Source organism: Grampus griseus, assembly GCF_964374135.1.
Source record: "Grampus griseus genome assembly, chromosome: 10".
NCBI classification, from domain to species: Eukaryota; Metazoa; Chordata; class Mammalia; order Artiodactyla; family Delphinidae; genus Grampus; species Grampus griseus.
Window position 1 is genome coordinate 21690077 of NC_139004.1, and position 144179 is coordinate 21834255.

Here is a 144179-nt window from a genome sequence, read left to right on the forward strand (position 1 = left end):
AAATTTCCACCGCCTTCTGGCCCAAGCTCTTTGCCTTAACAGCTCCCACTTTTCGACCATCACTGTTTTCTGTGTTTCTTCCTGGTTTCAGTATATTCACGAGATCCTAAAGGCTAGCTATCGTGTTCCTTCCTGAGAAGGAGAGGGTTCTGGGAACAGAGGAGATGAAAGCACCCAGGAGAAGGGCAGAGGGGAGACAAACAGGTAGCGATGCTGACCGCCAACGGCCTACTTCCCGGGAACGCTCTTTATGGAAGAGAGCAATCATTTTTCTTCTCTGTTGTCATCTAGCACTCCTCCCCTACATTTTCAGTTAAGAGGTCCTACCAGGTTGGCAAGAGGCGGGTGTTCGAAACTTTTTTTTTAATTTCAGAGATCCAGGAACTGGGTTTAGTGTTAATGTCAAAGCACAGTTGCTGCTTTCACCGCCTTTAGTCCCGAACCGCTCAAACTGAACACGCAGCATACCCGACGGCAGGGTAACTGGGAGACGCTGCGCACGTGGGCGGAGGCGAGTCGCGGGCGCGCGCTCGGGGGCGTGACCTCCGGGAGACGCCGGAAGCCGTTGCGCCGGAGTGTCCGGTTCCGGGAGCCGAACTTGTGCGTCCCTGTCAGGTGAGCGTATGGGGGCGTCCCTCCGCCTCGATATCGGATTCGTCCTTGCGAAGCCCCGGACGTGTTGAGCCGCGTGGGGCAGCCAACACCGGCCCTGGTTCCGGCTGGAGGACACCCTGTGCCCGGGGAGGTTCGGGGCTGCGCGGCCGGGAGCAGACGTCTGTCTGGGAGGCTCCGGAAAGGCCGGCCCCAAGGCCCCCAAGACAGGACCCTGTCCCGGGACTGGGGACCCCCTTCTTGGGAACCATAATTTCGAAGCTCTGACTAAACCAAGGCCGCCAGCACTGTGTGAAGCGAAGTGGGATTTCGCTCTCAGTTTTGCCAGATTAACACGAAAACATCAATAATTTTCTAGCTGTGACTAGTAACTTTTCCTCTCCCACAGGTTGGATCATATGTATTCAAGTATGGAAAAACGGTGCCAAGTGATAACTTGAAAATTTGCTTTAGGTTAGGGGCCACATACATGTATTTAATGCCGGATTTGGAGGAACCTTCCTCCATTAAGTGCAAGCCTTCATTCCACACACACTCCCCAGCAATTATATATTCTTACTTATCAGCCTTCATTCCACACACACACACCAGCAATTGTATATTTTTACTTATCTCCGTAACATACTCTACACTTTTCATATTTGTTGTATTTATTGATTGCTCCTACTAGAATGAACACTCCATGATGGCAGGGATCTTTGTACGCTAATGCGTCTCAAACACCTAGAACAGTTTCTGTACAAGGTAGGCCTCTAAAAAATATTTGTGGATTCAGTGAATTAATAAAATTAGTTACCCTGGTTACAGGTCTTCTTTCTTGTGTGCGTTCTTCGAAGTATATGCTGTGTATCCCTTTATCACTTAATTCTTATTCCCCAGGGTGCCCTCAGAAGCCTCCAGTTGAAACTCCAGCAGAAGCCAGGAATGATGGCCGTGGACACAAGAAAGTCTGCTGGCCAGCTGTTCCAAGCCCCATGGGGTCAGCAGGGGCCTGTGATGGTGAAAGCGAAGTTGGAGGAAGACCACCTCAGGAATTAGGGTCTCAGCCTTCCAGAGAACCAGCCTCCTGCCTGGGAGATCTTCAGGCAGCAGTTTAGACACTTCTGCTACCAGGATTCCCCTGGTCCCCAAGAAGCACTGAGCCGGCTCCGGGAGCTCTGCCATCAGTGGCTTAGGCCAGAGACACATACCAAGGAGCAGATCCTGGAGCTGCTGGTGCTGGAGCAGTTCCTCTCCATCCTGCCCCAGGAGCTCCAGGCCCAGCTGCAGGAACATCATCCAGAGAGTGGGGAGGAGGTGGTGACCATGCTGGAGAATCTGGAAAGAAAGAGAAATGTACACATAGGAAGAGACTAGTATGATGTGGTTGCGGGGAACTGGGAGCAAAACTTTCTCAAGTGTGAAGGCTCTGAGAGAACAGTGGGAAAACCTAGCATTCAGCAGGGAACTGAGCTTCTTGCTAAGCCAGTCAGGAGGGGAAGAAGGGGAAGGGTGGGAAACAGCAGATTCGGGGATGGTGAGTAAAGATACTGAAGGCATCGTGCTCCTTTACTGGTCATTCATCGTTCACAGCAGCAAAGACGTAGGTGGTATCACACATGAAAACTAAGTTCGGTGAGGTTGTGTAACTTAGCCAAGGACACATAGCCAATAAATGATGTGACAGAAACAATATTTGATCAAACTTTACTTTGCTTACCTTTCTGGCTGCCTCTCAGCGCCCTAGGGCCTGGTTTCTAGCTTCTTCCTCCTAGTCTTTGTTGGGGGATGTTTCTTGGGGACTCCTCCCTGAGGTTTGGTTCCTGTTAAATTCATGATATCCTTACAGGCCTAATGAGTGCTGCTTGTCTCTAGCTTTCAGCCTGTGCTCTGGAACAGAAGATCCTTTTGCAGACAGTGACACTTAAGACACTAGATGAAGAATCTTCATGTACCAGAGTTCAACCTCCAGCAGTCCAGTTCAAGGGCAAAGGACCTGAGCCCCACGCATCAGAGGAAAGAGGTGAGGCAAGAATTTCTCTAAGGAATTTGGACTGAAATCAACTCCCCTTTGGTTTTTTTGTGGAGTGTGACTTGTTAATTCCTTGTGATGAGAGTTGTTAAAGAGTGACAGAGCTGACATTTTAGGTAATAATGATTAACAGGTGATAAGTCATCTCAGAACAACCTCAGCAGTATGTCGGTTTTAAACATCCACAGTTGAATTTTCTGCAGATTGTCTATAGCAAATGTTACTTTCAAGTATTTTGATGCTTACATAAATAGACCCTGATAGGATATTAACATTGTAAAACTACATTGACTTTTTTGAAAGTTACCTCTTATTACTACCAGAGAAGTATATATGCATTGTAGAAAGTTAGAAAATACAGAGTTGCAAAATAAGAAAGCAAATCATGATATTCTTATCACCCAGAGATTACGATTGATGACTTTTTATTTTATATCTGTATATCTTTTATGTGCACATGTGTGTATACACACATATACACATTCCTTTCACCAAAAAGGGATCATTTCTATGTGCTATTTTATAATCTATTTTGCTCAGTTAATAATCTTCCCTTTTCCCTGTCAATACATCTTAATGTTATCTAAACTCAATCCAAATTCAAACTGGTCCATTTTTTTCCAAAATGTCTTTAAAGCTGATTTGTGCAAACCAGGATAGAAGCCAGGGTCACATAACACATCTGGTTGTTATGCCTTTTAATTCTTTTTTACTTTAGAACAGTTTCACTGTCCCATTTTCCCTCTCACAGCCCAGACTTTCTGATGAGCCCAGGCCAGTCTCCTACCCTCTGTATTTTTCTGGTTGCTTCCTCATTGTATCATTCATTTTGCTGTCCCTGTACCCTGGATTTCCATAAACTGGAAAAAAGGTTGAAAGACTCAAGTTAAACATTTTTGGCTAGAATTAATATTAGTTAAGTAGACATGAATACCTGGGTGACCCACTATAAAATCCCTGGATGGCTTAGGATGATGACAGTATGATCCCTCCATTGAACAGCTAATTTTCCCCCTTGTAATGGTGTGGTGTCACTTTGGCAGTTTGTGAATGGCCAGTTTCCTATCAACAAAATACAAAATATTTGAGAATTCTTGTGTGGGTCAACCATTTTATTAAGGGTTACAGAATGATTTTATAATTCTTTCATTCCTTCTACATTATTAACTGGCATTCTTCTTTATAGTAAAGAAACGGTCAAATCATCTATTTGTTGATTAGATTGACTTGACTTCATATTAGACAGTCAAGATTGATGCTTAGTTTTCCCCCTTTATTTACCAATTTTCATATTCAAGGAATGGTTTAATAGGTACCTCAAATGGCAACGTGAGATTTTAGGACTTTCTCTGTGTTCGTATCATTATGGACTTAGTAATTTTCATTGAGTCAGTGTGTTTCAATCTACCAGTTATTACTCTTTTTAATGCTCAGACTGACACATCTTTGCCTTGTATGGATGTCTCACATCTTGCCCCTGTCTCTTTTTGCCATGACTCTATGAATTTTGAATCCTTGCTTTCTGAACAAAATTAATTGTTCCAGGCTCACCTTGTACTTTCCCTAGACCCAGATTTGGTATCAACCCTTTCTGAAGGAGCCTTGATTCTTCTAAATGGAGAATGCTACTGAGGTATAAAATCTGGGTGCTAGGGGAGTTCTTTACCACTAGGGTAACAATACTTCTAGCACATTTTATGGGTAGAGCTAGAAGTACATTTTTTTTTTCTAAAAAATATGAGTTCACAATGGTGTATTCACACTACAATGTTCCATTATTTTTCTATATTTTATTTCTGCATTTATTTTTGTTAATTCCTTCCTTATGTTCTCACTTGTTTTTTAAATTTATTTATTTTACATTGTAGTAATTTTGTATCAGAGGTGTTCCCAGGAAGCATAAGGAAGGGGAATGAGACACAGAAGGGAGAAAAGCCAGTAAAGTGTTCCTAAATGAGCAAGTTATCTTGGTTAATTAGTTGTCCTTTTTATTTTTTAACTTTTGAGCTGGATTGATCTATATATCTGTTACTAATATAAATATTTGATGCTACAGATGAACACAGGTTTTGATGAATCCCAAATGTTTTGAAATGTAGTGTTTTGTTATTTTCTAGAAAATCGGAAATGTATGCTTGTATTTTGCCTTTGAACCAATAATTGGAAATTTTAAAATTTTCAGATGGAAGGGCTTATTTTCTGATTTTGTTATTAATTTTAGATTTATTCTATTGTAATCAGAGAATGTTTGTGTTGTTTTTACACCTTTGGGACTTTATTATGGTTTTCCTATGACCCCAAAAATAGTTTTCATTAAAGGTCACTGCACATCTGAAAAGATGTTCTATTTTCAGGATACAGAGCTTGATATACATATTTATCCATAAAATTTAATTTTGTTGATTTCATTTTGTAAATCTTCCGTATCTTTATTTTTTTGCCCATTTGGTGTTTTTTCAGACAGAGAAAGGATGATTAAAGTCAGTTATTTGTTTTGTCTCTTTATGTCATCTATAATTTCTGCTCTAGGAAAGTTGCTCCTCTGTTATTTTCTGCATAATTAGACATATCTGTTCCATTGTCACTGTAAATTGTATATTTAGCATTATAAAGTTCTCTTCTTTGTCTAATTTCATGCTTTTGGCCCGAATCTCTCCTTTTTTCTGAAACTGAGATCATGATGCCTTCTTTCTTTTATTTGCATTTGCTTAATTTTCTCTTGTTCATCATTTATTCATAACTTTTCTCTGTCATTTTATTTTAGATGTGTTTCTTGTATATATAATAGAGTTGGGTTTTGCTCTGTGACCAAATCTATTTTTTTTCTTTTTCTTTTTCTTTTTTTTTTTTTCTGGCCACACTTTGCTGCTTGCAGGATCTTAGTTCGCCAACCAGGGATCAAACCCGGGTAATGAAAGCGCCAAGTCCTAGCCACTGAACCACCAGGGAATTCCCTAATTCTTTTCTTTTAATAGTTAAGTTAAGCCATTTGCATTTATTGATAATAAGTATAAACATATATATACACATATGCATAAATACTTATCTGTGTGTGTTCACGTGTGTATGGATATACATATACGTGCATATGATTTTAAGTGTGTGGTTTGTTTTCCCTCCTCTTTTTTAAATTGTAGTAGTTCTTATAGTTAGGAAGCTTTGTATTTTTGTAGTAGTGGTACATTAGTTATCAATTGCTGCTTAATGAATTACCACAAACCTAGCAGTTAAACGACTCACGTTTATTGTCTCATAGTTTCTATGGGTCAAGAGTCTGGGTATGGCTTACCTGGGCCCTCTACTTCTGGGTCTCTCACAAGGTTGCAGTCAAAATGCCAAAGATGGGATCTCATCTGAGTTGTGACTGAAAGATCCACTTCCACCCTCACATGGATGGTGGCAGGACTCAGTTCTCTGTCAGTCACTCACACAGACACAGGGCCTCAGTTCTTTGCTGGCTACTGGCCATAACCCACCTTCAGTTCCTTGCCACATGGGCTTCTTCATATGGTGGCTTTCTTCATCAAAGCCAGCAAACCAGCAAGGGAGAGTGTCAATAGAGAAAATCTCATAGTAGGTGGAACTTACAGTCTTAGGTAATCACAGAAGTGACATCCTATCAATTTTACCATACTCTATTGGTAACTTGGCCATGCTTTATTCTTTCTCACTCCCACACCTGTATTACTCCCATTCCTTCTACTTGGCTGACCTGTTTCTCTGAATGCCTGACACTAAATAAAGAAAAGATATAAAATCCTCTGTTAAATCTAAAATAAAGATTAACCCTCCTACCTGTCTGTTTCTTAATTTTGAGTTGCCTTTTCTCCTCGAGTTATATGATGTGTTGTTTCAGATGGTGGTGTGAGGACTGAGAACCTGACATTAGAAGTGAAGCAGGAACCTTATGAAGAAATATTATGGTGTAGGGAGGGGTCTGATGGACATCATGAAACTGTGTGTCAGCATGCCACATACAGAGGAGACAGTGAGCCTAGTGGAAGTTTGGAGTTGCAGGATGGGGATGCCACAGGTGAAAAAACATATGAATGTGATGAATGTAGGAAAACCTTCACTTGGATAAGAGGCCTTCAGCTGCATAGGAGGATCCACATTGGGAAGAAACCATATTCCAGTACAGAATATGGAAAGGCCTTCATCAGACGTGTAGAACTTACCCAGCATCAGGGGCTTCAAAGCAAGGGAAGACCTTATCAGTGTAAAGAGTGTGGCAAAGGCTTCAGTCAGAAAGCAGGCCTCTCCCAACATCTCAAAATCCACACTGGAGAAGAGCCCCATCAGTGTAATAAATGTGGCAAATTTTTTAGTCAGAGATCGGTTCTTACAAAGCATCAAAGCTTCCACACTGGAAAGAAACCTTTTGAATGTATATACTGTGGGAAAACCTTCTGCCATAGTGCAGACCTCACTGAACATAGGCAATTCCACAACAAAGAGAAGCCTTATGAATGTAATGAATGTGGGAAAACCTTCAGGCAGCGTTCAAATCTTACTGAGCATCAGCGAATTCACAGTAAAGAAAAACTCTATGAATGTAAAGTATGTGGAAAAGCCTTCGCTCAGTATGCAGGACTTAACCAACACCGGAGAATCCACACTGGAGAGAAACCTTTTGAATGTCCTGTATGTGGACGAGCCTTTAGCCGGAGCTCAGAACTTATAATACATCACAGAATTCACTCAGGGGAAAAACCCTATGAATGTGCCGAGTGTGGAAAAACCTTTAGAGTGAACTCAACCCTGGTCATACATCAAAGAATTCACACTGGGGAGAAGCCCTATAAATGTGATGAGTGTGGTGAAGCCTTCAGTCAACACTCAGGCCTCAACAAACACAAGTTAGGAGGGAAGCACGGAAACCCTCCTAAACCAAGAAAATATACGTGTGATATATGTGGGAAGACCTTCACTCAGTTAACTGGCCTGAGAAACCACAAAAGAATCCACACTGGGGATAAGACCTACCAATGTCCTGAGTGTGGCAAGGCCTTCACAAGGGGAGAGCATCTTATTGAACATCAGGGGATTCACAACAAGGAGAAGCCTTATCAATGTAAAGAGTGTGGCAAAGCCTTCAGTCAGAAGACAGGTCTTAGTCATCATCTCAAAATCCACACAGTAGAGAAACCTTTCAAATGTTCTGAATGTGGGCGAGCCTTCAGCTGTAAGTCAAATCTCAATAAACATAAGAGAGTCCACTCTGAGGAAAAATCCTGTACGTGTAAGTAGTGTGGGAAGGCATACAAGCAGAGAGCAATGCTGATCCAACATCAGAGAGGCCACATCCTACTAAGCCCCAGCAGTGGTGAATGAGGTGAAGCCTGCAGTAGAAGCTCAGTTCTGATTAAGCACCAGAGAATCCACTAAAATGACTCCTTGCCAAGGTGTTTGGTGACAACTTCAAGTAGAATTCAGAATTTTTTTTAATTGAGATAAAATGTTTCTTGAACTTCCTTATTTAAAGAATGTCAGAGATAACACATTGAAAAGTTGTTTAAAGGTCATAAATGCTGGAAAAGTTGAGATTTTGGAAAAATAAACGTCAACAAGAAATTTACCTGTGATTACCTTTGTTAAATGCAGTGTCATTTAATACAATGAAAAGGTACACAAGGGCAGCTATAAAAAATATATTTTTTATACTGAATTCATGAATATGTTTTGCTTTTTCAAATAATTCTGATTTCTAACTAGCCTTAGCCTAGTCAGTCTAATGTTGAAATTGCTTCTCTTAGTACCAGTTGAGGTCACAGGACTATCCGAGAGCTTAGAATGTGTGAGATGAGTTGTCTCTGTTTCCCTCCCACCTTCGCTACCTAACCAAGCCTCTTGACCATACGTGGGTGGCCTGCAGACCCTTCCTGATCCCCACCCCCAGAACTAGCATTTCCTGGTGAAAAAGGACATGTTATATTCTAAGTGACATGGAGAGCATAGAGGTTTGGGCCCCAGTACATCAAAATCTAGTGTGGCCATCATGGCTAAAGCACAAAGCGTACATTTTGATTGTGAACACAGCTCCTTGAGCTCACAACAGAGGACAAAAGAGAAGAGGGGAAAGCAAGCCTTTCATTCCAGCATTTTCCATCTCCTACAAAGTATATTTATACAACTGAAACCTCTTTCAGCTTCAGCACTGCCTATATCCCTCAGTCAATGTAGTGAGGGACTTTGCTGAAGCTGATGATAGTTTTCAAGTACTGGAAGAATATTTCCTCATTTTTGTAACTGCTTCTGACTTCTACTAGAGTTACAGTATTTATAGGGCAACATAATTCCCTGTCAATAGAAACTCTGGCCCAGCTGTGGTAAAAAATTTTGGTGAATTTAAGTCTCCCTTAGGCTATCTAGTCTGCTAATTCGTCATTCTTTCGCTTTTCTTTTCTGCTCTACTGCCTCTGATACTCTGAATATAAGACTCTTGAAACTTTCCTGGTCATAGAGAATGTTTCCCATTGTCTCCTTTTATAGTTTTTTTGGGTTTTTTTTTTTGGCGGTACACGGGCCTCTCACTGTCATGGCCTCTCTCGTTGCAGAGCACAGGTTCCAGACGCACAGGCTCAACGGCCATGGCTCACAGGCTCAGCGGCCATGGCTCACGGGCCCAGCCGCTCCACGGCATGTGGGATCTTCCTGGACCGGGGCACGAACCCATGTCCCCTGCATCAGCAGGCAAACTCTCAACCACTGCGCCACCAGGGAAGCCCTCTTTTTATAGTTTTTACCTCTCACTTCCATGGTGAATAGAAGTGGCGTTTCTATTACAGGCCAGTGATATTTAACTATCTCCAGGTTCCAGCCTATCCATGTAAATACAATGTTTTCTTAAAAGAAATGGCAAATATGGGAGCATCAAAAGTTATTAAATGTTGTGTCAGTCCTTAAAACCCAACTCAAGTGTGAATCGCCACAAGCCCAACACTTTTTTGAGATGTAATTGACATAACATTATATTAGCTTCAGATCTACAACAAAACAATTCAATATTTGTACATACTGTGGATCACCACAATAAGTCTAGTTAATATCCATCAACATATACAGTTAAATTTTTTTTCTTTTGATGAGAGCACTTAAGATCTACTCTCTTAGCAACTTTCAAATATACAGTACAGTATTAACTGTAGTCACCATGCTATACATTACATCTCCATGACATTTATTTTATAACTTGAGAATTGTACCTTTTGACACCCTTCACCCATTTCACCCCTACGCTCTCTCCCAACTCTGGCAACCACCAATCTATTCTCTGTATCTGTGAGTTTGGTTTGTTCTTGTTTTAGATTCCACATATGAGATCGTATGGTATTTGTCTTTCTCTGTCTGACTTATTTCACTCAGCATAATGTCCTCAAGTTGTTGCAAATGGCAAGATTTTCTTTTTTATGACTGAACTGTATACACACACACACACAACATTTTCTTTATCCATTCATCTATTGATGGACACTTAGGTTGCTTTCATGTGTTGGCTATTGTAAATAATGCTGCAGTGAACAGGGGTGGGAGGAGCATTGTGGGCTGGTGCAGATATCTTTTTGAGTTCGTGTTTTTGTTCCCTTTGGATAAATACCAAGGAATGGAATTGCCAGATCATGTTCTATTTTTTGAGGAATCTCAATACTGTTTTCCATAATGGCTGCACCTATTTACATTCCCACCAACAGTGTACAAGCATTCCCTTTTCGCCACATCCTTACCAACACTTATTTCTTGTCTTTTTGATAATTGCCATTCTAACAGGTGTGAGGTAATATCTCCTTGTGGTTTTAATTTGCTTTTCCCTGGTGATTGGTGACATAGAGCTCCTTTTCATGTACCTATTGACCATCTGTATGTCTTCTTTGGGAAAATGTCTATGCAGATCCTCTGCCCATTTTTTAATCTTTTTCTTTTTTTTCCTTTTGAGTTGTATAAGTTGTTTATACATCTTGGATTTTGCAGATATTTTCTCCCATTTGGTAGGTAGGTTGCCTTTTCATTTTGTTGATGGTTTCCTTTGCTGTGCAGAAGCTTTTTAATTTGATGTAGCCTCACTTTTTTTTTTCTTTTACATTTGTTCCCTCTGCTTTTGGTGTCAAATCCAAAAAATCACCAAGACCAGGATCAAGGAAACTACCCCCTATGTTTTTTCTAGGAGTCTTATGGTTTCAGGTCTTATATTCAAGTCTTTAATCCATTTTTACTTAATTTTTGTGTATGGTGTAAGATAGTGGCCCAGTTTCATTCTTTTGCATGTGGTGGTTCAGTTTCCTTAACACTATTTTTTGAAGGGACTGTCTTTCCCCATTGTATATTCTTGGATCCTTTGTTGTAAATTAATTGATCATATATGCATGGGTTTATTTTTGGACTCTGTTCTGTCCCATTGATCTGTGTATCTGTTGTATGCCAATACCATACTGTTTTGATTATTATAGTTTTGTAATATAGTTTGAAATCAGGAAGTGTGTTGCTTCCAGCTTCTTTCTCAACATTGCTTTTGCTATTTGGCATCTTTTGTGGTTCCATATGAATTTTAGGATTGTTTGTTCTATTTCTGTGAAAAATACCATTGGAATTTTGATAGGGATTGCACTGAATCTGTAGATTGCTCTGGATTGTGTGGTACAGTGTCAAAGTTTAACTTCTTATAAGGGATTTTTTTTTTTTTTTTTTTTTTTTTTTTGCGGTATGTGGGCCTCTCGTTGTGGCCTCTCCCGTTGCGGAGCACAGGCTCTGGATGCACAGGCTTAGCGGCCATGGCTCACGGGCCTAACCGCTCCGTGGCATGTGGGATCTTCCCGGACCGGGGCACGAACCCATGTCCCCTGCATCGGCAGGCGGACTCTCAACCACTGCGCCACCAGGGAAGCCCAGGGATTCTTAGCTCAGTGAAAATATTGGTTCCCAGCCTTCAGCACTGGGTTATTAACCAAAACAAGTCCTTTATAAGGCACAGCCTTACCCACAGACAGTAAAATCTTGTAAGGCATTCTGAAGACCCTCAATAAGGACAACTAGTCACTTCCAGAAAATGGAAAGAGGTTTTTTTGAGATTCTATTCTTTAGGAACATGAGAGCTTTGTATTCTCTTAAAAGTGATGTTAAAGGTAGAATTTCAGGAATGTTTGTAATTTCTTTTAAAAATGAGAAATATCCATTTTAAAAATAAGTGTAGGGAAGAAAACAACTAAATAGTATTGATTCATCAGAGACTGGGAAAGTAAGCCTACCATATGACCCAGCAATTCCACTCCTGCTTATATACCTGAAAAAAATTAAAACACTAAATCGAAAGGATACCATGCACCCCAGTGTTCATAGCTGCATTATTTATAATTGCCAAGATATGGAAGCAACCTAAGTATCCATCAACAAATGAATGGATAAAGATGTTGTATATATATATACAATGGAATATTATTCATCCATAAAAAACAATGAAATAATGCTACTTGCAGCAATATGGATGGACTTGGAAGGGTATTATGCTAAGTGAAATAAATCAGAGAAAGCCACTGTATATCACTTATATGTGGAATCTAAAAAATAAACTAGTGAATATAACAAAAGGAACACAGATACAGAGAACAAACTAGTGGTTACCAGTGGGGAGAGTGAAGAGAGGAGGGGGTAGGGGTAGGATTACGAGGTACAAACTATCATGTAAAAAGGAAGTTACAATGATATATTGTACAACACAGGAAATATAGTCAATATTTTATAATAACTATAAATGGAGCATAACCTTTAAAATTTTTGAATCACTATATTGTACACCTGTAACTTACATAATATTGTACATCAACTATACTTAAATTAAAAAAACAAGTGAGCACTGATTCATCAGAGACTCTGGCAAAGCAATTCCTTCAACTACAGAGAAGCTTGGCAGAAAGATAGGGGTCTTAATCTCAAGGTCCAAGCAATACCCAGGGAGTGCTCCTGCACTGGACAAATTTCCACGAAGCTCTTCCGGCATCCAGCTCATTAGCATTCCCGGGTAAGAGGAAAAGTCAGCCACGCTCCCCACCAGATTTTCCCTATACCTGGTCTCCTGGAAACAGGGAAGGAGGGCAATTTGAAAGAAAAGTCTGTGGTCTTGGGAACCTCCGAAAGCTAGTTGGGTGGATGAAAATGATGGCCCTGCTAGGATCCAGATGTTAACACGGGAAATTGTTGGATCCTTTTCCTGGTCATTATCCACCCTATCGTCCCCTCTCTCCCGGCTTTGACTATTTCGAAATTCCAAGATACTCTATTAACACTATACCTACAGAAAGAACGGGAGGGATACAGCCAAAGGAAGGGATCGGGCTGCTTTCCTGGGATTTCACAACCTAGACTGATTTCAGAAACTCAAGTGCATATCCCAGAAGGAGTGAGAAAGGCTGCAATCACGTCACTGCCTCCGAAATTCCCTGCAATTCACGTTATCCTCCTTGACTTTTCTTCTCCGTGCGCCTGGGGACACATACTTCTCGGAGAGGGTGGTCAGTACCTGGTCCCCAGTTCCCTTCAGGATGCAAAGAGGCGCAGTTTTGAAATATTAGCTAGGATTCTCCTTCAGATGGGAAAGGTTCGGCTCTGGGCAACTGATTTGAATAGAAGTGGGGAGTGTGACCAGGGCAAGAAGAGCCAAGCGGAGCGCGTTATAGAGCTAGTTACAATCACAGCTTTCTCCGTCTAGAGAACCGAAGCCCAGAGCAATATCCTTCAAAAATCTCCAGAAAAATCGAGGGAAGCCTTCACCTCCGCACTGAGCAGACTTTGTCTCCCGGCTTTTGGTTTGTTATTTGGCAGATTAAGTCCTAAGAATGACTTCTGGTTTTCCCAGCGTTCTGTTTCTCTTTAAGACTTTTGACACCACTGGTTTCCCCTTCTCCCTTCCCTCTCAAGCCTAAAACAAACCACTCAATCAAACACGATCGCGTCTCCATTGAATTTTAGGGGAAAATAATTTGCCATTTTCGCGTTTGAAATACTGCGTGGTAGTTAACAGCATGGGCTATGGAGACGGACTGCCCCGTTTAAACCTCATCCCGGCAACTCTGCGTGAGGCCCTCGGCAGGCCCCCACCTTACCAGGACGGTGCTGGGATTGCCTTAAATTTTTTTTTAATTTATTTTATTGAAGTATAGTTGATTTACAATGTTGTGTTAATTTCTGCTGTACAGCAAAGTGATACAGCTACACACACACACACATATACACACTTTTTTCCATTATGGTTTATCACAGGGTATTGAATATAGTTCCTTATGCTATACAGTAGGACCTTGTTGTTTACCCATTCTATATATAATACTTTGCATCTCCTATGGGATTCCCTTAATTAATGCATGTAAAGCAATTAGGAGTGTGCTAGGCAAAGTAGGCTCTGTGTAGGAGTTTGCCATTATTATTATTATTATTACCCAGCTATGAAAGACTTTAGAAGACAGAAACCAGAAATTTTGTAAACCTCCAGAGAGGTCCCCACCTCCCCCCACAAGGAGCATGTCCGGTTTAGCAGCATCGCCACCAGCTTGTGCTCCACAACCGTCTGCGCTTTCCAGGGAATAAAGTAAAAGCTAAAGCTTAGAGCGCGGGGGCTTTGCTGGCGAGGGGTCTTCACCGTCGGGTGGAAAGGTTTGCGGCCTGCGGGCGGGTGAGCACTTCTCATGCAGCTGTCAACCCGTGGACGGCGACGCTCTTCAATTTTGCAGTTTTACCTGCATGCCTTTAGGTTCTCGATAAGGAGTTTCCGACAAATAGGGTATTAACTCCTCCCTCACCTTTCCTTGTCAGCAGTTATATATGTCTTGCTTATTTACTTGTACTCTCCCTGACCACTGCATTAATTCTTCCTTGCAGGGACCATGACATCGGGAATATTTATGCAATAAAGTGAAGTTAAACATATTATAACTTTTAGTATGGACATTTAAATACACAAAATAAAGAAAATGATATGACGTAGCCTAATGTATTCATCACCCAACTGCAAGAATTAGCAATATTTTTGCCAATCTCTCTCCCTATATATATGTATATATATATTATTTATTTATTTATTCATTTATTTATTTATATTTCCGACCTTTTTCTCCTGTATTTTAAAGAAAATCCAGGCATCATATAATTTTATCCATAAAGACTTCAATATGTAAGAGAGATAGAATTTCTAAATATATGCCCTTCTTATTTAATGGGGATGGCTAGCAGGGGGGAAATGGCTTCTTCAGATTCCTTTGTTTTGTCCTATTTTATTTTGATCAGTGTGTTAATTTTCTTAGAATGATCTTAAAGGCTCAAGAGAACAATTCCATTGCACAAAGTTGGTGGGGTGTCAGTCCCATGTCAGTCCCAATCTCCCAGTTCATCACACCCCCAGCCCCGCCCCCGCCGCTTTCCCCCCTTGGTGTCCATACATTTGTTCTCTACATCTGTGTCTCTATTTCTGCCCTGCAGACCGGTTCATCTGTACCATTTTTCTAGGTTCCACATATATGCGTTAATATACAATATTTGTTTTTCTCTTTCTGACTTACTTCACTCTGTATGACAGTCTCTAGATCCATCCACGTGCAAGACAATTTTCTAAGCATTTCACTGATATTAACTAATTTAATACTCATCGTAACCTTATGGTTTTTTAAAAAGTAGGATTATTAACCCAAAAGTTTTAATTAATTGAAAATATCCTTTCTAGGAGGCTTAATTCTAAGGCTTAGATTTGGTATTAAATCTGTGAAAAATAGTTATCGTTTGCTTACACGGACACTGGTGTATTAAGACCAAAACAAATACATTCCATGTCCTCTTGCTGTAGCGAGAGTGGTCTAAGTCAAACTTCACCGAAGCTCTTAGTTAACAGCAGAAATCCAGCCCCGCCCGAGGCTTTCCCTAGGAACAGTTCTGAAGTCACTGGTGTGAAATGAGCTTGCTTTTGAGTCTCTGAAAAGTAAGTGTGAGTGGTAGCGGATGACTCAAAGTGTAACAATACTCAAAGGAACAAGTATTGTTTCATTCAGTATTGCGGATGAAGTACCTCTAAAGGTTTCGTGCTGATCGAAGATATTTTGAAATTCGGTGAACTGGGGTGAGAAAGAAGAGTCCCTCCCAACAAAGCTGAGAATAGAGCTAAGAGATTTCGTAGAGAGGAAAAAGGCAACAACATTTTTGTAGAAAAGAACAATTCAACCTCCAAAATTCTGCACTAAATATTTAAAAGTACACAAACTCTCACGAGTGGGAGAGGTTTTTTGCTTTTGTTTTTGTTTTTTTGCCGTGCCGTGCGGCTTGTGGGATCTTATTTCCCCCACGAGGGATCGAACCTCGGCCCCCGGGATTCTTAATGGTCACTTTATCACAGAGGTTGTCAGAGCTGCAGGGGACGTTAGGGGTTACTCCGTCCGGCCACCCTAGTGGGGCTTAGGAAAGAGCCACAACCAGGAACTGCACCCTGCCTCCTGCATCAGGGATTACCCACCTCACCGGCCCTTCCCAGCGTTAATAGTAGTCAAGCTAAGCCGCTCTTGCGCTATGATACAAGTATCTTCCCATTGGGGCTCTTTCTCTTGTCTACTTTTTTCCAAAACATGTTCTCATGCGTTGCTGATTTTTCATAGACTGATCAATACCAAGTCCTAAAGTGGATAACAAAAGACAAATGAGGGCGTCTCCAGGCTGGCGGGCATATCACAAAAGCAAATGGAAAGGAATCGCAGAGCCGGGATTCTTGTACCACTCAGAAAACGGGAATCCCGGGATTTCTGATCAGGTGGTGGGGAAATCAGTCCCTCGAATGCGGAATGCAGCGGCGGAGGGACCCTGTGAACGTCCGGGTGTGTGTCTCCCCGGCACGCAGAGCTGAGTTGGCCAGCCAGGGTTGGCTTGCGTCCAACAACGTGTGTCAGGCCTAGTTCCACCTGTTATAAGGTATTTGCCAAGTAAATTCACCACTCCAAGTGTTGTGCATCAGTTTTGTGGTGGTTGTGAAATTTACTTTGACACCTGACTCACACTGTGGTTGTGACGATTAATCCAGGAAAAGAGCGATCAGATGCATTGCTATAAAACGCCTGGAAGTACTGCAGGAAGAAGCTGAATAAAAGAGAGTCACATGTGACGAGGTGGCCGAGTGGTTAAGGCGATGGACTGCTAATCCATTGTGCTCTGCACGCGTGGGTTCGAATCCCATCCTCGTCGGTTTGCTGTGCATAAGAAGAGCGAATGTTCCTTTTTGGTGAGTTAATTCTTTACTCATCACTCACTTGAGTAGTTCCTTCTAATCCCCCCTATTCTCCACTTCCTCAGTAGCATTTTCCTGGCTGTGAACTTTGTTAACTGATATGCTTGATTCATGTTTCATTCTCCCACAAAATGTTCATTCCATTACAAGTTTTGCTTAGCAGGGATTCCCCATTGAGGAAATAATTGAAGAATTAATTGAGGACCATAGAAAAACCTAATAAATTTAGAGGAGCTGATAAAATTGTCTGTAGAGTAATGTACACAAAATTATGGGTTATTTAAGGCATTATCGGGCTGATTTTATCTCTATGCAATTTTTGTCTATTATCTTTTAACTTTAAAAGCAACCATTATTGTCTAGGTATCCCAGTCTTTGACAAGGAAGAGTATGTATCTCTTAGAGACATGACAAAACTAAAAAGTACACGCTATACAACATTCTCAGTTAGGGCTAAATATTTCCTCCTGAGAAAAGGTAATAAAAATATAGGACTCCCCTGGTGGTCCAGCGGTTAAGACTGCATTTTCCCTGCAGGGGGCAGGGGTTTGATCCCCGGTCGGGGAAGTAAGATCCTGCCCGCATGCCATGCGCGATACACACCCCCGCCCCCCCAAAAATGTTAGTAACGTGTAGTTTCTACATGTGACTTCCATATTAGACCTTGGGAGGAAAAAAAAAAAGAATAATGTATTTCTTCATTTTTTAATTTATTTATTGCCATTCTGGAGTAAGTACTACATTCACATGATTCAAAAACTATAAAAATCTAGACACCAAAGTTTTGTCACCAATACTGGCCTTCATGTGTCATTCCAGAAAAAAAGAATGCACGTATAATATTATGCTCTCCAAGATATATTATTTTTTAATTGAAGTATAGTTGATTTACAATATTGTGTTAATTTCTGCTGTACAGCAAAGTGATTCAGATATATATACACCCACACACACATTCTTTTTATATATATGTTCTTTTCCATCGTGATTTATCACGGGATTTGAATATAGCTCCCTGTGCTATACAGTAGGACCTTGTTGTCATCCATTCTATATATAATAGTTTGCATCTGTTAACCCCAAACTCCCAATCTTTCCCTCCCGAACCACCCCTCCCCTTGGCAACCACAAGTCTGTTCTCTATGTCTGTGAGCCCATTTCTGTTTCATAGATAAGTTCATTTGTGTCATATTTTAGATTCCACATATAAGTGATATCATATGGTATTTGTCTTTATCTTTCTGACTTACTTCACTTAGTATGATAATCTCTAGTTCCATCCATGTTGCTGCAAATGGCATTATTTCATTCTTTTTTAATGGCTGAGCAATATTCATTGTGTATATGTACCACATCTTCTTTATCTATTCATCTGTCGATGGACATTTAGTTTGTTTCCATGTCTTGGCTATTGTGAATAGTGCTACTTTGAACACAGGGGTACATGAAACCAAGATATATTGTTAAATGAAAAAGAGCATAGTGCAAGACAATGTGTATAATTCTACTTATAAAAAAAAGGTAAATATATCTATATCTGAATATATACAACATTTTGCGTATGTGTGTCTATAGCTATAATATAAATGTCTAGAAGGAGATAAGCTGTGTTCTAGGGTGTATTCATTTGTAAGATGTTGCCACATTTCCTCCATAGGAATTGTACTGATTTGCACCCCCAATCGAATAAGTAGAAAGGAGACCAGACCACACCTGCTTCTGCAGCCCTGTAAGAGGGATTATTTCAACTAGCATTGTCACAGATCATCTAAATGGAAGCACAAGCACCCACAGTGGAAGGAAATAGGAATCCTGATTTCTCATAAACTTGGTGACTTTGGTTTATTACAGACTTTCTGGATAATCAGTGGCAGTTTATAAACTGGACTGATTAAAAATTCAAGATTTAATGGATTTGGGATATTGGTGAGATTGAGCTGCTGTGTGGTTTTAAGGTAGAACTCATTTGATTGATTTATTAGAATGAAAATTTTATATGTCTAAATCAGAGATCTGAAATTAGATCACTGGATTTGAAGCATTAGATCATATGCAACTGATGAGATTACTCTAGTTCAGTCGTTCTCTAAAGTGCAGTTCCTCCCAAGCAACAGCATTATTATCACCTGGAAACTTGTTAGAAGTACAAACTCCAGGGCTGGGACCCAACAATTTGTGCTTGAACAAGCTCTTAGGATAATCCTGATTTATGCTAAAGTTTGAAACTCTAGTTTTGTTTTGTTTTATTTCAAAACATGGTTAACCTAGTTTCTGTCCATCTTGGTAATATCTTTTCTCCCCAGGGTGCACATTTCTCCCATCATTCCAACATCAACACGAGTGTCTATCTTGATTTTTCCCTGCTCTGCCAGGATTAATCATTCTAACCCCTACTCTGCCTACAGAGCTAGGACCCACAGAGCAAGCTAATGTGGTGTAAAGACACCAGCCAAAGATCACCAGAACCAAACCTGACAAAATCAGTGTAATGAATTAATGCAGCGACAGGATACTCCAAGGTAACCGGGAAATACCTCTCAACAAGATAAATGAGAGAAACCTCTTTTATTAATAATTGAGTTTAGACGACTCTGAAGAGGCCCTAAGGGGAGCGGGTCTGGGTTGGTGGCTATTTCTGAGGCGGGATTAGAAGAAGCGCGGATTAGCTAGGGATTGGGTATGGTCATGAAGAGAGAGGGCTGTTATCCCAATAATAGGTGGACATAGCCAATCGGGTCTGGGGCGTCGTAAGAAGGCAGTTATCACTCAAAGTGGGGGCCGTAGTGGCATTTTACAGCTGCGGCATGATCTTGGGGAAAACATTGTTTCCTGTTTACTTTGCAGCTGGCATTACCTGTATCTGTCCTCCCAGCCCAATAACAGCAGCTTCACTTTTTTCTTTTTCAATTGAAGTAGGTTTTCTTCCTTTTAATCTAGACAAGGTTCCTGAGCCTCGGCTTCAAGGAACTACTCCCCGGTTGTTTCGACTTTGGTTGTTCAGGAGACTTTGGAGAGGAAGGAGGCCGAGGTTTCCTCCTTTTCACCCCAATCCAAGGGGCCTAAGAGACGAGGCGCGGGAGAACGGCCCGCAGAGGGAACTTACGCTCTCGCATTCTCTGCCTGCTGCTGGGTTTTGAGGCCTTTCCAGGCTAGGGTTGGGGTCGTGGTGGGTGGTGAGGAAGGTAGAACAGAAGGCCGACTCGCGTGAATTATCCCGGCGAATTGCGAGGTCTCCTCCCGCGGACGCCCAGCAGCGAAGAAAGCGCCTCCCGCTGGAGGTCGGCGGTAGGGTTGCCGGGTAAAACAGAACTCCCAGTTAATTTGAGTTTCAGATAAAGAACGAACAATTTTTACATACAAATGTGGCAAACCTAATTGGTGGCTGAGCGTCCGTGAGCGGCCTTCAGGGCAGGGCGGGCGGCAGGGAGGGTTCCCTTCCTCGACGATTCAGAGGCCAGAGGGCGTCTCCATCTCAGGAAATGTCACTCTCCCGCCCTTTCCACCGGCTCCCGAGGGTTTGTAAACTTCCAAGAGAAAATGCCCATTTCTGACCTCTCCCGGGCTCAGCCCACTTGGGAATCCCAGAAAGAGGCATTAAATGATGGCTTGAGAACTCCTTCGCTTTGAAATATAACTCTCACTCCTTGAAGCTGAATGAATATATCATTACGTCGGAAAGGAGTGTTACTCAAAAAAAGGGGAGAAATGAGCTCCTTCAAGTCACTTACCCGAGAGGCAAATGCAAAACTAGACCCAAAAGTCGCATCGAGATATGAACTCCGATCATCAGATTCAAAGCCCATAATGCTAACCGTTACACAGCAGGACAGTTACCTGGCGGTGTTTACGGTGATGTTTACGTGAAATGAGCTAGCGGCCTCGGCTGCGGTGGAACGGGCGGCCCCTGAGCTCCCACTGCGCCGGCGGAATCCCCCGGCCTCCGCCTTCCGCTCTCTCAGTCCGCTTTTTTGCTCCAAGTCCAATTCTTTCGTTTCTTCATGCTCTTGCATCTCCAGTTCCCGCGAGTCTTCAAATAACCTGGCTGGAAGAGCGAGCCTGTCGAAATGGTGTGTTATGCGGCGATGCGGTGCCCCCTTCCGCTCCAGTTTCAATCCTGAGGTTCGCTGTTCTCTTTGGGGTGAGCTCCTGAAACGCTGTCGGTCGCCGGGCACAGCCCGTGGTGGCCGGAATGTTCGTAACCGCAAATGCAGGTAAAACTAAAAGATACTACCCTAATCAACGCTATGCAGAATAGTTTTAAGAACCTGGTTGCAATGTATATGTATTTCTAGAAAATATAATATACCGAAACAACTTTAGAAGAAATAGAAAATCCGAGCAGACCAGTTACAATTGAAGACATAAAGTTGTCAACAAACTACCCCCGAAAAAATATCAGACATAAGTTTCACAGGTGAATTTTAATAAACTAGTTACAGAACAGATAATTCCAATGCATTTAAAACTGTTCCAGAGTATAGATAAAGAAGAGAATCTTCGGTCTTGGAAGGCGGTGGCGGGGGGCGGAGAACAATCCAAATAATGATCTTGAAACCAAAACTGATTACCAACAAGAAAACCACATATTCTTATTCTTATTTATGCTTAATCCTAAATAAAATAGGAGCAGAATCCAGCAGCACGTTAGAGTAAATCATTTACTATGGCAAAGTGGAGATGAGATGAACATTGTTTAAAATTTTCAGAGCTTTAAATACAATTCACCATATTAGCATATCTAAGGAGAAACAGCATATATGCATTTAATACACGTGGGGATGGCATTTTATTATGTTAACATCCATTTTGATATATTAAAATTTTAAAATAAAAAGAATAGATTGTTCCTTACTTAACGTGATAAACATATCTAACTAACATCAACATCATCCTGCTTTTCAGAGGAAACATTTTATGCCTTCTCTTTGAAGCTAGCTAGCAACATGTTAGAAAAATGTCCATTCTCACTAGTATTATTTTATATTGTTCTGGAGGAACTAGACAATGCATTTAACAAGAGAAATAAATGAATTTGAAAGAAAGAGTTAAAATTATATGAAGGTATCCAAGGATTTCATAATAAAATTAAATATATTTATAAAAATAAACAAGAGAAATCAATTGCCTTCACACACACACACACAACATGAAAGACCCCCATTTACAATAGAAACAAAAGAAATAAAACGTTGAGAAATAAATTTTCTTCAGTTTTGTTTATTCATTTGTTTTTTTTAAGATTCCACATATAAGTGATAATATTATAAATATAAATATAATATAATATTCCATTGTGTATATATACCACATCTTCTTTATCCATTCATCTGTTGATTGACACTTAGATTGCTTTCACATCGTGGCTATTATAAATAATGCTGCTATGAACATTGGTGTGCATGTATATTTTTGAATTAGTGTTTTCATTTTCTCTGGACACATACCCAGGAATGGAATTCCTAGATCATATGGCAGTTCTATTTTTATTTTTTTGAGGAACCTCCATACTGTTTTTCATAGTGGCTGCACCAATGCACATTCCCACCAACAGTGTATGAGGGTTCCCCTTTCTCCACATCCTCTCTAACATTTGTTATTTACAGACTTTTTGATGATAGCCATTCTGACAGGTGTGAGGTGATATTTCATTGTGGTTTTGATTTGCACTTCTCTAATGATTAGAGATGTTGAACATATTTTCATGTGCCTGTTGGCTATCTGTATGTCTTCTTTGGAAAAATGTCTATTCTGGTCTTCTGCTCATTTTTTAATCAGGTTGTTTGTTTGTTTGTTGATATTGAGTTGTATGAGCTGTTTATATATTTTGGGTATTAACCCATTATCAGTCATATCATTTGCAAATGCTTTCTCTCATTCAGTAGGTTTTCTTTTCGTTTTGTTGAGAAATAAATTTAAGAGAAAATTACAAGATCAATAGGAAGAAAACTTTAAATATTGTTGACTGAATCAAGATATGGAGAGGAAGGCATATCAATTTTCTCGACATGTTAGTCTAGGTGTTTAATATAATGCCAATAAAAATTAACATAGAATTTCATTTTCAGATTGGATAAACAGCTTCTAAAGTTTATGTAAAAAGTAAACAAGCATTGGTAGTCAGGAAAATTCAGAAAAAAATAACAAAGAAGACACAGGCCTTTTGGGTTTTAAAACATATTACAAGCTATAATGAATAAAATATTGTAGTATGAACAGGCTAGAAAAATCCAAGAGTAGGCACAAATATTTAAGAATTTGATAAAAATGGCATTTCAAGTCAGTGGAGAAAAGATAGATCATTCAGTAAATGGTACTGGGACATCTGGGTAGACTTCTAAAAAAAATTAAGTGTAATCCACACCTCACAGTTTACAACTGAATAGTTTCTAGGTGGTTCAAAAATTTTAAAAGGAAAAAGATAAAACCATAAAATTCCTAGAAGAAACCACATGAGAATTTTCCTTTATAGTCTTGGCACAAGGGAGGCCTTTCTTGAAATCACAGGAAACATAAAGGATTAGTAAATTTACTTAAAAATTTAAAATTTCTGTGTAACTAAAATGAACATAAACTAGAGTGGAAAAATTCCAAATTACCACAACGGGCTAATTTCCCTAATATAAAATGATCATGCAAATCAGTGTAAAGACCGTCACAAAAGGAAAAAGGGAAAGGGTATGAACACAAACTTCACAGAAAGAAAATGTACATGAATATTAATTTATTCAATTTTGTTCATATTTAAAGAAATGCTAATTAATACTACAATAATATACCATTTTTCTTCTTTTGGCAAAGATCAAAAAGTTTGTTGAAGATTGGGGGTGGTATCACTTTCAGATATTATTAGAGAGCTGCAAATTTTCATAACTATTAATACTTTTGAGGGCAATTTAGTAGTCTATATACATAAGTGCATATATTCTTTGACTCAGAAATTCTACATCTAGGAATTTACCCTAGAGATATACTCATACATGGGTAAGATGATGTATGTATGAAACTATTTAATTTAGTACGGTTTATAAATAGAAAATAATTGGAAAAAATGTAATTGTTCATCCATAGAGGACTGCCTAAAAAAAAAAAAAATCTACATGATGAAATATTATACAACTGTCAAAAATAAAGAGGTAAATCTATGTCTATGGCTATGGGAAAAACTCCAAGATATATTGTTAAATTAAATAAGCAAAATGGAGAGCTTATGCATAATATTCTACTATTTGTGTAAAATAATGGAGATAAATTATAAATAAATATTTGCCTCTATATGTATAAAATATTTCTGAAAACCTACAGAAGAAATCAAAAGTTTTGGCTGTTTCTAGGGGATGAAATTAGATGACGGGGGGTAGGAGTAGGATGGAAATTTTTATTAAATAGTTCTTAAATTTGAAAATGTTTAAATAGACGGGGAGGGGGGAGGAGAGGGAGAGAGGGAGACTAGTACATATCCAGGATCCCTTATCCACAGTTCCAAAATCTATAAAATTCTGAAAACTTTTTTCCCCCATGAATTTGGCACTAAAACTCATCTGAGGCAAATCTCGAAGTGAACTGAACTCGGATTTTTTTTTTAATAGTCTTAAAAAATCTGAATTCTGAAACACAGTTACTCCCAAAGGTTTATGTGTAACGAACACCATATACTCGCCTACATTTATAAGTATTCATTTTGCCATATTTGCACTCTCTCTCACATACTCTCTGGCTGACGTATTTGATAGCAAATTATAGACATCATGATATACCACCCTTGAACACTTCAGTTCCCATCTCTAAAAAATAAGGACATTTTCCGGGACTTCCCTGTGGTCCAATGGTTAAGACTCTGTGCTCTCAATGCAGGGGGCACAGGTTGAATCCCTGGTTGGGGAAATAAGACCCCACATTCCACACAGTGCAGCCAAAAAAAAATCTTAAAAATAAGGATATTTTCCTACAGAACTGCAATACCATTGTCAAGCTCAACAGAAGAGAAAAGTCAAAGGGAGATGTTTCAATGTATTCCCTTTTGTACTTTTTGTATTTTGAATCTGTGGCTCTATAACTTATTCCATAGATAACACAATTTTAAATTAGAAACAAATTGGATGGGACCTTTAATACATAAAATTGACCAGAAAGCTTGGGATCTGTCAAGCCATCATTAAAGGACAGGAAAGGATTCACAAGTACCCAATTAATAATAGAGATTGAGAGAAAAATCATTTCACTTTAATGTCCAACTAATTTGGGGCTGGTGTGCGTAGAGCTTTCATCAAGTCAGTACTGACAGAAGCATGGTAGGCACAGAAAGCCAACCCAAATCCAACACAAATGTCTATTGCTTTGAAGTAAGATTTTGTTCTCTCTGTCATAGAGAGTCCAATGTAATCAACTTGCCATTAGGTGACTGGCTGTTCCCACTGGGATATTACACCATATCTAGGGTTTCGGATTTGTTGTGGTTCAACAGTGGTGCTGTCTTGATTAGCTTTAATGAAAGAAAGCCTTTTTTTCTTTTTTTGAGAGTATGCACACCCTTTATCATGGTAGTCATGGTCACCATGTTCAAAAGTTCCTTGATCAAACACTGAGCTGAAAAAACAGTTGCTGACATCCATAGGGCAGATCAGCGTACCCACTTGCTTACTGAAACCTCTTACATGGTGGGTTAATGAAGATTTGTATGGGACACAAATAGTTTTACACTTGAATCTCACCACATACCAGCTAGTTCCCTCAATCTCTGTGTTACCAATCCTCCAAAACATTTCCTCCTCCTTCCTCTCCTCCTTCTTCCTTTCTTGAACTTACGACATAACACACAGTAGAGTTAGTATCCCAATATGCCTGTTTCCAGATTCAGGTGACCCTCGATCTTTTTAGTAAGCCATGTAGTCAGCATTTCTTCTTGTCTCTGAGCTAATGGCATTTTAAATATTTTGAGTAGAAAGTCCCAATTCTAAGTTAAAAATAATCCCTTCTGTACCAAGACACTCATCAAGCTACTGCTATAGGGGAATCTTCCTCCAAACAGACAAGTGGGAGCCAGTCTTTCTCTGGACCACAAGGAAGTCCAATGTGCTGTCCACTTGACCCTAGAGTCTAACTGGCCTGAGTCCTATAGTTGACCTACTTAACAAGCACACATAAGCCAGTTAAAGAGCCTAATTAACTGTTAGTGAGACATTTGAGAGCATGAAAACTGTGTTTACTTGTCACAGATAGGCATCAAAAATGGAAGAGAATAACACATTTAAAGCCCAAGAGAAGTTGAGCATTTACTCCCATTTTATAGTTTTTAGGAAAGTTGTACTGAGGGCTTTGCAAGTGAGGTATGCTGGAGAAAGTGATCAGGATTGGGGGCAAGTTTTCTTCATGCTGGTGCTCTTAATACACAGTTACTGGATATTTGGAAGAAGCTAAAGTAAAGGATGAAGCTTGAGCTTATTTAATGACCTCAGATGGCTAGGTTGTGTAAAACAACTAAAGAAATTTACACAGCTACAGTTTTGGAGTTAAAATGCATCATGGGGGCTTCCCTGGTGGCGCAGTGGTTGAGGGTCTGCCTGCAGATGCAGGGGAGACGGGCTCGTGCCCCGGTCTGGGAAGATCCCACATGCCGCGGAACGGCTGGGCCCATGAGCCATGGCCGCTGAGCCTGCGCGTCCGGAGCCTATGCTCCGCAACGGGAGAGGCCACAACAATGAGAGGCCCGCATACCGCAAAAAAAAAAAAAAAAAAAAAGCATCATGGAACCTCCATTAACATACAAGATGCTTTTTTATTACTGTGATAAAATAAATAAACAACGAGGTTCCATTAAAACAAAGCAAAACATAATCTATGAATTACCACCATTCTTTTTGGCATAATAAAATTAATGAATGACAAACAGTACTTATAATTATGCTCTTTGGTACTAATAAAGGTAATTTAATAGGTTTTGGACTGATTTTATATTACTACTAAGAATCCAGACAACTTTGTAGCAAACAAACAAACATATAAAACCAAAACCAAACCAAACAAACAAAAAAAAGGAAGGAAGGAGGGAAGAAAAGTAGGAAGGAAAGAAGACCTCTATCAATATGTAAGGGCCTGGTCAAATAAATTGCCAGGCATGTACTTGATGTACTATTATTATGCAGCCACTAAATGAGTTAGACCTGCCTGACTGATAAAGATGTCTGGGATACATGACGTGAAAACGTTAAAATAAGTGATGGGGGAAAAGCTAAATGTAAAATAGCTCAATGCCTGTCTATCCATCTATCTATCTAACGTGTGTGAGAGAGAGACAGAGATGAGAATTATACATGCAAATTCCAAGCTAACGGTGACAGCGGTTATCTCAGGGAACTGAGGCTTAGGAGGGACAGGATGGGATTTCACCTTTTACTTTATTAATTTTGGCATTGTCTGAGCCTTTTAAAAAGTCATAGGTAATGTATTAATTTTTTAAATGTGTTAAAAATAAGCATTTTCAATAATTAACGTTTTGTGCTTCATCTGTATTTTCAGTTTAAAACCTATCTGAGGTCCACACACGTAACGAATTCTGATTATGTGATTCACAGTTGAAATCGAACCGGACGCCCAGGAAATTGGCGGCTGGTTCCAGGTGAGGCACGCGTAGGAGGTAGGAAACGAGACACTGAATCCTAGACCGGCCGGAAGTGCCCGTGCGCGGTGGGCCCCGCGGCGGGCTGGCGTCTTTCCCGCAGGGCCATTGTTCCCGGCGCGGTCCTCCCAGCGTCGGGGCGGGAGCCCCCAACCTCCTCACCTTTTCCAGGTCCGGTGAGTCGGCCCGGGAACCGGGGTTGGGTGGGTGTGGCTGAGAAAGGGGTGTGGAAAGTGAGCTTCGGCCCCGGGCCACTGGGTCGTGCCCCGCGATCCTGGAGCCGATCCGTCACCCGGGCTGGGGGGACGTTACGCGGGAGAGGTCTCGGGGAGGTTCACTGCGGTGAATAACGGCAGCAGGATTAGGACTCAGGGCAGGAAACGCCTGGAGTCTGGGGAAATATCCTCGGGGACAAGGAAGTTAAGGACAAATTTGTAAAGACTTTTTGCAGCCTTCCTCTTGGAGAGCCAGTGTCTATACACTCTCACTCTTTGGTTCTAAAAGCAGATGAAGGGGCGTTGAATGACTGCTTGTCAAGTGCAGAATGTGACATTTTCCGATTCCCTTTCCCTTAGTTCATTGATTCTCAAACCTTGGAGTGCGTACAAATCCCTGGGGAGCCTAGAAATTAAAAGTACATAATCAGGGCTCCCTGCTCTTCCCCTCCCACCCCTAAGCCCCGGATTCCGATTCCCTAGCTGTCTGCCACAGGGCCTGTCAAGCTGGAATTCAGCTTCTGGTCTGCACTCCTGACATTTTGGAGACACTCAGACCTCCTGGGTCTCAGGCACTGCCTGGATATGAGCACACTTTTCTCTTGGGCTTCTGTGGATTCTTAGAACTGTCCGCACAAAGAATTTGACCTTAAGAAACTTACTTAACTTCCCCTGGCTCCCATTTCTTATCTAGTGAAATAGTGATTGTAATCAAACCTCAGAGGGTAATTGTGAGGATTAAATGTGGTCTTGTATCTGAAAGCATGTTGTAGACTGTTGTACAGTGTTGGCTGTTACTCTTAGGAAGCAGCAGAGCAGTGTGGAAAGCTTACAGGACTTGCAGTCGACCTAAGCTTTCCTTTCTGTAAATTTAGTAAAAATGAAACCAGCCTTAATGGTTGTTTTGAAGATTAATTTAAAAAACTCAAGTAAAGATTTCAATAAAAGTTGGTTCATTTAGTCAAAGACAAGAACAACAGGGACTTCCCTGGTGGTACAGCGGGTAAGACGCTGCGCTCCCAGTGCCAGGGGCCCGGGTTCTATCCCTGGTCAGGGAACTAGATCCCGCCCCCCCTAACTAAATGATCCCCCGTGCCGCAAATAAGACCTGGCGCAGCCAAATAAATAAATTTTTAAAAATTATTTTTAAAGGCAAGAGCAATATTTCCATTTATTCTTTCTCTAATTTGATTTTTATACAGTGAGTCTGAACTTTTTAACCATTCTGAGTGATCTGTATGGCCCTTAATTCCTCCATGAACTCTGTATGGTATTATTGCTATTTCTTTTTCACATTAAAAAAGTGAGATTGAAACAAGATAAGAAATTGGCACAAGGTCAAACAATTAGTAAAAGTTAGAACTGGAATAAAACCTAGGTCTGGGTAACTTGAAAACCTATGCTTTTTGTACATTATGACCTTATATTTTCCACTATTCTCATCTTTGGTTACCAAGTCACTTTACTTTCAGTGAAGAGCTTTAGGTGTATGACAGTTGCTTATATTATCAGTTTTTTGTCATTAACTATTGCCATTTTTCTACCTAAACAGTGATTTTTACTGCTTAGGAGGGAACTTCCAAAGGTGTTTCTAAAACATAGCTCCAGCTAGAGGGTGCCTTTTAAGCTGTTCGAGATCAAAATGAATACAGACTCCAAGGAGGTTATATCCCTGGATGTTCAAGCTCGTGATGTTTGGGAAGAACTGACAGTGAAAGCAGAGGCAGAAAGTCACCTCCAAATGCAGGAATCCGGACTGAAACGCAATAATCCACTGGCAAGGGAGATCTTCCGAAGGCGCTTTCGACAGCTCTGCTACCAGGAGACCCCTGGACCAAGGGAGGCTCTCACCCGACTCCGGGATCTTTGCTACCAGTGGTTGAGCCCGCATGTGAGCACGAAGGAGCAGATTCTGGACCTGCTGGTGCTGGAGCAGTTCCTGTGTATCCTGCCCAAGGAGGTGCAAGGCTGGGTGCAGGAGCACTGTCCAGAGAGTGGGGAAGAGGCAGTGATTCTGCTGGAGGATCTGGAGAGAGAGCTCGATGAACCACAACATGAGGTAGGAAGGGAGATTCGCCAGGGAAAGAGTATATGTAGGGTCACTGAGGACCTTTGTGTCCTCTGCTTTGTATCCTCTTGACTTTGCTGATTAAATGAGACTCAGCTTTCTGCTTCTCTCTGGGAAATGTTTCTTTAGACAATTAATTTCTTCAGAAGTCACATCTTGTCTCTTTATTTCTAGATGGTAGCCTACAGACACCGACGAGAAGTCCTCTCTAAAGAGACAGTGTCTCTAGGAGAGCAGATGTCACTGGGCCTTCAGTCCCAGCCTAAGGAGCCCCAGCTCACATGTGACCCTGCTCAGGAGCCCCACCGTATCGGAAAGACAGGTGAGGGACAGGATTTATCTGGTGTTGAACATATCCCACCTGGTCAAGTACAAACCAACAAAAAAACAGAGCTGGGAAACCAGGGGGTCAGAAGACGCTTTACCAGCAATGTTCAGTGCTTCCGAGTGCCTAGTGTGCTTGTCTTTGTCCCGATCCTCTGCATGCAGTCTTCCCCTGGGTACCATCCTGGAAGCTCTCTTGTCTGCTGGCACATGGTACATTCGGAAGACTTTTAGGAATCACTGTGGAGCACAACTTTAGAGAATGGGCTTCAAGGTTTGACAGACAGGTTCATATCATGGCTTTGCCTCTTGGAAGCTGCTTGTACCTGGGCAGGTTACTTAACCGATTGATCAAGGTTTCTTCATCTGCAAAATGGGGTTAATAATAGTATTGTCTTAGTCTGCTCAGGCTGCTGTAACAGAATATCACAGACTGGGTGGCTTAAACAACAGAAGTTTTTTTTCTCATAGTTCTGGAGGCTAGAAATTGAAGATCAGAGTGCCATCAGAGTTGGTTTCTGGTGAGACCTGTCTTCCTGGATTGTAGAGAGCGGCCTTCTTGCTGTGTCCTCACATGGGCATTCCTCTCTGCATGTGCCTGTGGAGAGAGAGAGAGAGAGAGACAGAGTCAGAGAGCGCTCTGGTAGTTCTTCCTCTTCTTCTAAGAACATCAGTCCTATTGGATTATGGCCCCACCTTTAATTACCTTAATTATCTCCCTAAAGACCTTATCTCCAAAAACAGGGCTTCAGGGCTTCCCTGGTGGTGCAGTGGTTAAGAATCCGCCTGCCAGTGCAGGAGACACGGGTTCGAGCCCTGGTCTGGGAAGATCCCACATGCCGCGGAGCAACTACCCGTGTGCCACAACTACTGAGCCTGCACTCTAGAGCCCGCGAGCCACAACTACTGAGCCCACGCTCCTAGAGCCCGTGCTCCGCAACAAGAGAAGCCACCGCAATGAGAAGCCCGCGCACCGCAACGAAGAGTAGCCCCCGCTTGCCGCAACTAGAGAAACCCGGGTGCAGCATCGAACACCCAATGCAACCAAAATTAAACAAATAAATAAACAAAAACAGGGCTTCAACATACGAATTCGCAGTGGGGATAACACAGTTCAGTCTATAACAAAAATGTACCTCAGAAGGTTGTTGTGAGCGTTGAATACAAACAATTTGTGAAAAACACTTGGCACGCATTATGCTTAATATATAGTAACTGTTCTTATCAGAAACTACCAGTGCCACCCTTGTCAATTTGGGTTTACATTTGCAGTCAGAAGATATGAGATATGCTTAGTAGGTGGCAAACTGGATGAGAAAATCCAGTGGAATAGACTTTGCCATTTCCTTGTATGCAATCTCCTTAGTGGTGTCAGTACTGGGCACCAGTGGGTATAGTAGTGGGCACTTGGGGCTGAGTCAGCTGCCTTCCCATTCTAGCTCTCCCTGCAGAATTTGGCTCCAAATTCTGTCTAATTTCCCACACATAACATCACAGCCTCTTTCTGACTTCTTGTTACCCTTCTGGTAACCCATCTACAGCAGAGGTTTCCTGTTTTCATTTTCACATTACTCCATATGTATCCAAGTCACAGCTTTTCTTGCTGCTCTGCCTCCTGCTTCTATTCATTTCATTTATCCTACCAATCATACAGTTATCTTGGATTTTGGAACACATCTCTTGATTTAAATTAAAATTATATTTGATGAGTAAATTCTGTGCACACTGCAGACCTTCCTCTGACTCCCATGACTTCATCTTATTAAAATTCTTTCTGGTTTCATTTTCCCCCTTTATGAGCATCTTTCCAGTCAGTTTCTTTGCTACTTTCTTCCTCCTCTCCCCATGAACTTGGATTTTTCATTTTCCATTTATTTTCTCCTTTCTTCTACTTTCCAAACTGCACCTAGAACCCTGCTGAGAACCCTTCCTCCAGGGTACATCTGAGTAAGTCTGTTCCCCCATCCATCCATCTAGTCATTCATTCATTCAACAAATATTTATTAAGCATCTACAGTGGCTACAGGAGAGTATCCAGAGGGCATCTACAGATCAGAGAATTCTCCCTATAGGACTATCAATGCAGGTGTGTGTTATACATTTAGGACAAGCTTATTTTGTAAAGCAACATAGTGTTTGGGATTAAAAGGACCAAATCGAAGTTCCAGCTGTTTGGTTTTTTAGCCAAGCAACATTTAAAGTTACTTTATATCACCGAGTTTGAATTTCGTTTAGAATTCTTAGTGATAGTAAAAGAAAATACAAATAATGCATAAGTTTACATAGTAAAAAGTAAAAGTTCTCCTCTAAGTCCAACTCCCCAGGAGTAACCACTCTCGTCAAATTGCTGTACATTTTCCAGACTTTTTTCTAAATATAGAGTCTGTCTAGGTATATGTCTGTCTGCCTTTTATTTTTTTCCTAGTTCTTTTTTTTTTCCTAGTTCTTTAAAGAAGTGGGATAATAGCATCAGGGGGTTTGTGGTGAATTAGTTTGATAATGTATGTGAAAGTGCTTTGTAAGTCATGGAAGGCTGTATAAATGATAATTATTAAAAGGTGAGAAATGTCTTCGTTTTTATATTCTACCCAGTTCCTTTGCGCATTTCAGATATAAATGTGAAGTTTGGGCAGCAGTACTGATCTCACTTGTGGCCCATTTCTTCTCTGCAGGCACATTTCTGTTTTGCAAACCTGTTGTCATCTCCCAGCTAAAAGGAGGAGAAGAACCATGGTCTCACCCCACAGGAGTCCTAAGAGGTACCTATCCAGGTGTGTGAGGGACAGTGCAGTTAGATATGGGAGAAAAAGCCAGATGTTGGTTAAAGGAGGGGGTTGGGGGCAATTTTCCTTGGGCTTTTCTGGGTTGCAAGGTGGGAATCACACCTTGGGAACCCTAAGAATTCCACAGCAGCTGCTCTCTAGTGTTTAGACAGTTTGGGTCTGTTTGTCTCCATTCTCACCTTCAACTCTTCCAAGCAGAGAGGGTCTAATTGGGTTGGTTGGACACTGTCCAACATGAACCAGTCCTACAGGCAGCCTTTGCCTCAGTGCTGGTCCCTGGGCCAGTCAATTGAGGCCATAGTAGTAGCACTGATTTCAGTCCTTTCTCTTTTATTCATTCAGCAAATATTTATTGATCAGCCACTATGTGCCAAGCTTGCTTCTCAGGGAATAAACCAGAAAGATCCTGTTTCCGCGGAGATGAGATTGTAGCAAGGGGGAGACAGACAATAAGCATATAAATAAGGAGATGATATGTTAGGAGGTGGTGTTATGGAATGAAGCACAAATAGAACTGCCTAAGGGGGTTATGACTGCTATGGATGGGGCACACAGATTGTAGTTTTAAATAGAAGAATTAGGGTGAGAATTGAGCAAAGACTTGAAGGAAGTGAGAGAGTGAGGGTTGCTGTTATCTGAGGTCCGAGCTTTCCAGAAAGAGAGAGGCGCTAGAGCAAAGGCTTTGTGCTGGGGATGCACCTGGGATGGTTATGGATTAGAAACATAAAGTACTGCCTGAAGCACCTAGAATAGGAGAAGCTCAGCACTTGTTCCATAAATGACTGACTGAATGAATGTATACATAAGGTCAGTTTCCTTGGAAAGGGTCACTTGGAGGCTCCCTGCCTCACAGAGGGGAGGGAGTTCTCAGGGAAGACTCCAAAGAAGCCACTCTGATCCTGACCCTTCTCTTCCCGTGAAGAAGTATAAAAAAAATTCTCTCCAGGCCCCATCCATGTTGGGGTGGATCAAGCTGCATTTCTCCAAAGAGGGCAAACCTCCCTCATTACCTAGAAGAAGGTGTTAACACACTGGCCCTTCTGCTTCTAACCTCCTGCCTACTCTATGACGTAGAGTGACATCAGAATAGAAGCACCTTGCATTTCTGTGCACATAGTGACCCTCCTGTCACTAGGCTCAGGGGACAAGTGACATTTACCTGGTCTTTTTTGTTTCAGATGGAATGACCAAGACTGAGAACAGAGAGTTGGTGCTAAGGAAAGACTGTCCTAAGAGAGTGGAACCACATGGGAAAATGTCTTACGGACAGACCTGGGAGATATCACAGCAGGATCCGCGACACAGAGAAGTTGGTGACTGCAAGGGTGGGGTAGAGAGGCACTGGGGAAACCCCTTAGGAACCGGACCACACAGATGTGAAGAATGTGGGAAGAGCTTTGCTCAGAGCTCAGGTCTTGTTCGACATCAAAGAGTTCACACTGGAGAAAGACCCTACGAATGTAATGAGTGTGGGAAAACCTTCAGTCGGAGTTCGGGTCTTTTTAATCACCGAGGAATCCACAATATTCAGAAACGGTACCACTGTAAGGAGTGTGGGAAGGCCTTCAGTCAGAGTGCCGGTCTCATCCAGCATCAGAGAATCCACAAGGGAGAAAAGCCCTATCAGTGCAGCCAGTGCAACAAGAGCTACGGTCGGCGTTCATTTCTCATCGAGCATCAGAGAAGCCACACAGGGGAGCGACCTCACCATTGCAACAAATGTGGGAAAAGCTTTAATCGCCACTGCAACCTCATCCGCCATCAGAAGATCCACGTGGTGGCAGAGCTGGTCTAATCCAAGCTGTGTGCAAGTTTTCCAGATCACTGGCCAAGTCGTGCGGGGTAGGTTGAGACTAGAAAACGCCTTTCTTCCTGTCTCCACTAAGTGTATTTTGGTCTGGGGACATTCAAAGAGGGAGGTTTGGGTTTTTGAAGCTGCTACTTTCCCTTTGGTTCCTTTGCACTTTCCTGTTCTTACTACCCCCATCTCTCTTATTTATTCTTTTTGAGATGGCTGCTAAACTTTTCTAATAATGTAATAAATGGCACTGCTATAGCCAACATGCCAGAAAGATCTGTATCTGTGTTTAACCCCTAAAGATCCCGTAGAGCTCTGCTGATGTTTTACAGTAAATGGGTCTTTGGTGTCCCCCGTTCCCCAGTACCTGCATAGTAAATACCTTTTGTGCCTACTGCTTCCCTCTGACACCTGCGTGATGCTCCCCTGGGATAGTGACCAGCACTGGCTGGGTTCCACTTACTTAACCACAGTTGGTCCTCACAACAACCACACAGGGAAATGAGTATTATCATTATCCTGTTTTACAGATGAGGAATTGAAGATTCACAAAACCCAAGCCTCAGCACCAAGGCTTAAACCCTGGACTTTTATTTTTAGTAACTTTAAATTATGGAATAATTTTAGACTTATAACAAAGTTGCAAAGATAGAGTGCTTATATACCGTTCACCCAGCTTCCTCTAGTGTTAACATCTCACATCGGGTCTTCTTAGTTAAACCCTTGGCTTTTGACTCCAAATTCCAATCTGTTTACAGTGTCATGCTTCATACTGGTATTCTCAGATTCCCTCATTTGAGCTTAGTCACCTGAAATTCCCTTAGTGCTTTCCCGTCACATCTTCAGCGTTACAAAAAGTCATCGGTATTCTGAGTACAAGACATCGGAGCATTGGGTCATCATCCATAAGATGCTTTAAAAACTACCATATTAAATGTCCTGAGTTTTTCCCTTCTGTCGCTTTGCTTAGGTCTGGAGTTGTCTGCTGATGTTCTGATCTAATCTCATGTCCATTGTTTTTTTCACACTTAGGATCCTGGTGAATGCTCTCATTCAGTGTTCTACATACCTTCCCATATAACTGTATTTTCTTTGGAACTGCTATCCCTTTATCAGTCCTGACCTTTCCATCTGAAACAATAATCCAGTGAAAAGAAGGGACCTGTTGTAAGGGAGAAAATCTTCCAAATGAAATGCAAGAGTAGGAAGTTTGTGTATATCTGAAAACTATATGAAGAGGGAATAATATGAGAAGGGCATGAGAAAGATGAAATCTGTGGTGCCAGGGGCCAGGAAGACAGAGAACATGTACGTGGGATGAAGAAAGGAAGGAAAAGTTCAGACAGTGGACATCAGTCGGTAAAAGGACTGAAGATGGGCATAGGAACTTATCCAGAATGGTACAGAATGGTTATGGATGCGTCAAGATTTGACTGTGCAGGGCAAATATGCAACAAACTGTCAACATGGTAACTAGGGTGGATGGGGGATTATATGGCCCTTTCACATTCTGTGTTACTTATCTTTGAACTGTGAATGTGATGATCCTACAGAGGTGGTATGGACCCCGCTTCCCAGTTACTAGAGATGATGCCATGCACACACACAAGAATGTATGAAAAATTTATTACTCTCATCATGGAACTCTCTGGAGATAGCAGGGCAGCACCCAAGCTGGTCCAAAACTGGCTTGAGTAGCATAAGGAGAGTGAGAGTTAGTGGCCCTGGTTTTTATTGTGATTAGGGGATGGGTCCAGGAAATAGTTCTCATTGCACAAATAGATAAGGGCTTGCATAGCTTGAACTTCCTTCAGGTGCCAAGTGAGGAGGCACTGGGATTTCTTATAAACTTGCCCAGATGTGGGGCAGAAGGGAAGGGGAAGATAGAGGTTGAAAGCTGTCAGTGATCAAACATCAAAAATGGAGTCAAGCTTTTTTAAAAATTACAGTTTAAAGAGAATCAGTTCAGGAGATGCTTTTATTTACCATGTGATTCTGGTCTCTCTGTCCTTATAAACTAAGGAGTAATTACAAATTTAGCATTCAATCAATTTTTAAAAAAATGTGTGTAACCAGAAAAAACATGTGTTAAAAAACCAAAAATTCATACTTGTCCATTTGACTTCCTGAAACTCTCACTTCTGCAGAGTGGCTCACCTCCCTGTGAAGTCAGCTGAGGCTTTCTAGAAAAGGTGAGCCCCCAGAGGCAGCCTTTCCCCTCACCAGCCTCTTAAAGGGGATGTGGCTTATGGGACCAGAGGTGAAATTTCAGGGGTTCCTGATCTGTTTGGAGACATAACAACTCCTTCTTTCCTTCTCGAGAGGATCAGCTGGGACCTATGAGTAATTAAGAACATTTAGATTCAAAAGGGCATTACTATGGTAGTGATTAATTTTAATACACTGAGGACCCATAATGTCCATCATATTTTCAAAAGGGTTGGAGAACTAAATGAAGTCAAGAACCACTGCTCGAGGGGTGGTGGAATGACAAGAAATAGGTGTGGTGGAGCCTATTCAGAAAGAGCCCTGACTCACCCACTTTTGTATCATACACACACACACACACAAACACACACACACACACACACACACACACACACACACACACAGAGTCCCACATCAACCTTTTCATCTGCTCTCCTGGTTCACCAAGTTCTCTCTCCAGATCCTCCAGCACAGTCACTACCTCCTCTTCACATTCTGGATGACATCCTCACACTCGGACCAGTTGCCGGTCATCCTACCCTTGAATATTTAACAAGATGATACCCAATGCATCAGAGGCCAATGCTTTGGGGGCACTTTCAAGGTATAGAACTAATTGTTGAACAGAAAGGTATTACTATCAGATGAGCTAGATGAAGGCTGTAACCAGGAGATTCTCTGAAGCTCATATAGCAAGAAGTTAACTCAGAACTTAACCCACAATTTGGGAAATCCTAGATGTCTTCTACATTCTGTTCACCCTTAGGAAACTTTCTTTGACTCGTAGAGAAAATGCAGGTATCTGAGGCAGTGTTTCCAGGTTTGCCCAATCCCCTTGGGAGCAAGGTAGAGAAATGGAGAGAGAAGGAATATACTAGACTTCTCTTTGAGATCACATCAAAGGCTGGCTTTCATCACAGCTCATGCTGTAGCCTCTCACAGTGGCAGTACCTAACCAAGTGCTTGATGTCATTTGCCACTTTCCAACTTCCTCCACTTCTGTTATTTACTTTCCTGAATCTGTTTCCTTAGGTCTGACTGAAATTCCAGTCTTATTCATGGGACTGTGGACTACCCAAGCCAGGAGAGTCACCACTGTTACCTGTACAACAGCTGATGAATAATGTAGGTGAGGGGTACTGTTCATGAGAAACAATATAGGTGGGTAGAAATCTTACTGGATAACTGAAGCTCTGGGTAACAAAGCTTCTAGTGCTAATTTTGCTAGTAATTAGATGGGGAACTTGAGCAGTCCCTAAATTTCTCTGTGTTTCAGCAGAGAAGTGAATCTTTTAGTTTCAAGGGGGTCTTTAAAAGTGACCATGGGGAGGAGTTAATAAACTGAAATATTTTTAAGGAGTCTACAAATTAGCCATAATACCTTTAATTTTGTCTGGCAGCAGGTGACTCTTCCTCAAGAGGTAAAAGCAGTGCAAGAGTTAAAATGTGAGTGCTGGCCTCCTATACCAATATATGTATATATCTTGAGGGAATTTGAATTATTAAAAAATCATTATGCATGCAAAGCTTTATCACTGTAATACTGAAAGGGAATATATGTCTAAGGAAAATTCATAAGTAATGCTCCAAATCATGAGATAGGTGTGTATGCATAACCAGAGTCTTTGACCCAAGAACAAATAACGTGCAAAAGGACATCGACAAAGACTGTTGGACATATTTTCTCAGATTTTAGGGGTCTGGGATTTCATTTTACTCTAGTAACAAGCTAATTAACTTAGCCTGTGATTGTTTCATGGAATCTGGCATAAAATACGAGTTCCTGGGCCAGAAACAAAGGATTTTATATGATTCTAAGGAGGCCCAATGCCTTTCACATTTTGCCTTCAGAATTTCATTGTGTTTCTCCAATGCATCGATGCCCGCCCACCTCCCCACCCCCCAAATAGCCATACTATTTAAAAGTCCTTGTAATTGTTATTCTTCTCCAATTCTCAAAACCCTTAGGCGTGACAGTCCTCCTTGGGCCTTTTGTGCTCCTACATGTCTTGTTGCATGGGTCCAGGATATAAGGCCCTGATCTTTTTTTTACTTTTTTTCTTTTTTTCCCACCCCATTTCTTATAGATAGCAAGCCTAACACTTGTTATTCATAGATAGCAAGCAGCATGAGATCATCGTATTTACATCAGTTGCCCTTGCCCCCAAGTCCCAAGGAGGTGACATGATGGGCTCAGGTGGATGCTCTACACACAACATGCCTATGCTGCATCCAGGGAAGCCTGAATTTAGGAAATCCTCAGCTTTTATAACAAGCAGTAAGTAAGCCTGGTAATTGACCACTGGGATGTGTTATCTCATCTTTCAAGATTACCAGCTACATAAACAATCTTGAGGAATAGACTGGTAAAAAAATGACCAGGGTCTTGTCCTAATTCTGTTTTATTCTTTTATTCCTTTTTTTAAAACATTGTGCTCGTGACATCCTATTAAAATTTATGTATTTATTCTTCTCATAGTTTATTTTTTTGTTAATCCCCACTGGAATATAAACTCCATGAGGGCAGAAATCTTTGTTGTTTTTTTGTTACTGTTGTATCCTGAATATCTAAAACAGTGTCTGGCTCAGAAAAGTGACTCAATTAACATTATTGTTCATGTACAAGACTCCTACAGGTTAAATAATTTAAAGCTGTTAAGTCCATGTGTATATCATTTTCAACTTTACTATACAGTATATACTGACATAGTTTTTTTTGTTTTTTTGGCATGCCATGTGGGATCTTAGTTTCCTGATCAGGGATCTAACCCATGCCCCCGGCATTGGGAGCACAGAGTCTTAACCACTGGACCACCAGGGAAGTCCCTGACATTGCTTTTTTTTTGGCTGTACGCGGGCCTCTCAATGTTGTGGCCTCTCCCGTTGTGGAGCACAGGCTCCGGACGCGCAGGCTCAGCGACCATGGCTCATGGGCCCAGCCGCTCCGCGGCATATGGGATCTTCCCGGACTGGGTCACAAACCCGTGTCCCCTGCATCGGTAGGTGGACTTTCAACCACTGCGCCACCAGGGAAGCCCCTGACATTGCTTTTTAAGATGAGCATACCGGCTTACACACCCATCAGCTGTGTACAAGAGTTCAAAAATTTTCACATTCTTACTAGCAAATATTATTGAAGCTCTGCAAAATTTTGCTGAGGTATGGGTATGAAATGGCTTAAAATTTATCTTCTCTTAGTAAATAATGAGGTTAAGGATCTTTGCTTATGTTTGTTGGTCATTCCAGATTCCACATCTATGAATTGCCTGTGTATGGTTCTTGTCAATTATTCTGTTTGATTGTTGGCTTTTTTCTTGTTTATTTGTTAGTGCTCTCTGTATAGTCTGTATATTGATCCTTGTTGATCATATGGCTTGCAAATATCTTCTGTCAGTCTTCTGTTTGTAGTTTCTACTTGTTTCCAGTATCTTTTGATGTAGTTTTAAATTTTAATGATGTCAAATTTACGAAATTTTTCCTTCACATTTTGTGCAGTTTGTGTATTTTAAAAGAAATCTTGCTTTATTCAAGAGCATAAAAAAATGCTTCTAATTTTTTTCTAAAAGTGTGAAAGTTTTCCTTTTTGACTTTTAAGTCTTTAAACAACTGAAAGTAATTTTTTATTTGTCAACCAAATTTTTTTTTCCATTTATATCAAAACATTGCAGTGCTATTTATCAAATACTGTATATACACGTATACACCTACATGCCTACATCTATATTTATTTCTATAAGTAACTGTAGATATTGGGAATTGAGTTCACGCTGATACCTTCAATTCCAATCCAACACCACAGGATACATTTCGGCCTTTCTCTTCTTCATGTTTGTAACTCCTTTTCTGACATGAGGAATCTGGCTCCCAATATCTTGTGTATTTACTTAATTGATTAATCCTTCCTGTGTGTAATCAATTTCCCCATGTCGTCTTGCTCCTCTCATGGGCTCAGACCTCAGATCTTACGTTGGTGAAACTTGAATGGGGTCTGTGGAGTAGGTAGTTGTAATATATCAGTATAAATTTTCCTGCTGTAGCTTCCTTCCTTCACCCCTCTGAACACTCTTCTCACTCACTGGGGCTCCGAACTCACTCTGGGCTGGGATGCCACCTCCTCTCCCACTTCCTTTGGCCCTGCCTTTTGGATGGAATTATTCTGGAAGGAAGGTAGGATTTTGTTTAATTTAAAAGAAAATTACTATGGAAAATTTCAAACATATAAGTGTAAAGAGAATATTACAATGAACCCCCCTCTGCCTCTCACGTAACTTCAACAACTCTCATCTTTGCACCATTTTCTTTTTTCCTCTGTTTCTTTCTGAGTATTTCAAAGCAAATCTAGACCTTATATCAGTTCACCCACAAGTACAAATTTCAGTATGAATTTCTAACAAATGAGGACTTTTTTCTTAACATGAACATAGTATCATTATGGCAACTAACTTGGTAGTGATTCCTTAATGCCATTGTGATATAGTTTTCCCAGTTGTCTCAAATATGCCATTTTACAGTTGTTTTGGTCTGATTAGGGCCCAAATAAGGTTTACCGTTGCATTTGGTTGGTATATCTATTCAGTTTCTTTTCATATATGACAGCTCCCCTTTCTCCCCTGCCCTTTTGAAAGATGCCATTTATTTGTTGAAGAACCTGAATCTTCTGTTCTATAGAATATAGAATGTCCCACATTCTGGATTTGGTTGATTACTTCTTTTAAGTATCATTTAACTCATTAATTCTCAAACTCAGCTGCATACTGGAATCACCTAGGAAATATTTAAAGTCATTCATGCCTGAGTCCCACCCTCTGACATTCTGATTTAATTGATTTCAGTTTCAGCCAAGGTATCAGGATGTTTTAAAAGCTCCCCAGTGATCCTAATGTGCTGAGGTGTTTGAAAACTGCTTAACTTGCTTCTGTATCTCACCTATACAAAGGCATTAGGATCTAGAAACTAGATTCAGGTTCACTTATTTTGCCAATGCTTCATGGCAGTGCCCTGTACCTAGTGTGGCAGCTCATCAAGAGAAGAATATTTTCTAGTAGTTTTCCTTTGTAACAGCCTTGACATCTCTCATTTTCTTAAGTTTTATCTCTTTGTTATCCCTTGAACTGCAGAGGGAACAAAAACTAGGGAATAAAAACTCAGGAAGGGGGCTTCCCTTGTGGCGCAGTGGTTGAGAGTCTGCTTGCTGATGCAGGGGACACTGGTTTGAGCCCTGGTCTGGGAGGATCCCACATGCCGCGGAGCAACTGGGCCCGTGAGCCACAACTACTGAGCCTGTGCGTCTGGAGCCTGTGCTCCTCAACAAGAGGCCGCGACAGTGAGAGGCCCACACACCGCGATGAAGAGTGGCCCCCGCTCGCTGCAACTGGAGAAAGACCTCACACAGAAATGAAGACCCAACACAGCCAAAAATAAATAAATAAATAAATTTATAAAAACAAACAAACAAAATAACTCAGGAAGGTATCAGCATGGTATTCTTCCATTTAATGAACTTCTACCAAACTTGTATTCCATTGGGTAGAAAGGGGACTTACTGACATCTTGGTCCACCAAAATAACTTTGCAGTCATTTCTGGCTTAAAATCTAATCCTGCCTGGTTCAAAGGAATCTCGGGGCTTCCATTTTAGGGTAGGCCTAATTTATTATAGGCCAGGCATTGTTCTAAGCACTTTACACAAAAACTCACCTTAATGCTCACAACATCCCTTTCATCAATGCAATAATCAATAAACAATCTATAATAATAATAGAAAAGAGTTTCATTTGAGCCAAACTGAGGACTGTAACCCAAGAGACATGGATTCAAGAAGCACTTGAATTGTGTTCTGTCAGACTACAAAATGGGGGGCGGGGGCTTAGGTAGGCAAAAAACAATTTGTACACAAATTGTCAAGAATTAGGATTGGAGGGAACTTCCCTGGTGGTCCAGTGTTTAAGAATCTGCCTTCCAATGCAGGGGACAGGGGTACAATCCCTGGTCGGGGAACTAAGATCCCACATGCCACAGGGCATCTAAGCCCACGTGCTCCAAAGCCCACGTGCCACAACTAGAGAGCCTGCATGCTGCAACTACTGAGCCTGCACATGCACCACAACGAAAGATCCCACATGCCACAACTAAGACCTGACACAGCCAAATAAAATTAGGATTGAAGCTGGCAAGAAGTAAGGGTGCTTGCTAAGCAAGGGTTGGTTGGGGCCCAAAATGGGTTACATAGTTACAAGGGGAGACCTTGAGACCTTAAGGTTGCAGCTGGCAGCTGCTAGCACATATTGTTTTGAGAACAGCTGGTAGTGTCCTTGAGTTTGATACAGTTTAGAAAATTCAGGTTCTCAGTGACGCAGGAACATTTCTGAAACCACATGCACAATGGTTACCCGGTTCCATTTCGGATGCCCGAACCACAGTTTCATATCTTGTCAGAACAAAGAACAAATATCAAACATGACAGGGGTGATTCCTTCAAGGTTTCAAAAGAGATAGATTAGCACATACACAGCGAGTCAGCATGACCTTGGTGTCTGGGAAGGGACCCTTATCTTCGAAGGAGTAATAGCATTGGCATCATGGGCAGGGTGGGGGGGGGCATTTATCTCTGTCTTCAAAGTGGAGATTGTGAACAATATGGTAAATGCATTCTTTTTTAATGGTTAGAACAGATGTACACCATATAAGTCAGAATGACTTCCCCATACCTCAACAGGCAAAAATTTCCTCCATCACTATCTACTGTTACTATCCCCATTTATAGATTGGGAAAGTCAGGCACAGAGAGGATAAGTAATTTACCAAGGTCACCCAGCTAGTACGTGGTACAGCCAAGATTACATACCCAGGTAACTTGGCTTGAGAGTCGGCGGATCTAACCACTATTCCAGACCATAAATGAGGGCTGGAAAGAAACAAGAAGAATGAAAGCCCAAGATAGTATGGTCCCTGATGCCAGGGACTAGAGAGTTTCTGATAGTGGGAAGCCTGGAAATCCTGGTTGCCTGAGAGGAAGCCATGGAAAATAGAAAGTGGTAGCTGTTGTGTGTGGAGGGGAAGAGGGACAGAATCTCTAGTTACTTTTGCAGGAGCAATCTCAATGGCTTTGTTGGCAGTTTGCCGCCTACAGTGTGTTAAGGTGAGGACTAGAGTCAGAGATAGGAGGGCTTTCCTTCAAGTAGTTTAGCCTTGAAAGGGAGGGAAGAATGGCAGCTGGAGTGGAGCAAGAGCCAGGGGCAGCCACTGCTTCTCCAAGCAAGTGCCTGGTGATGTGGTCTTCGATGTTTCTGAGAGAAAGGGCATGTCCTCCTGCCTGGTGCTCTGAGGAAGCTCTGCTTTATACTGAATTTTAGTGTCAATCTTATGCCAGCTCTGTAGTCAAGCTTTACATCAGAGCATGGCGGGGGGCACAACACCATCCTCACAGGACTGAAAGATCTAGTCTTATTTCTTATGATACAGAGCCTGTCATCCTTTTTTTCTCCTTCCCCTAACTGCTTCGCTTGAGTGGAGGTAAGGGCGTGGTTGCTAACGGGTTAACTCGGGGACAACCACCGAGAGGTGCTTCCTAGAGAGCCCGGGAAGTGGCATTGATTCCCACCGAGGCTTCCTGTGCCCCATCCTCAATTTTTCTCCAGCATCTGGAATCTGTTCATTCCACCAAGACATCCTTTGGGGTTACTTATTGTGGGATTCGGGGTGGGGTGCAGAGGAGGACGCTGCAAAGGCACGGACTACAGGGGGCAATCTGTGAAGTTGCGCCCCAGGGGTGTCCTGGGCCCCTGGACACGCGGAAGGGGACCACTGCAGTTTTACAGTATAATTGTGATTTCCCACCTTTCAAGAATTTTCCGAAGAAATACAGCTCCCAGCTAGACTGAGGCCCAAGTACTGCCTTGGTCCAGGATGGCTAGAGAATCGAAGGAAAGCGCAGCCTTGGACGCCCAGTCTGCAGAGGACCGGACCGGGATCCTGACCGTGAAGGTGGAGAAGGAGGAAGCCTCCGCCTTGGCTGCTGAGGCGGGCGCCCCAGGCAGCCCAGCTCCGGGCTCCGAGCACTCCCGCCAGCGCTTCCGAGGCTTCCGCTACCCGGAGGCTGAGGGGCCCCGCGAGGCTCTGAGCCGGCTCCGGGAGCTCTGCCGACTGTGGCTGCGGCCAGAGGTGCACACTAAGGAGCAGATCCTGGAAGTGCTGGTGCTGGAGCAGTTCCTGACCATCCTGCCGGGGGACCTGCAGAGCTGGGTGCGGAAGCAGCATCCGGAGAGCGGGGAGGAGGTGGTGGTGCTCTTGGAGTATTTGGAGAAGCAGTTGGATGAGCCGATGCCGCAGGTAGAGAGAACAGGTTTAGCCTCTGAAAGCTGTGGTCTGTTTCTTCCTGAAATCTCCAGATCAGAGTGAGGGGATTTTCTTTAAGATCCAGAAGTTCTCAGTCTCTTTTTGTACCTGAACCTCTTTGCCAGTAAGGTGAAGTCCCTGGACTCCTTCACATAATAGTATTTTTTAAATACATAAGGGAAAATATAAAGGATTAAAAAGAACTCAATTATATTGAAATACAGTTAGCAAAACATTAAATGTATTATAAAGTTATATATGTGCTTTTTAAAATTAATGCACTAAATATTAACATCTAGAGACAGGCCTAATAACTAGTATAATTTCAAAGTGGCGATGAATGACTTTGACATTTACCTGGTTGTAATGTGGTATGAGAACATCTGCAGTTTCAGTTGGTGACAGATTCCTGTGTACTGCTTATAACACCTTGGTTTGTTGCTTCCATTCATAATTGAAGGAAATGCTAAATTTTGCTTAGAAGCTAGTAAAAATAAAGTTATTTTTCCTATTCACATTCATGGAATACGTGGGAGGGAGTCGGTGGACCACAAGTTAGAAACCCCAGGGCTCATTTTTACTTGCACCTTCCTGAATGTTGTATGAGTCTATTTTGCCTTTGCAGTATTCTGTGTCCTTGTGTGTTCCTTTCAGCATGTACATAACCAGACCAAAGACTTCTAACCCGTGACCCAGAGACCAAGGTTCTTGAGTTGGCATTTGTGCCCCTTAGCCCTGTAATAGAGAAAAATCATCTCAAGTCTCAGCTTCAGGCTCTTCATTCTTTACAGAAGATATGGGAAATTCTAAGCTGCACATGAGCTAATTATTATGAAAGTGACTCGAAAATTAATTAATGACAAATGTCTGGAAGGAAACCTTCATTTAATGAGGACATACCATGTACCAGGCCCTGTGTTAGGTGATTTCGCACACTGCAATCTTATTTGCTGGTCTCCAAAACCCTATAAGCTAGAAATTATTATTTTCATTTTTTAGATAAGAAAACATATTAGTATTCTCTGAGAACTTAGCCCCAATTCCCAAAGAGTTTTCATAAAAGCACAAATATATGTAATGAGGGAGTACAGAGTAATGCTTAAGAGCGTGGGCGCTAGATTCATTCTGCCTGAGCTCCCATCCTAACATTTCTGCTTTTACCTGGGTGACCTTGGGCAAGTTGCTTAAACATTGTGCCTCAGTTTCCCCATTACAAAAATACAGATAATAAAAGTACCTAGCTCATAAGGTTGTTGTGCTCTACATCAAGTGACTTAATATTCATGAAGCTCTTAGAAATAGTGCCTGGGAAATAGAAAGTACTAGCACATAGAGAGTGTGATAGAAGTGTCTGATGAATAAATAAATGAATGACTTCTAGGTCCCAGGTGGTGACCAGGGGCAAGAACTGTTCTGTTGCAAGATGGCAGTGTTGACACCAGCTCAGAGGTCACGAAATACCCAGTTCCAGCCAAGAAAGGGTCCACTCAAGCATGAATCTCTGGGATCCCACTCCTTACCAGACAGAAGTGAGTATTATCTTCTGGGCAATATGAATTCTGCAGACTCCAACCAATTTTATTTAAGGATCACCTACAAGATCTATTGATGGGTGTCTTATATGCCCCTTGCAGATCTACTTTACTTTGAGACTGAGACTAATAGGGAAATTTCAAACAATAGTGGAAAACTTTCCTAACCAAACCTAGACATGGTAAATAAGACTTTATTAAAATTGGTGTTTGGAAAGAGTTGATTTTTGTAGCAACACAGTGATCTCCATTCATTCAACATATATTTCTGGAGGCTCCCTACGTGGTAGCCAGTGTTGTAGGTACCAGGGATAGCATTGTCAGTAGGACAGATTTCTTCCTCCAATGGAACTTACATTCTAGTAAGGAGAATAGCAAATAAATTAATATGATTTCAGATATTGGTGAGTGCTATGAGGAATATAAGGCAGAATATGTAAAGCCAGTCAGAATATTCCAGAATTGTAGGATTTCTACAAACCAAAGAGTATAAATCTTCTAAACCTGTCACTTACAACAGGGTGAAAATCACTCAGTAGGAAACTTTTATGTTCCCGAGTGTTCCCCACATACTGTGAACATCTGGGCAGATTTCCAAGACAAACAACACTGGGATACACCAGCCAACAGGAAATCTTTATTTCTGAACAGAGGTCCTAGCCTAACCTAACTTGTTTACTGCCTCCAGCAAAGTTCACCTTTCATAGGAAAACCTAAAGTTCCCCTTTACTTCTCTCAAATCTGAGCAAGTTCTATATAGGCAGACTCCCATTTCCTCCTTTCTGGGCCCAGCCTTGTCTGACTCCTCTTAGTCTTTCAGAACTAAAGAATAAAGCACCCAGGGCTTCCCTGGTGGCACAGTGGTTAAGAATCTACCTGCTGATGCAGGGAACATGGGTTCGAGTCCTGCTGCGGGAAGATCCCACATGCTGTGGAGCAACTGAGCCTGTGTGCCACAACTACTGAGCCTGCGCTCTAGAGCCCACAAGCCACAACTACTGAGCCTGTGTGCCACAACTACTGAAGCCCATGTGCCTAGAGCCCGTGCTCTACAACAAGAGAAACCACCACAATGAGAAGCCTGTGCACCGCAACGAAGAGTAGTCCCCGCTCGCCACAACTAGAGAAAGCCTGCTCACAGCAACGAAGACCCAATGCAGCCAAAAAAAAAAAAAAAAGAAAAGAAAAGAATAAAGCACCCAAAGAGCTACTAAAGAACTTTTAACAACAATGAAAATCTTTGGGACTTCCCTGGTGGTCCAGTGCTTAAGACTCCGTGCTTCCACTGCAGGTTGCGCAGGTTCAATCTCTGGTCAGGGAAGTTCCTCATGCCGCATGGTGCGGCCAAAAAAAGAAACCACAGAAATCCTCTTATTCCCTCTCTCAGCAAAATTCAAGATTAAAGACTCTTCAGATGGAATGCTTTGTTTTGTTTTTATGTTGCTACCACTTCTTACCAAGGATCCAGCCCATTGTTTTGTGCATCTGTGGAGTACATCACATCTCTTCAGGCCATAGGATTTGAGCTGCCAGGGATCAGGAATTTTGGAAAGACACACTGTATAAACTTCTTTATGGGAATTTATGCAGTTTTTGAACTTGGACTTCACGGCTCACGGAGGCTGAATGCCAGGGAGGTTGAATGTCAGGGTCAATCTCATCCAGAGCTTCTTTCCTTCTTAGTTCTCCAGGTTCCTAGGCTTGCCTCTGGAGGGCGCTGCAGAGGAGATGAAGTGGTAGCCGCCAGGCTTGCCCCAGAGTCCCAGGTGAGGTGGAACCCCTGTCCCTCCCCCAGCACCCAGCACCCTTCACTGCTGATGGGCTTCCCATCAGATCCCTTTCTCTCCATGCCTCCTCCACCCTCATCCTGGATCTACATGGAGTTTGAGTATTCTCATTTATCCCAAGGTTGCTAATCATCATCTGTCATTATTTTGGTATTCACTTAAGAAGATTTTCCTGTTTCACTCCTAGCTTGGAGACTGTGCTTCCCTGCTCTTCCTAGCCATCTGTTTGGTCAGCTCCTTCATCAAGGAGATTTTCTCTTCAGCAAGGGAAATTTAGCAAATACAAACTGAAGATTTTGTTGTGATGGTGATGTAGTTTTGTTTTTTTAAGTATCATAAACTGTGCTGCTAGTGAGGGATATAGAGTCATGCCCGCTGCCCTCTAGGAACTTAAACTTGAAGGAACAGATAAGGCATGTGCTTTTAGTCTAAGATTTAATATTACAATTTGAATAGTCTTTACTTAACCTGGATTTTAATTTCTTATCCAGTCTTTCATGTCCTGCTTGAAGATCTCAGTATTTGAGGCTCCGTAGAACCTATTTTCCCTGATTTTTCCTCACCTCAGACCTAGATTTCACTGTATTTTAAAATCATTAATACAAATAAGCCCCCATCCCCACTTTGCCAAAGCACACCACAAATATTTTGAAAAGTTTGGATATGGTTCCACTCCTTTCACTGCACTGGCCCTTGTTTTTCCAAACCTTTCACCTTCTGGACTGTTTAGATGTTTATGTGAAAGTACTGATAATGTGTGTATTTCTTTCCTTTAATGGTTATTTTTTTGACAGAGATGTTATTAGAGATAGGGTTAAGTAGGCATAAGTATGCCATACTTGCTTTTTTGTAAAGAGCTCCTGTAAAGGGGATGCTCCTTCATTGCATGTACCCAGCTTTGGGAGTGATTTTGGGCAAGAGGAATTACATGGCATTACTCACTGTTTCAGGGGCTGCTGAAAATGGAAGATGTGGCCCTGACCCTCACTCCTGGATGGACACAGCTGGATTCATCTCAGGTGAACTTCTACAGAGATGAAAGGCAGGAGAACTGTGGCAGCCTGATCTCCTTGGGTAAGACTAATGGGCACTGATTTCTTATAAGGTTTCCTGGCTTCCTTTGTGTATTAGAATCTACTAGGTTGTTAGAAACTGTTTGAATTATGTTTGGAATTAGAACCACCATTTCTGAATCCCAACTACTAACCAGCTGTGTGACTAGTTTATTAACCCTTCTGAGCCTTGCTTTTCTATCTGTCCTGCCAGTGTCCTGGTCAGTTCAGTTTAAGTGGGATGAAGGAGGTACAGCCCTTAGTACAGGTCCAGCTCATAGTAGATACTCAGTAAATGCTGATTTCTTCCACTTCCCTTCCTGTTGCTAGCCCTGATAGTGCAGGAGAGCTGAGGGATCTCTTCAGGAAGTGGGCCATGGGACCACTGAGTGAGAGCTAGAAGTGAGCCAGAGATTGAATGCAGAGCCTGGCCTTAGAGATGAGCGTGCAGTGCAGAGGCGCACAAGATTGCCTGGCTTGTCTGAGTTCCCATAGCTCACTGGCAGCACAGTGGGGGCTCCAGCTCAGATCTCCCAGCACTGATGCCAGTTTTATTTGGCAGACCCTGCCTCTGCCTGGGGTGCAGCCAGAGATGACTGCACCTTCCAGTGGTCAGTGAGTTCTGAGTTCCTACTTTCCCTGTTTCTCATAGAACATTTCAGAAATCCTTTCACTTGCCTTGTTTACTGTCACCTTCTGCTCAGCCCTTTTAGTATCTAATCCTAAGCACATGGCCCCGCCTTACTTTCTTAGAACTTAGAGCATCTGCATTTATCCCCAGCACAGTCTTCAGGCCTCACCACCTTCCCTCCAATCTCTCCATTCCCAGATTGTGGCCTTCTTCCAATGGCCCCATTCTCATTCTCAGGTCTCCCTCCCCAGCACCCCTGTTCTCCCCCTTTGTTCCCATCTTTATTCTAATACTTAAATCTTCATCCATGGCATGTATACACCTCTATAATTCTTGCCTCCCTGGGACTCATCACGAAGCTCTCCCCTGTGGCAGGGCGTAATTGACAGTTGCTGATCATTTGTTGTTCAGGTGGTGCAGTGCAGACGAAGATCAGGGACCTGCCTCCAGACGAGGACCATCCAGGACAAGAGTCTGGGCAGATGCCATGCCACCTGGGTGAAGCCATTGGTCAGATTCCTGCACGTGCAGAAGCTGGTGATCAGGAGGGCAGGTTACAAAGAAAGCAGAAAAGTGCTGCAGGGAATAGGCGGCATTATTGCCATGAATGTGGAAAGACTTTTGCTCAGAGTTCAGGCCTGACTAAGCACAGGAGAATCCACACTGGGGAGAAACCCTATGAATGTGAGGAGTGTGGCAAGACCTTCATCGGGAGCTCTGCCCTCGTCATTCATCAGAGAGTCCACACTGGGGAGAAACCATATGAGTGTGAGGAATGTGGCAAAGTCTTCAGTCACAGTTCAAACCTTATCAAACACCAGAGAACTCACACCGGGGAGAAGCCCTACGAGTGTGATGACTGCGGGAAAACCTTTAGCCAGAGCTGCAGCCTCCTTGAACATCGCAAGATCCACACTGGGGAGAAGCCATACCAGTGCAATGTGTGCGGCAAAGCCTTTAGGCGCAATTCACATCTCCTGAGACATCAGAGGATCCACGGCGATAAAAACGTTCAGAATCCTGACCGTGGAGAGACCTGGGAGAGTCAGGGGAGGATGGGAAGCCAGTGGGAAAATGTTGAGGCTCCCGTGTCTTATAAATGTAATGAGTGTGAGAGAAGTTTCACTAGGAATAGAAGCCTTATTGAGCACCAAAAAATCCACACTGGTGAGAAACCCTATCAGTGTGATACATGCGGAAAAGGCTTCACCCGAACTTCGTACCTTATTCAACATCAGAGAAGCCACGCTGGGAAAAAAATTCTGTCTCCATGACCCATGTCTTATATGCCAGAGTTGGTGCTCACTCCTCGTTGAACTGAAGCCACCCTGGAGCCCTTGCTGACTAGAAAATAGTGAGCTGGGCTTTATTTACTCCCACACGTCATCAGGTGTTTGTTAGAAAATAGAGATTGGCTGAGGTGAATTATCTTCTACATCTTAGAAGGTGATTGAAAAAAAAAAACAACTTGTTTGATAAGAGGCTATGGGAGAGTTGTCTGGAAGAGGTCAGACCTGAAACGATTCTCACCTTTTAGACTTAAATGGGCTTCTAGACTGGCTAATTAATCACCCTCGGCCAGCACTTTATGACGTCTCCTGGGTGGATGGCTCTGATTTGGGGGGCTGCTGCTCTGACTGTTCATTTTGCCTATAATGAATTCCTCACCAGTTGGTTGGATCAATGATGTCTTATACCCCCATTGTGCCTTGCATACAGGTGCTATAAACATTTATTAAATATACCAGTGAAACGACCTTCATAGCTCTGAAAATCTAATGTTGTCTAGATTTCTGAGGACTATCTAAGGCCATTTGTGTTCGTCTAATTCTCTGAGGTTCTAGATTCTGGGTCTAGAATATTTATCTAGATTCGGATTCTAGTATATTTATTGTCAAATATGTAAGATTGTCAGAGTTGGGGTGGAGGAATCCATATTTCTTCACCAGCATAGTAGTTATAGTAAGAATGCCTTAAACAGCTTCTTTATCATTAAGACATTGTGAGACTGCTCCATCTGTACAATTCCAGTCTATAGTCAACGTTAACTACATTAGTTCATATTAATTTTGCTACTCTTTAGGGGGAAACCTTTCACATTCAGGTAAATAAAAATCAATTTATCAAGTCAGATCAAAACTATTATGAATCTTGATGAAAATCCTATGATGCGAGAATTCCCTGGCTGTCCAGTGGTTAGGACTTCACACTGCCACTGCTGAGGGCCAGGTTCAATTCTTAGTTCGGGAACTAAAATCCCACAGGCTGTGCAGCCAAAAAAATTTAAAAATTAAGAAAAAAAAGTCCTATGATCCTCAACAGCTTGTTTCTCACCTTTCGGTTATCTTGGGCCTAACCAAATGCCAAGACACCATCCATATCCCTCTCTCCCAACTTAAAGCCAAGTGTGCATGAAAGCTCATGCCAGCTAAGCTTCAACTCCCTCCAGGTCAGAGGATTCACACCAAACGTTTATAACAAGTATTGTTCATGTTTTTAAAACTGCCCTGTGGTTGGGGAGAGGGAGATTGGGTCAGAGGCAGCCAATGTTGATAGAGACCCAAGTATGGGCAGTAGGAGAAAATGTATCTTTTCAGAAACACATTGGGAGTCCTGGGTATCTGACCAAAACGATTCCACAACATTCAAAGTATCAACCTGTGAAGTCAAGACTCTCAAGAATTTCACGATATCTCCTGTTTTCACCCAGATCACCTTCTGCTAAGTTCTTCAGAGACTGCTACCTTCTTCGTAGGTGCCTGAGTGCCCGTCCCCAGCTTCCAGCTTTAACAAGAATGGGTTCTGCCTCTGAGGAAATCGTCCCCAGCATAGCGTTTTCTTCTGTTCTCAAGTACCCTTGCTGGATTCCTGCTCTGAAGTACCCCTGGCTGACTAGGGACTTTGCAAACGGTGGGGCTCTTCCTTTATCATTTCCCTACAATCTTTCATTGCCTTCATTATCCCCTTGTTGCAGTATAATTTAAAACTTTAGTGTTCTAAAATCCTGTAGACGTCCTCTAGTTAATCTTTTCTAGCCTTTTAAAATTTCCTTTTAAATTAACCGTATTTTTGTTACCTCCGCAAAGCTAGCCCTTTCCTCTTGTCTCCTTATCTTTATTTTTCCTAAATATTTGCTAATAGCCCTGATCTTAAACATTGTTCATTTTTCTTTGGTGTTTGTTTCTTATGTCATGTAAAGAGATACATATAAAGCCTTTTACAAAGCAGAAAACATTATACACTTAATAAGTATAATTTATTGAGATTAACAAAGGACCACTGCACCTCCTTTCACTCTTTCTGCTCCTTCCAAACCTAAAAAACTTCTCCGTAGAGGAAGGAAAGATTATAGAAAAATACTTTTGAGTGCCTACTATGCCTGACAATGAAAGCGATAAAGCATACACACACACATGCATACATACTTGGGCTTAAGCTTTCAGTATAGTAATATTGATAAGACTTGCACATAAAAATAAGACAGTGCCATGGTAAATAACTTGTGAGTGGTGAACTGAATGCTGTGGAAGTTCAGAGGAGGGAACGGTTACTTCTGGCTGTGTGCTATTGCATGGACAGGGTGACATGTTAGCTGAAAAGACTAAAGGAGTTTGTCAAATTTAGTAACTAAGGCAAGTTTGAAGAGATACATACATTGTAGCGGCCTTCAATGCCAGAGCAAGGGGTTGAAATTTTATTCAGTAACACTGGGGAGCCACTGACATTTTATGATAAAGATATTATTTAGGAAATTATCTGGCATTATTGTATAATTTCAGATTAAAAAGTTACTTTGCTGATAGGCTTTTAGACACCCCACTTTTGTATATAACAAATGTGTGTTTATAAGTAAGTGAATTATAAAATGGGTTTAACTCTAGCCTATTTAAAAGGATGGTCAAAAAAATTATTTTCAGATGAAATTAGACCCCATAGAATAAGCTGCTTAGTTAGATATAAGCAGTATATAAAGTGGAATAAAACGTCACTTTTCATGCTTTTAAAAATTGTATTTAGGAATTTTAGTGTCAATTAGCCATTCTGTTGGATTGGCCAAAAAGTTCATTGGGGTTTTGGAAGTTTTTGGCCAATCCAATACTTCACTTCTCCAATTGAAACAATGCTGAAATCCCCCATTTTCTTTCTTCTTCCTTTTCATTAATAAGTAACTAATTATAGCTATTTTTTCTACTTGGGTAGAAAAAGAGATTTTTGATAAATAGCCCTCCTAGATGGGTTCTTAATTTTGGTAAAGATGTGTGTATTCCTGCAAAAGATTCTGTTTCTTTTCCTTCTCCGGCTGCGTTGGGTCTTCGTTGCTGCGCACGGGCTTACTCTACTTGCGGGTGAGCGGGGGCTACTCTTTGTTGCGGTGCATGGGCTTCTCATCGTGGTGGCTTCTCTTGTTGCAGAGCATGGGCTCTAGGCGCCCGGGCTTCAGTTATGGTGCAGGGGCTCAGTAGTAGTGGCTCACAGGCTCTAGAGCATAGGCTCAGTAGTTGTAGCACACGGGCTTAGTTGCTCCGGGGCACGTGGGATCTTCCCATGTCCCCTTCATTGGCAGGCGGATTCTTAACCACTGCGCCAGCAGGGAAGTCCCTCTTTCTCCTCCTTTAGTGGGAAAAAAAATAGTAGGAGTGCCAACTTACCTCACAGGCTTGCGAGGATCTACTCATACAAATAAGAAGTGCTGGGTAAATAATCTGAAAACGTTAATATTGATAGAGAAATGGAGGTTAAACACTTTGTTAGCCAAAACCTCTATATATTGGAATGACAATTGTTTAATAGTAAAGGCTCTCTAAAAAAAGTGTCCTGACACAAGCGTGTGACAGTGTTGATCTTATCTTGTAGTGATGTCCCAAATCATCTGTGTGGTTCCATCTCAATTATTCATAATGAGAACTTTACTCAGTAAACTTAACTTATCTACTTTTCTCTAAACACACTTTTTAGTCTATCTTTTGTTACTCCTTGTGATAGCTAAAATTGGGTCTGACGAATTCAAATGCAGGAACTTTTTTTCAGTCAGCTCTGAAATGTGGTACCTGTTTTGTACGTTTTAAATGGAGTTGCTGCTACAGAAATATCTGGGGATGACTACTTTCCTGTGGACTTTTTTTGTTAACATAACATTTTATTGTAGAAATATCCTTTTATTTCTGCATCTACCCACATTTCTCACTTTGTCTGTAGCATTAGCAAGTCCTTTCTGTTTACCACATCAATCTAAGACCTTGGAATTTGAACATAGCAAGTGCTCCTGGTCTCCTTTCCCAATTAATGGCTGAATACTGTGATGTATTCCTGCCTGTTCGATGTATTTTGTTTATTAGGAATTGGGTTGTCATCCAAAATCCTCTGCACAACTTTCCAAATTCCCATTTTTATTCAAATTTCTAAGCTACTTCAAGATTTTTAAGGGTCTAGGAAAAATAAAATCTGAACAACCCTAATGTAACTTATTTGTATAATAGTAATAAACCATGTGATTATTCCTTTCATCTGAGCGAATTCTTAAACAACTAACACATTGCATAATTTCCAAGCTGTCAGAAAATAACTATAGTTTCAGGTATTAACTAAAGTGTTAAAAATTTTAACCGTTTTCTTCCCTCTGTTCCTCACCAATTCTGCCCATCAGCATTGGGATCCTTGGAAATGAAGTTTGTAGCCTTTCAGACCCGCTACAGCAGGGGGTATAGAAGGGCTGAGACATATGTGTGAGATAAATGACAGGCTTACCAGAGCATCCTTAGCCCCTAGCAGAGTTCCTATTAAATGAGTGAATCTGGAAATTGATCCAGCTTGTTCTTTTGTATTATTTGTGAAATAAAATTCATATTTTATGGCAAGACAAGGAAAACTTAAACATAAAAAATTTTCTCTGGGGACTTCCCTGGCAGTCCAGTGGTTAAGACTCTGCATTTCCACTGCAGGGGGCCTGGGTTCGATCCCTGGTCGGGGAACTAAGATCCCTCATGCCACGTGGTGTGGCCAAAAGAAAAAAAATTTTTTTTTCTCTGCTCTTTGGCCTCCTCTCTTTCCTCTACTGTGCATTGTGTATCTGCATTATGCATCAACCAAACCTCCCCATCAGCAGAAATACCTGTTCAACCATAAAGAGAAACATTCTAGCACCAACAAGGTACTCCTTAAAAGGTAACATTCCTTCTTAATGGGAAAAAAAGCCCCTTAAAATGAAATGTAGAGAAAAGCTCTCTCTCCATGTTTGGGCCTCTGTCATCTTTAGAAAAATTCACTCTGGAGTTAGTTTATAAATGTGATCATATTGTCTATGGCACTGCTTTTGCTCTACAATGGCAGCACCCCAATTAAGCAAAATGTTATTTTCTCAAAAAATTTTTTTCATTCTTCCCATCAGAAGACCTGTATTACGAAAAATTGTACTCAATTATTATAGTTTGAATAAGATAATTATATTTCATTAATAAAAATGTGTGGAAATTTGTTTTCTGTCTTATTATATAAGTGCATATGTAATATCCTCAATTTTGTCTCTTGGTCCACAAAGTCTAAAATATTTACTATTGGCCTTTTACAGAAAAAGTTTGCTAATCCCTGTTCTAGATAATAGTTTTCTTAAGGAACAAAACTATATTCTAAAACTAATTTTCCCATATATTATCTGAAAGAGATATTCCATCAATCAATCAATATTTGAAAACCCCATCTAATACTAAGTGGCTTAATTTTATCCAAAAGAATATTTTTTTACATATAATATGACATTTTTACTTACAGAGAATCTGTAATACTTTATCCATTGTGATATTTTCACCATACACGTGACCATTCATTTTTAATACTCCCTCCTATTTGCCAGTTCCTAAGGTAGCATAGTTTATGGTAGGGCACCATGCCAGTCCTTGTCTCCTTCAATCACATTACTAAAATTTTACTTAGATCAAATGACCTCATTTGGTTCTATTTAATTTCTCCATTTTATTCATTTAGACGCCTAGCATCAGGAAAGCACCATTCCTAAGTTCTGACTTAACTTTTCTGTCACTTTCCAAGTCTGTCAACTAACTGAGCAGGTCAACTTAACTATAGAGAACCAAGATGACGGTAATGTCTATGCACATTTAAGATCCAGGGGAAGTAATCTTCCATGAAATGTTTGCCATTTTAGAGAGTGAACAAAGTGTCTGCAGAACGTGGTTCCCAAACAACAGTTTCTGAAAAGCTCAACTAGATAAGGAGACATCTACAAGCCTGGGTTAGATGCTTCCCTGTGTTTTGCGAATTTAAGAATACAAATCATGACTCCAGTCCTCACTTTAACTCAGGCTGAGCTCAAGCTTTGATTTTAAAATAAGTTCTGGGTCTTGCTTCCAAGTGGGATTTGGTAGTCATTAATAAACGTAAACGTATCTCTGCCATGAAGATGGTGGACAAGGTCCTTTTTAAGGAGTTAACAAGAGGAGCGTGAGAAGTAGGGAAACTTCACCAAGGGGTAAAGATAAAGAGGGCGGAAGTGAGAATGATAGGAGAGAGGGTATCAAGATGCTTAACGGCAAGTAACCATGTAGAGAAGGGAGTGTTTGAACAGTAGAGGGATTCATTGATGCGAATTCCTCTTTTTACGTTCCCACGGGGCTCAGGATGGGGAATGTAAATCCTGACAACAGGCGCGGCCACGCCCCCTTTATCCGCTCTTGCGAAGAGGCCATCACGCAGCCTCAACCAAAACAGTGGCCTCACAGCCCACATGCTGATTGGGTTTTCTTCTGGCAAGCGCCGGAAGCGGAAGTCGTGCGCCGGACCGTTGCTAGAGCGCTTGCGTGGTCGGGGATCGCCGTCAGTCCCGGTCTTTGTAGTAACTGCCCTTGTGAAAGCGCGGCTTATGGTGACAGTGTCCCGGTCGCGCTACCCCGAGGACACCCCAGCCTCTAGGAGACGGCGACGCAGCTCGTCGGGGAGCCTGCCTTCCGCGCAGACCAGACCATCCCCGTGGGGGCAGCCGTTCCCAATCCCACTCGCACTCCCGCGGCCGCGAGGGCCTCAGGCCTCAGTGGGGTGGGTCGGGCGTCGGCGCTCCTTGTACCTTTAGCCCTCTGGATCTCGGGAGCGGCCCACCAGGCTCCGCAACTACGCTTTCTCGTCCTCTTCTGTCTACTATGGCGGATACCGCTACCATCACCACCACTATGCGGGCGAGAGGCAGTGGGCGGAAGACTATGAGAAGGAGAAGGAGGAGAGCTATCGTCAGGGGAGGCTGAAAGAGAGAGAAAGGACTGGGGAGTTGGGAGCACCTGAGGTGTGGGAGCTGGGAGCACCTGAGGTGTGGGAGCTGTCTCCAGAGTTTCCTGAGCCAGATTCTGGTGAACACACCCCAGTTGAGGATGAAGAGGTAAAGACTAAGAAGAACAGCAGTTCACGTTCCCGCTCCGAAGAAAAAAGGAAAAAGGCCAGTAGTTCAAAAAATAAGAAAAGAAAGAAAAAGTCCAAAGGAAAACAGAGGAAATATTCTGATAATAGCGACAGTAATTCAGACTATGACACTAGCTCTGATGATGATAAAAAGAGAGCAACAAAAGCCAAGAAAGAGAAGAAAAAGAAGCACAGAGCTAAAAAGCCCAAGAAAAAGACGAAGAAGACTAAAAAAGAATCCAGTGTCAAAAGCTGTAAGGATTCAGAAGGGGAGTTGCCAGAAGATATCTGGATTGAGCAGTCAAAAGATTGCAGATAACATGGCTCTAATAGGTCCAGAGGCACCTATAATACACACCTCTCAAGATGAGGAACCTTTGAACTACGGCCATGCTCTGCTTCCAGGTGAAGGTGCAGCTATGGCTGAGTATGTAAAAGCTGGAAAGCGTATCCCACGAAGAGGTGAAATTGGGCTGAGAAGTGAAGAGATTGCTTCTTTTGAATGCTTAGGTTATGTTATGAGTGGTAGCAGGCATTGCAGAATGGAGGCTGTGCGACTGCGTGAAGAGAACCAGATCTATAGTGCTGATAGAGAGCCCTTGCATCCTTTAACCAAGAAGAAAGACGGAAGAGAGAATAAGATTCTAGCTAGTTTCAGAGAGATGGTGTACCGAAAGACAAAAAGGAAAGATGACAAATAACTTTTGTTCTATAGCTGGACTTTTAAGAATTTTATCTGACCAAAATTAAAAGGCTTTATGATGCTGCTGTACCTACTATAAGTTCCTCAAGAAAAAAACTGCTTTTTGAGATCTCTTTAGCAATTTATTTTTTGTTATTTTTAATTCTAAAAGTAAAATGTGCACGTTTTTAAAAATATTCAAACACTACAGGAGGAAAGTCAGTAAAATGTAAGTCTTTTACCCCAGCCCCTGATCCTTCTCCCCAAAGAAATCTCTTTTTGGAATCTTCTATATCTGTCCATAAGTTCTGTGTATATACAGGCATGTACGTTGCAGGCTAAAAATTGGATCTGTTAACCTGAAGGGTTTTTTGTTTTTTTCCCTGTTGCTCCGACTTTTCTCTCTTTGAGGGCTTCATTGCCTCATGGAGCCGTTCATTTACCCCAGGGAGAACCAGAAGAACCCCAGAAAGAACAAAGGATTCAATTGAGTGTATATTTCTGGTTTCCATTTAACACTGAGTTAAAAAGTAGAGGTTTATTGGCTCATTTTCCTCTTCAGGCTGGTTTCCCTTAAATAACGAAAAGGCTGCCAAAGTTCCTGAGTTTGGTTATATATTTTCCTGGTCCACCTATGAAGAGAGAACATTTTTGTCCTGGCATTCCAAACAAGAATACGAGATGCAGCCTAATTAGATTAGCTTAGGTCACATGCCCTTCCTCACAAAAGGAATTGTTGCAAGGGAAATAGAATGGCCTACTCCTGAATCTGCAGGTTTTGTCACCCTAATGGGCTACATGGGCAAGGAATGGATACCTGAGTGAAAATCAGAGTAATGTTGGGAAGGGGGGGTAGGCAACCAACAAATGCCCACTACAGTTTTGAATGATTTTTTTTTAAATATAGACTAGAGAGTACAGGTGCTGAAAGCCAAAGTTTTCTTGAAGAAAAGCTTGGCTTTGACTTAGAAGCCGAGTACCTGATTGAAGGGGTGATAGGATTTATCCATAAAAATAGACATAAAAAAGATAACGATCCAGAGTGTTGAGTATTCCAAAGAGTAGATTAGGCACCAGCTAGACTAGGAGGAGAAAGAACAAAATGAGAATAAAGGAGGAGCTCATGAAAAGGAGATCAGATCAGGTGGGACCAGGTGGGCAAGAGAGTTAGCATTGAGAGACTGGCTAGCACCAATGCTGGAAAAGACTTTTAGAGTGAGCTCCACTCATGTTCTGTGGTAAGGCTTTTGTTGTCATCCAGTGACATCTTCCTGAACTCTGAGACTTCAGCGCTAACCAAGCTAATTTGGATAAGCCCCTTTTCAAGGCTCCAGACCCTGGTAACCCCACAGAGCTGAAGGAGAAGGAGTGCAGTTCTAGAATCTGGCAGGGCAGAGTGATGTAGAAGGGCACTTTTACCCCAGTATGTGACTTGATTGACACTGGACCACACTAGCTTGAGATTTTCCCCAAAGAGAGTTGGGTGAAAGCCGCCTTGTTACATATGTATATTTCCATTTTTAGAAACAAACCGTACCACACTATACAGATGGATCTATACCTTGCTTTTTTCACTAAACAATATATATTGGAGATATTTTATATCAATGCATGTAAATCTATCTCTTTTTAATGACTTTATAATATTCTATTGTATGGAAGAACCATGTTTTATCCAATGTTTAAGATGTTTTCTGTATTTTGGTATTATACAATACTTGCAGTGAAAATCTTTGTGGATGTATGAGAGTATTATCTGTATCATACTCACCTAGAAATAGAATTAATTATTGGGTCAAAAGTCCTTTGGGTCATCTAAAAATGGCCATCTAGAAGTGGAATTATTAAATCAAAGGGAAGATATTTATAAGTGCTTTCTATGTGCTAGGCACTATAGCAGATATTAGGGATAAACCAAACAGCAAGTTAGGCTTGATCCCTGTCATCAAAGAATTTTACATGCTACTGGGATACTTGTAACTCATGGCTGTAATGCAACAGTGCCTCTGATCATATAGAAAAGGAAGCTTTTATTTTAAATATCCTATGAATGGACCTGATGGAAACATACAGACGACAGTTTTGTTTACAAAAATGAGGATAATCCTGGAAAATGAAAATCTCAAGTTCGAAAATTGATTTGTATTATTAGTGAAATGTAGCTCTGTCCTGGTAAAAATTGCATTTTGATTTGTTCTCACCTTATCTACCTCTACCCCTTCCAAAAGATACAAACAGACTACATAAAAATGCACACCTTGAATTTTTGTTGAAAAACTCTTGTTTGTCAAGCTACGTTAAGTGTATTTATTTTCATGGGATAAACAACGCAATGCCAATAATCTCAGCCTTGATAATATGAGTGACATTTAAGAAGCCAGCCATGGTAGGGAGTTTGAAAGGGGGTAAATGAATTAGAATACATTTACTTCCTTTTAAAATTAAAATTTATGTTTACTCCTTGCATAATTTTTTTGGGGGAAAGCACTAATTTATAAATTTGAAAAATCAGTTGTATGTTTTCCCTTCAGGACAGAATATTAACTTCTAATTAGTAAAATATTTGCATTGACTGGATTTGTTAGCCTAAGGAAAAGTTTGTTTTTTGTTTTTTTTGTGTGGTACGCGGGCCTCTCACTGTTGTGGCCTCTCCCGTTGCGCAGCACAGGCTCCGGATGCGCAGGCTCTGCGGCCATGGCTCACGGGCCCAGCCGCTCCGCGGCATGTGGGATCGTTGCGGACCGGGGCACGAACCCGTGTCTTTTGCATCGGCAGGCGGACTCGCAACCACTGCGCCACCACGGAAACCCAGGAAAAGCTTTTAAGTAAATATATTTTACTTTAATTTTTTTTTTTTTTTTTTTTTGCGGTACGCGGGCCTCTCACTGTTGAGGCCTCTCCCGTTGTGGAGCACAGGCTCCGGACGCGCAGGCTCAGCGGCCATGGCTCACGGGCCCAGCCGCTCCGCGGCATGTGGGATCCTCGCGGACCGGGTCACGAACCCGTGTCCTCTCCATCGGCAGGCAGACTCTCAACCACTGCGCCACCAGGGAAGCCCTGTTCAGGTTTTTTAAAGGGTTTATTTTGTTCACAGACTATAAAAATACAGTGTGTGATGAGGTGGGCAAGAGAGGGAATATTTGTTTTCTTCTGCAGAATTTATTTTTGTAGTGATATATGATCCCCTCACCCCCATACATTGCAGAGAATAATCGTTGATTATTCTCTCCCATAGTAATAGACAGACTGTAACTGAGCAGGACCCTATGGGGCCTCCCCAGGACAGACACCTCCCCCATATCCTCTGCTGTGGCTCCTCTCTGAAGTATAGATACATAGATAATAGTATCTGATGCATTCTTCCTGAGTTGTTTTACAGATGCTAAAATTACCACCAAATGGAAGAAATTAACTACTTGATGATCATGAGCCCCCAGACCTACAGGCTCCTAAGAACTGATAATGTTAACCGCCCTGTTACCGCAACACCAACCAATCAGAGAAGTGTGCAGGAGCTTGACCACCGTCACCTGGCTTTTAAAAAAATGCTTTGCTGAAAACCTTTGGGGAGTTGGGGGTGTTTTGAGCACGGACCACGCGTTCTCCTTGCTTGGTCCTGCAGTAAACCTTTCTCTGTTCCAGACTCCGACGTTTTGGTTGGTTTGGCCTCACTGTTCGTCCAGCTCACGAACTTGCGTTTTGTAACAATTCTGAATTTTTTTATTACCTTAAACCCTTCAATACAAATATACGTTCATTGTTCAATTTAATCTTCAAAATACTTCGACATTTCTTTTTTCCACTGTATTTGATGACTTTTTAAATTGGGAAGACATGGTAATATATGTGTCCGTGTTTTAATTACGTGAGTAAGCAAAGTGGAACGCCAGCTGTTTGTGATAACAGTAAAGTGAGCTGGCCCGTTTTTTACATGAATAAAATAAATTTCGGCTTAAAAAATGAAAAAACAGTAAGCGCACAACGGGACGCCCCTCTCAGCTGCGGGGCTTGGAGAACGTTCAGCCAACCGTTGCGAGCTTGGCCGCCTCCTGCGAGGCGGGAGCAGAAGGCCATCGAGCCGCGGTCCTCCCGCAGTCCTAGAGCGACGCTAAAGTGAACCGCGGAGCGAGAGTCGGAGATCAGCAAAGAGCTAAGACGGAGCTTGACAGCGTTTGGCCCTTCCTGCCGGTCGTTGGAGCGGTGAGTGGTGACTGTGCCCCAGCTTGGGGAGGAACTGCAGCCCGTGGGCTGGGGATTAACTGATTCCCTGAGGGTGGAAGTGCAGGGAAGCCTTACCCGACAGAGAGGCCGTGTGGACTTGGGGCGGGGGCGGGCGAGAGGTGTCAATCCTGGGCCCTAGGAGGGGAATGATGCTGTGGATCTAGTTATTGGGGCACAACCTTCTGCTGCATATTTTTCATCCACTGAGCTCAGTTTAAATACCTATTAAAGGTAAACCTTGGTAACATTTGAGCAGAAACCTGAGGGAGGTTAAAAGATCTGTGTGGCCTTTGGGGGTACGAATTTTCTAAGCAGGGGGGAACAGCAAGTGCAAAGGCCCTAAAGCGGGAGCTTGCTTAACATGTTCGAGGAATAGCAGGGAGACCAGCGTGGTTGGAGCTCAGTGAACAAGGGGGAAGTGTGTAGAAGATGATATCAGAAAGATTGGGGGGTGGGAGGAGGCCTATAGAAAAAGTGGGCATTGTATTGTGTAAGGAATTTGGTCATTTCTTGGCGTGAAGAGTTGTCGGAAAATTTTAAGCAAAGGAAAAACAGCTGACATGTTTTAAAGCATCTACAGCTGGGAACTCATGATGAGAACAGACTGTAGGAAGGCAGGAAAAAAGCCGGTCCCAGTTTGAAGGCTGTCAGGCAGGGAGAATTCTCTCTTACTTGGGGAAAGTCAGCCTTTTTTTTTTTTTTTTTTCTATTCTGGCCTTCAGCTGATTGGATGAAGCCCACTCACATTAATGAGCGCGATCTGCTTTACTCAGTCGACTGATTTAAATGTTAATCTCATCCAAAAACGCCTTTACAGAAACACGAGAGTAATGTTTGGCCAAATATCTGCGTACTCGGTGGCCCAGTCAAGTTGTCACATAAAATTAACCATTTTTATTTTCTGTCTAAGAATCATTACTTTCGCAGACTTTTTTTTTCAGTTTCATTAAGAGTTCCATTGCCCCTTGAACAATGCCGGGGTTAAGGGCTCCTACCCCCAGTGCAGTCGAAAATCTGAGTATAACTTTACAGTCAGTCCTCTGTATTCACAAGGCCGCATCGCAGATTCAGCCAACTGCAGATTCAGCCAACTGCAGATTCAGCCTATTTATTGAAAAAAAAAAAATCCATGTATCAGTATAAGTGGACCTGTGCAGTTCAAACTTGTGTTGTTCAAGGGTCAACTGCAGCAGGATTGGCTTTTTGAATTATAAGTCCATTTTTGACAGAAAAATATCAGCTGGGAGTGCTACTCTAATACACATTCAGGAATATATAACAGCTGGGTGATATTTTTCAGCTAGCTGTTATATATTTGGAATTTGGAACCTAACTGGCCGCAGCCACTAACTGAGCCTCACGCATATTGGTTCAGAAGTGTGTGCCAGCAATTGGCAGACACCAGTCACTGATTTCTAGAGTCACTCAAGAGTTGTCAAAATCAAGAATGCTCACTCTACACATACCAAGAGCCTGTTTCAAAGGACGATGGTGGAATTCTCTGAGTTCAGTTTTGACATGTTGGGTTTGAAAGGCTTTTGTAAGGTATCCAGAAACCAGATAGCCAGAAGGAAATATAGATCTGGCACTCTTGATGTATCTGGGCTGAAAAATAAAGAAGTCATCAGCATAAAGATAGTAATTGAACTTACAGACATACCTGTCCTCTACATTACCCCCTCCTATCTTATGTCCTATTTCTCTCCTTCCTTTCAATATCCTATTTTTTGAAAGTAATTTTTGCTTACTCTTGCCATTTTCTCATTCTCCTGTGGCAAGGTGACTGTCCTCCCTATCCCATGACCAGAATTGCCTTCACAGAGGTCACAATGACCTCTTTGTTTTTTAATTAAGTGCATATGTCAGTTCGTAGGTGAACGCACCTTCCTATAACATTTCACTCTCGAACACTGCCTCTTTATAATTCCAGTTATAAATCAGTCAGTTGCTATTCTTTTTCTGGGGGTGGGGGGATGTTCCAGTGCGGACCAGAAAACCTGCTAAACAAATTCTAAAAGAGCTGTACCACTATTTAGTTACTATTCTTTACAATTATTATCTCATTTACCTCAAAACATCTCTGTGAATTAGATATTACCTTCATTTTACAAATGAGTAAACAAACAGTGTAAGTGACAGAGCTAGACTAGAACCCAGGCCTGTCTGAGGCCCAGGCTCTTTCCATCACTCCACACTTACAGAAACAGATCCCCTTGGCCTTCTAGATACTACTATCCTTGTTTTCCTACCTCTGCAGTTGTTCCTTCTTACTTCTCTTCCTTACATGTAGGTGTTTCCCAGGGTTCCAGCCCACTTAGCCTTTTCCCAGCCGTAACTAACAACTACCCTGAACATGTGAGGTTTTCCAACAGTTCTGTGCTCAGACTTTTCTGTCTGAAAAACCCTTTCCCGATTTTCTTGCCTAACTTTCACTTGTCTTGTAAGAGTCAGAAGGACTCACCTCCAGAAAACCTTTTCTTTCTTTTTTTTTTTTTTTTTTTTGCTATTTAATTGCTTTATTAGCTTTACATTTTCCCATGCAAATGGGTGAAACTCTACTGTTGACAGAAACTTAGATTGGGTGCCCAGGCAACCTCCAGTGAGAAGCTGGTAACACAGAACCCACCTGACACATGGAAATTACATAAGGTTCACAGCAAACGGATCAGTAAAGGCATATCAGGAAAATGTAAGGAAAAGGAGAATGAAAATGGGAATCACAGTATTAATCTCATGGAAAATGGCAGGAGTCAAGGCATAAGGCAAAATTCATCATGATGGTCATGGTGATTAGAGAGCTCCCCCATAAGGATACGCAGACAGTTCCTCAACTGCAGCTCCCTAAGTTTTCTCCTGATTTCTCTCATCTCCATGAACATTTCCATATCATCTCCATCTCCACCCATCCCATCGTTGACCTGCCTCTTGGGTATGGCCCATGGGAAATTAGGGGCAAGTCGGCGAGCCTGTCCCTGTCTATTATTTCCTGCTGGCTGGTGGCCTTCGCCCCCTCCCAAAGGGCGGTCTTGCTCTGCATTCTGCACAGGCTGCTCCACTTCTCCGTTTTCCTGGACCTATCCTCGCTGCCTCCTGCTCTTGATTCTTGCCACGAGTGCGCCTCCTAGACGCTTAGTCCCGCAGACCTGCAAGGGGCCGGGGTGGGGGCAGGGGGCTTCAGAAAGCCTTTTCTGACCTGCTAATTCACTTGAGATTTCTTACGGAGCAGAGAGCTGTAAAGGCCAAGGAGTTCTTTTATCTCTGTGTCTCAGCAACTAAGAGAGTCTGGCACATTGTAGACAATCTGTAAATGAGATGAGTTATGAATATCCATATATTCTTTTATTTAATTCTGAAACTGGCTTTAATTAATGAACCTACAAGCAGTTTTACTCATTTTGTGTCTTTTTTCCCCTCTCAACATTTGGAGAATTTTCAAATCTACTGAAAATTTGAAAGAGTAGTATAATTAATACAATATACCCCTCATATAGCAGCAGCTGTGAACTTCCTGCTACATTTGTGTTCTCTCTCTCTCTCCACACACCGCCCCCCATAATCCCCCCTCCCCAAAACATTTGAAAATAAGTTTTAGTACCATCTCCTGAGAATAAGGATATTCTCTTACGTGACCACCTGAGAAAACTCTTAAGATCTACACACTTTTTCTGTAAAGGGCCAGATGGTAAATGTTTTGAGCTTTGCAGGTGATACGATCTCTATGGCAACTACAGTTGACCCTTGAACAGAAGGGTTTGAACTGCATGGGTCCACTTATGTGCGGATTTTTTCAATAAATATATCAATAGTATCAATACCTGTGTTTTCATTTTATAGATCTTTAAGTGTGGGGAAAAGTTTGTGTTTGATTAGAGATCACAATATGTGGAGTCAAAAGAACTAGAGTTTGAATCCTGATCCTATCCAAGCTGTTTCAGCTTCCTACCCTTGGTCATCTACCAGTTCCTTTTGTGTTTGAGGCAGAAATAGTAAGTAGTATACGGATTTTTGACTACACAGGGGTCAGTGCGCCATTGTTCAAGTACTCAGTCCTGCAGTGTATTGTGAAAGCAGATGTAAACACTATCTAAACAAATGGGTTTGGCTGTATTCCAGTAAAGTTTTATGTACAAAAACAGCCTTTGGGCCCTATTTGGTCGGCTGGGCCATAGTTTGCATATATATATATTATTCATATTCAGATTTCTGAATTCTTCAAAACATATTTGTATCTTTTTTTTAACTTAAGAGCAAATTTCACACATTGCATTTTGCTGTATCTCTTTAATCTAGAAAAATACCTTCCCCACACCTTCTTTTTATTTTCACGATATTGATTGTTTGGAAGAGTACATGCCTATTGTAGAGAAGCTGCATTCTGGACATTCTGGATTTATCTGAAAGTTTCCTCATTGTTAGATTCATGTTAAACACTTTTAGTAAAAATGCTACCTAAGTGATAAGGCACAAGCTCAGTTGTCTTGCTGTTGGTGTTACTAGGTTTCATTTGATTAAGTTTGTGACTGCCAGATAGCTCCACTCTTCCCCTTGTAATTCATAAGCAATCAGTGTGGTGATTCTCTGAGACTATAAGCTTGTCCTTTCCCCCTACTCCTTTCACCCAATGATTTCACCCATTTGTGGTCCTTGATTGAAACAGTTATTTCCTCAAGGGCTACAAAATGGTGATTTTTTCAAATCTGTTATTCCTGCTATGTTAGCTGGTAGTCTTCTGTAAAACAGAGTCTTCTCATTTTGTATGGTTGTTTCAGAGAGAAAAAAAAAAGGATAGTAATTATTGGAAATGTATAAACCCAACAAAGTGGTGTTGCTATTGTTGTTATTATCATTACTACTACTATACTATTACTGTTTCTGTGATTCTTGTTATTACATTTTCAGGGGTATCCCTGAGGAGGCAGTCAAAAGAAAGTTCTCCAGAACAGAGAGAGCAGTCTGAAGCTGGGGATGGCAACAGCATTGGTAACCACTCCTTCCCCGGCTCCTCTGAATCTGAAGAAGGAGGGACTTCACTTAGTGAAGGAGGATAACCGCTCTTCTCGGGAACAGGGGGCCAAGCTGCAAGGAAACGGCGCAGGCCTCGGGCAGGAGCCACTGTGCAAACAGTTCAGGCAGTTGCGCTATGAAGAGACCACAGGACCTCGAGAAGCGCTGAGCCGGCTCCGGGAGCTCTGCCGACAGTGGCTGCGGCCCGACGCCCACACCAAGGAGCAGATCCTGGAGCTGCTGGTGCTGGAGCAGCTCCTGACCATCCTGCCCGAGGAGCTGCAGGCCCGGGTGCGGGAGCATCACCCAGAGAGTGGGGAAGATGTGGTTGTTGTACTGGAGGATTTGCAGCCAGAACTGAGAGGAACAGAACAACAGGTGGTAAGGGTCAGATGTGCTCTTTTGTAGGAAAGCAGGAATTGAGACCTCTGGCCAGAGCGGTGGCCATGAGCTCACCGGTGGGAGAATCGCTAAGCTTTGGTTCCGTTTCTTTTCAGTCTGGCTGTTCATTGCTGAAGGTCTTACCTCAGCCTTACCTGTCTCTGGTGGGAGGAAACTGAATGTGCTCCAGCTTCTCCGGCCTCTTTTCTTTGCCCTTCTGTGGTTTCTCTTCGCTCTCTTTTCTAACATAGAAGTGTTTTTCTGAACAGCAGTTTCCTCCTAAACCCACGTGTACCTAATCATCCCTAGGACCCAAACCAGGCAAAGAAACAGAAAATGCTTGTGGAGGAGACGGCCCCTCTGAAAGCAGTGCTGAAGCAGCAGGTCCAGCCTGAGGGTGAAATTCCCAAGCCCAAGAGACAGAAGGGTAAGAAGTAGACTGCATCTTCCTGCATGTGAGATGTGGTGGGCTTCATGGTCCCCCCCGCACCCGAGGCCCTGCTCAGCACACTTGGCATTTTGCGTCTTATTCTTGTTTTGAGTCAGGTTTACTGAGGTGTAAATTACATGCAGTAAAATTCACTCTTTGTAAGTGTACAGGCCAATGACTTTTCACAAACATGAAATAATTGTACTTGTCTAATGATCACCACAATCAAGATATAAAAGTTTCCATCACCCCAGACATTTCCTTTTCCCCTAATCCTTCTTTCTGTTTTTGGATGTTTCTAGTTTGGGTGTTTTTTGTTTTGTTTTGTTTTTGCGGTACGTGGGCCTCTCACTGTTGTGGCCTCTCCTGTTGCTGGAGCACAGGCTCCGGACGCGCAGGCTCAGTGGCCATAGCTCACGGGCCCAGCCGCTCCGCGGCATGTGGGATCTTCCCAGACCGGGGCACGAACCCGTGTCCCCTGCATCGGCAGGCGGACTCTCAACCACTGCGCCACCAGGGAAGCCCTGGGGTTTTTTTTTGTTCAGTTAAAACTGAATGCTTCTCCTGTGTAGACGTTCACCTTCCTCTTCTCCCCATTACTGTCGGGGTGAATTAAAAAAGGAGTGCTAGTTTCTTACCCAAGGCAAAGAATTCCAGCCACATGATTCATTACTCATTTTTTCTTACCACATTCAAATTACTGTAAACGACTACTGTCTTTTACTTCTAAATGTTACCTGAATTATTTTATTTTGCTCTACCATATTTTCGTTGACTCTGAATTTCTCTTTCTAATTTCTATCCCTTTCATTTTCTCCTCTTTCCAGTCTGATACAAGCCCTGCTTCTCTTTTTGTTTTACTGTCTGTCATTTTAGTGCTTCCACTGAAGTTAAATTACCTCCTGTTCATTCTCTGTCATTTAAACACATTCATTAATGTTGCTCTCCTCGTTAAAGCCCTTCAGTGAGCTAAGTAATGTTATTCTTTCAATTTTTTTTGATGTTTGAAAAATTCCATAATAAAAAGTAAAAAATAAAAACCAACCCACCACCTTCAGTGACTCCCAATAGCCTTTAACAAAGGCCTCACACGGCATGTTCTGGCATTTGCAGACCTTGCAGCCCCATGTCCACTAGCATCACCAGCTTGCTCCGATTTGCTTGAGACTTTTAGCTCCAGCTGTTGCATGTGCTGGGAAACCCCTTAGTCCTAGACACATTGGGCTAATTAATCGCCCTTTGTCCCACCTGATCACACTGTGTGTTCCCCTCATGTTGAGTTGCATTCCATTTCCCATTTGCTCCTCTTCTGTCTGGAATACTTTTTCCTCACTCTCCCTGGCTAATTCCTCCTCATCCTTCAGGACCTAGCTTAGATATCACTTTCTTTGTCCTTCCCTAATTTCTCCAAGTCTGGATCAGTTTCCCCACCTGTGCTGCTAGAGCTCCAAGTTTTCTCCTACCACGGAACTGATCGTATTATATTAGAGTTGCTGGTTTACTTCTCTTTTTCTCCCACCAGACCAAAAGGGCATGGGCTTTGTTTTGTTTCCTGAGTCTGCTACTGTCCCTGGACTAGAGTAGACCTTCAGTAAATGTCTATTTGATGAATGGCTGATTTCAATTCTAAAGGCTCCTTTTACCTACTACCTACTCCCCCTGCTCAATTTCTGAGTCTGCTTCAAAAGTCCACTTCTTCTGGAAGCTTTCTGAGTAAAGTCACTGAAAGAGAGAGGCCTACCTTTTCTAAACAGCCTTGCAGAAATGAATTTATGCCGTGTAATCAGTGATGGGTGTTTAAGTATGAAAAATAGATTTAGCAATAGTAGATTCTTGAAACTGTTCCTTACCCTCTAGATCTGTTGAAAATGTTATTTTATATTCTTCTTTTATTTATTTACTTTTGGCTGCATTGGGTCTTCATTGCTGCATGCGGGCTTTCTCTACTTGTGGCGAGTGGGGGCTACTCTTCGTTACGGTGCACGGGCTTCTCATCGCGGTGGCTTCTCTTGTTGCGGAGCACGGGCTCTAGGTGCGCGGGCTTCAGTAGTTGTGGCGTGCAGGCTCAGTAGTTGTGGCTTGTGGGCTCTAGAGTGCAGGCTCAGTAGTTGTGGTGCACGGGCTTAGTTGCTCCATGGCATGTGGGATCTTCCCGGATCAGGGCTCGAACCTGTGTCCCCTGCATTGGCAGGCGGATTCTTAACCACTGCGCCACTAGGGAAACCCCATTATTTTATATTCAAGTTCAGGTTGTTTTTCAGTTTTGGAGGCCCCTGCCTCCCCTTTTAGTTGTGTATGTCATTATAAAATCACTGGAAAAGAACCTCTTATTCTCATCCCTTAACTCTCACTCCCTCCCCCATGGAGCCTACTTCATCCTCTTGCAAAAGGCCTTTACACATAGTACATGTTTTTAATCTTCCCCCTCCCGCATGTGCTTTTACTTTCCCTGATGTCTCCTTCCCACACCCTTCACTTTCTCATCTACTCTCACTCATTAAATGATCTGCTGCCTTTATCTTGCTTACACGGGGTAACCCTCATTTGCTTGTTATTAGTGCTGCTTAGATGCTCCCTCTTCTATTTTCTCCATCCATCTCCCCTTTTACTCTCTCATTCTGACTTTGCATCCCCTTTCAGGCTCCTGGACTTAAAAGACTTATCCTATCTACTGTTCCCTCTCACCCTCTTCCCTGTGTGTCTGAGCTAAGGTTTTATTCAGCACACATTGTTATAATTTGCTTACATGTCTTATGTTCCAGACATATAAGCAAATTATTACAACACTGAGATATAATAGCTCCATTGAACCACACAGGAAAGCAGTTACTGCCGTCCAAGGAGATCAGGAAAGGCTAAGACATTTTTGTGGACTTCATGTTACCCTCAAGGCCTTGTGGCCCAGTGTTTTTGATTTATTAGTGAGGAGACTGAGCCCAGAGGAATTACCTAAGATTACGCAGTTAATCATGATAAAATTGGCAGCACGTCTGCATGTCTTCATTTCCAGTTTATTTCTTCATTTCTGGTGCTAGCCCTTTCTTATTGGCCCCAGGGTACTCAGTTGACCTAGCTTTCTAATTTTCCACATGAGGCCATTATCAAGAACATACAGCCATGTCCTTTATGACAGTTTGCTTGCTTGCTAACTTCTGTTTGTGTGTATGTATGTATAGATGTACGTATCACATGATAAACCTCAAACCATTTAAAATAAGTTGCCTCTCACCATAATCCCCCAAAGGCAGCCACTGTTAAACAGTTTCTTATGTATCATTCCATGTATGTTCTATGCAAACACGAGCACCCACAACATTTCCACTTTGCACACATGGCTTGATTCAATTTTTTTCCCTCCTAATTGTAGATTCCTTTCCCTAAGCACCAAAAAACAAGTAACTGGTGGTATATATTTAATGTTTCAGGTGAGGAGACAAGGATTGAGAATGGGAAGCTGGTTGTAGAGACAGACTCCTGTGGAGGAGTGGAATCATCTGGGAAAATATCTGAACCCAAAGATGCTTATTATGAGGACTCTAACTTGGATAGGCAGCAGGACAAGGCCAAGGAGAAGACTGACTATAAATGCTCAGAATGTGGGGAGGGGTTCATCCAGCACTCAGACCTGATTAAGCATGAAGGTTCACACAGGGGAGAAAAGCTCTGTGAATCTGAAGTGTGTCAGAGTTCTAGTCTTACTGGACATCAGAAAATCCACTCTAGAGAGAAGGGTCATCAGTGTCATGAGTGTGGGAAAACCTTTCAGAGAAGTTCACACCTTGTCAGACATCAGAAAATCCATCTTGGCGAGAAGCCTTATCAGTGCAAGGAGTGTGAAAAAGTCTTTAGCCAGAATGCAGGCCTTTTGGAACATCTCAGAATCCATACTGGAGAGAAACCTTACCTGTGTATCCACTGTGGAAAGAACTTTCGGCGCAGCTCTCACCTTAATCGACACCAGAGAATTCACAGTCAGGAGGAGCCCTGTGAGTGCAAGGAGTGTGGGAAAACCTTTAGTCAGGCCCTACTCCTCACCCACCATCAGAGAATCCACAGCCACTCCAAAAGCCATCAGTGTAACGAGTGTGGGAAAGCCTTCAGTTTGACCTCAGACCTTATTCGACACCACAGGATTCACACTGGAGAAAAACCTTTCAAGTGTACCATATGCCAGAAAGCCTTCCGACTAAACTCACACCTTACTCAGCACGTGAGAATCCACAACGAGGAAAAACCGTACGAGTGTAATGAATGTGGAGAAGCCTTCAGACAGAGGTCAGGTCTTTTTCAACATCAGAGATATCACCACAAAGACAAACAGGCTTGATGAGGTGTCCTCTCCTTACGGACCATCAGAGACAGTACATTAACAAGCAAGCCGGCACTTCAGGAAAGGCACTCTAGCCAACTCTGGCAGAGAACTCTTGGGGACCAAGTTGGAGGCTATCTGCCTCCTCTCTCTTTCCTTCGTTTTCCTTGTTGTCAGCTTTGGGCCACAGTAATTTGACTCTAGACCCTGGGGGATCAAAGGTAAATAGCATTCTTTACTGCAGGACTTCTCAGAGCCTTTAGCATGCTAAATGCATAGCTATGCATCCCCAAGTAGTAGAGAGCCTCATGATTGAGTGAGGGCTTTAAGTCAGCAATGAATCAAGTGTCCACAGATTTACAGGCTTAAACAGAAAAAGAGCAGGTTGATATTTTCGCATATGCTACAGCAACAGACTCCTATACAATAAAACCAATGATGTTTGGAAATATATCACACTCAAAGGTATCTTAAAGCACAGGTTAATGGTAAACATTTTCACCCACTGGTTTTATTACCCTGCCTGCCCCTAGCATTATCCTCTCCTTCCCTACCCCCAATCAGCATTTTGGAAAGCAAAGATGATCTAATTTTACCATTTCGCAGCCCCATCCCTGCCATAATACCTCATTGATTCAAGTTAGAGAGTAAGGTTTTATTTAGACTATGGAAGAGATTTCATAAGCCATTTGAATGAACTGGGCTGAATTAATCCAAGTAGCAACTGTCTTACTTCATAACTCCAGTGTCAGTATAGTGGCTGCTGCATAGAAACTTCAAAAAATGGGGAAAGAAATTGGACTTTTTTCCTTTAATACTGAGGACAGAATTTTAAAATGCTGCTTGTTCTGGAATTTTGAAAGTCAAATCAGAAAAACAGCTTGGAAGAGATCATGATCTTCATGTTGTGAATGCCAAAATGTCATGGTAATGATGAAGAATATTAAGCTTAGGGAAGTCCACTTCTGAATATATCACCAGAATGATAAACATCACTTGCTGATTGGTGGTAGCTGCTTGGGGTACTTCTCACTCTGTCACGTGAGTGGGAAGACTGGTGAGTCCTCATATTTTGCTGAGGTTTTTGTTCAGCTGAGTATAGTTTAAAAACAACAAAAAAAAGTGGGAATGATGTAATAAAAGTTCGTTTTTCTCTTAAATAGAAAAGGCCAGAGACAGCAGTCCAGCACTGGTAAGGTGGTTTCATGACATCACTAGGGAACCCAGCTTCTGCCTTTCATGCCATCATTCCTTAAGGTCATCATCCTTGATGGCTGCTGAAGCTCCAGCCATCACATGCAAAATGTGGACAAAAGGCAGAAGGACAAAAGAGACTCCTCCTGGTCAGTCAGCTCCCTTTAAGCAGCCTTCCTGTAAATCACTTCAGCGGTTGTATCATAGGCCAAATCTTAGAAAAGGAAAGCTGGAAAGTGTGTCTTATTCTGGGTTGCAGAATGCCCAGCTGAAAATCAGTCTTCTGTCACTAAGAGTAAAGAGGAGAGTGAAGGCTGAAATAGGCACTTGGGGGCCTTTTATATAGATATATTTTTTTTATTATTTTTGGCTGCGTGGGGTCTTCCATTGCTGCGCGCGGGCTTTCTCTAGTTGAGAGGGGGCTACTCTTTGTTGTGGTGGTGAGCTTCTCATTGTGGTGGCTTCTCTTGCTGCGGAACATGGGCTCTAGGCATGCGCTTAGTTGCTCCACGGCATGTGGGATCTTCCTGGACCAGGAATCAAACCAGGGTCCCCTGCATTGACAGGCAGATTCTTAACCACTGCACCACCGGGGAGGTGCCTGGCACTTAGGAGTCTTTGGCCCACTTCCCACTCGGAACTGAGTGGATGCAAGCTGAGCAGAGCAACAGTTAATACCATTATCTGGAGGAGGACCAAATCAGCAGGAGAAGCAGCTGTAATTTTATGAGAAATTAAAGAATTTCATGGAAAGTCAGTCATGTTCCATTGCTTAGGAAACCATAAAGGTATGTGTCTTTATTTTGCCTTTATGAGTAAAATTAAGTTGATAACAGGGATTTTTCCAAGAGTTTTGAGGGGTGTGCTGAGGTTTGTACCTAAACATTTAGCTCCATGTCATAGTTTAAATCTATTTGATTCTGTTCAGTTTAAGGAAAGAACATGGAATATCTTTATTATTCTCATTAAAAAGCAAAGATAATTAAAAGATTCAAAGTATGAACAATTGATATATGCCTTAAATATATGGAAAATTTATTTTGGCTTTCTCTTTTCATGATGATTCCATAGTATAGGTATTATAAGCATTGTAAGTTCATTGACACCTTAACCTAATTCTTCCTTACGGTTCCAAAGGACATGGTGTTCTCATCTGTACCCTGGGGCAGATCCATAACCACCTGGGCAAAATTTTGGATACAGATATATTTAAATAACGTGTTTTCCTTATTTATTCCTGAAAATTATAGAAACATTGAACAAAGGGCAAATGTTATAACAGATCTTGACTGGGGTTTTGCTTGCAATGTAAGACATCCTAGACACCCTAAAAGGCAGTTAAAAATCTTTTCAGAGAGCAGAAGTCCAGGAAGACTAACTGTATTGCAGCAGTATCTTCTACTGGTCAGCCATTTCTGTTTGGGTCTGCTTTTTTTTTTTTTTAATTAATTAATTACTTATTGGCTGCGTTGGTCTTCATTGCTGCGCGTGGGCTTTCTCTAGTTGTGGCGAGCGGGGGCTACTCTTCGTTGCCCTTGCGGTGTGCGGGCTTCTCATTGCGGTGGCTTCTCTGGTTGCGGAGCATGGGCTCTAGGCACATGGGCTTCAGTAGTTGTGGCATGTGGTCTCAGTAGTTGTGGCTCACAGGCTCTAGAGCGCAGGCTCAGCAGTTGTGGAGCACAGGCTTAGTTGCTCCGTGGCATGTGGGATCTTCCGGGTCCCCTGCATTGGCAGGCAGATTCTTAACCACTGCGCCACCAGGGAAGTCCCTGGGTCTGCCTTTTTTTTTTTTTTTTTTTTTTTTTGCGGTACGCGGGCCTCTCCCATTGCGGAGCACAGGCTCCAGACGCGCAGGCCCAGCGGCCATGGGTCATAGGCCCAGATGCTCCGCGGCACGTGGGATCCTCCCAGACCGGGGCACGAACCGGCATCCGCTGCATCGGCAGGCGGACTCCCAACCACTGCGCCACCAGGGAAGCCCCCTGGGTCTGCTTTTTAAAGAGTTTTTAAAGAATAGTTTTACTGTCAAAATTGAAAGTCTTTTCACATGTTAATTGGTTGGTAAGTAACATGTTAATTCTGATTTTGAACCGCCATGTTCACCTTGGCTGAATTATTCTATTAGATTCTCCTTTTACTCTTAAACAGCAGTGCCCTTAAAAATTAAATAAGGGAGCTGTATATCAAAATTTAAATGCACATGCCCTTTGACAAATAAATTTCAGTGTGTAGTATTTACCCTAGAAATATACTCATAAAACCATGTAAAGATATTCAATGGTGTTCTCTACTTAACAAAGAAAAAATATAGTAGGAATAGTTAAGTAAATTAACCCATACAATGGAATACTAATTAGCTGTTAAAAGATAAAGTGGTATGGAAAGATCTCCAAGCTTTCTTAACTGAAAAAGATAAGGTGCAAAATTATATTGTGATGCCAGAGGTGGTTTAAAATACATACTTATTAAACAGATGTTTAATGAGTGCTACTATGTGGCTGTTAGCGTCCTGGGAAGATATACACAAAATATTAACAATGGTTAAATGGGGAGTGGGATACTTTTCATTTTATAGTTTCTATGCACCTTGTGTTTTAATTGTACATATATGATCTGTATATTTAAGTTTTTAAAATTTGTGCTGCTTGCTGTATTGTAATCGTTATTAATCTGTTCCCCCAGCAGCCTGTGAGGACTCTAAAGACAGAAACTCAGTTTTGTCTTCATCATCGAGTTGGTTTTTAATTGAAATGATTGCAAAAATGGGCAGGCTGGGAACATCCCCATGGCCTGGTGGGGACTCAGCAACTGAGCAGGGCGGGCGGGGGCTGCGGGGGTCCGCCAGGCGCACCAGTGAGACGTGCGGCCGCATTCCTAGAGAGGCATGGAGCCGGCCGGGCTGAGGTTCGGCTGCTCGCGCGGCAGGAGAGGAACTCTGACCCCAGGTCCCGACGGCCGGAAGCGGCAGACGCCCGGGCCCTGCGGGGACAGGCGACTGGCTCATCCCGACTGTGGAGAGCCGGGCCTCCGCCCTCCGGTGGGGCTTTTCACTGGGTCGGCCATGTCTTCGTTGTGCATGTTCCTTGAACTTTTGGTCCGTTAACCAGCAATTAGACACTCACTCACCGAGTGCCCGCTATATGCCAAGCGCTAGGAGCTGGGGGGCAATCGCAGTAAGATGCGTTCTGGGCCCGTCGCAGGTCCCGGCTACCGACATCCCAGTACATCTACGTGTCTCCGGCAAGACGTTCGCCAGTATTTGTTGAATACCAGGTAAGCCTGGGCTCGCTGAGGTCATGCAAAGATAAACCCCTGTCCTCAAGGGGCAGGGGTGGTGGCGGTGGTGCGGGGTGTGATCCGTAATGCGGGTTGGAGAGGGAAATGGGTTGGTGAGGCAGGTTTGGGCTCACTTCCATGGGAACACCCTCCACCTGAGCGGCTCAGAGGACGGAAGACTGTCTGTACATTAGGTTTGGGGGTGGCATTTGCACGGAGCCTTGGGAATATACCGTTAGAAGACTGGTCGTGGCCATAAACTACAAGGTTGGTGGAACAAATCTGAGTATCAGCTGGCAGTGTTACGAGGCATTTGGGAAGACGATGGCTTTCTTGGAGGTAGGGTCTATATCTTTTATTATGGGGTTAGCGTTATGCTTGGAAAATGACGTGCTTGATAAATGTTTATCGAGTGACAAACACACAAGTCAAACTCAGTTAAGATCAGATCCTGGGGAGTTTGAATTTAGTTCAACCCGCTTTTTGGTGGGACAGGTGTGTCGAATATGTTTCGAATTGTGCTTTAGGAAATATCGATCCAGTGATGATGGAGTGTGTGGTGCGGCAGGAATACCACACAGAAAATTATTGTAATAGTGAATGTAAATCGTAAAGCAGGAGTAAAAAGGAAGGAGTGGCTGCAAGAGGGGTTGTGGAGGAAGAATTGACTGGACTCAGGGTGATTATATATAATATATGTAAGCTGGTTTTGAGCCTGAATGCATGGAAGGTGGTGGTGATGCCAGTAGAAACTGAAAAATACAGAGTGAGTGCAGCTTTGAGGGGATTCTGATTTCAGTTTGGGATGTGTTGAAATTACAGTGCAGGAGAGGCCCAAGATGTGAGTTTGGAATACGAAAGGCAAGTCAGAGCCAGACAGAGATTTAAGTGTTCTTAGAATAGAGACATATTGAATTTTGATTGAGATCACAAAAGGAACAGGTGAGAAGAGAAACAGAAGTTGAAGTGTTTCTACTGTTTGTTATCTATTGTTACATAAAAAAATAAAGCCCCAAACTTAGTGGCTTAAAACAACCTCAGCTTATTCTTATGATTCTATGGGTTGACTGGGCAGTATTACTGGAGTTACTCATGTGGCTGCTGGTCAATCAGCTGGGGACTGGGCCCAGCTGGGGCTCCGTGGTTCTCTTCCACGTGACCTCTGCATGGCTAGCTTGGGCTTTCTCACAGCATGGAAGTCTCATGGCTGTGTGTCTGGCACTACAAGAGCACTTCCTCTTACATTGTCATTTCTGCCATATTCTATTGGTTAAAACAAGTCACAGGTCAGCACAGACTCAAGGGAAGGAAAAGTAGACTCCACCTCATGATGAGAAAAGTGACAAAATCTCATCATAACAGGTTTTAGGGGATGGAGGCTTTGGAAACAGTCTACCTCACCTACATTTAAGGTGGAGTATCTGTGAGAAATATGCAGAGATAGATGAACTTTAAGGGTATATTAATCTGTCCATAAAGGCAGCCATCTGGCTCCTCCATGGATCAAATTATCCCTTCCCTCCATCTAAAGTATAAGCTGCTCAAGCATTCTTATTGTTAACCCTTCTTCCCTGGTGTCCCTTACCTTACATCCCTTGCCTCTGGGCTCAACTCCCTTAGGATTCAAGGTGGACTTCTGATTAATTTCACTGATAATATTGACAAGCAGGCTCAGTTTTTGAGCATCACTTAGAGTGGGGACAAAAATATAATATGTTACATAGAGTTTTGAAGCTCTTATAATTTTTATGTTACTGATCAATTCTTATGCTTCAGATGTACATTTGGAAAAACATTTCTGGAGCATAGACCTCAGCTAAGTGAACCTTTTTCTAGCCTTTAAGGTCAACATGGATGAAGCTTCGCCAGGCCCCGCTCCTGAGAATGGAGACAGCCTTGTGAAAGTGAAGGAGGAAGATCCCACATGGGAGCAGATGTGCAGCTCACAGGACAGCAGCTCCCACACTCTGGAGCTTTGCCGCCTGCGCTTCCGGCGGTTCTGCTACCAGGAGGTAACCGGGCCCCGGGAGGCTCTGGCCCAGCTCCAAGAACTTTGCCATCAATGGCTGCGGCCGGAGACCCACACCAAGGAGCAGATCCTGGAGCTGCTGGTGCTGGAGCAGTTCCTGACCATCCTGCCCCAGGAGCTCCAGGCCTGGGTGCAGGTGTATCCTCTGGAGAGCGGGGAAGATGCAGTGACAGTGCTGGAGAATCTAGAGAAAGACACAGGAGACTCAGGACAGCAGGTGGGAAGAGAATGTGTGTGGTGGCCTGGGAGATGTAATGGCGAACATTTGTCTGTTAAGTTTTAACTTTTTACTTTGAAGTAATTTACAACTTATAGAAGTTTTGGGAGAGTAGTACAGAGAACTACTGTGTACTCTTCACCCAGATTCACCAGTTGTTAACATTTGTTACAGGATGTGCCCCTCTCGTGTGCGAGCACGTGCTCCCTCTCTCTCTCTGTATATGTACATATATGTGTACACACACACACACAGGCTCACACATTTTTTTTCTTGAACCATTTGAGATTGGAGTTAGTTGGAGATACCATACCCCTTTATCTCTAAACACTTCGGTGTGTATTTCTGAAGAAGAAAGATATTCTCTTGTATAACCAGAATACATACTATCAAGTTTTGGGAAATTAAAATTTTTATGATACTATCACCTCAACAGTAGTCCTTGTTTAGATACATCCATGATAGCCCAGTAGGATTCTTTATGACAGTTTTGCCCCAATCCAGGATACAGTCCAGCATCACACATTACATTTAGTTGCCGTCTCTTCAGTCTTCTTAGATCTGGAAAGGTTGTTCAGTCTTCCTTTGTCATAACAATGACATTTTTTTTTTTTTCTGCGGTACGCGGGCCTCTCACTGCTGTGGCCTCTCCGGTTGCGGAGCACAGGCTCTGGACGCGCAGGCTCAGCGGCCATGGCTAACAGGCCCAGCCGCTTCGCGGCATGTGGGATCTTCCCGGACCGGGGCACGAACCCACGTCCCCTGCATCGGCAGGCGGACTCTCAACCACTGCGCCGCCAGGGAAGCCCAACAATAACATTTTTGAAGAGTACAGACTAGTTATTTTTTGGAATGCCCCTCAATTTGGGTTTGCCTTGTATTTTCTCATGATAAGACCCAGGTTGTGCATTTTGGCTAGAATACCACAGAAGTGACATTGTGGTCTCCTCAGTGCATCACATCAGGAGGCACATGGTGATGGATTGTCCCATTACTGATGAGGTTAAGGTGGTATCTGTCAGGTTTCTCTACTATAAAGTTACCATTTTCCCCTTTGTAATTAATAAGAAATTTGTGGGAGACATTTTGAGACAGTGTACATATCCTATTTCTCATTGAACTTCCACCCACTAGTTAAGCAACCATCTGGATTTTTGTTTTGTTTTTCTAGGCACGGATTTTTGCCTGTCTTGTGTCTCTTCTTTGGCACTATATCCCCAGCACATAGAACAGAGCCTGGCTTTTAGTAAGCATTCAGCCCATATTCATCAAATGAGTGAAGGAAGTCTCTGTCTTGCTACTCTGTCTTGCTGCTGCTTAAGGATTAAATGGAGCTTCTCTGGTGTTCCCTTGAGGATATCCCTAACTGCTGTTGGGTCCAGTTCCCACCAGGATGCCTTTTCTTTTCTTTTCTTTTTTAATATCTTTATTGGAGTATAATTGCTTTTCAGTGTTGTGTTAGTTGCTGCTGTATAACAAAGTGAATCAGCTATATGTATACATATACCCCCATATCTCCTCCCTCTTGTGTCTCCTTCCCACCCCAGGATGCCTTTTCAAAGTGAACCTTTTGTCCCCAGGCTTCTGTCTACACTCAGGGACAGGATATGCACCTACCGGTGACAGAATATCAAGGAACCTCTTTGGAGTGTCAGAGGCCCCAGCTACTGCCTGGGGTAACCACCTTGAAGTGTGAACCCCCAGAGCCCCACCAAGAGGTCGCCCAAGAAGTGAGTGGTGAGTGCCAGAGGGTGAGTTTAGTAAGGACACTGGGAGCAGGCCGCTGGCAGGTGCATGGCCTTCTAAGTAAAGCTTGTTTATCTGTGGGTTTTTTTTGTTGTTGTTGTTAGCCCTATACCTAAGCAAACTTTTAAAAACATTTGGAATTGTAAAATGTTAGAAGTCTAAGATATTCTGATCCAACACCCTTAATAGTTAGGAAAACCAAAACTCAGAGTTTAAGTGACTTGACCAGGGTCAACAGAGGCAGAGTTAAGTCACGTGACCTTCTGACCAAGATTCTCTCTTTACTATATATCTCTATTCCACATTTCTAATTCTACACTTGTGAATATTTTAAATATTTACTTGGTAGCTTTCCATAAATTTGTCTTTTCCCCATGGTAACATTTTCTTCAGTAGCCTCCCTGCCTCTAATCTTTCAGTAATTTACATACAGCTTTAGGTTTAAACAGGTTCTCTCCTTCCTGCACTTGGAGTGTACCCTCCTGTGTGCACGGCTCTCTCACTTTCCGTATCCATCCCAGCTACTGGTTATATTTCAGCTGTGTGCAGTAAGATAGGCCGTGCAAAGAAGGCAAAGTCTGCGGCCTGCAGTTTGCAGATGGTTTGAGAACACACAGAAGTATACAGATCGTTCAAAAAGGAGACCTCAGAACTCTGTAGTGCAATGTTTTTTAACCTTTGTGGTGAGGGATGCTATCATTTTCCCCCAGAATTTATTGAAAAGGATTAACTCTCTTCCCTAGAAAAGGCATACAAAATGACACACACAACTTCATGATTTACCACATTGGTTTACAGTCACCACATTGGTGATCTGTGAATACTGATATTTTGATATTAAGTGCAGAATAAATGGTTCATGTAATAAATGATTTAAAAACATTCAAGGGAGATAAAAGAAAATGTATGAGGCTCAGATTACTTGTGATATTTACCCATTGGAGCATAAATAGAACTTGATATTTCCCTACTTACTTGATTGATAGTTCTGTCTTATTTCTTTGGTTATTAAAAACCACCATGACATGAAGCCCAAATGTTTTACGTGAAGAAGTTTAGACGTGGTAGGGAGCCTTACGGCCCTGGGGTTGGGAAAGCTTTCCTGGAGTCATGAGCTTGCATTGAGCCTTGATACATGAGGATTTGCAGTGGAGCAGGCATAGGGTGAGTATTCCCATCTACCTGTGAGATGATGAACATGCATCTGCTGAAATCAGTTTCATCTCATTTTGACTGTGGAGGGGGAGGGGGTAATGAAGAATGGAGGTACTTGTCGGAATGGTGATGATAATTGACAGAAAGATAACAGCGGTCATAGGATATAAGATTCTTTCGTGTGAGCATGAGCTGGCTCTCAGAACTGGACTCCAGCAGCATCTACTGGGCGGAGGGGGGGCTTCTTTGGTTCTCTAGGTCCCCGTGCGATGCGCCACTGCTGTGGTGTGTGTAATCAGGTTGCTCTGTTGTCCTTTAGGAAGCACACCCTGTCATTCTCAAGGGCTTTTTATACCCTCTAAGGCCCTCCCAAATATTCTGGAGATTGGCTAAGGGCCTCCCTGCTTACTAGTCATAACCCAAGCACATTTCTCCAGGATACCTGCGACCAAATGAACTGAAGATCAGTTTCCCAGGCTACCTGCATTCCCTCCTCTCCTGCTAGTATTTTCAATGGGGTACTAAGTCAACCAACATGACAGGATGGTGGGGTCTGTTTAGGGGAAAGAGTGGGTGGGGGGAATGGGAAGGTCAGTTGGGGCCATTTTATGGGGTGTTTAAATTCAAACCAGGAGGTTTGGACTTTATCATTAAAAAGTTGGGTGCCACTGAAGCCCTTTTTTAAAATCAAAAATATGATTTATAGTGACTGTTATTTGTGTGTATATAGTATTTCATTCTCACCTGTCGTGGAACACTAGATTTAAAATGAAAACTATTGAGTACTTTATTTTTGCCAGTCTCTTAATGCTCAAATGTGATTGATTCTTAGGGTCAGACACATTGTTAAATTTTCGATATGTTGAGGGAGAAGTAGAAAAGACCTTGAGATCATTTTATTCATTGCAACTTAAGCCCATTTTCTCTTGTTCTGTCTTTGGCAGAGATATAGAGCAACAGATCAGTGTGGTATTTGTAGTGAACTTTAATATGTTTTAAAACATTCCTCCGCCTTCTTCCCAGGCTTAACCCTAATGCTTTTCCACCTCAGGAGGATTATAAGAGGCAAACACAGAGTCTGATCTGACCTTTGCTCTCTCAAATTTCCCATTGCTGTTGCTCTCTTTCCTCACTGCATTATACCATTGCCCCCTTCCATTCTCTCTTGCCATCCTGCCCCTCCTCGGCTTAGCCCTTTCTCTGACAGCAGACCTGCTTTACACTGCGCTTTTTAAGCTGTTGGTTGTTTGGCATATATGCATTGTGGGGAGGTAAGGTAGTAACAGTGAATCAGGGGCAAGGCTATTTTATTGTCCTAGCAAGCCTTATTTGCTCTAGATACGAAACAACAGCAACAGAAAGATTATACAGTGATCCACTGTGTCTGGAGCAAGGAAAAGTGGCACTATGTTCTGTGTTATATTTTGGGTTAGAATTATCCCCTGTGCTCTTCATTTAGTAATTTTGGGCTCCTTATATTGTTGCCATCTTGAAAAATAATGATACATTACCTTGTGTGGGGTCTTACAACTTACAGAGGGCTTTTACAGAGAGTTTTTATGTTACCTCAATCTTCATTAACCTTGTAAAGTAGACTGTGTTCTCCCCATTGTACAGACAAGGAATTGGAAAGAATCTTTTTAAGTAACAGTGCAGTGCCTGGCACCTTGCAATCATTATGACTGTCTGAATTATTGTTACAGTTTCCAGTGTGGCAGATTCTCAAAAGTTCTCCTAGCTCAGGGTTAGCATCTTTTCTATGTATGTATGTATGACTGTTTTTGTGTGTGTGTGACTTTTTTTACTGATGTAAAGTTGATTTACAATGTTGTGTACATGTATGACTTTATTTTTTTAGAGCAGTTTTATGTTAAGTAAAATTGGAAGAAAGGTACAGAGATTTCTCATCTACCCCCTGCCTCCCCCCATACGTTGCCTCCCCCATTATCAACTCTATTTTTTGTATCTTTATTTTCTCTTTTCATCTTCCTCTTATCTGCTTTCCTGTTTCCCCTTTGCCTTCTCTCTCTGTTCTCCGCTTCTTTTCTTTCTTCTTTGTTCTCTGGTTAATGTTTCCTTTATCACCAAGTTCTGCCTTCCCTCTCCTTATTTTCATCAATGATTTCTAATTTTTCTTTATGAATGTGAAAGTGCATCACTGTAGAGCACCTCATGAGTTCATAAACACCACTTATTTTGTGGGTAGGGACCCTAAAGTTTTAGAATTTTAGAATTCTGAAAGAATGAAAGCAGATATGATGTTCTAGCGTAAGATCTGTATCTTAGTTCCTGGATGTTTAACAAACATAAGAAGAGTTGGGGTCTGGGTCGCCCACAAAGAGCTCTCTCCTAAAAGCCATTGTGTCTCATTCAGGACTCTTGTCTCTTCCTTCCACAGGGCCTGCTCCCCAGGGACCAGCCCCTCCCCAGGAAGAGAATCCCAGAGACCAGGGGTTTAACTCAGCCAGGTCCCAGGTGAGCATGGTGCCCGGGCTATGCGAACCTCAGTCGCAGCCCTGCTTCCCTCAATCACCTGTCCCTGCCCTTTTCTTGGCTCACACTGCTCACCCTGGAGCCTTCCAGGTGGCACCGTCCCTCTGCCTTCACCTTGTCACAGAATATCACAGACCACTTATGCCTCATCCGGGGAGCTCACATAGATCACATAGATTATGCAGTGGCCTCATTCCATACCGTATGCAGGAGGCACATCCAGATCTCAAGGTATGAGAATAAGGGGCAGAGTTAGGCCCTTGGTTTCAGAAAGTGCCTCTACTCATCTGATGCTCAGTGACTGATGTTTTATCTTTTGAGGGGGTCTCTGGTTTCTCTCCCCAGTCTGAGAAGCAGTACTCTTCCTCATGTTACCTCATAGTCCCAGTGTTCTGCACATACCCAATTAATATTTGGTGATGATAATGGAAATTCTGTGTATCCAAGGCAAAACTTCACATCTTCACAAAATAGACTCTTGGTTTTTTTCCCCCTTATTCTCTTAGTGGTCCAATCATTTTCCTAGTCATTTAGTTAAAAAATATTTAAGTCTCCTATTTCCTCACTGTGACTTTTTTTTTTTTTTTTGGCGGTATGTGGGTCTCTCACTGTTGTGGCCTCTCCCGCTGTGCAGCACAGGCTCCGGACATGCAGGCTCAGCGGCCATGGCTCACGGGCCCAGCCGCTCCGCAGCATGTGGGATCTTCCCAGACCGGGGCACAAACCCGCGGCCCCCGCATCGGCAGGCGGACTCCCAACCACTGCGCCACCAGGGAAGCCCCACTCTGTGACTTTTAATTTGTTCTTAATCCTATCAGACCCAGTGCCTCCTGTTCTTAACAAATACTTCACCTTCCTGAAAAGAAATGTATAGCAAGTAAAACTTACCTATATGTATATTTAAATCAATATAATTATCTAAAATGCTATATAATGGAGAAACAAAAAGCAATTTATTAAAAAAAAAAGTATTTCAAAAATGTAGGGCTTCCCTGGTGGCGCAGTGGTTGAGAGTCCGCCTGCCGATGCAGGGGAAGTGGGTTCATGCCCCGGTCTGGGAAGGTCCCACATGCCGCGGAGCGGCTGGGCCTGTGAGCCATGGCCGCTGAGCCTGCGCGTCCGGAGCCTGTGCTCCGCAACGGGAGAAGCCACAACAGTGAGAGGCCCGCGTACCGCAAAAAAAAAAAAAAAAAGCAAATGTTTGGACATGATCACACCAAGAAATAACAAAGTAGTTAAACGTTTGCACTGATGTGTAATCATTAGGTTTGAATTAAGGAGGAATAAGAAGATCAAAAGGCTAGGAAAATGAAAGGGCAGAGATGTGGGTGGACAGTAGAATGAAACTAGCATTGAGTCGAATAATGAAAGACCAGCCAGAGAAAGAGAAAAATAACATTAATTGAAGTAGACCTAAGATGAAGTTATGGCTTGTATTGTGTCCCGAAAAGATATATTGAAGTCCTAACCCCAGGTACCTATGACTGTGATCTGATTTGGAAATAGATTCTTTGTAGATGTAATCAAGTTAAGATGAGGTCCTACTGGAGGAGGGTGGGCCCAGCATCCGACGGTCGATGTCCTTATAAGAAGGCCATGTGAAGACAGGGAGACACACAGGGAGAAGGCCATGTGACGGCAGAGGCAGAGACTGGAGTGATGCATCTACCAGCCAAGGAACACTCAGGACTGCTGACAACCCACAGAAGCTGAGAGAGGCAGGACAGTCGTCCCTTAGACCTTCGGAGAGAGCAGGGCCCTGCTGGTTGGCTTGGTTCGACTGGTCTGCAGTGTGGTGTTCAACACCCTTCACACCTAGACCCCTTATCCTTACCACAGTGAAGACTGAGAGGCCATTTTTTGCCTTTTTAGACATCAGTGAAGACTGAGGAAGCAGCAGCCCAGGCCCTTGTCCCAGAGCAGTGGCCACATCTGAGTCTGGCCCAGAGGAACCTCTATGGAAACTCGGCTCAGGAGAAGGTTACAAACATCAGTCTGATGCGTAAGGACAGGCCTCTGGCTGGTCCCCAGCTGTGCTCACCTTTCCCATCATTAACCCTGACTCGGCCCTTGTGAACTCACATTTCCTACATGCCCTCACCCTTCCTTCCCCTTCTTCTGGCCTCTGCTTCCATACTTCTCTCAGCCCCTGCCATTTTGAATCCTGCCCAGTCCCCTTATCTTCTTCTGTTGCTACTCACTACTGATTCTTGCTGTTATCTTCTCTCATCATGATTCCCTCAACATCTCCTCCTCTGCTCCCTTTTTTCTTCCCTTTTCAAGGGTCCCATATAATTTGTCATTTTCAGACATCCCTTAATATCTGAAAGTTCCACAAACACCTCTGCCTGATCCCTTCTTTATCTCAGAGGAAGTTTTCTTCACTCTCTGTGAGCACTACTGTCTATATGTAATATGCTTTGCCCTGTTAGATACTCTCCCCTGCAAATTGACCTTTCTTATTATCTTCCCATACTCTGCCACATGTTTAGGACTGTTGTGACTGCACTTCTGGTACACCTGTTGATTTTTTGTTTGTTTTAATTTGGAACATCCTATTCCTTACCCTAGAGATTGTTTTTCTAGATTCAGGCAACAAATGACATTTAAATTATTAACATATTATTTTAGCTGAAGAAGTTGTAACTAAAGATGGATTGTTTAACACAAAGCAAGAAACTTCTGAAGAAATGGAACGAGGTGCTGAGGTCTCAGGAATACCCAACAGGTGAGTGTCCATGGTCCTAAGTAGAATAAATCCTATAGCTGTGAGAAGAAATTGAAATGAAACTAGAGAAACCAGTTGGTAAAAGCCTGCTTCCCTGGAATAATACAGAAAGAGTAACGCTCACTTCTGTGATCATAGGAGGTCCCACGCCAAGGAGGTGACCTGTCAGTATATCATAATTATACAAAACTTCCATTTGGTACACGGTTGCCTCCAAGAATCCTCTCTGACTCAGTTTACCTTGCCTGATCACTCTTCCCCTGGCTCCTTTATGTCGTGGGGCTACAGATACTGAAGCCAGAAAGAAAAGAAGATAGAGAAGCAGAGGATTTAGACAAGAGAGTGAGGTCTGCAGGTAAGGTTTGTTGCCATGATGGTTAAGAAAGAAATATCATCAGACCTGGAAGAGGACTTGGGAAGACAGGTAGGGTATCTTCGACCTCCATTAGGAGAATCCTGAGCAAGGATTAAAAGGAGAGTATCTGATGACAAAGGACAAATTAAAGGTAGTAGTGGGTGCTTAATGAGTGTTGGTTGTGGAATGAATGTCTAGCATAGGTGCTCCTAAAGCAGAAAGAGAGGGACCGGATCATGAGCAAAGGTTGGGTTCTGGTGAGGCCATTAACTCCTTGGAGACGTGAGGAAAGAAGAAAAAGGAAACAGTGTGTGATAATTACACTGAAGAGTAGGGCAGGGGATGAGGATTCTCCTTATTGACATTTGTTCATCTTAGGGAAACAGGGAGCTAAATCTCAGTTAAAAGAGAAATGTCTTGAAGCCTAAGAAGAGAAGTAAGATCTTTCATAAAGCTGGTGAACTCCGAGCCAAGCTGCACTAAAGTAAGAGAAAGAACACTGTGACTTAGCTCAGAGTTATAACTGGAGAATAGGAACCTGCTGTTGTGTCTGTCAGGTACGTTTACATCAGGTAACTGAAACCATCACTCACAGTGCCTCCGAGAATCAAGATACCTTACTGTTTCACATGACAAGAAGTCTGAAGGGGTAGGATGTTCTAGGTTTGGTGTTCCATCATGATGTCAGAGACTGAGTGTACCCCCCCCGCACCCCCAGCAACCTCCCCACTCATTCAGCAAGCATTTTATCACTCATATTCAGTCATGTATAAGACAGAGACCCTACCTTCAATAAGTCACATGAGGGTACAGCAGATGAGAAAACACAGAACACAATGCAGTATGATGACGTGCCCTGTAGCTATGACAGAGCTTGCAGGAGAGGACCCAACAGAGATCTGGATACTGGAGAAGACCTCCCAGAAGAGGTAACATTTGAAACAAGCCCTGATGAGTAAGCAGGAATTTACCAGCTAAAGAGGAGGTGGATCAGAGAGAGGCAGAGAAAGAAAATGCAAATGCCTAGAGAGGACAGGAGAAGACTAGGAGAGAAGAGTTACAGGAGCCACAGAAGATCATTTTATTATTTTATTTATTTAGCCGCGCTGGGTCTTAGCTGCGGCATGCAGGATCTTCATTGCCGCATGCAGGATCTTTTAGTTACGGCATGCGGGATCTAGTTCCCTGACCAGGGATCGAACCCGGGCCCCCCTGCATTGGGACTGCAGAGTCTTAACCGCTGGACCACTAGGGACGTCCCAGAGGATCATTTTAAAGAGCAAGTTTCTGCTTGAAAAATTCTGGGTCCTCTTTGGAGTAGGAAAGGAAGTCATGTTTGGAGATAGACTGGTAGATTTGAGAAGAGTGATGAAACACCTGTTGTGGGGAACAGGGAAGAAAGGGACGAGAGGACATGAGAAGGATTTCTGGGCAGTGTTGAGTAACTAGGTGAGTTTTGGAGACCATCATATTTAGCAGTGTCAGTCTACCTCGTTGTTTGATTTCTCTGGCACTACTCACTCCTGGGTGAGGAACAGAGACGACTAAGTATGGGGTTGATCTGGTGCTGAGTTTTGCTGGCCCACCACTACAGAAGGACACTGGGGCAGGGTGATTGATGATCCTGGCAAGAGAAGGACTAAGGTGGTGATGGATCACGAGATCTAGACAGAATAGGAAGGGAGGTAAAAGCAGGAGGAAACGGAGGAGTCAGAGTGAGATGGAAGAACAGGTGTTGTGGGACAAGAGTGCAAGGAGGCTAGAGTGAAAAGGAATTGGCTACAGAGTGAGCTCTTGGAGTTCAGTTTTCACCAGTGGAAAGTTCAGTGTAGTGACAGGATTCAAGCAGGGCCCCTGAAGTTGAAGATGTCAGGGAACTCTAAGATGGATCTACTGAATGGATCATACATGCAGACATTAAAGACACCCAGGATGATAAATGCTCTAAGCAAACAAGTATATATAGTGTAAATTATATTACAACATACTCTTTTCACTGCTTTTTCCTCCCTTATGTCTTCTTAAATTGGTCTAATTTAATGTACCAACAGGACATTTGTAAATGACATGCATATTTCTAGAATTAAAGAAGTTTGTGTAAAATAATACTTTCTATCTTAGTAACTTCAGCTATTTCCTTGAAAACTGCATAAAAATCAGTCCAAGGGCAAAAAGTTTGAGTTTCTCTTTTGTTTCTCCCCAGAAACAGTGCATCCACCAGATGAATGCAGAACTAGGGGAGGCTAAGTTGTTCCATGTTCAGAAATTCTGTGAGAGGTGAGGGGGCTCAGTAAATAACAACCCATTTCCTTGTCCAAATTCAGAACCAATTGATAGAGACACAGGAGTAAAACAGATGATTCTGGAAACCTCTGCTTTATGACTGACACAAGCTAGACTGATAAAGCCACTCAGAGGCAGAGCTAAGTGGCCGCATAGTGACAGCAGACCCTCCCCGCACATAGGCCTTCCTGATGCATCTTGGGGGAAAAAGGAACATGGAATGTCTGCAACTGGCTTCTGAAGAGGACAGCCCAGTTCTTTCTCCCAGATTCAACAATTAGTTAAGTCATGAGGAGTGAGTGGGAAGTGAGAAGAGGCCAGAAATGTTCAGTCTGGCCAAAGCCCTCCCCATGGAAACATGAGGAGTGAGAAGGAAGTATTCCCCACAAAAGAATCCTTAGGCGTCAGTGGATTTATCCTGTATCAGTGAATGAGACAGAATTTTTATAGCATACGTTCTTTTTTCTTTCCCAGAGATTGGGTACCCCAGGCCCCTTGTAGTACCCCTGTTCCTGCTGAAAGAACAGTTGCGCGTTTGAACACTCTGAAGGACTGTCACCCTGCTGACTTGTGGGCTCGGATGCACATCTCATCCCTGGAATATGCTGCAGGAGACATTACCCGAAAAGGGAGAAAAAAAGACAAAGCTCGAGTGAGTGAACTGCTCCAAGGCCTCGCATTTTCTGGTGATTCAGATGTGGAAGAGGATGACGAGCCTGAGACTCCACCTGCTCCAAAAAGACCAAAGGTGTCAAGTGTCCCAGAGAAGAACTGGACTAAAAGAGACATTAAACCCAACTTTCCAAGCTGGTCAGCACTGGATTCTGGACTTTTGAATCTCAAGAGTGAAAAGTTGAACCCAGTGGAGCTCTTTGAGTTATTTTTTGATGATGAAACATTCAACTTGATTGTCAGTGAAACCAATAATTATGCTTCTCAGAAAAATGTCAACTTGGAAGTCACAGTTCAGGAAATGAGGTGTGTGCTTGGTGTCCTGCTTTTGAGTGGCCTTGTGAGGCGTCCCAGAAGGGGAATGTATTGGGAAATGTCTGATGCCGATCAGAACCTGGTTAGAGATTCAATCAGAAGGGACAGATTTGAATTGATTTTCTCATACCTGCATTTTGCAGATAATAGCCACCTAGATCAAAATGATAAGTTTACAAAATTGAGGCCTCTCATAAAGCAAATGAATAAAAATTTTCTCCTGTATGCTCCCCTTGAAGAATACTATTGTCTTGATAAGACAATGTGTGAGTGCTTTGATAGTGACCAGTTCCTGAATGGGAAACCTATTAGAATTGGCTATAAAGTCTGGTGTGGTACAACCACACAGGGTTATCTGGTTTGGTTTGAGCCCTATCAAGAAGAGTCAACTATGATGGCAGGTAAGGATCTTGATCTTGGTTTAGGTGGAAATCTAGTGATGAATTTTGCTGATGTTCTTTTAGAGAGAGGTCACTATCCCTATCACCTGTGTTTTGATAGCTTCTTTACAAGTGTCAAATTGATGTCAGCCTTGAAGAAGAAAGGGGTGAGGGCAACAGGAACAATTCGTGAGAACAGGACTGAAAAATGTCCCCTGATGAGTGCAGAACATATGAAAAAAATGCAGAAGGGGTATTTCGATTTCCGAGTAGAAGAAAATGATGAGATAATTCTGTGTCATTGGCATGGTGATGATATTATCAGTCTGTGCTCCAACGCTGTTGGCATAGAGCCAGTCAATGAGATATGTTGTTTTGCCGATGACAAGGAGATCCCTCAGATAAGTCAGCCTTCCATAGTGAAACTGTATGATGAATGCAGGGAAGGCGTAGCTAAAATGGAACAGATCATTTCCAAATATAGGGTGAGAATAAGAGGCAAGAAATGGTACTCAGTTTTGGTGAGCTACATGATTGATGTAGCCATGAGCAATGCATGGCACCTGCACAGAGCCTGTAACCCAGGTGCCTCTCTAGAACTTGGGGATTTTCGGAGAGATGTTGCCCATTTCTACTTGGCACATAATGCAAATATGTCAGATTAAGGCAGGTAAAACAGATACAATGCAGACATTAGTAAGACACAGAAAAATCAAAACTACATCAGATTGTACCCAAAACAAACCTGATGTATGTATACAGTGAAATTATTAATTAAATGACTAATATTTCTTTTAAAAAATCTATGTAGAGTTTCAAAAACTGTTATAACAATGTTACTGATCTGTAAAAATGTTGAAATCTATTGGTATCTTTTTCTAGGTCTAATTTTGATATCAAATGTGGGAACTCCTTTATTAGTTGAATTGAATTGATTAATTTGTGCATTTAAAGAATGAAATCCTGCCTCCTTTTCTTTTTTTCCTGGTAGTTTTCTCTGGGGAATGCCTTTTTTTTTTTCTTTTTTTGGCTGCGTTGGGTCTTCGTTGCTGCGCAGGGACTTGCTCTAGTTGCAGCGAGTGGGAGCTACTCTTCATTATGGTGCGTGGGCTTCTCATTGCGGTGGCTTCTCTTGTTGTGGAGCACAGGCTCTAGGCACACAGGCTTCAGTAGTTGTGGCACATGGGCTTAGTTGCTCCACAGCATGTGGGATCTTCCCGGACCAGGGCTTGAACCTGTGTCACCTGCACTGGCAGGTGGATTCTTAACCACTGCACCACGAGGGAAGCCCCGGGAATGCCATTTTAAAATGCAGGCAGAATTTAATGCCATCCCTATCAAATTACCCATTAACACTTTTCACAGAACTAGAATAAATAAACCTAAAATTTATATGGAATCATAAAAGACCCAGAATTACCAAAGCAATGCTGAGGAAAAAAAACAAAGTTGGAGGCATAACCCTCCCAGACTTCAGACAATACTACAAAGCTACAGTAATCAAAACAGTGTCATACTGGCGCAAAAGCAGACACATGCATCAATGGAACAGAACAGAGAGTCCAGAAATAAACCTACACCTACGGTCAGTTAATCTTCGACAAAGGAGGCAAGAATATACAATGGAGAAAAGACACTCTCCAGCAAGTGGTGATGGAAGAGTTGGACAACTGCATGTAAATCAATGAAGTTAGAACACACCCTCACACCATACACAAAAATAAAATGGCTTAAAGACTTAAATATAAGGCATGACACCATAAAACTTCTAGAAGAGGACCTAGGCAGAACATTCTCTGACGTAAATCGTAGCCATGTTTTCTTAGGTCAGTTTCCCAAGGCAATAGAAATAAAAGCAAAAATAAACAAATGGGACCTAATCAAACTTACAAGCTTTTGCACAGCAAAGGGAACAATAAGGCAAAAAGACAACTTATGGATAGGGAGAAAATATTTGCAAACGATGTGACAAGGGCTTAATTTCCAAAATAGACAAACAGCTCATACAAATCAATAACAACAACAAAAAACCCAATCAAAAAATGAGAAGACCTAAATAGACATTTCTCCAAAGACGACATACAGATGGCCAAAAGGCACATGAAAAGATGCTCAACATTACTAATTATTAGAGAAATGCAAATCAAAACTACAATGAAAAGATGCTCAACATTGCTAATTATTAGAGAAATGCAAATCAAAACTACAATGAGGTATCACCTCACACCAGTCAGAATGGCCATCATTAAAAAGTCTACAAATAACAAATGTTGGAGAGGATGTGGGGAAAAGGGAACCCTCCTGCACTGTTGGTGGGAATGTAAATGGGTGCAGCCACTGTGGAGAACAGTATGGAGATTCCTTAGAAAAACTAAAAATATAGCTACCATATGATCTAGCAATCCCACTCCTGGGGATATATCTGGAGAAAAAACTAATTCGAAAAGATACATGCACCCCAGTATTCATAGCAGCACTATTTATAATAGCCAAGACACAGAAGCAACCTAAATGTCTATTGACAGATGAATGGCGAAGAAGATGTGGTACATATATACAATGAAATACTACTCAGCCATAAAAAAGAATGAAATAATGCCATTTGCAGCAACATGGATGGACCTAGAGATTATCATACTAAGTGAAGTAAGTCACACAGAAAAAGACAAATATGATATCACTTATAAGTGGAATCTGAAATAGGCTACAAATAAACTTATTTACAGAACAGAAACATAGACATAGAAAACTTATGGTTACCAAAGGGGAGAGGGTGGGGGAGGGGTAAATTAGGAGTTTGGGATTAGCAGATACACACTACTGTATATAAAGTAGGTAAACAACAAGGTCCTACTGTATAGCACAGGGAAGACTAGAGCAGAACTGGCCCAGGTGCTCTATACACACCAGTACCTGCTCAGGAAGTGATGGAGTAATAAGCTAGAAGGAACCTGGTTCCCTAAAGGCTGGAATAGAGCCCTGGAAATTGCCTCCCTCCAAAATTTACATGTGAGGACATAAACATATCTTGGTGAAGTCACTGCTACTGGGAAGAGGGAGGGGTTGGGTCTTTGTTACTTTCAGATCTCGCAGAGATGGCTCAGAGCCAAGGCCCAAGGAAATCCTGGTAGCAGAAGTGCTATCTGCAGATTTCCTGGTGTAAAGGACTCTTTCCTAGCAGGCTAGATTCCTGATTCTATGTGAAGCTGTTTTTCTCCACCTTGGTTCCTGTAGCCCTTTTTTGTTCTGGAGGGAACTGGCATGGCCACAACTGGGACTTCTCTTGCTTCTCCAGATAGTCCAGATAATTCAGTAGCAGGTTCACTCTGCCTGGAGCATGGGATTCAGCAGGACTCCAATTTAGCATCTTGGCTTCAGAGGTAGTCCTATTTTTTTAATGACACGTGTGTGTGTGTGTATACACACATATTAATATGGATTAACTAATCCATATTAATTAAGGGATTAATATACAGACTATAAAGAATTTCTGCCAATCAATAAGGAAAAGTTAAAAAGCCCAAAAAGAAGCTGGACAAAGGATATGAATAAGGAATTCACAAAGGAAGAAATGCAAATGGCAAATAAGCATATAAAAAGATCATAATTCTATTAGTATTTGGAGATTAAAAATAAAAACAACACACCATTACACACCTAAGAGATTGGCAACTATTTAAAAGTTTGATTAATATTAGCAAGGATATGGGATATGGGATGTAAACTGGCAAAGCCAATCTGGAGTTACTTTAGTATCTATTAAAATTTTAAATGCATAAATGATGTCTTTTTTTTTTTTTTTGCGGTATGCGGGCCTCTCACTGTTGTGGCCTCTCCTGTTGCGGAGCACAGGCTCCGGACGCGCAGGCTCAGTGGCCACGGCTCACAGGCCCAGCCGCTCCGCGGCATGTGGGATCTTCCCAGACCAGGGCATGAGCCCGTGTCCCCTGCATCGGCACGCGGACTCTCAACCACTGCACCACCAGGGAAGCCTGATGTGATATTTTAATTTTATCATCCCACTGTCCTTGGTAACTAGAATTCTTGACATGGGAGAAAAGTGTGGTAGGCAGGCTGTAAGATGTCCTCCAATGATCGCAGTTCCCAGTATTCAAAGCCTTATATAATCCCTCACCCCCTTTAAATAGCTTGCTTCTAACCAATAGAATACAGTAATGTTGAGGGGATGTAACCTCTGTGAATAGGCTAAAAATTTTTTTTTAAAACTGTGATTTTTGCTTGATAGCTGTGCTCTCCTCTGGGGATTTACATGAAGCAAGCAATCATGTTTTAAACAAAACGAAATGACAACTTATGGACTGGGAGAAAAATATTTGCAAATGATGTGACCGATAAGGGCTTAATTTCCAAAATATACAAACAGCTCATACAACTGAATAACACAACCACAACAAAAACCCAAACAACCCAATCAAAAAATGGGCCAAAGATCTGAATAGACATATCTCCAAAGAATACAGATAGTCAAAAGGCACATGAAAAAATGCTCATCATCACTAATTACCAGAGAAATACAAATCAAAACTACAATGAGGTACCACCTCACACCAGTCAGAATGGCCATCGTTAAAAAGTCTACAAATAACAAATGTTGGAGAGGGTGTGGAGAAAAGGGAACCCTCCTACACTGTTAGTGGGAATGTAAATTGGAGCAGCCACTATGGAAAACAGTATGGAGGTTCCTCAAAAAACTAGAGTTGCCATATGATCCAGCAATCCCACTCCTGGGCATATATCCAGACAAAACTATAATTCAAAAAGATACATGTACCCCAATGTTCACAGCAGCACTATTTACAATAGCCAAGACATCGAAATAACCTAAATGTCCATCAACAGATGAATGGATGAAGACGATATGGTATATATATACAATGGAATATTACTCAGCCATAAAAATGAAATAATGCCATTTGCAGCAACATGGACCTAGAAATTATCATACTAAGTGTAGTAAGTCAGAAAGAGAAAGACAAATACCATATGATATCACTTATATATGGAATCTAAAATACAACACAAATGAACGTATCTACAAAACAGAAACAGACACACAGATATACAGAACAGACTTGTGGTTGCGGGAGGAGGGATGGAGGGAAGGATTGGGAGTTTGGGATTAGCAGATGCAGACTATTATGTATAGAACAGATAAACAACAATGTCCTCAAAACCCTGCAACTCAGTTGTGGGGAAAACCTAATCTTGATTGGGAGACAAGACGGCAGAGTAGAAGGACGTGAGCTTACCTCTTACATAAACACCAAAATTACAACTACTGAACAACCATCAACAAAAAAATGCTGGAACCTACAAAAAAGATACCCTACGTCCAAAGATAAAGAAGAAGCCACAACAAGACGGTAGGAGGGGTACAATCATGATAAAATCAAGTCCCATGCATGCCGGGTAGGCGACCCACAAACTGGAAACTAATTATACCACAGAAGTTCTCCCACAGGAGTGAAACCTCTGAGCCTCACATCAGGCTCCCCAACCTGGGGGTCTGGCAATGGGAGGAGGAACCCCCAGAGAATCTGGCTTTGAAAGCCAGTGGGGTTTGATCACAGGAATTCCACAGGACTGGGGGAAACAGAAAGTCCACTCTTAGAGGGCACACACAGGGTCTTGTGTGCACCAGGATCCAGGGGAAAAAGCGGTGACCTCATAAAAGACTGGGCCAGACTTAACCTGCTAGTATTGGAGGGTCTCCTGAAGAGGCAGGGGGTAGCTGTGGCTCACTGCAGGGACAGGGACACTGGTGGCAGCAGTTCTAGGGAGTACTCATTGGTATGAGCCCACCTGGAGGGCACCATCTTCTCACCAAGATGTGGCCCCACCCAACAGCCTGTAGGCTCCAGTGATGGGATGCCTCAGGCCAGACAACCAACAGGGCGAGAACACAACCCCACCCATCAGTAGACGGGCTGCTTAAAGTCTTCCTGAGCACACAGATTCCTGATAAACACACTCCCTGGCAGGGCCCTGCCCACCAGAGGTACAAGACCCAGCTCCACATACCAGTGGGCAGGAACCAGTCCCTCCCACCAGGAAGCCTGCACAAGCCTCTTAGACAGCCTCATCCACCAGGGAGCAGAGAGCAGAAGCAAGAAGAACTACAATCCTGCAGAATGGAAATCACAATCACAGAAAGTTAGACAAAAAGAGATGGCAGAGGAATATGTCCCAGATGAAGGACCAAGATAAAAACCCAAGAAGAAAAACTAAGTGAATTGGAGATAGGCAATCTACCTGAAAAAGAATTCAGAATAATGAGAGTAAAGATGATCCAAGATCTCAAAACAGAATGGAGGCACAGATCAAGAAGATACAAGAAATGTTTAACAAAGACCTATAAGAACTAAAGAATGAACAAACAGAGGTGAACAATAACTGAAATGAAAAATACACTAGAAGAAATCAATAGCAGGACAACTGAGGCAGAAGAACAGATAAGTGAGCTGGAAGACAATGGTGGAAATCACTTCCATGGAACAGAATAGAGAAAAAAGAATGAAAAGAAATAAGAACAGTATGAGAGAACTCCGGGACAACATTAAATGTGCCAACATTCACATTACAGGGGTCCCAGAGGGAGAAGAGAGAGAGAAAGGATCTGAGAAAATATTTGAAGAGATAATAGCTGAAAACTTCCTCAACATGGAAAAGGAAACAGTCACCCAAGTCCAGGAAGTGCAGAGAGTCCTAGGCAGGATAAACCCAAGGAGGAACATGCTGAGACACATAGTAATCAAATTGACAAAAATTAAAGACAAAGAAAAAAAATTAAAAGCAATGAGGGAAAAGCAACAAATAACATACAAGGGAACTCCCATAAGGTTATCAGCTGATTTCTCAGCAGTATCTCTGCAGGCCAGAAGGGAATGGCACAATATATTTAAAGTGATGAAAGGGAAGAAGAACCTACAACCAAGAATACTGTACCCAGCAAGGCTCTAATTCAGATTTGACAGAGAAATCAAAAGATTTACAGACAAGCAAAAGCTAAGAGAATTCAGCACCACCAGACCAGGTTTGCAGCAAAAGCTAAAGGAACTTTTCTAGGCAGAAAAGAAAGGGCCACCACTAGAAACAAGAAAATTATGAATAGAAAAGCTCACTGGTAAAGGCAAACATACAGTAAAGGTGGAAATCATCTGCACACAAATATGACATCAAAACCAGCATCTGTGAGAAGAGGAGAGCACAAATGCAGGATATTAGAAATGCATTTGAAATTAAAAGACCAGCAACTTAAAACAATCTTGTTTATATATAGTCTGCTATACCAAAACCTCATTGTAACCATGAACAAAAATCTACTATAGATACACACACAAAAAAGAAAAAGGAATCCAAACACAACACTAAAGTTAGTCATCAAATCACAAGAGAAGAGAACAAAAGAGGAAGGGAAAAAAAAAACACCTATAAAAGCAAATCCAAAATGGCCATACGAACATACATATTGATAATTACCTTAAATGCAAGCGGATTAAATGCTCCAACCAAAAGAAACAGACTCACTGAATGGATTAAAAAAACAAGACCCATATATATGTTCTCTATAAGAGACCCACTTCATATCTAGCGACACATACAGACTGAAAGTGGGCAGATGGAAAAAGGAATTCCATACAAATGGAAATCAAAAGAAAGCTGGAGTAACAATACTCATATCAGACAAAACAGACTTTTTTTTTTGGCCGCACCATGCAGCATGCGGGATCTTAGATGCCCAACCAGGGATTAAACCCATGACCCCTGCAATGGAAGTGTGGAGTTTTAACCATTGGACCTCCAGGGAAGTCCCCAAAATAGACTTTAAAATAAAGACTGTTACAAGAGACAAAGAAGGACACTACATAATGATCAAGGGAGCAATCCAAGAAGAAGATGTAACAATTGTAAATATATATGCAGCCAACATAGGAGCACCTCAATATATAAGGCAAATACCAACTGCCATAAAAGGAGAAATAGACAGAAACACAATAACAGTGGGGAGTTTAACACCCCACTTTCATCATGGACAGATCATCCAGACAGAAAATCAATAAGGAAACACAGGCGTTAAATAACACATTAGATCAGATGGACTTAATTGATATTTATAGAGCATTCCATCCAAAAGCAGCAGAATACACGTTCTTCTCAAGTGCACCTAAACATTCTCCAGGATTGATCACATGCTGGGCCACAAAGAGAGCCTCAGTAAATTTAAGAAAATTGAAATCATATCAAGCAACTTTTCTGACCACAATGTAATGAGACTAGAAATCAACTATAGGAAAATAACTAAAAAACACAAACATGTGGGGGCTAAACAATATGTTACTAACCAACCAATAGATCACTGAAGAAATCAAAGAGGAAATAAAAACATACCTAGAGACAAATGAAAATGAAAGCATGATGATCCAAAACCTTCTGGATGCAGCAAAAGCAGTTCTAAAAGGGAAATATATAGCAATACAATCTTACCTCAAGAAACAAGACAAATCTCAAATAAATACCCTAAACTTACACCTAAAGGAACTAGAGAAAGAACAACAAACAAAACCCAAAGTTAGTAGAAGGAAAGAAACCATAAAGCTTAGAGCAGAAATAAATGAAATAGAGATGAAGAAAACAACACAAAAGATCAATGAAACTAAAAGCTGGTTCTTTGAAAAGATAAACAAAATGGATAAACCTTTATCCAGACTCAACAAGAAAAAGAGAGAGAGGGCTCAAATCAATAAAATTAGAAATGAAAAAGGAGAAGTTACAACAACGGACACCAGAGGAATACAAAGGATCACGAGAGACTACTACAAGCAACTGTATGCTGATAAAATGGAAAACGTAGAAGAAATGAACAATTTTTTAGAAAGGTACAATCTCCCAAGACTGAACCAGGAAAAAACAGAAAATATGAAGAGAAGAAATAGAAAATATGAACAGACCAATCACAAGTACTGAAGTTGAAAATATGATTTAAAAACTCCTAACAGGGGTTTCCCTGGTGGTGCAGTGGTTGGGGTTCCACCTGCCAATGCAGGGGACACAGGTTCGAGCCCTGGTCCAGGAAGATCCCACAGGCCGTGGAGCAACTAAACCCATGCACCACAACTACTGAGCCTGCACTCTAGAGCCCACGAGCCACAACTGCTGAGCCCACATGCTACAACTACTGAAGCCTGTGCACCTAGACCCCATGCTCCACAACAAGAGAAGCCACTGCAACTAGAAGCCTGTGCACTGCAAGGAAGAGTAGCCCTGCTCACTGCAACTAGAGAAAGCCCATGCACAACAACGAAGATCCAATGCAGCCAAAAATAAATTAAAAAAAAAAACTCCTAACAAACAAAAGTCCAGGACCAGATGTCTTCACAGGTGAATCCTATCAAACATTTAGAGAAGAGTTAACACCTATCCTTCTGAAACTATTCCCAAAAATTGCAGAGGAAGGAACACTCCCAAACTCATTCTATGAGGCCACCATCACCCTGATATCAAAACCAGAAAAGGATACCAAAGGAAGGAAGGAAGGAAGGAAGGAAGGAAGGAAGGAAGGAAGGAAGGAAGGAAAGAAAAAAAGAAAATTACAGGCTAATATCACTGATGAACATAGATGCAAAACTGCTCAACAAAATACTAGCAAACTGAATCCAACAATACTTCAAATGGATCATACGCCATGATCAACTGGGATATATCCTAGGGATGCAAGGATTTTTCAGTATCTGCAAATCAATCAGTGTGATACACCACATCAACAAATTGAAGAATAAAAACTATATGATCATTCAATAGATGCAGAAAAAGCTTTTGACAAAATTCAACACCCAATTATGATAAAAACTCTCCAGAAAGTGGGCATACAGTGAACATACCTCAACATAATTAAGGCCATAAATGATAAACCTACAGCTAACATCATACTCAACAGTGAAAAGGTGAAAGCATTTCCTTTAAGATCAGGAAAAAGACAAGGATGTCCACTCTCAATGCTATTATGCAACATAGTTTTGGCAGTCCTAGCCATGGCAGAGAAGAAAAAGAAATAAAGGGAATTCCAATTTGGAAAAGAATAAGTAAAACTGTCACTATTTGGGACTTCCCTGGTGGTCCCATGGTTAAGAATCCGCCTTCCAATGCAGGAGACGCAGGTTCAATCCCTGATCAGGGAACTAAGAGCCCACATGCTGCGGGGCAACTAAGCTCACGTGCTGTAGAGCCCACATGCCACAATTAGTGAGCCCATACACTGCAACTACTGAGCCCGCACGCTCTGAAGCCCGCATGCCACACTAGAGAGAAGCCCACATGCTGCAACTAGAGAGCCCATGCACCACAACTACTGAGCCTGTGCACCACAACCAGAGAGAAGCCTGCGCCCTGCAACTAGAGAAGCCCATGCACCACAACAATAGATCCCGCATACTGCAACAAAGATCCCGTATGCTGCAACAAAGATCCCACATGCCACAACTAGACCCGATGCAGCCAAATAATAATAAAATTAAAAAGAAAAAACAAGAACTGTCACTGTTTGCAGATGACATGATACTATACATGGAAAACCCTAAGGATGCTACCAGAAAACTGCTAGAGCTCATCAATGAATTCAGTAAAGTTGCAGGATACAAAATTAATACACAGAAATCTGTCGCATTTCTATACAATAACAATGAAAGTTCAGAAACAAATTAAAGAAACAATCCCATTTGCCAACGCATCAAAAAGAATAAAATACCTAGGAATAAACCTACCTAAGGAGGCAAAAGACCTGTACTCCGAAAACTATAAGACGCTGATGAAAGAAATGGAATATGACACAAATAGATGGAAAGATATACCATGTTCTTAGATTGGAAGAATCAGTATTATCGAAATGACTTTACTATCCAAGGCAATCTACAGATTCAGTGCAATCCCTATCAAATTATCAATGGCATTTTTCACAAAACTAGAACAAAAAATCTTAAAATTTGTATGGAGACACAAAAGACCCCGAATAGCCAAAGCAATATTGAGAAAGAAAAATGGAGCTGGAGGAATCAAGCTCCTGGACTTCAGACTATACTAAAAAGCTACAGTCATCAAAACAGTATGGTACTGGCACAAAAACAGAAATATAGATCACTGGAACAGGACAGAAAGCCCAGAAATAAACCCATGCACCTATGGTCAATTAATCTATGACAAAGGAGGCAAGACTATACAATGGAGAAAAGTCAGTCTCTTCAATAAATGGCTCTGGGAAAACTGGACAGCTATATGTAAAAAAATAAAATTAGAACATTCTTAAACACCATAGACAAAAATAAACTCAAAATGGGTTAAAGACCTAAATGTAAGACTGGATACTGTAAAACTCTTAGAGGAAAACATAAGCAGAGCACTCTTTCATATAAATCAAAGCAATATCTTTTTTGATCCATCTCCTAGAGTAATGGAAATAAAACCAAAAATAAACAAATGGGACCTAATTAAACTCAAAAGCTTGTGTATAGCAAAGGAAATCATAAACAAAATGAAATGACAACCCACAGAATGGGAGAAAATATTTGCAAACAGTGTGACAGACAAGGGATTAATCTCTAAAATTTACAAACAGCTCATGTGCCTCAATATGAAAAAATAAACAACAACCCAATCAAAAAATGGCAAAAGACCTAAATAGACATTTCTCCAAAGAAGACATACAGATGGCCAAGGGGTACGTGAAAAGATGCTCAACATCGCTAATTATTAGAGAAATGCAAATCAAAACTACAATGAGGGAATTCCCTGGTGGTCCAGTGTTTAGGACTCCACGCTGTCACTGCTGAGGGCCCAGGTTCAATCCCTGGTTGGGGAACTAAGATCCTGCAGGCTGCACGGCAAAACAAAACAAAATAAACAGAAAACTACAATGAGAGGGACTTCCCTTTGATCCAGTGTCTGGGACTCCATGCTCCCAATGCAGGGGGCCAGGGTTCGATCGCTGGTCAGGGAACTAGATCCCACATGCTGCATGCTGCAGCTAAAGATCCCACATGCCACAACTAAAAAAGATCCCATGTACCGCAATTAAGACCCAGCATAGCCAAATAAATAAATAAATATTAAAAAAAAAAAAAAAAGAAACTACAATGAGGGAATTCCCTGGTGGTCCAGTGGTTAGGACTCCGTGCTTCCAATGCTGGGGGCCCGGGTTCCATCCCTGGTTGGGGAACTAAGATCCTGCAAGCTGCACAGCATGGCCAGAAAAAAACCCCAAAAAACTATGAGACATCACCTCACACCAGTCAGAATGGCCATCATCAAAAAGTCTACAAACAATAAATGCTGGAGAGGGTGTGGAGAAAAGGGAACCCTCCTGTGCTGTTGGTGGGAATGTAAATTGGTACAGCTACTGTGGAGAACAGTATGGAGGTTCCTTAAGCAACTAAAAATAGAACTATCATATGATCCTGCAATCCCAATCCTGGGCATATATCTGGAGAAAAACATGGTTCAAAAGGATACATGCACCCCAGTGTTCATTGCAGCACTATTTACAATAGTCAGGTCATGGAAACAACCTAAATGTCCATCAACAGATGAATGGATAAACAAGATGTGGTACATATATACAATGGAATATTACTCAGCCATTAAAGAGAATGAAATAATGCCATTTGCAGCAACATGGATAGACTTGTAGATTATCATACTAAGTGAAGTAAGTCAGAGAAAAACAAACATCATATGATATCACTGATATGCAGAATCTAAAAAAAAATTGATACAAATGAACTTATTTATAAAACAGAAATAGAGTCACAGACTTAGAGAATGAACTTATGGTTACCGGGGGGATGGGTGGGGGGGAAGGACAGACTGGGAGTTTGGAGATATACATGTACACACTGTTATATTTAAAATAGATAACCAACAAGGACCTACCATACAGCAAAAGGAACTCTGCTCAATACTCTGTAATAAACTAAATGGGAAAAGAATTTGAAAAAGAATAGATACATGTATATGTATAACTGAATCACTTTGCTGTACACCTAAAACCAACACAACATTGTTAATCAACTATACTCCAATATAAAATAAAAATTTTAAAAAAAATCCATAGGAACTGAAATCTAAAAATAAATAAATAAAAATAAAACAATCAACAACAACAACCCAGAAACAAAGTCCTATTTATAGCACAGGGAACTATATTCAATATCCTCTGATAAACCATAATGGAAAAGAATATGAAAAAGAATATATATATATATATATATATATATATAACCGAATCACTTTGCTGTACAGCAAAAATTAACACATTACAAATCAACTATACTTCAATAAAAATTTTAAAGTATATAAAGGCAGCCATGTTAAAGAGGCCTACATGGCCCTCTTGTCAACAGCCAGCAAGTAACTGAGTAAATAAGGCCCTCAGTCCAAGAACCCGCAAGGAACAGAATCCTGTCAACAACCACGTGAACTTGGAAGCAGATCCTTCCCCAGTCAAGCCTTCTGATGAGACACTAGCCCTGTTTAACACCTTGATTTCAGTCTTGAGAGACTCTGAAGCAGAGGACCCAGTTGAGCCATACCTGGATTCCTGACACATGAAAACTATGAGATAATGTGTGTTGTTTTAAACTACTAAGTTTTGAAATAGAAATAACTAACACAAAAGGAGATACAAATGTAAGAGAAGTAAACACCCTATAGTCCTGAATTTTAATTGGAAGTATCAATAAAATATAGATGCCCTAGGTCTTTCTACTAAAAAGGCTTAGAAACAGTGAACATCCCCTGGCATCCAATTTGTGGTCTTGAAATTCTGTTTCCCCAGGAAGAAACCAAGGCTCCTTGGAGAAATGGCTGAATACAGATCTGAGGCAGGAATTATATGACATAAGCCTGAAACATCTTGTCACCATAAAGCAAGGAAGTTCCTGACTATGAGGGTCTAATGTCAGAAGCCAACTTGAAGAACTTCCCACTTGAAGATGGGAAAATTTGAGCATCAGTAAAGATAATGACAGCAGTGGATTGAAACACTTTAAGGATGTTTACATCCATGAATTCATAATTACTCTTATTTTAAAAAACTGGATTGGTCACCAACTAACTATTCTGAAAACTGGTAAATAAAAGGAAACAATCAAGGATTTATCCTGCCTTTTCCATGTGAATTATAACACTTGGTAACCAAATAGATGATTAGAAAAAGTTTCTTTTAATAAATGTATTCTTCTAGGGAATTCCCTGACGGTCCAGTGGTTAGGACTCCGTGCTTTCCCTGCCAAGGTCCCGGGTCCGATCACTGGTCAGGGAACTGAAAACTCCCGCAAGCCAGGCCGCGCAGTCAAAATAAAAGTATTCTTCGAGTGAATAAAGAAGGAATGATATAATTAGAATATTGTGATTTTGCCACCAATTATGAATTAGTGGATAGAGACACTATTCATCAGTGGCTGCTAACATCACAAAGAGAAACCAGACATTCTTTCTTGATGGAAGAAAGTGACACCAGGATTAAGTGGTCTTGCCAGAAAGGCTGAACCTGAATACGTTCAAGCCTCCAGACTGAACTACCAACTCCCAGGAAGTAGAAACAGAGAAAGGTGTGAAAGTACACTACAGGGAAGCATTTATCAAAATGCATACTGGGGGGCAACTACAGGATAAACAACCCCCACGCCCAGGAAATACAATGCAATGGGAAGAAAGAAATGGAGCAGAAATCCAATTAAAAGAGACAAGAGGGACTTCCCTGGTGGCGCAGTGGTTAAGAATCCGCCTGCCAATGCAGGGGACACAGGTTCGAACCCTGATCCGGGAAGATCCCACATGCCGTGAAGCAACTAAGCCCGCGAGCCACAACTACCGAGCCCACGCGCCGCAACTAGTGAAGCCTGCGCGTCTAGAGCCCGTGCTCCACAACAAGAGAAGCCACCGCAATAAGCCCACCCACCGCAACAAAGAGTAGCCCCGCCCGCCGCAGCTAGAGAAAGCCCGCTGGTAGCAACCAAGACCCAACGCAGCCAAAAACAAACAAAAAAATAGACAAGACCTACCAGTCAAACACATTTTGTAGACATAATGGGGAACCTGATTCAACTAAACATTTATATATATATGATATATATATTTAACTAAACATATATATACGATAATAAAAATTGGAATGTAAGCACTTACTGGATATGTAATGACATAAGGAATAACTATTAAGCTTTTATGAGATAAAGGCATTATGCCTATGTTTTAAAAAGTATTTGTTAGAGATACATACTGGAATATTTACAGGTAAAACAGTATATATTTTTGCTTCAAAATAACAAGGGAAGGGAGTGGGTGGATGGGGACACACATGATACAAGACTGGTCAAGAGCTGCTAAATGTTGAAGGTGGGTGAGCATGTAAGGGTTCATTATATTATTCTTTCAGTCTTTGTCAACGTTTTAAATTCTTTGTAATTAAAAAAAAAGCTTTTAAAACATGTGCATATGCTATGGTTCTGCACTTAACACTTGTGCTCAAGGAGGCAAGTGCACAACCTGGCACTGCAGTGTTGTTCCTAATAGTGAAAACAGGACACAACCTCAATGTCTATCAGTAGAACTGCTAAAGAAACGGGGCTCTCAATTCTAACTAGGGTAGCAGTTAAAACGGAATCCAGTACAGCCTTGACAGCACTGATGTAATACTTTATAGCTTCTTACTGAAATGGGGTCAAGAGCACAAAGGGGGCCTTCAAGCTGTGTGACCTTGAGCGAGTGACTTAACCTCTCCGTGCCTCAGTTTCACCCTCTTTAACATGGAGTTGATAATAATCATATAGATTTTTTTTTTGGCCACGCCCCTCGGTTTGCGGGACTTTAGTTTCCCGACCAGGGATTGAACCCAGGCCCTCGGCAGTGAAAGTGCGGAGTCCTAACCACTGGACCGCCAGGGAATTCCCGTATACAGACCATTTTTTGACGCTTAAATGAGTTACTACCTGTTAAGCGATTAGAACAGTGCCAGGCTCGTGGTGAGCGCTACAGAAGTATCTATTAGTAGTCGTGGTATATCTATTCCTGGAAGGCCGGCCTTCGTTCTTGGCGCAACCCGCACTGCGCGCCCTCTTTCCTGGATTTTAACCTGGAGCCCGATGCACCGCCCCCGCCCGTCCCGCTCGCCCAGGGACTCACCTGAACCCGGCCGACCCGCGACCGAGACTCTTGAAACGCCGGTGGGGCCTTGGGTCTTGGGCCGAAGGAGCACCGCGGACCCTCTCTCCGCTCCGCTAGGCTGACACTTCCGCTGTCTCTTTAGGCCGCTCGGAAGCTGTTTCATGTTGTCGGCCTCCACGCTTTGGGCCCATCCAGTGCAAAGAGGCCAATAGGAAACTGTCCCCCTTCCCCCGCTGCCCCCAAATCCTGGGACCTCCTGTTCCTGTTCCATACAAGCCTGGCTCTTCCCTTCCATTTCCTAGCCCCACCCCATCCTGACCCTGACTTGCCCCACAAGTGAATTTCATTTGGCGATCTGAGGAGCAGCACCGAGAGACCCAGAGAAAGGGTCGCCTGCATTGCCTTACCCCTGAGAGCTCCACACACCCGCCTGGCCTTCTTGTCTTTCCACTTGGGCACAGAGAGGTGAAGTAACTCGTCCACAGCAACACTAGTGGACAGGGACAAACCACAGCAGCGCCCCGCTACCAAGACACTCAATCTCCCACCCCGCGGCTTTCCCCGCCCTTCCTTCCCATCAGGCTCTAGCTGCCTGCGGAGTGCCTGCACCTGGCCACCCTCACTCCCCGTGCCTCCCACCCCACATTAACATCACCTGACCTCCAGGAGTCTCTCCATTTCTTCCTCTTGTGCACCAACAGGGTATGTGCACCACCCCCTCTCCCAATCCTTTCAGGACACAGCTAGTCACACAAAATAATTACTTGACAACTAGTTATGTGGCAACACCTATGTTTTCTAGATAAGGAAGAATAATAACTTTCCAGGTAGGGAAACAAAGTTTCTGGATGCTTAATAGGAAAGAGCACTAGACAGAGAGTCAGTCTCACATACAGACAACTGTCACCTCCCAGGCATGCGACGTTGGGCAATCACTTCATGTCACCAAGCTCAGTTTACTCAACTGTAAGTGTGAATGTTAAATGCCCACGCCTTGCTCTTCTCTGGGTGATTGTGAGGAGCATCTGAGAAACCCCATGGGAAAGCTTTTTAGTCTATACCCTGAGGCCTTTTCACCAGCTGGTCCTACTTCCTGGATTACCCTCCCAGGTAGCACGGAGCTGACTCCCTCATCTGCTCTGTATCTTAGCTCAAATGCCTCTTAACGAAGCCGCCCCTGACCACCCTAGATAATGAAACCTCACTCCTTTAACCTGCTCCACTTTCTTCTGTTTCCAAAGCACTGTATCACCTATACATTACACTATACCGTTTATGTATTATACTTATTGTTTTTCTCAGGCAGGGTTCTCTGCTGTGTCCCAAACCCCTGCCGAGTGGCCGAGTGCCCTGTTCACTGCCTGAACTTCCCTTCTTCTCTAGGTGCTCCGCTGATCACAGGCACTGAAAATCCTTCATGACACTGTCAATGAGGCTGAATGGAGGGGAGTGGTATCAGCGCCTATAACACTTTGGTCTAGATTGATGAAAGAGAAACTGAAAAAAACCTGCAACATTCCCAAATTCTCCCTTCAACTTTCTCTTTGCTGCAGGCTTACCCTATCAGGCCCTCTCTTCTCCCCCGTCTCTCCCTTCCCGTCTCGAGGCCTCTCCTCCCCTTTGCTTTTCTCCTTTACTCCTTGGGCCTCTTTTGTGACTGCTTTCTCCTCTGTGAGCTTTTCTTTGCCTCTCTGGGTAGGTGAGAGAGGAAGGGGCTGTCTGAGCACTGGGGTTGGAGTCTCAGAGAGACCAAACTGAAATTCAGTGTTGAAGGTGAGTGTGGTCTGTAGTAGCAGCCTAGATAAGGACACGGCGGCGGAGACTTTGTCCCTGTGTCCTGAGATGCTCAGGGAGCACAGGGAGGACTGCAGGTCTGCACTGTGCTCTAAACATGCAACAGCTGCTTTCCCCTCACCCTGGGAGCTCACGTGAAGGGGAGGGAGGAGGCAGAGCGGAAGGTCTGTAGCAGCGGCTTTTTCCGAAAGCAAACGTTTACAGGAACTGCTTAGACTTCCCAGATAAAGATTTGGCTGAATCTGCCTATGCTAGAGCAGAGAACACTGCCTGGTTTCCCAAACCCACCTCAGCCCACCTGCCCATTGCACTTCTGGGGCATCTCACTTCTCTGAGGGTGGGGTAGGCAGTGGGGAGCACAGGTATAGGGGCAACATGCTGAGGCAGAAGTTGCAGGTGGAAGAAGGATGGGAAGGAAATGGATTTGCTGGCACCTCTAACTGATTACAAGGACCATCAGGACTGTCTGGGGCCTTGATACTCAAAGTGTGTTCCATGAACCAACAGCATCAGCATCACTGGGAGCGTAATGAAAATGCAGATTCCTGGGCTACCTTCTGAATTAGAATCTGTATTTTAACAAGATCTCGGGTGATTTGTAGATACTCTAAAATTCAGTAAGCACTATTCTAGGGCCTTCCCTGGTGGTCCAGTGGTTAAGACTCCATACTTCCACTGAAGGGTGCATGGGTTTGATTCCTGGCTGGAGAACTAAGATCGCACATGTCACGCAGTGCAGCCAAAAAAAAAAAACAAAACAAAACAAATTCAATAAGCACTATTCTAGGTAGTCTGCATTTAGCCACTGTTCTATTTACAAATGAAAGGGTCAAGGAATTTTAGAGTTTTTTGGTTGTTGTTATGGTCCCTAAGCTATAAGGAAAACCAAATATATATACATATGCATATACATATATACACACATATATAGACTTCTTTAACTTTTTAAAAATAGACTTTGAAGACATATTTAGTACAGTATACTTTTAGGTTGAACTTTTATTTCCTTTCTTTTGAAATTCTGATTCAGATTTTGACTGTGGAGAAAAGTATAATGAGCCTGTCAGCAGAGGCGTTTAACATTCTATTTCGTTCAAGCATGATACTTACAATTCCACCTACATTCATTAGATGGTATTATTTCTTTATGTAAATCATAGTGCACGTTTATTGAGAGTTATGTTTTCAGTGCTTTACAAGTTTGTATTAATTTATTCTTATGTTCCATATGAGAAAGGTACTCTTATCCCCTATCTTACAGACAGGGAGACTGTAGCATAGGGGCATTTAATTAAACTGCCCAAAGTCACACAGCTCACAGATGGAAAGGCAGGTTATGAACCTACACAGTGTGGTGCCAGATTTGTGTGTTTAACCCTGACAGTAAATGGCCTGAGAAAGCTGGACTCCCCAGTTAAGCAGCAAGCTGCCTGAGGTCAGAGGCTCCTTTTCTTGATAGAGTCTCAATGATTCTGCTCGCAATGCCCCTCCAAGTTACTGACTAGCCTTCAAAAGGCAGTGGCAGAAAAGGCTATGAATAAAACCGGCACACTGCAAAGGTTTTAAAGTATCATCTTATTCATTGTTTATAACAAAAATGGAAACCTTAATATGGTAATGACCTGCACTGGGAATTTGGAGTTAGATATCAAAATGGGACATGGATTTCTAAACCATCAAATCTATAGGTTTCACACCATGGGTAATGCTGCTTAATAAATGAGTTTGCCACCCATTCCGATGAAAGCAACAAAGAAATCATCCATTAAATTCCTGGGGAGACTGTGGCAATGATTTCCTATGGGAATGGGAATGACTCTTATTCCCCCAAATCTTAATTGTGTTTAAAATGTCACTTTTACAAAAAAAAAGGCTCATCTCTGAATATCTTTTGAATGTACCCAATCTTAAAAAAAAAGTATACACAATTGCTAGTCATTTAGAGTTATTCAATATTAAATATTACTCAATAACGGCCCATCCATACCAATTTATCTCCAGGTAAGATTTGGTCCCTTTAAGAGAAATTGTTAGAAATGAACCAACGGATAGGGAAGAAGGAGGTTACCAAGCAACTGCCAACAGTCATCCACCCAGGAGACAGCAGCACTTGGTCTGCAGAAAAGCCACACACTCCAAAGCAAAATAAATTTCACAAGAGCAAAATTAGCCACTTGAAAATCTTACTTTCCAAGATCACCTCATTTAGGGGCCCTGGTGGTCCATGGGATTAGTCCAGTTTGGCAACAGTATGGATTCTAAAATGCCTAATGAGGTTGCAATGATGACTGAAGGCTTTTCCACACTCATCACACTCATACGGTCTCTCTCCAGTGTGGCTTCTCTGATGCTTTATAAGGAGTGTTCGCCTACTAAAGCTTTTACTACACTGACTGCATTGATAGGGTTTCTCACCAGTGTGGATTCGGAGGTGCTGGAAAAGCCCCGCATTCTGGCTGAAGGCTTTACCACACTCGTTACAGCGATAGCGCTTCTCTCCAGTGTGTATCCTCTGATGCTGAACAAGGTATGAGCTCAGGCGGAAGGCTCTCCCACACTCTTCACATTCATATGGTTTTTCCCCTGTGTGGATCCTTCTGTGTCTAATGAGGCCATTGCTGGCACTGAAGGCTTTCCCACAATCCTTACATTGATAGGGTTTCTCTCCAGAGTGGCTCCTCTGATGTTCAACCAGGCCTGACCTCTGGCTGAAGGTCTTTCCACATTCTTCACATTCATATGGCTTCTCCCCAGTGTGGATTCTCTGGTGCTGAATGAGAACTGAACTCTGAGTAAAGCTTTTCCCACATTCATTGCACCTGTGACGTCTCTCTCCAGTGGGATGTCCCCTCTGCTTTTCTACCTTGCTCTCACGTTTACAAGTTTCTCTGTACTTAGAATCTAAAGGAACATCTCTTTGGAGTCTGCTATTCTCAAAATGTCCCATTTCTTTTAAGACTTCTTGTTTCGATGCCAAATCCTGGTTTTCAAGTACAGTTTCACCATCTAGAATAATAAATAGATCAAACAATGTCATCTCTTTCTTTTATGAAAGAGTATAACCACAGGATGGGGAACAGGAAGATCCATATCAAGCACACATATTCTAGGAATCCAAAGAAGACCTAAATGGAGATATTGAGACCAACAGAGTAAGGGGTCATCAGCACCTGCTGAAATGGCTGGAGGGGGTCACCCAGAGAAGGCGAGGCTTCCAGAGAGGATGTACTCAAGCAGGCACTGTGGAATGCTTACTAGGAAGCAGGAACTGTTCTAAGTGTTTTATGTATACTAATTTATTAAATCTTCAAATGACTCTTTGACTCCATACTATGATTATCTCTGTTTTTACAAATGCATAAACTGAAGGCACAGGAAGGTTACTTGACCTGCCCAATGTCACACAGCTTCTAAGTGGCAGTGCTTAAATTCCAACCCAGGCAATTTGGTGCCAGAGTCCACAGTCTTTACTACCCTATACTGAACCACCAGAGATCCCCTGAATGGACCTGTGAAAGTCCTTACCTTGTTCTCCAAATTTGTGGGACCCAAAAGATTCACATTTGAGCTGTGTCACCATGGACTGAACCTGGAGAGCTGTTGATTCCTGCTTGGCCTTCAAATGCACTGCATCCCCTGAGAGCACTTCAGAATGTCCATATTCACAGTCTGGGGCCTGAAGGCAGGTAGGTATATTTGGGTTCATAAGAGGAGGATTAGAGGAATCCAGGCTAATACTCAATGAAAGAGATCATATGGAACCATATGAGACATTTTGTAGAGCAATGGCACAGTGGAAGACCCAGAGTTTAAATCCACACCCAAAAGCAGAAGGGGGAGAACAAGAGTGGCCCAATGTGATATGGTGGTTTAAAATATGTTTATAAGTTCTTTGATGCTCCTTCCATTAACTCCTCTCTCCTTGAGTGAGAGCTGTACTTAAAATGACTCATTTCTACTGAATAGAATGTAAGGCAGAAGTGACGGTATATAACTTCTGAGACTAAGTAGTAAAAAGGATGTGGTTTCATCCTTATTCTCTCTTTCTCTATTTCTCTGTCTGTCTCTTGGGGAAGCCAACTGATATGTTGTGAGGACACTCAATGAGCCCTAAGGAGAAACCCATATGGTAAAGACCTCCCGCCAACAGCCAGTGAAGAACCGAGGCCCCCTACCAACAACCATGGGAGTGAGCCATCTTGGAAGTGGGTCCACCAGCCATAGTCAGGTCTTCAGAGGACTATAGTCTTGGTTGACACCTTCACAGCAACCTCATGAGAGGTCCTCCTAAGTGGTTCCCAAAACCCTGACTCAGAAACTGGGAGATAATATTTGTTTTTTGAAGCCATTAAAGCTTAGGGAGGCGGGTAACTTGTTACCCAGCAACAGAGAACTAATACATGAGGCTATGGCCAACCAACCTGGGTCACCAAACTTCACCCTTCGTTTAATATTCTGTGTCCAGGAGCCTATCTTCCTCCTCTCACCTGGTTCTCTGGCTCACTTAGCTCTCGCTCCAGATCTTCAACTGCAGCCACCGCGTCCTCCCCACTCTCAGGATGGTGCTTCTGCACCCAGGCCTGGAGCTCCTCGGGCAGGATGGTCAGGAACTGCTCCAGCACCAGGAGCTCAAGGATTTGCTCCTTGGTATGTGTGTCTGGCCTCAGCCACTGATGACAGAGTTCCCGGAGCCGGCTCAGTGCTTCTCGGGGACCAGGAGTCTCTTGGTAACAAAAGTGCCTAAAAAGTTGGCGGGAGGCCTCCTGGCCAGAAAAGCTGTTCTTCTTAAGGTAGGTTCCTTGGTCCCAGATAGGGTCTTCCTCCACCTTCACAATCTTAAGTCCATCCTGTTCCCCTGTTGAAGCCATTCTGGGATTAACTTAGAAGGGCTCACTCCAGCCTGAGGCAGAGGGGTAACTGATTTAAGATCCCCTGATTTAACCTTCTTTAGGAGGATGTACCTGATGAGAAAAATATGTCTTAATGGAAATTAAAAAGTAATGGGGAAAAAAAACAAAGTATAAGAACAACAAATATTATGCTATCATTTATGTTAATAAAAGGTATATATAGTATTTTACTTCTGTACGTTTAGAAATTAGAAGAAAAGGCATATGGCAGAATACATTACTGACCCCAATTCTTCACCCTTCCCTGTAGACATGTACTTTGTTGTGCCCTCCCACTGTGATTCTGGGCTCAGCCATGTGACTTGACTTGGCCAGTGTGTTACTAGCAAGTGTGATACAAGCTAGACTTGAAAAGTACTTGTGTAATTGGGCTTGCTTGCCCTTGCCTGCTATAATTACTAGGAGGATATGCTGGCTTTCAGATGATAAGAAACATGCAGAACAGAGCCAAATCACCCCCAGAGGGGCAGATGAGACCATCCTAGGTCAGCTAACTGCCAGCTAATCCCCAGACATGTAAGTGAGCCTAGCTGAGATTTGCAGAGCTGCCTGGAGGATTCACAGCTGACTGCAGATATACAAGTAAGCCCTACCCCTATCAGCTGAACCCCAGACTCATGTGCTAAATAAATGTTTATTGCTATATGCTGCCAAAGATTTGTAATTGTTACACCACATTATTACACCAATGAAAAACTAATACAGAGGGGTGGCCTCTGGGGAGGGAACTAGGTAACTCAGAATAAGACAGGAAGGAAAATAATACTGTCTGTATTTTTTCTGATTGTTGAGCCATTTCAAATAAAGTACTTATTCCAAGAAAATAAACAAATAAATAAATTGTAGTGATTTAAAAGCCTCATAGTCAATATATGGTAGCTTTAGGGGAAGAACAGGACATAGAAAACTAGCCATAATATCAAATGATGAGTGCTATATAGAGGCTTCAACAGAATATCTAGGGAGTGATGAGCAGGAAAAACATAATTCTGACAGGGTATGGAGCAGTGAAAGAATGTGGCTTAGGGGCAAGTACATTTGAATTAGGCCTAAAATAATGAACAGAAAGTTGTCAGGCAGAGAAAGGGTGATGGGAGGAGATTCAACATGACAGGCCAAGCAAACAACAGAATCAAAGGTATTTAAGGTTACACGCCACAGTGACTCTAAGGACAGGCAGGGGGTCCTGGTGGCTGAACTACAGAGTATAGCGTGTGGGGAGAAAATGCATGACAAGAGATAAGGTTGGAAAGATGCATTTCATCGGAATAGAGAACAACCCTGAACTCTAGGCTAAGATGTTTAGACTTTACGATATGGAAAACCGAGGGTCATCAAGGTTTTTATTCCACTGTCATAGAGTTAGAGCTGTATTTTAAAGGAATATTGAGTAAGATTCAGGAGGGAAATGGTAAGAATATGCTGTAGGGTTGTGGTAGTTTAAGTTGGCAGGTTTAATGGTGGTTACACTGATACAATGTTTACTTTAGCGGTGGAATTTAAGTTTTATATATGACTTTAGTCCTGTTTTTTGTTTGTTTTTTTTTTGCAGTACAGGGGCCTCTCACCGTTGTGGCCTCTCCTGTTGCGGAGCACAGGCTCCGGACGCGCAGGCTCAGCGGCCATGGCTCACGAGCCCAGCCGCTCCGCGGCATGTGGGATCTTCCCGGACCGGGGCACGAACCCACGTCTCCTGCATCGGCAGGCGGACTCTCAACCACCGCGCCACCAGGGAAGCCCTTTAGTCCTGTTTTAATAGAATCATTAAGGTCTGAGAGAACTGAGAAAAGTTTCTCAGTTATACTTTATTGGGGGAAAATGTATTTATCCCATTCATTCAAATATCATGTGCCTACTAAATGCCTGGCATAGTGTGGGCACTTAGGTCAAAGCAGTGAAAGGGAACAGACCTGGTCCTTGCCTTTATGGGATTTGCAGTGGGAGAGACAGACTTTAGTACAATATTCACATCAACTTACGTTGTAGTGTTAAGAATAGAGAGCGTTACAAAGATTGTGGGTCTTATTCTTTGTCCACGTCCAGCATCAACCCTAATTTTTTACTCCTTACTGCAACATCTGGGTATCAGGTTTGTTGAATCTTCAGTCCAGGAAGATTTGTAAGCCTGAGAATTCTTATGAATTTACATTGGATTCCACTATTATTAAAAATGTGGCAAAAATTGTTCTGTGACTATAGGCTCTGAACCTGAACGCTACTGAGAAACCATGGTTATCAGGTTTTTCTCTTGAGTACCACAGGCAACCCCTCACAGACCCAAAGCCCCAGGTGGGGCAGCCTCTGCATTCGCTGTGCTGCTCTCCCCACAGTTGGTGGACTTAGGATTTACCTCCTGATCTTGTGCCACCATGAACTCTGTCTTTATCCCTGTTTTCTGGATAAATAAGTGAATTCTCCCTATCTACGTCCCTTTTCCTTTCATCAAGCCATGGCAAGGGCAGGGAAGGGAGAAGGCAGAGAAAATGCACTCTTCGTATTCTCCCCTATGCCACCACTGCTCCCAGGATCTGTATGTGTTACCCTATGTTACCAGCTAGTCCTCTCTTGTTTCCTGTCTCCTCTCCCACCCATGTCCCAACCTGCTACAGATCCCAGACACCTCTTGTACTTGATACACCTCTGATAAACTGAATGGACTGAGTTTTTTAAAATCATCTTTAGAGAAGCACTGCAAGGTAGAGACTACTGTTCAAATCATGTGGCCTCTCTAAAATGGGACTGACCAAAGCACCCCTCTCACAGAACTGTGATAATTATATAAGGTAATGCATATAAAAAGCTTAGCATGGTACCTGGCCCATAGCAATTGCTAAACATTAAAAAACTACCAGGTATTATTAGCAAAGCAGTACTAATAAGTTGAATATCCTCTTTTTATAGAGGAAATAGACCCTACAAAATAAACCATTGAATTCACAGGCCAAATTCAGTAGACAGTTGAAAATCTTGGAAGAAATATTTTCTGATGCTAGAGGCTTCAGTGGACTTCCACACTCATGAAAGGGGATAGGAAAAAAAAAAAGACTGTAGGCTACTGACTCAGGCTACGGCTTTATCAGAAACCATGGACCCAGGGGCCAAGGGACAGGACCAGTCTCATCTGCAGTAACTAAGCCCTAAAGCTGCTGGCCCCATACTAGGTCTGCCCGCCCTAAGAACTTCTTGGGGCAGCAACACTCAAACACTGGATGTAAGTCCCAGAAAGGGTCTTAAATATAATAAATATAATGCTGAATGAAGAAGAGAGAGAAATCTAAAACAGAAAGCTGCCCACACAAAATAAACCTACAAACTAAATTCCAAAATGCATGAATAACTCTAACCCTAAGAAAAATAATCAACAAATCAGAATAGAAATTCACTTGGACTATAAAATTCATTTTATAGTCCAAGGAGTTTTTTAAATAAGTGATTTTGAGAAATACATGAGATAATGAAACCAAAACAGGCAAACAATGCAACATTGGGTAGATATAAAAAAGGACGAATGAGAAATCTTAGGATTTAAGAAAAAACTTTGACATTTAAAATTCATTAGAGGATAAACAACAGAACGGACACAGCTGAAGAACAATAGTGATTTTTAAGACAATACTGAAGGCTTTACTCTGAATGCAGCAGAGATGAAAAATACGAAAGAGCAGTTAAGAAGAAAGAGAGAATATTTCATATATATATATATATCTTCTTAACTGCTCTTTCATATATATACACATATATAATAAATATATATATATACTATATATATTAAATGTTAAGAAAATACAACATTAATATACAGGAGCTTCAGAAGATGAGAATGTAGTGAATGACTGAGAAATAATAGTTGAGAAAATAAATTAAGAATTTTCCAGAAATGAAGGCCTGACTTCTCAGATCAAGAGTGCACACCTAGACATAATATAGTGAAACTGCAGCCTATTGAGGATAAAGAGACAATCTTAAAACCTGCCAGAGGAAAAGAGACAGATTACCTACAAAGGAAACACAGCAAAGTGCTCATTAATGGAGTCCAGAAGGCAATCAGAGTGGGGAAATGACTGTGAACACAGAATTTACTCCCAGCCAAATATAAATAAATAGAGCAAACTGAAGCCATTTACAACCCACGAACCCTTCCTAAGAGAGTAACTGAAGGATGTAGTTCAGCAAACAAAAGTGAACTCAGAGAGAAGGTATGAAACAGAGGAAACAACATAAGTCCAAAAACTGACAAAATATGGCAATAAATTTAAATGATTGTGGGAAAAAAAACCTCCTGTAAAGTAATATATTCATTCACATGTAAAATGATGTACATAAAAGGTTATTTACTGTAGCACTGTTTGTGAGGCAAAAGGTTGGAAACAACCTAAATGTCCACCAATATGGGACTGGTTAAATAAATTAGAGTAATCCATATATTGGACTACTACTATGCAGTTTTTATAAATGAGGAAGCTCTTTATGTACAGATATGAAAGCACTGGCAAGATACATTTAGTGAAAAAAGCATGGTGAAGAACCACTGTGAAAAATATTATCAGTTGTATTTAAAAAAGGGAAAAAAATATATATATATTGGATACCCAAGCAACATTACCTGTCTCTGGGGATGGGAAACATCCCAGAGGGAGCAGGCATGATGTGGAATTTTTCAATGGATAACCCCTATTACATTTTTTTACATGAGAATGTTTTACTACGCAAAAGGGGAAGAATATAAAACTAAAATTCTTTATAATAACAAGATGTGGTAGATGGTCAGTTCAGTAGAAAGAGTGTATTAAGGCCCTTGTTGTCAGGAGAATAGAAATACTGAACAGACCTCATTTTAAAAAATTCTAAAAGTAAATACACATCTTATAATTTAAGGGTAAATCAGCAAGGAATTGGAGCAAATGGAACTCTCATACATTAATATGATAGTTTAATGGGTACAACCACTTTGGAAAATTCTTTAGAACTATCTCTTAAAGCTTGAGAATAAAAAAAGTTCTGCAGCTGTGGTATCAAGTAGCCCAGAACTGACCTAAATGGGAAGGAAATCCAAAAAAGAGGGGATATATGTATACGTACAGCTGATTCATTTTGCTGCTCAGGAGAAACTAACACAACATTGTAAAGCAACTATACTCCAATAAAAATTAATTTAAAAAAATAGCCCTGAACTGGTCTGTTCAATCAATCAACAATTCACTTCAGAGAACATGTTTTTGTAAGTCCATCAATTAGTGGCAACCCATAGCTTCTGAAAATCAGCCAATCTGTAATGACTCGTTCCAATAAACACAGCTCTGAGAGCCAACTAATCAACAACAGTTTGTCCCATGAAACCAAGCCCCCAGAGATGATGTCAGCCCACCGAACTCCATGCTTCTCAAAATGCCTGTGTAAGAGCAGCAATCTCTTCTGTACCTAGTGAGGTGTTCCTAGTCAGGATCTCTCCAGCTCTCTTTTCATTTCAGATATTGAGTGATGGTCTCATCATTCTTTGACAAGCTGAACATATGTGTACGCCATGACCTAGTAATTCCACTCCCAGATATGTACCCCAAAGAAACAAGTGCTTTCGTCCACTAAAAGCTAAAACTACAGGAATGTTCAGAGCAGCTTTATTCAAAATAGCTCCAAATTAGAAAAAACCCAAATGTCCATCAACTGCAGGATAAACAAACAGTGGAACTGTGGTAGGCAGAATTCTAAGATCGCCACATGATCTCCGTCCTCTATGATTGTCATCATGTCACTTAAGATTGTTAGTTTACATGATAAAAGGTGTAATTAAGATGTAATTAAGGTATCAATCAGTTGACCTTAAGAGATCTCTAGGTGGGCCTAACCTACTACATAACTCCTTTAACAGCAGAGTTTTCTCTGGCTGGTAGCAGAAGACGAAGTCAGAGATTTGAAGCATAAGAAGGATTAGATACACAATTGCTGACTTGCTGATGGAGGGAGCCACCAGTAAAGGAATGCAGGCAGCCTCAAGAAGCTGAGACCAGTCCCACAGTGGCAGCCAGCAAGGAAAGGGAGACCTTGGTTCTACCAGGGACTTCAGTTCTACAACTGAAAGAAATTAAATTCTATAAATGGTTTAAGACTCTTGTATTTTTAAAACACAGTCAGTAAATTCAGTGCCATTTATATTAACCAAAGATTTCCTATTTGATTTCCTCTGCTGTCCTGCCTCCTGGCTGTGTTCCAAAGAGAACCAGTCTCTGTGTTGCTAGAGCTTTCATTCTAATGGGGAAGACACTGAGTTATCAAATAAATGGAGGACCTATTAAGATAGGATGGTGAGAGATGAGCCCTTAAGAACAAAAAGGAGTGAGCCCCGTTCAAAAGCCCTGAGGCGGGGCATGGTGTGGTCAAAACAATGAAAGGAGGCAGAGTGCCTACAGTCATGTGAGAGGAGAGTGGCAAAAATTAGGCTGGGGGCTTCCCTGGTGGCGCAGTGGTTGAGAGTCCGCCTGCCGATGTAGGGGACACGGGTTCGTGCCCCAGTCCGGGAAGATCCCACATGCCGCGGAGCGGCTGGGCCCGCGAGCCATGGCCGCTGAGCCTGTGCGTCCGGAGCCTGTGTTCCGCAACAGGAGAGGCCACAGCAGTGAGAGGCCCGCATACCGCAAAAAAAGAAAGAAAGTAAAAAATTAGGCTGGTAAGATAAGGCAGATCATGCAGGGCACAGGAGTTTATTTTTTAATTCTAATTACACTGAAAAGCCACTGAAGGCTTTTAGGAAGGTAAGTGACAAGACTGGGTTTACGTTTTAAGAAGCTCTGCTACTGTATGGTAGGCGAGCTGAGGGAATGAAGGTGGAGGCAAGAGAGTGGAAGCAGAAAAGGCAAAAATTGAAAGCGTGGTGGTGGAGGCTATTGAACTGGATCCAAAAGACTGCCACTTAGGTATAATGTTAATGTATTCATCAAATTAATTTAACTTCGAAAAATACAACTGAAAGGCAAAACAGCTTAACTTTTGTTTGAAAAAAGTGCTTCAGTCTTTGGACAGATATTTATGGAGCTGTGCTAAGGGCTGGGTATACACAGGAGTTTATAACTCATGGAGATAAAATTATAATAGAATGAAATAAAAGCCATAATCTCGAAGATGTGCATAAGGTACACTCCTGGAGGAAGTAGGACAACTCATCCTAAATTCAGTGCATTACCTGTAACCCGCAAAGGAATTCACTTCAAAAATATTTACTAAGTGCCTATTATGTGTCAGGCAGCAAATACATGATAAAAGAGTGATACAATTGCAGAATTTGATGTGTTCTCATCTCCCTAATTGAACTAAAAAAATTAAAACATGACGTGGCGTAAAGAGCGTTTTCCTTTCTTTCCCCGGCAGGGCCCCGCGGTTTGCGGAATCTTAGTTCCCTGACCAGGGATCGAACCCGCGACCCCTGCGATGGAAGCGCGGAGTCCTAAACACTGGACTGCTAGGGAATTCCCGAGCGTTTTTCTTATTAACTTCAGCATATTAGCATATCAGCACAACGAAGAGATAATGAAAATCATAAACCACCTGTGTCGCAAAATAAATTCCAAAGGAAAACTGATCACAAAGGCAAGGAAAAGAGGAACAACTTAAATACCACAAGGAAATAGGCAAATCCGGAAATTAAGATACTCTACGGGACGACTGGCAAGTCCTTCAACCAGGCAATAGGATGGGAAGAAGGTAGGGGAAGGATAGGACTGTTTTAAATTAAGAGACTTAACTACATGCTTCGAATGGTCTTTAATTGGATCCTAGTTGGTACAAACTAACTGCAAAAAACATTTGTAGGACGAGGGGAAATCTGAATATGAAGTAGGTGTCAGGTAATACTAGGGAATGCGCTTAGGTTTAGTTGGGTGTGTTGATATTGGGGTTATGATTTATGTATGTAAAATGTCCTTAATTTTCAGAGATGCACATACGAAACTATTTAGGGGTGACAAGTCATGATGCTTGTAATTTATTTCGAAACATTTAAAGAAAAAATAGATCCGATAAATACTGTATAATGTTAACACTTGTTAAATAAAAGTGATGGGTATATACGGAGTCGGGCTTTTGACAGAGAGCGAGACTCCCAGTCGGACGCTCCTCCTCCACCTCCCCACATCCGCTCAAGACCACAAAGCCCCGCCTGGGCAGGGGCGGGACCTCCTTCTACTCCACTGGGGCTTCAGCCTTGTGTCGAGGCGACGGCGAGAGGATGACAAGGCCACGCCCGCGCAGACGTCCCCTCCCGGTCTACCCCAAGTCACCGACTTTAATCTTCCCGGGGCGGGAGGATCGGGACGAGGGGCCTGGGACTCACCTTCGGGGTCCCGGGAGCTTCGGATCCGTGGCGAGGGCAGCAGCGCCCGTAGAACCCACAAACCACAAAGACCGGAAGTGCGTCATCGTTCTGAGCCCCGTTGCTGAAGCCGAGCTGCCCTTTCCGCGATCTTGTTCTCTCTAGGAGCTCCGGAGGTTGATGCACTTTATGACTGCCTCATTACAAGGCTCGGAACCAGAAATCCAGCCCGAGGCGGGGAAACCCAGCGAGATTTCTGTACGGAGTGGCTCCCGGCATCTGGGAATCAGATGGTCATAGCAATGCAAAATGTTAGGGCCGAAAGGGACTTCATAGTTCCTCTAGTCTAGTACTTAACCGCCCATTGCTTCCTGAGGCGCTCTCCTAACTCTGGTCCCTTTGACACCACAAAGGAGAGATGGTAGTTGTGGTTGGGGGTTTTTGTTCATTTTTAACTCTCAACCTCTGTTTTCTAGAATCGCAGTCTAAAAGGAGACACGGGCACAGAAACAAGTAACTATATACAGCTGATTTGTATGTGAAATGAAATAAAAATGAAGTAAATGTTTGTAAATAGATTAGGATAGTCCCTGTACCATAGTAAATGCCGTGTAAGTATTTAGAAGATAAATGTATGTATTAGGCCAAAGAGGAAAACTAATGGAGCAGATCAGGAAATTGTAGGAGTTTGCCCTTGTATTTAATACCAGGGAAATAGAACAAGAGAAAGGAATTTCCGGAGATGGAATAAAAGAATAAAATCAGAAATGGGGTGAGATACTTTGGTCATCCAGAAAACTGGGCAAATCACGATGGCTGGAGAAGAGAATATACAGCAGGGGGCACCTGCAGTTACTGTTCCTGGATCCCTAACCAGAGAGTTTGGGCTGATATGATCAGATTTGTCCCTAGAAATGTTACCATGGCAGCAGTATGGAGAGTAGACTGGAAGGATTTGAGATTACAGGCAGGTAGACCAGTTAGGAGACAACTGCAAGAATCCAGGGTAGATATAGTGAGGGCCTGAATCAAGGCAGTAGCCACAGTAGTGGAGAGAAGGGGATAGATAATATATGTTAAGAAGTTGAATTTATTTTTTTATCCATTCATTTAACAAATTCTCTTTGAATGTATTCTTTGTGCCAAGGGTTTCCTCTAAGGACTGGATATAATAATAATGAACACAGATCTTGACCCTCAAGAAGCTTAAAAGAGAAATATAGACAGTGTGAGATCTAATATATATAATTTGGGTGAAACATAGGTATGAAAATGGAGATTTGGAATGGAAAATCACATATTACAAATTTTAAAGTCTTAAAAGCATCACAAACATGAAAGTCAGAAAAATAATAAAATATTTTTATTAATTAACTGCCTGATGCACTTCTATAATAATTTTCTCCTAAATTGGTGTCTTTATATTCTTAGACTGTCTTTTAATGTTAATTTTGTAATTTAAATTTTTCTAAAAAGAATGAAAAGATAATGTAGCAAAATCTATCCTCTAGCATAACTCATCAAAAACGTTTTAGGGCTTCCCTGGTGGCGCAGTGGTTGAGAATCCGCCTGCCAATACAGGGAACATGGGTTCGAGCCCTGGTCCGGGAAGATCCCACATGCCGCAGAGCAACTAAGCCCGCGAGCCACAACTACTGAAGCCCACGCGCCTAGAGCCTGTGCTCCACAACAAGAGAAGCCACCGCAATGAGAAGCCCGCACACCACAACGAAGAGTAGCGCCCGCTCGCCACAACTAGAGAAAAGCCCGCATGCAGCAATGAAGAACCAACGCAGCCGAAACTTAATTAATTAAAAAAAACATTTTAAGTTGTTATTTGGGTAAACCTCTATCAAGTTTCTTTCTTTCTTTTTTTTTTAAATGAAAGCTTATTTATTTATTTATGGCTGTGTTGGGTCTTCGTTTCTGTGCGAGGGCTTTCTCTAGTTGTGGCAAGCGGGGGCCTCTCTTCATCGGGGTACGCGGGCCTCTCACTGTCGCGGCCTCTCGTGTTTCAGAGCACAAGCTCCAGACGCGCAGGCTCAGTAGTTGTGGCTTACGGACCTAGTTGCTCCGTGGCATTCTGGGATCTTCCCCGACCAGGGCTCGAACCCGTGTGCCCTGCATTGGCAGGCAGATTCTCAACCACTGCACCACCAGGGAAGCCCAAATTTCTTCCAATTTTGAGCTACAAGATTTTAGGATGTTTTAAGTTTTTTGAGGACTAATCTGAGAATCTCATATCGATGACACATTAACTAGATTGTTTTGATGTCCTCATTGTCAGTAGCAGACATCGTCAGTGTCAGTATTTTATGTCAAATGTGCAAGAAATGTAAATCTCTTTTCACTGTGTTCAGCGATACACTGTTCTTCATTAACTAGATTATTGAACAATTCAAGAGCTGATTTATTATTTTATTTAATATTTAGCTTTCCTCTTATTGAATTACTGTTTTCATGTAATCTGAAATTTGTTTTGTTATAACTTGCTTCTTTATATCAGAACAAAAATCTGTTTATTTCATTTAATATCTTTATTCCTTTTGTTTCTCACATTACATCCTTTTAATTTGAATTTTCTCTGTTCTTTAATAAATAATATTTATTTCAAAATTTATCATTTGTTCCTTAAATCATATCAAAATGTCTTTCCAAACTGCAGATAAAATGACTTATTTCTAACCTCGAAAGAGGTTTGGATTACACAGGGACATGCATTTATGAAAACTCAAAGAATGTACAATTAAAGTAATATATTTTATTATACATAATTTTACCTCAGAAGAAAAGAGCTATAAACAAATATTGAAATCTAGCTAATGACATGCACACTGAAGTATTATATTTAGGGGGAAGTATACTGCTTGATGTTTGCAATTTACTTTGATATATTAAGAAAATATAAACATATTAAGAAAAATGAATAGATATGGGAATAGAGATGTGGAAAAGCAAATATAGTAAGATGATAATTGTAGAATCTCAGTTGTGGACAAATATCATATGCACTGTAAAATTTTTCAAACTTTCTGAATGTTTGAAGGTGTTCACAATAGAATGTTAGGGGAAAGGAGCAAAGGTTCACAGCAAGTGAAGTAGAAATGCAGAACTGCTACTGCAAACGGTGGAGGCAGGGATCAAACAGTTCAGAGAAGTGTGCACGCCAGACTGGACACAGCACGTAAAGCTAGAAAACCCATAAGCTGACTACATTCTGTGGGGTTGATGAAGAATCCTCTATTAACCAAACTGATAAGAATATGCTGATGAAAGATGTACCAGCATCACTGAGGTCTATGGTGAGTGTCTGCTGGAGACCAGGGCTGACAGTAGGAATATTAGTTTTCTAGGCATGGTACCACAAACTAGATAGCTTAACCTACAGAAACATATTGTCTTACAGTTGTGGAGGTCCCAGATCAAGGTGCTAGCAGGGTTGGTTTCTTCTGGATTCTTCTGGTGAGGGAAGAATCTTCCAAGTATATCTCCTAGCTTGTGGTGGTTTGCTGGCAATCTTTGGCATTCCTTGGCTTTTTGATCTCTGCCTTCATCTTCTCCTGGTGTTCTTCCTGTGTGCTTGTCTCTGTGTCCAAATTTCCCTCTTTTACTCATACTGGATTAGGGGCCAAACGTACCCCAGTATGACTTCATCTTAACTAATTACATCTACAGTGACTCTATCTCCAAATAAGGTCACATACATTCAGGGCAATGATGAATGTCATGGCTAGTTTGTGGGGGCCTGGAAAGAAAAAGTTTGAAAAATCAAAAACGAGGTCTGAGGAAGAGGCGTCTGGATGGACTTTTGAGAGTGAGCAGAAAGTCTGAAGATCATTGTACTACAAGTTAAAGCCCTTCATAGAACATACGTCATGGAAGAGGCAGCAAACAACTTTATGAGTTTGAGTTCTCCCATACACAGACACGGTATCTCCATGGTATATATCTCCATGGAAACATGTATGTTTCCATTCAAGTACTGTATTTCTTTGCTCCTGTAATTTCTGTCTTAAAAATTACATTTTTTAACTTGTGCTGGTGATGGGAAATGCAATTATGAATATGAATTTTTAAAAATTCTACAAGCTTGCTAAACTCTTTTATTAATCATCATAATTTGAGTGTTCAATTATCTTGGACTTGCTCCTTAAACAATTCAGCATGTTCCTTATAAAAGTCATGCACTGTAAAAAAGAACAAGGAGTGTTGCTCATCATCCAGTTATACAAAGGGTTAAGTCACAACCCACTGCAGTTGCCCACGGAATGAAGATTCTGGGCTTTGGATAAAGGAGCCCCTAGATAGTTAAGATGCAAATCTAAGGAAGAATTTCAATGATCCCCCAGATTCTTGCATCTTCCTGTGCATAGAAAAGCACTAAAATCATTAACTTGAGACACTTATTCTTCGTGATTAGCAGTGATCTTTTACCAAAATGTATGTTGACTACTTGTATTTCCCAGGGGGGGAAAAATCATATATACTGGCTCCTCCTCTACCTTCCCTACTACTGAGAGGCTGGTTCCCCAGGCCCTAGTCCTCAGGTCCCTAAATAAAACTTAACTCACACCTTTTACATTATGTGTTTTTCTCTCAGTCAACAATATTTATAATTAATGTTTTAATTAGGTAATACGATCAGCTTTAAAATTTACAATATATTTAAAATACTTAGAGTAACACTCTTCTTCTCACACTTGTCCTCCTTTTCACTGAGTTTCTAACCATCGTTGACTGGAAAATAAAATGCACAACATGAGAGTCATGAGTTAAGTTTTATTTGGGGCAAAATGGCCGGGAGACAGCATTTCAGATAGCTCTAAGAAACTGCTCCAAAGAGGTAGGGGGGAAGGTCAATATATATGTGATTTTGGTGAAGAGGGAGTACATGCAATCAAGCACATACTTTTTGCAGAAGGTTGCTACTAGTCATGAGGAGCAGACGTCACCATGAAGGATTTTAGTGCTTTTCTAGATATGAGGAGATGCAAGAATTGGGCTCGTAAAATCTTCTCCTGAAAATATTTCACTGTCTGAAGACTTGTTCCGCCAGTTTTCCCCAGAGTACAGAGTGCCTCATTCCTGATCTCTACCCTGAACTCCTTTCAGGGGGTGTTGAAGGTCATAATTTAATCCTTGTAGAGGTAGATGGCTAGTGCCAGTTTGTAGTTGACACCATTCACCTCTTACAGGCAACCACTATTATTAATTTTCTTATGTGTTTTTCCAGAGTTTCTTTCTGACTATACAATCGATGAAAAATTAATCAGATGATCTAAGAAAGAAATGGGAAATCTTATTCGAGCCAAACTGAGAATTATAACCTGGGAACAGCCTCTCAGAAAGCTCCAAGAACTGTTCTCCCATTATAGGTCAAAACAGTCGTGTAAGTGTTTGAGACAGAGGGCTGTACATTAAATGACATATTATTGACAGTTTATACAATCTAGCCAGTAGTGGGTCATGAGTCATTGCAGTCCTTACAAGATTAAGAAGGAATGCTATCTTTTAAGGAGTTGTCTTGGTGCTGGGAGAACGTTGCTCTGTATGGTTGAGCAGCTTTGGTCGATGCATCATGCGGGTACACAATGCACAGTGGAGGGGAGAGAGGAGGCCAAAGGGCAGAGAAAATTTTTTATGTTAAAATTTTTCTTGTCTTGCCATAAAGTATGAATTTTATTTCACACTTCAATTCACAAATGTAGCAAACTATAGACAGAGACCTGCACCTTTCTTTCCTCCCTTTGTTACAACTGAAAAAGTCATTTACTAAAAGCCTCTTCAGTAGCCAGAGGGGAGGGGAGCTGACGGGGCAGGGAGCTAGTAAAAGACTGAGTGTCTGTCTGGGAGGTGGAGGTAGCTACAGAGGCCTGGTAGCGGTGGTTTGCTAGTTTGGACACGTGGTGAGTGTGGGGTGAGCGGGGTATGCCCGCTGGGCACACACACCCCAGTGCAGGTTTAGGTCTCCTTTCCAGGCTCTCCTCTGGCACACCCACCGTTCTTCTGTGTTACCTGTGTGTGTAGAGAAGCCCCTCCCTCGCCAGTCCCCTGCAGTCCCTGGAAGAGACCCTGGGAGAGGCTGTGTGGAATCGACCGAAGGGTGCTCTGCTGTGGTGTAGGGCTCCCCACCTAGGTCCCACTCCCGTATCTCTTGTCTAGGGCTGTTTCTGGGAGCCTGGGTCCGTGCCTCAGGGTATCTGAAGACAGGATTCTTGGGTTGCTTTCACAGACGAGCCTTGAAAATGGGAGTCGTTACATTTTTGCTCCGCCTGGAGACCAGGTCAGTACAAGGGTCTTTAAATTACTCTGTGGTACTGGACAAGAGCCTGGATTTTGGAGTCAGACTGCCTCGTTCAACTCCTGCCTTATTCCTGCCATTTGCTGTGTGACTTTTGGCCAACATCTTAACCTCTCTGTGCCTCATTTTACTGCTTTGTAGAATGGGGCTAATGATATCACCAGGAATCACATTAAACAAATTTGTGATAAAGTTATATATGCTTTTTTATTGGTGCACTAAATAATAAGACCTAGGGACAGGCCTAATAACTGGCAATTTCAAAGTTGCTCTAAGCACGAATGACTCTGACAATATTTGCCTGGTGGTAATGTAATGTGATGTGAAAACATCTGCAGCTTCTATTGCTGACAAAGTCCGGGATATGCTTATTCCATATTGTGGTTTTTGCTCCCATTTATAGTGGAAGGAAATGCTAAACTTCTCCTGGAGGCTAGTAAAAATTAAAATAGTTTTCTCCATCCAGGTTCATGGACCACTTGGAAAGGAGCCCATGGATCACAGAAAATGGGTTGATTTTACTGGCATCTTCTTGCCTGTATTATGAGATTGTTTCCTCTTTGCATTATTTTGTGTCCTTGTGAATGTTCCTTCAGAGGATGTGTAGCCAGAGCCTTCTAACCAGTGACCAAAAGGCCAAGGTTCTTCACTGGGATCTATTGCACCCTGTAACACTGAAAAGTGATTTCAGGTCTCTTAGCTTCAGGCTCTTCAATCCTTACAGAGGATGTGGGGAATTCTGAGTTGCACATGAGAAAGTAAAACTTGAAAACTGTAATTTAACTATAAATGTCTGGACAGAAGCCTGCATTTAACAGGGACACATGTGCAGGGTCCTGTGTTAGGTAATTTCACATAATGTGATCTTATTTGCTGGTCCCCCAAATCCTGTAAGCTAGAAAATATTATCCTCATTGTTTTCAGTAAGAAAAGATATTAGTATTCTAAGAACTTAGCACCAATTCTCAAAGAGTTTTCATAAAAGCACACATATGTAATGAGGGAGCACAGAGTAATGGTTAAGAGCATGGGCTCTGGACTCACTCTCCCTGAGCTCCCATCCTAAGCATTGCCACTTATTAGCTGGGTGACCTCAGGCAAACTTCCTAAACTCTCTGTCCCTCAGTTTCCCCATCAGTGAAATGGGTTAATAATAGTCCCAACCTTAAGGTGGTTGTTGTCTATATTAAATGAGTTAATTGTTTTAGTGCTCTTGAAACAGTGCCAGGCACATAGAAAGTGCTATAGAAGTGTTTGATAAATAAATGAAAATAAATGAATAACTTCTAGGTCCCAGGTGGTAGCCAGGGGCAAGAATTGCTCTGCTGCAAGATGGCACTGTCGACACCATCCTGGGGTTCACAAAGCAGCCAGTTCCAGCTGATGAAGGCTCTACTCAAGCATGAATCTTTGGCCCCTATTGTTTTAGGGGCCGCTGAAAATGGAAGATGTGGCCCTGACTCTTTCCCCTGAATGGACACAGCTGGATTCAGCTCAGGTGAACTTCTACAGAGCTGAAAAGCAAGAGAACTGTGGCAGCCTGACCTCCTTGGGTAAGACTGATGGGCACTGATTTCTCATAAGGTTTCTTGACTGCCTTTGTGAATTAGAACCTACCAGGCTGTTAGAAGCCATCGAACCCACTTATGTTTGGATCAGAATCATCATTTCTAAACTCTGCTACTGACCAGTTCCTTAACCCTTCTGATCTTGCCTTCTCCTCTGCCCTGTAGTAAGGTTAAGTGGGATGAAGCACTTACAACCTCTAGTACAGGTCCAGCTCATAGTAGATGCTCAGTAAATGCTTATTTCTTCCCCTTCCCTTCCTGTTGCTAGCCCTGATGGTAGAGGAGAGCTGAGGGGGTATCTTCAGGAAGTGGGCCATAGGACCATAGAGTGAGAGCTAGAAGGGACCCAGAGATTGACTGCAGAGCCTGGCCTTAGAGATAAGCATGTGGTGCAGAGGTGCACAAGATTGCAGGGGTGGCACTCCAACTCAGATCTCCTAGTGTTGAAGGTTGAAGCCAGTTTTGTTTGGGGATCCTGCCACTACCTGGAATAATAGGAGAGATGGCTGCCCTTGTTATTGTTTGGTGATCAATTTTTGAGTCCCCACTTCCCCTGTTTTCTTACTAAATGCTTCAGAAGTTCTTTCACTTGCCTTGCTTACTGTTGCCTTCTGTGCAACACTTTTAGTATTTAATCCTAGGTGCACGAGCCTGCCTTACTGTCCTTAGAACTTAGAGCCACTGCACGTATCCCTAGCACAGTCCTCACAACCTTGCCAGTTTGTATCGTTCATCTGATGGACCCATTCCCATCCTTGTCTCCTTCCTCCCCAGTATTCTGTTCTCCCTCTTATTTTCATCCTTATTTTTGTACTTAACTCCTCATCCTTGCCATGTATACACCTCTATAATTCTTGCCTCCCTGGGACTCATCACAAAGCTTTCCCCCGTGGCAGGACATAATTGACAGTTGCTAGTCATTTGTTATTTCAGGTGGTGAGATATGGACTAAGATCAGGGACCTGCCTCCAGATGAGGACCATCCAGAACAGGAGGCTGGGCAGATGCCATGCCACCTGAGTGAAGACACTGCCCAGATTTCTACATGTGCAGAAGCTGGTGCACAGGAGGGCAGGTTACAAAGAAAGCAGGAAAATGCCTCTGGGAGGAGGCGGCACTATTGCCATGAATGTGGGAAGACTTTTGCTTAGAGTTCAGGCCTGACTAGGCACAGGAGAATCCACACTGGGGAGAAACCCTATGAATGTGAGGAGTGTGGCAAGACCTTCATCAGGAGCTCTGCCCTCGTCATTCATCAGAGAGTCCACACTGGGGAGAAACCATATGAGTGTGAGGAATGTGGCAAAGTCTTCAGTCACAGTTCAAACCTTATCAAACATCAGAGAACTCACACCGGGGAGAAGCCCTACGAGTGTGATGACTGCGGGATAACCTTTAGCCAGAGCTGCAGCCTCCTTGAACATCGCAAGATCCACACTGGGGAGAAGCCATACCAGTGCAATGTGTGCGGCAAAGCCTTTAGGCGCAATTCACATCTCCTGAGACATCAGAGGATCCACGGCGATAAAAACGTTCAGAATCCTGACCGTGGAGAGACCTGGGAGAGTCAGGGGAGGATGGGAAGCCAGTGGGAAAATGTTGAGGCTCCCGTGTCTTATAAATGTAATGAGTGTGAGAGAAGTTTCACTAGGAATAGAAGCCTTATTGAGCACCAAAAAATCCACACTGGTGAGAAACCCTATCAGTGTGATACATGCGGAAAAGGCTTCACCCGAACTTCATACCTTATTCAACATCAGAGAAGCCACGTTGGGAAAAAAATTCTGTCTCCATGACCCATGTCTTATATGCCAGAGTTGGTGCTCACTCCTCGTTGAACTGAAGCCACCCTGGAGCCCTTGCTGACTAGAAAATTGTGAGCTGGGCTTTATTTACTCCCACACATCATCAGGTGTTTGTTAGAAAATAGAGACTGGCTGAGATGAATTATCTTCTACATCTTAGAAGGTGATTGAAAAAAAAAAACAACTTGTTTGATAAGAGGCTATGGGAGAGTTGTCTGGAAGAGGTCGGCCCTGAAATGGTTTGTTCTGACCTACTGAACTTAAAAGGGCTCCCAAACTGGCTAATTAATTACCCTCAGCCAGCACTTTATGATGAGTAGAAGGCTGTGATTTGGGGGCTGCTGTGCTGACTATTCATCTTGCTTATAATGAAACCTCCATGGTTTGTCAGATTCATGAACTCTTATACACCCATCCCCCCCCACACACACCTACACTGTACCAGTGAGATTACCTTCATAGCTCTGAAAATCTGATGTCTAGATTTCTGAAAAATTTGTCACCAAAACCATTTGTGCTTGTGCCTAATTCTGAGGTACTAGGTTCTGAGTTAGTGGTAGTGCATGTCTTGTCAAGCACACAGGAAGGGCAGAGTAGGGTTACGGTAGGGTTACTGCGACAGAAGGAATCCAAATTTCTTTACCAGCCTAGGAATTCTGATATGAATGCCTGAAACAGCTTCTTTATCATTAAATCAATGTGAATATATGTCAACCATCGAATTACATTCTTTTATTAATGTTTCCCTGACACTAATTTTGCTACTTTTGAAGGAGAAAATTGTTCCTATGCAGGCAGTGTGAAAATCAGTTATCACATCAGGATAAAATAATAGATTCTCTAAAGCTCAGCATCATGGTTCTCACCTTTTAGTTCTCTTGGGCCTGACCAAGTGCTCTCTAAAGCTCCTGGCACTATCCTGCCCACAAACTTTCTCCCTCCCCCCAACTGTATCATAGACTACATCAAGACTTATACTTACTAAGTTCAAACTTTCTCTGGGTCAGTGGATTCACACCAGATATTTACAACAAGTATCACTTATGGTTTCAAAACTCCATTTTTAGTGTTGACCATCTTGGTCTTCTTATATATTGAATCCCAAACAAGCTGTGTGGTACCTCTTCCTCCATTATTCATGATGAGAACTTTAAGCATTAAGTTAACTTCTCAGGCTATCTACTTTTCTTTAAACACACTTTGTAAACCATCTTTTTTTTCTTCCTGATAGTCAAAATTGCAGTCTTACGAATTCAAGTGACAAAAGTTTTTTTAGTCAGCATTATGCAAGAAGTATTTATTATGTGTATTTCAAATGGAACTGCTTTTAAAAAAGTATTTCAGGATGACTACTTTCCTGCAAACTTTATTTGTTAGTGTATCACTTCTCTTTATTACAGAAATATGCTTTTGCTTTTGCATCTACTCACACTTCTCACTTGGCTTCTGGCACCAGCAATCTCTTCCCTATTTACAATATCATTCTAAGACTATTTACAATATCATTTACAAAATTTACAATATCATTCTAAGACTCAGGAATTCATATAGCAAGGTTTTCTGGCCACTTTTCACAATTAATGGTTTCACCATTGTGATATATTCTCTCTTGCTTATCCAAAATCCTTTGCAGATCTAAGTCCCTGTTTTTATGCCAGTTTCCAAGCCTTGGTACTTCATAGTTTTCAGGGGACACAAATCTAACAAATCATTATGTAAATTATTTGTATTACAGTAGTAAACAATATAGTTATTTATTTTGTTTAAGTGAATTCTTAAACCAATAAAAATCTACTGTATGATTTCTGAACTTCCTGAACATACTCGTATTAGTCTGGGTCCTTCAGACAAACAGAACCTATAGGATGTACATGTAAAGAGATTTATTATAAGAAATTGACTCACATGATTATGGAGGTTGAGAAGTCTCAAGATCTGCAGTTGGCAAGCTGGAGACCCAGGGAAGCTGATGGCGTAGCTCCAGTCCAAAACCCAGTAGGCTTGAGAACCAAGAAGAGCCAATGATGTTTCAGGTCAAGTCTGAAGGCAGGAAAAGACAAGTCTGAAGGCAGTTCAATGAAGTTAGGCAGGAGGAGTTCCCTATTACTCCAGAGAGGATCAGCCTTTCTTGTTCTATTCAGGTCTTCACCTGATTGGATGAGGACCATCCACATTAGGGAGAGTGATCTGCTTTACGAAGTCGACCAATTCAAATGTTAATCTCATCCCCAAACACCTTCACAGACACACCCAGAAAAATGTTTGACCAAATATCTGGGTATCCACCTCCTAGAGAAATGGAAATAAAAACAAAAATAAACAAATGGGACCTAATGAAACTTAAAAGCTTTTGCACAGTAAAGGAAACCATAAACAAGACCAAAAGACAACCTTCAGAATGGGAGAAAATATTTGCAAATGAAGTAACTGACAAAGGATTAATCTGCAAAATTTACAAGCAGCTCATGCAGCTCAAAATCAAAAAAACAAAAACCCAATCCAAAAATGGGCAGAAGACCTAAATAGACATTTCTCCAAAGAAGATATACAGATTGCCAACAAACACATGAAAGAATGCTCAACATCATTAATCATTAGAGGAAATACAAATCAAAAGTACAATGAGATATCATCTCACACAGGTCAGAATGGCCATCATCAAAATTTCTACAAACAATAAACGCTGGAGAGGGTGTGGAGAAAAAGGAACCCTCATACACTGTTGGTGGGAATGTAAATTGATACAGCCGCTATGGAGAACAGTATGGAGGTTCCTTAAAAAACTAAAAATAGAACTACCATATGATCCAGCAATCCCACTACCGGCCATATACCCTGAGAAAACCATAATTCAAAAAGAGTCATGTACCACAATGTTCATTGCAGCTCTATTTACAATAGCCAGGACATGGAAGCAACTGAAGTGTCCATCAACAGATGAATGGATAAAGATTTGGCACATATATACAATGGAATATTACTCAGCCATAAAAAGAAACGAAACTGAGTTATTTGTAGTGAGGTGGATGGACCTAGAGACTGTCATACAGAGTGAAGTAAGTCAGAAAGAGAAAAACAAATACTGTATGCTAACACATATATATGGAATTTTAAAAAAATGGTCATGAAGAACCTAGGGGCAAGATGGGAATAAAGATGCAGACCTACTAGAGAATGGACTTGAGGATAGGAGGAGGGGGAAGGGTAAGCTGGGATGAAGTGAGAGAGTGGCATGGACATATATACACTACCAAACGTAAAATATATAGCTAGTGGGAAGCAGCCACATAGCACAGGGAGATCAGCTTGGTGCTTTGTGGCCACCTAGAGGGGTGGGATAGTGAGGGTGGGAGGGGGGGAGATGCAAGAGGGAAGAGATATGGGAACATATGTATATGCATAGCTGATTCACTTTGTTATAAAGCAGAAACTAACACACTATTGTAAAGCAATTATACTCCAATAAAAACATTAAAAAACATTACAGTAAAAGTTGTGATATTTTTCAATGAAAAAAAATATCTGGGTATCCAGTGGCTCAGTCAAGTTGACACAAAATTAACCATCACAATACTGTAGTTTCAGGTACTAGCTAAGTATTACAACTCTTAACCATGCTGCCTCACTGTTGATCTCTAGTTCTTACAAGTGACAGTAGGAGCCTAGGAAATAATGTTTGTAGCCTCCTTACCCTGCTTACAGATCAGGATAAAGAAGGGCTGGTATGAGGCTGAGTGACAAGAGATAATGACTGGCTTACTACTGTATCCTCAGCACCTAGCAGAGTTCCTGATGAATGAATGATTCTGAAGATTGGTTGATTCTACTTGCTCTTTCACTGCAACATAAAATCCCCCCGGCACCTACTGCTTGAGGCCAAAGTGTTCACATACCTATTTCCAGAAATAACAGTTTTTCTGTTGTAACAGAAAAGAGTCTCTGAGACTCAGTAGCATATGCTACCTGCTGATGAATGTTTAGGAGTTAAGTCCCTGAAGGTAGGATTGAATCCAGCTTTCTAATGCCTTAGTTATTAAAAGTTTGTTTCTTGAGGCTGAGTAGACGGCCACTGAAAAACGAAAGTCAGTGCAAATCTACGCTTACTGGTGTGGAGCTGATCCTCTGTGCCTCCTGATCTCTTCCCAACCTCAGTTACTTTAAGGAAAAGAGGGTTCCCAATGCTCTAGCCATCTCTGTAGGATGGACTCCACATTACTCCCTGAGCTCCCAGTCAAGCAGACAGACGATACTCACCTGGTAGTTGGTGTTGTAACCCTTGAAGTGTCTGTATTACACTTCTTTCTCCACATTTTTGTTTAAAAAAAAAAGTGTCTAAATTCAACTGATGGAATTTAAGAAAATCTACAATGAAGAGAAAAAAGTTAAAGTAACCTTGGGAGTGAGGGTGACTGGGAGGTGATATGGGGGCATGAAATGGTGAATGACACAGTGCCTCCATTTTTAGGTACTCTTCAGTAAAATGTCTGTTCATGAGTTTTGCCCATAGCTAATTGAATTGTTTGTTGTTTAACTGTTGCGATTAGGTGAGTTCTTTTTATATTCTAGATACAAGTCCTCTGTCAGATATATGGTATAAAAATATTTCCCCCGTCTGTAGCTTGTCTTTTAATCCTCTTAATAGAGTCTGTCACAGATCAAAAGTTTTAAATTTTGATGAAGACAAAATTACTAATTTTTCCTTTAATGAATCATGCTTTTGATGTCAGTTCTCAGAATCTTTGCCTAACTCTAGGTCCTGATGATTTCCTCTTATGTTTTCTTTGAAGTTTTAAGTTATGTCTTATGTTTTAGCCCCATGATCTGTTTTCAGCTGATTATTGTATAAGGTGTGTGGTTTAGGCTGAGTTGTTTTTCTTTTTGTTTTTTGCCTATCAGAGTAATCTTAGCAACATGAAAAGAGTTGGAAGAGTGGCATGGACTTATATATACTACCAACTGTAAAATAGATAGCTAGTGGGAAACAGCCTCATAGCACAGGGAGATCAGATAGCTGCTTTGTGACCACCTAGAGGGGTGGGACCTAGGCGGGGTGGGATAGGGAGGGTGGGAGGGAGATGCAAGAGAGAGGAGATATGGGGATATATGTATATGTATAGCTCATTCACTTTGTTATAAAGCAGAAACTAACACACCACTGTAAAGCAATTATACTCCAATAAAGATGTTAAAAAAAAGAGTTGGAAAATATAACCCATCTATTTTCTGGAAGAAATTGTGTAAAATTGTTGATAATCCTGCCTCTAATGTTTGGTAGAATTCTCCAGTGAAGCCTTCTAGACCTGAAGATCTGGGAACTTTTAAATTATGAATTCAATTTCTTTAATGGCTAAAGGACTGTTCAGATTATCTATTTCATCTTGGTTGGATTTTGGTTGCTTGCACTTTTTGAAGAATTGGTCCATTTCTTCTAAGTAGTCAAAGTTATGATTATAAGTGCAAAATTGTTCATTGTCTGCGCTTACAAAGCTTTTAATAAATGCAGGATCTGTAGTAATATCCCCAATTCATTCCTGTTACTAGTGATTTGTATCTTTTCTCTTTTTATCTTGTCGGTTTTACTAAAGGTTTATGTTTTATTGGAAAATTTTTTGAAGAAACAGCTTTGTTTCATTAACTTTTTTCTATTGTTTTCCTATTTTCAATCTCATTGATTTCTGCTATTATCTTTATTATTTTCTTCTTTCTGATGTCTTGGGTTTATTTTGCTCTTGATCTTTAGTTTCTTGAGGCAGGAACTTCAATTATTGATTTCAGACTATTCCACTTTTCTAATATAAGCATTTAGTGCTATAATTTTCCCCGTCAGCATTTCTTTAGCTGTGTCTCACATACTGTGATAGTTGTATTTATTTTCCTTCAATCTAGGTATTAAAAAAAAATTCCTTTGAGACTTCCTCCTTAACCTGGGCATTATTTAGAAATGCTTTCCTTAGTTTCTGAATATTTGGAGATATTTCTGTTTAGTTTGGTTTCATTGTGATCAGAGAATATACTCTGTATGGTTTCAATTACATAAACAGCATTTTCTGCCACTGCTAGCCATACGGTTCTTTCCTATGTATCCTATACTTTTTTTTTTTTTTAATTTAGCGGTCCTTTCTTTCCTGTAGCCCTAGAAGACTCTCTTTGCCAGCAAACTGGCACTTCCCTCCTTCTGGATGCACTTCTGGGTCCATTGTAGGATTGTAGGAAGGCCTCCAAACTCCGTTGCTCTTGAGAAGTTTGAAGGACCCTAGGCCACACAGACTGAATGGACCTCTTCTCTAAGCTGGACTTCCCTTTCCTTGCTGAAGGAGACACTCTGTACCCCCTAACTGGCAATGTCCAGTATTGATTGTTATGGCCATGGACTCAATTCCCTTTATCTGTAAAATTCTGACACTTCATATATGGTTGGTTGCTGACATTACCGGACTTTTACATGTATAGCATCTAGGGACAGGTAATTTGTATTTGTTAAATAAGGTACTGCTTTACCTCTATTGGCCTGACATTCAACTGTCGTATCTTTGACTGATTAAAAAATGGGCAGAGGAGCTGTGTAGCCATTTTTCTAAAGAAAACATAATATAAATGGCCAATAGGTACATGAAAAGATGCTCAACATCACTAATTATTAGGGAAATGCAAATCAAAACCACAATGAGCTATCACGTCATGCCTGTTAGGATGGCTATCATTATTATCTTTTAAATAAATTTATTTATCTATTTTTGGCTGCATTAGGTCTTCATTGCTGCACGCGGGCTTTCTTTAGTTGCGTCGAGCAGGGGCTACTCTTCGCTGTGGTGTGCAGGCTGCTCATTGCGGTGCTTCTCTTGTTGCGGAGCACGGGCTCCAGTAGCTGTGGCACGCGGGCTCTAGAGTGCAGGCTCAGTAGTTGTGGCGCAAGGGCTTAGCTGCCCTGCGGCACGTGGGATCTTCCCAGACCAGGGCTCGAACCCATGTCCCGTGCATTGGCAGGTGGATTCTTAAACACTGCACCACTAGGGAAGCCCCAGGATAGCTATTATTAAAGAAACAAGAAATAACAAGTGTTGGCAAGGATGTGGAGAAAAGGGAGCCCTTGTGCTCTGTCGGTGGGAATGTAAATTGGTGCAGCCCCTATGGAAGAGAGTATGAAGACTCCTCAAAATATTAACAGAACCACCATATGATCCAGCTATCCCACTTCTGGTTATTTACCCAAAGAATATGAAAACACTAATTTGAAAAGATATATGCACCCCTACGTTCATTGTAGCATTTATTTAGTCAAGATATGGAAACAACCTAAGAGCTCAACAGATGAATGGATAAGGAAGATGTGGTATATATCTACATGATAGACTACAACTCAGCTATTGAAAAAGATGAAATCTTGTCATTTGTAATATGCTAAGTGAAATAAGCCAGATGGAAAAACACAAATATCATATGATTTCACTCATCTGTGAAATATAAAAAACGAAGAAACCCCCAAAACACAAAATAAATGAACAAACCAAACCAAACAAAATCAAACGTAAATATGGAGAACAGAATAGTGGTTACCAGAGGGGAAGGGGCTGACAAGAGGGTGAAATGGGTAAAGGGGATCAACAATATGGTGATGGATGGAAACTAAATTTTTGGTGGTGAGCATGCTGTAGGGTATACGGAAGTAGAAATATAATGTTGTAATCATGAAACATACAATGTTATAAACCAATGTTACCTTAACCAAAAAAAACCCCAAAACCTGTCATGTTCAGTCATATACTTGTGCAGTTTACTGTGTATCAATTTCCCTCAATAAAACTGTTTAAAAAGTCATAACAGATTATACTGCAGATTTTAGGCAAATAACTTGAAAGTCTAGACAAAATGGAGACTTTTATAAACAAATAATAGATTATCAAAATTGACCCCCATTATAAATAGCCTAAATAGACCATTTTTGTAGAAGAAATAGAAAAAAGTTACCATGGAACTATCCCACAAAAAAGTACCCAGCCCAGATGGTTTCACGTCAGAATTCAACTTTCAAAAACCAGATAATTTCAATGCTTTACAAATTGTTCTAGAACAATAAAAAATAAAAACTTAGCCCTTTTTATGATGCAAGTAAAATCAAAACCTGAACCTGAAAAATACAGAAAATTACAGACCAGTTTTACATAAATATTGAATAAAAATGTACTAAATAAAATATTAGCAAGTAGAACCCATAAACACATTAAGAAAACACCATGCCTAAGTGAAATTTATTCCAGGAATGCAAGATTGGCTCAATGTCAGGAAAGCCTGTCATGTAATACAAGAAAATAATAAAATTAAGGGAAAAAAATACTGTTGTTTCTATGGATGCTGAAAAACCCTTTTACAGAACAGAATCCATCTTTTAAAATAGTGACTGTAATGCTTATTCAGAAAATTTAGGCATATACAGCAGATATAAACTCCTAATTGTGAAATAATCATTGCAAAGTTTTGAAATCTGTGGTTCCTATATTTAGTGACCTACTATAAAATCCATAAGCCTCATTTTCATAGAGATTGGGCTACACTGCCAATTTGCTGAATTGGAGCTTCTAAAGGATTCTTCTAAAGGATTCTTCCCTCTTTTAGCCTGTAGGTTTTAGAACTGAAAAGAATAATAAACAAATTACTTAAAGTATTAGCCTTCAGGATATTATGTTATCTATAAGGGAAAATACCTCTATTATTGTCAATAAGCTATATGTGAAATATCTTTTTTTTAAATAAATTTATTATTTATTTATCTTGGCTGCGTTGGGTCTTTTGTTGCTGTGCACGGGCTTTCTCTAGTTGTGGTGAGCGGAGGCTACTCTTCGTTGCAGTGTACGGGCTTCTCATTGCGATGGCTTCTCTTGTTGCGGAGCACGGGCTCTAGGCACACGGGCTTCAGTAGTTGCGGCACACGGGCTCTAGAGCACAGGCTCAGTAGTTGTGGTGCACGGGCTTAGCTGCTCCGCAGCATGTGGGATCATCCCGGACCAGGGCTCGAACCCATGTCCCCTGCATTGGCAGGCGGATTCTTAACCACTGTGCCACCAGGGAAGCCCTCTTTTTCTATCTTTAAAAAAACAAAAACAAAAACAAAAAAACCAAATCTGGGAAATATATACTCTGTGAATGACACCTATATGGCCCTCTGTTGCGAGAACACAGAGGCAGTGCCAAATTTAGGAAAGCAGCCAACGTCCAACAATTCAGTGACGTGGTTCCTTTCATTATGTTTACTGAAACTTCAATAATGTCATTTTTGTGCCCTGATGTACTCATACAAGCCTATTTAGCCCATAAAAATAATATATATATGTGTATATGTATATATATAGTTACAATAAACAATATTGTTTACACTTGAATGAATTTAAGATATGAGATTAGAGTGGGCATGGGAAAATAACATGTCCCCAGTGAAGAGATAATCATCTCAGAGATAGTGTCACAAGTCCAGGGATGCAGGTAAACAACTTAATTTCAAAAGTCCTGGTTGCTTATGTTTACAGACTCCTTTGAAAAGCGAAAAGAACTTCTGACTTTTCCTTTTCCTGACTTCAGACGTTCATTGAATGTTTTTAGTGGCTACAATGGGAAATTTAAGATATCCATTCCCCATACTTCTTGCCCATTTACATTAATTATATTAATTTTCCAATATCATGGAGACTATTGTTGAGGCTTGATGTCTGTCCATACAACTCCCCACAATATTCTCATTTAAAAGAGCCTCCCTAATATGGACTCACTGCTGTTTACTAAGGCCCAACCTCTATCTGAAGACTTTTCCATACTCATCACACTGTCAGTTTTTCTTTAGTGTGATTTCTCCAATGCTGAATAATGCTGGTGATCCCGTGGAAAACATTTCCACGTTCATCACGTTTGTAAGATCTATCTCCTATGTCAATTCTCTAGTGCAGTCAGTCCTGACTTCTGGGTGAAGGCCTTCCTTCCTACTGCCTTCACATACGGTTCTATAAGGTTTCCACGCTGAATAAAGGCATCCTTACAGTCATCACATTTTATGCAGTCTCTTGCTCGTGTGGATTTTCTGATATCAAATAAGGCTGCTTTGGCTGATGTCAAATATAACTTTCACACATTCCTTATACTGATAGCATTTTCCCCTGTGATGGATTTCCTAGTGGGAAAGGAGGGACCCCTGTAAACAAAAGCTTTTCCAAAAGTGTTGCTCTCAGAGACATTCTCTTTGGTATGTACTTCCTAATGCTGAATAATGACTCATCAGTAACTAAAGCTTTTACTAACTTACTGCATTGATGCTGTAATTCTACAGATTCCCCCCACATGATTTAGCATCTTCAGAAATTTTTTTGTGTTGGAGACAAGTCCTTATTTTCATTCTCAGTAACACCATCTAAAAAAAATGCACAGACAATTCAAATGTCAGTTGTCTCTTCCGCTGAGATCATGAGACTTATGATGAGAAACAGCGATAAAAATAAAACCCAGTTTTATCTAAAGTGCATGCCTTTTCAGTATCCCTAAACTACCAATTCAATTTTGAAAAGCACGCAAGAAGGCATGTGAAGTTCCAGTTTGAGAAGAGACAGCTGGACCGTCAGAAAGAGACTGGAAGAGCATACAGAATTTTCTCACAAAATGTGACAAAGAATCAGAAAGGTATAATCAAAAAAGTTAAGAAGAGATCAGTTTGAATCTGGAGGTGAAAAAAAGGGAATATCATGAAACCAAGAGAAATTTTAATTTGCTAAAGGGTAGTTAAAAGTACCATTTACACCAAATGAATGTACCTAGGCCACTAGTATAGACAAAATGCTCCATAAATGTTTGTTAAATGGATCAACAAACAATGGCATA

The 144179-nt window shown here is 41.9% G+C and overlaps 7 protein-coding genes across 8 annotated transcripts in view; 5 read left to right on the top strand and 2 right to left on the bottom strand.

Annotated features, from left to right (window-relative positions):
• Nucleotides 1-27553: 27553 nt before the first annotated feature.
• Nucleotides 27554-37978, top strand: ZSCAN9 (zinc finger and SCAN domain containing 9). Its single transcript, XM_082663820.1, has 6 exons — nt 27554-27653; nt 29245-29751; nt 29935-30082; nt 32757-32855; nt 34046-34709; nt 37906-37978. The coding sequence occupies exons 2-5, from the start codon at nt 29335-29337 to the stop codon at nt 34660-34662; spliced, it is 1281 nt and encodes a 426-aa protein (XP_082519946.1). The 5' UTR covers nt 27554-27653; nt 29245-29334; the 3' UTR covers nt 34663-34709; nt 37906-37978.
• A 12191-nt stretch (nt 37979-50169) lies between these two features.
• LOC309829115 (zinc finger protein with KRAB and SCAN domains 4-like) lies at nt 50170-51482 on the top strand (the record flags this gene model as incomplete). Its single annotated transcript, XM_082664809.1, has 2 exons — nt 50170-50188; nt 50620-51482. 2 exons carry the CDS (start codon nt 50170-50172, stop codon nt 51480-51482), a joined length of 882 nt encoding a protein of 293 aa, XP_082520935.1.
• Nucleotides 51483-58078: 6596 nt separating this feature from the next.
• NKAPL (NFKB activating protein like) lies at nt 58079-59306 on the top strand (the record flags this gene model as incomplete). The annotated part of the gene is given in 6 exon segments (XM_082663746.1): nt 58079-58188; nt 58190-58284; nt 58287-58906; nt 58908-59193; nt 59196-59241; nt 59243-59306. Coding segments are annotated over 6 exon segments (1221 nt in total).
• A 4089-nt stretch (nt 59307-63395) lies between these two features.
• Nucleotides 63396-74085, top strand: ZSCAN26 (zinc finger and SCAN domain containing 26). Its single transcript, XM_082664608.1, has 4 exons — nt 63396-63487; nt 68408-68893; nt 69203-69320; nt 72749-74085. Exons 2-4 carry the CDS (start codon nt 68474-68476, stop codon nt 73648-73650), a joined length of 1440 nt encoding a protein of 479 aa, XP_082520734.1. The 5' UTR covers nt 63396-63487; nt 68408-68473; the 3' UTR covers nt 73651-74085.
• Nucleotides 66259-67335, bottom strand: LOC309829116 (protein BEX3-like; the record flags this gene model as incomplete). The annotated part of the gene is made up of 2 exons (XM_082664810.1): nt 66259-66582; nt 67324-67335. 2 exons carry the CDS (start codon nt 67333-67335, stop codon nt 66259-66261), a joined length of 336 nt encoding a protein of 111 aa, XP_082520936.1.
• Nucleotides 74086-77780: 3695 nt separating the features above from the next.
• On the top strand, nt 77781-93430 carry PGBD1 (piggyBac transposable element derived 1). Of its 2 annotated transcripts, XR_014297330.1 has the most exons (8): nt 77781-78099; nt 79939-80348; nt 81929-82085; nt 85648-85724; nt 87615-87744; nt 88374-88470; nt 91029-91102; nt 91583-91658. XR_014297330.1 is itself a non-coding variant. In XM_082664035.1 (7 exons), the coding sequence occupies exons 2-7, from the start codon at nt 79953-79955 to the stop codon at nt 93138-93140; spliced, it is 2415 nt and encodes an 804-aa protein (XP_082520161.1). In that variant the 5' UTR covers nt 77781-78099; nt 79939-79952; the 3' UTR covers nt 93141-93430. The 2 variants fall into 2 exon arrangements, 1 of the variants encoding a protein (XP_082520161.1); XM_082664035.1 differs by lacking the exon at nt 91029-91102 and having other exon boundaries at nt 91583-93430.
• An 18056-nt stretch (nt 93431-111486) lies between these two features.
• The window catches only part of LOC309829117 (uncharacterized protein), a gene marked incomplete at its 5' end in the record, with an annotated part of 49105 nt that continues 16412 nt past the window's right edge, over nt 111487-144179 (bottom strand). Inside the window, 3 exons of the mRNA XM_082664811.1 lie at nt 111487-113448; nt 113968-114118; nt 114930-115311. Coding sequence (XP_082520937.1) covers nt 112673-113448; nt 113968-114118; nt 114930-115311 — 1309 coding nt within the window. The 3' untranslated portion in view covers nt 111487-112672. The remainder of the gene's footprint in view (nt 113449-113967; nt 114119-114929; nt 115312-144179) is intronic.

Coding starts and splice junctions, on each gene's coding strand:
- ZSCAN9 (XM_082663820.1), top strand. CDS start 29,335: ATGAATACAGACTCCAAGGAGGTTATATCCCTGGATGTTCAAGCTCGT. Junction 29,752..29,934: donor TCGATGAACCACAACATGAG/GTAGGAAGGGAG, acceptor CTTTATTTCTAG/ATGGTAGCCTACAGACACCG. Junction 32,856..34,045: donor CCTAAGAGGTACCTATCCAG/GTGTGTGAGGGA, acceptor TTTTTGTTTCAG/ATGGAATGACCAAGACTGAG.
- ZSCAN26 (XM_082664608.1), top strand. CDS start 68,474: ATGGCAACAGCATTGGTAACCACTCCTTCCCCGGCTCCTCTGAATCTG. Junction 68,894..69,202: donor GAGGAACAGAACAACAGGTG/GTAAGGGTCAGA, acceptor AATCATCCCTAG/GACCCAAACCAGGCAAAGAA. Junction 69,321..72,748: donor CAAGCCCAAGAGACAGAAGG/GTAAGAAGTAGA, acceptor TTAATGTTTCAG/GTGAGGAGACAAGGATTGAG.
- PGBD1 (XM_082664035.1), top strand. CDS start 79,953: ATGGATGAAGCTTCGCCAGGCCCCGCTCCTGAGAATGGAGACAGCCTT. Junction 82,086..85,647: donor GGTCGCCCAAGAAGTGAGTG/GTGAGTGCCAGA, acceptor TTCCTTCCACAG/GGCCTGCTCCCCAGGGACCA. Junction 87,745..88,373: donor TACAAACATCAGTCTGATGC/GTAAGGACAGGC, acceptor ATATTATTTTAG/CTGAAGAAGTTGTAACTAAA.